This window comes from Mauremys mutica, chromosome 5 (assembly GCF_020497125.1).
Source record: "Mauremys mutica isolate MM-2020 ecotype Southern chromosome 5, ASM2049712v1, whole genome shotgun sequence".
In the NCBI taxonomy this organism is placed as follows: domain Eukaryota; kingdom Metazoa; phylum Chordata; order Testudines; family Geoemydidae; genus Mauremys; species Mauremys mutica.
Window position 1 is genome coordinate 143,960,596 of NC_059076.1, and position 121,896 is coordinate 144,082,491.

At 64.6% G+C, this 121,896-nt stretch overlaps 7 protein-coding genes and 1 long non-coding RNA gene across 17 annotated transcripts; 4 read left to right on the forward strand and 4 right to left on the reverse strand.

Moving 5' to 3' along the window:
• Positions 1-16,057: 16,057 nt before the first annotated feature.
• Positions 16,058-16,893, reverse strand: LOC123371824 (nanos homolog 1-like). Its single transcript, XM_045019681.1, has one exon. It carries the CDS (start codon positions 16,891-16,893, stop codon positions 16,333-16,335), a length of 561 nt encoding a protein of 186 aa, XP_044875616.1. The 3' UTR covers positions 16,058-16,332.
• A 26,491-nt stretch (positions 16,894-43,384) lies between these two features.
• TTC31 (tetratricopeptide repeat domain 31) lies at positions 43,385-62,235 on the reverse strand. 7 transcript variants are annotated; one of them, XM_045019015.1, is made up of 18 exons: positions 62,067-62,235; positions 60,336-60,418; positions 58,757-58,838; positions 56,422-56,672; positions 55,081-55,164; positions 53,751-53,819; positions 53,359-53,499; positions 52,949-53,038; positions 50,630-50,684; positions 49,967-50,057; positions 48,810-48,951; positions 48,547-48,651; positions 47,922-48,009; positions 47,327-47,519; positions 46,657-46,731; positions 46,103-46,205; positions 45,372-45,481; positions 43,385-45,000 (listed from the first exon to the last, which is right to left on the reverse strand). In XM_045019015.1, the coding sequence occupies exons 1-18, from the start codon at positions 62,218-62,220 to the stop codon at positions 44,868-44,870; spliced, it is 2,049 nt and encodes a 682-aa protein (XP_044874950.1). In that variant the 5' UTR covers positions 62,221-62,235; the 3' UTR covers positions 43,385-44,867. The 7 variants fall into 7 exon arrangements, with proteins under 7 accessions (XP_044874950.1, XP_044874948.1, XP_044874949.1 ...); XM_045019013.1 differs by having other exon boundaries at positions 52,949-53,080; XM_045019014.1 differs by having other exon boundaries at positions 53,320-53,499.
• Positions 62,236-64,141: 1,906 nt separating this feature from the next.
• Positions 64,142-80,529, forward strand: CCDC142 (coiled-coil domain containing 142). Of its 3 annotated transcripts, none has more exons than XM_045019445.1 (11): positions 64,144-64,263; positions 70,886-71,051; positions 71,872-73,374; positions 74,455-74,541; positions 74,775-74,936; positions 75,366-75,526; positions 75,817-75,969; positions 76,482-76,596; positions 77,717-77,894; positions 78,801-79,003; positions 80,194-80,529. In XM_045019445.1, the coding sequence occupies exons 1-11, from the start codon at positions 64,213-64,215 to the stop codon at positions 80,448-80,450; spliced, it is 3,036 nt and encodes a 1,011-aa protein (XP_044875380.1). In that variant the 5' UTR covers positions 64,144-64,212; the 3' UTR covers positions 80,451-80,529. The 3 variants fall into 3 exon arrangements, with proteins under 3 accessions (XP_044875381.1, XP_044875380.1, XP_044875379.1); XM_045019444.1 differs by having other exon boundaries at positions 64,155-64,263; positions 78,801-79,012; XM_045019446.1 differs by lacking the exons at positions 78,801-79,003; positions 80,194-80,529 and having other exon boundaries at positions 64,142-64,263; positions 76,463-76,596; positions 77,717-77,887.
• A 6,538-nt stretch (positions 80,530-87,067) lies between these two features.
• LOC123371046 (programmed cell death protein 4-like) lies at positions 87,068-95,981 on the forward strand. The gene is made up of 11 exons (XM_045018183.1): positions 87,068-87,221; positions 88,704-88,977; positions 89,781-89,878; positions 90,105-90,218; positions 92,286-92,507; positions 92,785-92,882; positions 92,966-93,080; positions 93,188-93,295; positions 93,505-93,615; positions 93,891-94,030; positions 94,469-95,981. Exons 1-11 carry the CDS (start codon positions 87,195-87,197, stop codon positions 94,518-94,520), a joined length of 1,359 nt encoding a protein of 452 aa, XP_044874118.1. The 5' UTR covers positions 87,068-87,194; the 3' UTR covers positions 94,521-95,981.
• A 1,239-nt stretch (positions 95,982-97,220) lies between these two features.
• On the forward strand, positions 97,221-101,638 carry MOGS (mannosyl-oligosaccharide glucosidase). Of its 2 annotated transcripts, none has more exons than XM_045018182.1 (4): positions 97,221-97,429; positions 98,026-98,246; positions 98,644-98,834; positions 98,953-101,638. In XM_045018182.1, the coding sequence occupies exons 1-4, from the start codon at positions 97,396-97,398 to the stop codon at positions 100,688-100,690; spliced, it is 2,184 nt and encodes a 727-aa protein (XP_044874117.1). In that variant the 5' UTR covers positions 97,221-97,395; the 3' UTR covers positions 100,691-101,638. The 2 variants fall into 2 exon arrangements, with proteins under 2 accessions (XP_044874117.1, XP_044874116.1); XM_045018181.1 differs by lacking the exon at positions 97,221-97,429 and adding an exon at positions 97,945-97,949.
• Positions 101,391-105,479, reverse strand: WBP1 (WW domain binding protein 1). Its single transcript, XM_045018184.1, has 4 exons — positions 105,382-105,479; positions 104,103-104,205; positions 103,549-103,710; positions 101,391-103,063 (listed from the first exon to the last, which is right to left on the reverse strand). The coding sequence occupies exons 1-4, from the start codon at positions 105,445-105,447 to the stop codon at positions 102,372-102,374; spliced, it is 1,023 nt and encodes a 340-aa protein (XP_044874119.1). The 5' UTR covers positions 105,448-105,479; the 3' UTR covers positions 101,391-102,371.
• A 7,947-nt stretch (positions 105,480-113,426) lies between these two features.
• INO80B (INO80 complex subunit B) lies at positions 113,427-117,876 on the reverse strand. Its single transcript, XM_045019414.1, has 5 exons — positions 117,724-117,876; positions 116,447-116,645; positions 115,971-116,089; positions 115,220-115,395; positions 113,427-114,812 (listed from the first exon to the last, which is right to left on the reverse strand). The coding sequence occupies exons 1-5, from the start codon at positions 117,782-117,784 to the stop codon at positions 114,348-114,350; spliced, it is 1,020 nt and encodes a 339-aa protein (XP_044875349.1). The 5' UTR covers positions 117,785-117,876; the 3' UTR covers positions 113,427-114,347.
• A 930-nt stretch (positions 117,877-118,806) lies between these two features.
• LOC123371023 lies at positions 118,807-120,235 on the forward strand. The gene is made up of 3 exons (XR_006579689.1): positions 118,807-118,889; positions 119,348-119,432; positions 120,150-120,235. It is a non-coding gene; the product is annotated as an uncharacterized LOC123371023 (long non-coding RNA).
• Positions 120,236-121,896: the final 1,661 nt, after the last annotated feature.

Genomic DNA, 121,896 nt, shown 5'->3' on the forward strand with positions numbered 1-121,896 from the left:
ACGGGCAAATTAAAGGGCCCGGGGCTCCGGCTGCCATGGAGGTCCGAGCCCTTTAAATCCCCACCGCAGCTCCAGCTGGGATTTAAAGGGCTTGGGGCTACCGCAGCTGCAAGGAGCTCCGAGCCCTTTAAATCCTGGCCCCAGCCCGGCAGCCGGATCTGCGGGGGGGATTTAAAGGGCTCTGGGCTCTCCACAGCAGCAGGGAGCTCCGAGCCCTTTTAATCCCAGCCACGGAAGCCGGTGCGGCCCGGCACGACATACTGGCTCTTGCCGGTACACCGTACCAGACCATATCGGCTTACTTTCACCCTGCCAAGGTGAGAGATCCAGAGCGGGACAGGGAGTCCACAACCACGGTCACACCTACAACCAAGCCTGACCCTGCAACCACACCCACCAACCACAGTCACCAGCACATCCAACCAACCACACCTAGAACCAGCCCAGACCCCGCAACCACACCCACCAACCACGGTCACACCTACAACCAACCCAGACTCTGCAACCACAGCCACCAACCACAGTCACACCTACAACCAACCCTGACCCCGCAACCACACCCACCAACCACGGTCACACCTACAACCAACCCTGATCCCGCAACCACATCCACCAACAACCAACCAGACCCACCTACCCACACCCACCAGCACACCCAACCAACCACACCCACAACCAACCCTGAGGCCACAACCACACCCACTACCAACTAACCACACCCACCAGTACACCCACAACCAACATTGAGCCCACAACCACACGCACCACCAACCAACCACACCCACCTACCCACACCCAACCAACCACATCCACAACCATCCCAGACCCCACACCCACCACCAACCAACCACACTCGCCTACCCACACCCACCATCATACCCAACCAAACACACCCACAACCAACCCTGATCCCACAACCATACCCACCACCAACCAACCACACTCATCTACCCATACCCACCACAACACCCAAACAACCACACCTACAACCAATCCGGATCCCACACTACACCCACCACCAGCCAACCACATCCACCAGCACACCTACGACCAACCCTGACCCCACAAGCAAAATCACCACCAACCACACCCACTCACACACAACCACACTTAACCAACCACATCTACAACCAACTCTGAGCCCACAACCACACCCACCAACCAACCACTCCCATCTACCCACATCCACCACCACCCACAACTACACTTATATCTAAACCTGATCCCTCAATCACATCCACCACCACCTAGCCACACCTACATACACACTCACAACCAGCCACACCTATGCCCAACCACAACCCTCTACAACCAACTATACCCAACCAATCACACCCACATACCCCCAAACCCACAACCAGTCACACCCCTACAATCACATACATCCAACGTTCCAGAACTACATCCCCACAACCAACCCAGAACCACACCCACCCAACCCCACATCCACACACCACTCCATCCGCGCCAATAGACTCTCCCACACAGCAGATTTGCAGTGACTCAAGATGCGAGAACCAACCTCAGGACAGGCTGTTGGGAACCAGGGCACAAACTCCACATTGGCTGTGAGTTCTGTGCTCAGATTTCACCAATCAGTTATCAAGTGTAAACTCCTCAGGCCCCGTAACAGCCTGACCATGGAGCCGCAGGTCTGCCTGGCTGCCTGGTCTGCCCAGCTGAGCCTGCCTGTGGGACAGCTGGTCCCTTCCACCACGACTCACAGCAACACTCAGGCGACTCCCAGTCCCAAAGGACCAGTCACTGTCCCCAGGTCGATTGCACCCCAGAGACAAGGCTCCTAGCCAGTCCTGTAATAAACCAGATACAGATTCATTACTAGGAAGAGTGTTGTGTATTTGGTTGTCATGGTTTTTGTTGCTATGGCAACTGAGTTAGATTATTATGGGTTAGCTCAGCCGGTTTCAACCGGCTGAGTGAGCTCTCTGTCTCTGTAAATAAAATGGAGGTTTTGGTTAGCTGCCTGCTCTCTGGCCTCAAGTGATTGCTTCCTACACCGGCTGCCCCAAGGATATAACAAAGAGGAAACTGGAGAGTTATTTACAAGGCTAAAGCAGGTGAACATCAACACACAAATGGGTCACAATAAGATACAGACGTGTCTGTAATCAGCAACCTCTGTGTGCCCTTTAGGGCCGGCCCAGCTAAGCACTGGGGATTGTGACGGGTTGTCACCCTGGGGTGCAGTCTGGGAGCCGTGAGAAACCTCTGTGCCCCTCCAAGACACACAACTGGGTTGGGGCCACAGCCAGCCTCGCCCAGGCCCTGTTCTTACCCAAAACGACAGCAGGTGGCGCCACTCACCCAAACTGGGCTACCTGAGTGCCCCCAGCAGACACCAGCCAATCTCCTAGCTCCCCAGGCTCCCTGCCCTCCCACCCCCCAGTATAAACCCAAAATTGTACCGTCTTGCCCTGCACAGGGATCTGTACAATGTCAGCTCATCACGTTCACCCTCCCGTCGAGGCACAAGCCGCCTGTGTTAAACCAAGCTGAGATTTTCTCCAGGCACTTGGGTCAAAAGCTCCCTGGTTCTAGAGAAAGCAAAACAAGAATCATAGAATCTCAGGGTGGGAAGGGACCCCAGGAGGTGTCTAGTCCAACCCCCTGCTCAGAGCAGGACCAGCCCCAACTAAATCAGAAGTTTATTAAGTACAAGAGACAGGTTTTAGATGATGAGAAGGGAAAGCAAACGGATCAAAGCAGATTACCCAGCAAACACACAAAACGCAAACTAAGCTTAACACGCCAGGTTAGGATGTGAGTAACAATCTCTCCCCTGGCTCATGAGACAAGCAGGCTGCAGATTCTCAAGGCACAACACAAGCTGCACCGGCTTTGCAGCTTGGGCTCCCCACCCCCACCCCCAGTCCCAGTCCCCTCAGGTGTTCAGTTGCTGGGACCGACGATGTCACTCCCGGCCTTACACAGCTTTAGCACAGGGCCGGACCCTTTGCTCCAAAACCAGCTCCCAGCCCATCTTGTGGGAAAATCCAGGTACCCAAAGTGGAGTCCAGCGTCATGTGGCCTGGCCACCTGCCCTTGCAGAGGCAGAGCAGCCACTGCTTCCCGGCTGCCTGGAGCCTTCTCAGGACGGGGGGGGGGGGCTAAGCTTCTCCTAAGGACTCTTGTTTTCTCTGGTGGCTCATTCCCCTGAACAGGCCCTTCCCCCCCCCGCCCCCCCGCCCCCCCCCGCTGTCTACACTGGAAGCATTTTCCCGAGTGGGCGTTACCCAGGGGTGACTACATGTGAAATACACACAGGCAATATCCAGAACGTCAGATGCAAAAATGATCCATGCGCACAAATGAGATAATCATATCCAGCCAATCATAACTTTTCCAGTGACGCCTGACATCACCCACTTTGTACAAAATGCATCATAATGATGCCATAATCATATCATCATAATATTACTATGATGAGTAGTGTCACAGGGAGCCCTTGCTTATGCCTAGAAAACCTTGCCCCCAGAGTCCAAGCAGCAGAGATTAACCCCCTCCAACCACATGCTCAGAGCTGCAAGCTCAGCTGAGGGCAGGGGAGGGAAGTATTTTGTTCTCTAGTTGCAGGCACACAACTCCCACAAGGGTCCGTGGGGTGTCGCTGGGCCTTCCCTGGTGGGCAGCACGTTCTCCCCACCCGTTACTGTCTCTCTCCTGCTGGGGAGCGCCAGAGGCTCCAGAACAGCGCGCAGTGCGGGAGACACGTTCCAAGTGAGCGTCATGCCGGCAGCAGCTCCCATTGTAACACCACACAGCCCGGTATCTGTCACTGCTCCGCTGAGACATGGGCACCAACCATCCACCCCCCCCAGCTGCACCCCAGGGCGATGGGGGAAGCTGCTCTATGCCCCCAAGCCCCTCCCTTCGCTGCATTTGAGCACATCATCCCACCCTTCTGAATGGTGGGGTGGGGTGGGGTGGGGCCCTCCTTAGCACCCCCAAGGAATCACAGCGAGGAGAAGTCCACAGCGCACTCCCAGAGCCCATAAAGTGCCAGATCCCCTCTGGCCTGAGCAGCGCCCCTGGGGGACAGAGGCTGACGGGCTGAGCTAGGATCCCAGGGCCAGTGAGGGCCCCTTGCCGGGAGGCCCAAACCGACCCACACAGATCGGGGCCTGGGGAGCCTGGCAGGATCGGCTGAGGCCTCTTCAGGGTCGGAGTGGGTGAGAAACGCCCCAGCCCAGTGTTTCCTCTCTGCCCAGTCCTTCGTTCTCTCCTTCTGCCATCACCCCGCCTGCGCTGCCCTGCGCCCCTTCCTCATACGCCCTCTGTCCCCACACCCCTGTCCCCACCCCCCCCATACACCCCTCTGTCCCCACACCCCTGTCCCCACACCCCCCATACACCCCTCTGTCCCCACACACACCCCATACACCCCTCTGTCCCCACACCCCTGTCCCCACACCCCCCATACACCCCTCTGTCCCCACACACACCCCATACACCCCTCTGTCCCCACACCCCCCATACACCCCTCTGTCCCCACACCCCTGTCCCCACACCCCCCATACACCCCTCTGTCCCCACACCCCTGTCCCCACACCCCCCATACACCCCTCTGTCCCCACACCCCTGTCCCCACACACCCCGATCCACCCCTCTGTCCCCACACCCCCTCATGCACCCCTCTGTCCCCACACCCCTGTCCCCACACCCCCCATACACCCCTCTGTCCCCACACCCGTCCCCACACCCCCCCATACACCCCTCTGTCCCCACACCCCTGTCCCCACACCCCCCCATACACCCCTCTGTCCCCACACCCCCTCATGCACCCCTTTATCCCTACACCCCTCAATCCCCAGACACCCATCATACACTTCTCTGTCCCTACATCCCTCATACACCCCTCTGTCCCCACCCCCCTCATATACCCCTCAATCCCCACAGACCCCATATACACCCCTCTGTCCCCATACACCCATCTACCCACCTGTCCCTACACCCCCCATACACCCATGTATCCCCCCACACCCTTCTATCTGCAGGCACCCCATACACCCAGCTCTCTAGCCCCAGACACCCCACATCTACCTGTCTGTCCCCCCTCACCCACCTCCATCTAGCTACCTGATCTCGGTTTATAGCCTTTTGTCTCCTGTCGTCAGGTGGCTGCGCCGTGCCCATCCCCGGGGTATCTGATCCGCCCGGAGGGATCTGACAGCTTCATCCCCAGCCTGTCCCCTCCCTTCACTCCCGCATCTCTTTCCTCCTCCAATTTTCTGGCTGATTAACTCTGCTGCTGTTTCCTGACAACCTCTGCTGTTGGTATTAATTTCTTTTAACTGGTGATTAATTACTCCCACTCTCCCTCTCCCCTCGCCCATTTGCATATTAATCAAATTCCACTTGATGGCCTGACTGTATCTTACAGACATGGGGTGGGGGCGACTCGCATCACTTGCAAATGACACTTCGCTTGGCAAACAGCAGGGGCTCCGCGTGCACCCCCCCCCCCCGCGCCCCATACTGCCTGGGGAGGGCCAGGCAGGGCCTGTGCTCCAGCAGCTGCCATTTGGGAGCCGCCGAGGCCGGAAGGGAAGTTGAGCCCTCCGGAGCCCCGCTCCCGCCACAAGGAGCCTGATCCCTAGGGACGGGGGGAAACTGAGGCACGGAGGGGCCGTGGCCCAGCCCGGGCCAGTCAGGAGTCCCTGGCGGAGATGGGAACGGAGCCCGGGTTTCCCCTGGGTGCCCCTTTCCCCCGGCCCTCAGACAGCCCTGCGGACGCTCCGCCATGGGGGGCGCAGCCATGGGGGCCCCCAGGGCCGGGCGGGGGAGGGGCAATGGGCGGGGCTCCAGGACCCGGCACGGGTCAATAGGCGCCCCCAGTGCCGGACGGGGGGCGGGGCCATAGGCGGGGGCGGGGCCCCAGAGCAGGGGGCGGGGCAATGGGCGGGGCCATGGACGGAGTCCCAGGGCCGTGGGGGCGGGGCCATGGGCGGAGCCTCCAGGGCCGGGCGGGGAGTGGGGCACAGCCCAGCCCAGGCACTAGCCCCGGGAGCCCGTCACTCGGGCAGCCCCTGCTCGTTCAGAGAGCGGCGGAGACTACAGCTCCCGGCATGCTCTGCTCCGGCGGGAGGCGCGGGTGGGCGGCATTGCATGCCGGGAGCTGTAGTCCGGCCAGCCAGGCCGGCACACTGCGGACAGGCGGGAGGCGCGGCCCGGGCGCGCTGACGTCACTGCGGACTGGGGCGCTCCCGTCACGTGCCGGGGCGCGCGGGACAGTCACGTGTCCCGGGGCGGGGTGCACGTGGCGGCGCCTCAGCCCCTGCGCGCGGCCCGTCGGTCTCCAGCGCCGCTGCCCGGCCCGGCCCTGGCAGGCTCGCGTGGGACCTGCCCCCGCCCCCCGCTGCAAGGGGCAGGGCTCCCCCCCCCCGCACCAGGAAGCGGGCTGGGGAGGCCCCTGCAGCCTGTAAGGAACCTGGCTCCCGCGGGACCCAGCTGAGAGGCCCCATTGCTGAGAGCCGGGCGGTCGGGGCCGTTGCACACCCTGGAACCCAGCCAGCCAGAGAGGCCTTCGGGCTCACCCCGCCGGCTAACCACCAGTCACAAGCAATTCCCTTAGACGCTCCAGTCTCCCAGCATCCCCACCAGTGCCACCCGTCCTGGGGATGAATGGTTATGAAAACCAACACCCCAGTAAAAGAAAATGGTTCTCTCGATCCCAAAGGACCAAGCCCCAGACCCAGGTCAATATACACATCAGATCTTACCCACAAATCACGCTGGTGCCAATCCTCTAGAATCTAAAATCTAAAGGTTTATTTACAAAGGGAAAAAGGTAGAGATGAGAGCTAGAATTGGTTAAATGGAATCAATTCCGTACAGTGATGGCAAAGTTCTTGGTTCAGGCTTGTAGCAGTGATGGAATAAACTGCAGGTTCAAATCAAGTCTCTCGAACATCCCCCGCTGGGATGGGTCCTCAGTCCTTTGTGCAGAGCTTCAGTTTGTAGCAAAGTCCCTCCAGAGACAAGAAGCAGGATTGAAGACGAGATGGAGGAGCTGCAGCAGGCTTTTGTGGTCTCTTGTCATGTGGTCTTTGCTTTCTTTGTTCCAGAGACAAGCTGTCCATCACATGGCATGAAAAAAACCTTGAGTTCTGTCCATAGGCAGGTCCCTGCCGGCCTTGCTGAGTCACAAGGCCTATCTGCCTTCTCTCCATGGGTCAGTTGTGTAGCTGATGGTCCTTAATGAGCCATCAGGCAGGCTAAGCTGAGCTAACACCAACTTGTCTGGGGTGTCACCCAGAAGCAGAGCACAAGTTTGAAATACAGACAGTCTAGAGCCAATACTCATAACTTTAAATACAAAAATGCTGCATGCACCTAGCCAGCCAACCAGAACCTGGTCTTAGACACCCTATTTGACTCCTTTTATACAAGATTTGCTGCAAATAAATAACAGTGGTTGCAACAATGACCTATACAGTCACAGGTTATGTCAATAACGTCACACAGACACCTCTGCACAGTGGCCCAGGCTCCCACACTCACCCCACCCCTCCACACACACTGCCCCACCCCCCAGATCCCTGCCCTCCCACCCGCACCCACAGCGGTGAGAGTGGGGAGTGTAGTGGTTGAAATAGCTGCTTGGGAGGGGCTCATCCACTGAGTGGTGGGGCAGGAATGGGAATGAGCTGGGGCAGGATGCGCTGTCTGGAGTGGAGTGAGGGAAAGATGGAGGGAGGGAGCGAGGAGAGAAGAGGTGTGCTTGGGGGGATGGACAGTCAGACGCTCTGTGTGGGATGGGTGGATGGATGGATGCTCTGTGCGGGATGGATGGATGGATGGATGGATGGATTGATGGATGGATGCTCTGTGCGGGATGGAGGGTCGGGTGGACGCTCAGTGCGGGATGGATGGAGGGTTGGATGGATGCTCTGTGCGGGATGGAGGGCCGGGTGGACGCTCTGTATGGGATGGAGGGACACTCTGTGCGGGATGGAGGGCCAGGTAGACGCTCTGTGCGGGATGGATGGACGCTCTGTGCTGGATGGATGGAGGGCCGGGTAGATGCTCTGTGCGGGATGGAGGGATGGGTGGACGCTCAGTGTGGGATGGCTGGAGGGATGGATGGACGCTCTGTGCGGGATGCAGGGATGGGTGGACGCTCAGTGTGGGATGGATGGAGGGATGGGTGGACGCTCTGTGCGGGATGGAGGGCTGGGTGGACGCTCAGTGCTGAATGGATGGAGGGATGGGTGGACGCTCAGTGTGGGATGGATGGAGGGATGGGTAGACGCTCTCTGCCGGATGGAGGGATGGATAGACGCTCTCTGCCGGATGGAGGGATGGGTGGACGCTCAGTGTAGGATGGATGGAGGGATGGGTGGACGCTCTGTGCGGGATGGAGGGATGGGTGGACACTCTCTGCGGGACGGAGGGATGGGTAGACGCTCTGTGCGGGATGGATGGAGGGATGGGTGGACGCTCAGTGTGGGATGGAGGGATGGATGGACGCTCTGTGCGGGATGGGTGGACGCTCTGTATGGGATGGATGGAGGGATGGGTGGACGCTCTGTATGGGATGGATGGAGGGATGGGTGGACGCTCTGTGCGGGATGGAGGGCCGGGTGGACACTCTGTGCGGGACGGAGGGCCGGGTGGACACTCTGTGCGGGACGGAGGGATGGGTGGACGCTCTGTGCGGGACGGAGGGATGGGTGGACGCTCTGTATGGGATGGATGGAGGGATGGATGGACGCTCTGTGCGGGATGGAGGGACGGGTGGACGCTCTGTGCGGGATGGATGGAGGGATGGGTGGACGCTCATTGTGGGATGGATGGAGGGCCGGGTAGACGCTCTCTGCCGGATGGAGGGATGGATAGATGCTCTCTGCCGGATGGAGGGATGGGTGGACGCTCAGTGTAGGATGGATGGAGGGATGGGTGGACGCTCAGTGTAGGATGGATGGAGGGATGGGTGGACGCTCAGTGTAGGATGGATGGAGGGATGGGTGGACGCTCTGTGCGGGATGGAGGGATGGGTGGACACTCTCTGCGGGACGGAGGGATGGGTAGATGCTCTGTGTGGGATGGATGGAGGGATGGGTGGACGCTCTGTGCGGGATGGGTGGACGCTCTGTATGGGATGGATGGAGGGATGGGTGGACACTCTGTGCGGGACAGAGGGATGGGTGGACGCTCTGTGCGGGACGGAGGGATGGGTGGACGCTCTGTGCGGGATGGAGGGACGGGTGGACGCTCTGTGCGGGATGGATGGAGGGATGGGTGGACGCTCATTGTGGGATGGATGGAGGGCCGGGTAGACGCTCTGTGCGGGATGGATGGAGGGATGGGTAGACGCTCTGTGCGGGATGGATGGAGGGATGGGTGGACGCTCAGTGTAGGATGGATGGAGGGATGGGTGGACGCTCTGTGCGGGACGGAGGGATGGGTAGACACTTAGTGCGGGATGGAGGGATGGGTGGACGCTCAGTGTGGGATGGATGGAGGGATGGGTGGACGCTCTGTGCGGGACGGATGGAGGGATGGGTGGACGCTCTGTGCTGGATGGATGGAGGGATGGATGGACGCTCTGTGCGGGATGGGTGGACGCTCTGTATGGGATGGAGGGATGGGTGGACGCTCATTGTGGGATGGATGGAGGGCCGGGTGGACGCTCTGTGCGGGATGGATGGAGGGCCGGGTGGACGCTCTGTGCGGGACGGAGGGATGGGTGGACGCTCAGTGTGGGATGGATGGAGGGATGGGTGGAGGAGGGTGACCCGTGTTTGGGGTAGACACAACGCAGTCCTTCGGGTTATTGTGTCTGCCAGGACTGCAGTACCTGCCTCACAGTCCCCGGCCCGGCAGCCAGGCCTGCCCTGAGCAGGCCCTTTGCCCCGAATGTATCTGACTCGTAGGCTGTTTCCATCCTGCAGCGCAGCTGGTAAACGGTTCCCATCCCCTCCGGACGACCGTCAGCTCAGCCCTTGGCATCGGGTGTCTCCCTGCCAGCCTGTGCCCACGCTCGGGAGCAGCTAGCCCCCCTGCTCCCCTGGGGCAGGGCTGGGGCTCCCCACCGCCTGCCCCACGCTCTGCTGAGGCCAGGGCCAGGCCTGGGCGACTAGGAGCGCTGCCTGGGGGTGGGGGGGGGCAGGGTGGCCATGGAGAGCCCCCTGCCGGACGCCTGGTGACACCCCGCTGCCCGAGTAGCATGGTGCACAGCCTAGCTGGGCCCCAAGGGGGCAGAATTAAGGTTCTCCGGCGGCACAGCACAGTCACGGCATTGCCTGCAGTGCAGGGTTGGGGGGCCTATCGGTCCGGTAGTGGGGCAGGAGCCTGCGGGAACACTGCACTCACCCGTTTGAGCTCACGCGCACTGGAGGGGCGAGGTCCCACCGCATGGCGGATGCCCTTTCATACAGATGTGCTGGAGGGGAATCACGCCGGAGCCCCAACATGCCCAGGGTCCCTAGCCTCTGCGTTTGGGGTCTGCAGCCCGCAAGCCAGGGTGCAGGGAGCAGAAGCCCTGTTGAGGGGTCAGGCCCAGGCACCTCCACCCTGGCGGGTCAGGCTGATGCCCAGAGCGGTCTCAGCTCTCCAGGGCTGGGCGGGGTGGTCACTCACACCCCCCCCCACACTGCTCCCCTGCAGGCCAGCTGCCCTCCCCTCCCGCCTGGGGGTCTCCGCACGGTTAATGCAGCAGCCACTGGATGGCAGCAGAGCCTCGTCCTCGAGCCGTGGGGGTTCGGGAAGGGATTGCAGGGCGTGCAGGGCGGCGCGGGGCTCGCCTGAGATCCAGCCCCAATGTCCTTTCTCATGACGCCTCTTCAGTCCTGGTTCCCACGCCTCCCCCCTCCCCCTCAGCTCGCCCAGCTCCCCCAGGCTGCCCCAGGGCCCTCCCCTTCCCCTTGAAAAGCTAGCGCCCATCTCCCCTGCCCCGGCGCCCCAGGGCACCCTGCACCACTCAGGAGCTGAAAGCCCCGCTGGGACACCCCAGCCCTCGGGACATGAAGGGAAACGGTTCTGGTCCCGCTACTTCCTAATGCCGAAAGCAAAGGGGCCTCGGGCCCATCCTGCACCCGCGTCGCCTCAACAAGTATCTCCGAAAGGTGCCGTTTCGCATCACCTCCCTGCCCTCCACCGGCCGTGCTGAGCAGGACGCCGGGTGTCCTGGCAGGCTGAGACCAGGGCGAGCCGGCAGAGCGGGGCACAGAACCAGCAGCTCCGTTTAGCTTCCGCCCCGGCTGAGCAGACAGAGCCTGGAACTGGTGACGCCGGCTGCCGCCTGGATCGGCCGGAACCAGCCAGCCGGACAGAAACGGACACCGCAGGCGGCCTGTGACCTCTGCATGCACTTTGGGGGGCCGAGTGGGGTCTCCTACTACACATCTGGGGGGTTTCCTGGGGCCCAGGTGGCCTGTCCCGGGGGAACAGGCATCCTGCACGTACCCGCTGCTGGGGCTAGGGACAGGCTAAGGGAGCCCAACCGGAATTCTCTCTCTCTGATAAAGGTGTTGAACTTTCTGGTCAGGATGGGAGCTCCGTCCCCCCCTTTTCCGGTGCCTGAGGAAACACGGGGACCCCTGGCGCCGCAAAGGCACCGCCTCTAGCTCCAAGAGCTAAAAGAGCCTGCGGCCGTACAGGCTCCTGGCGGGACCCCTGCACAGGGCTACGGGCGGGGGCGGCGGGGGGGCAGGCCCTGGGTGCTAGTGAAGCCATCAGCCCGGCAGTGCTGGTGGGGGTGCCCCCGTCTCTCCAGGGCAAGCCCGGCGGGGGGGGGGTGTTCAGTCTCCGTGGCCCAGCAGTGCCCGGCCTCTCTGCTGGCTCTGTCCAGTCAGTGCAGAGCACGGGGCTCAGTGTGTGATGTAGGAGCCGAGACCCCCAAACACAGGGGCCGCCGACAGCCCATAATCTCTGCTGAACGGGGCAGGATTCACGCAGGCGCCTACAGGGAAAGGCCCCAGCTACAGCTCGGTAGCAGAGCCCCGTACCGGGTACTAAGTTACGGGGGAGCCTCAGCGAGCATCTCGAATACAAAATCCCCCAGTGGCAGAACACGACGTCCCGGGGCCGCACGCACTGGGGACAGGCCAGCACGTTAGATTTTCCCATGGGGGTTGCCAGCAGTTTGAACCCCATGATATGCTACAGCCCGGCCAGACTGTTTCCTCCAGGGACTCTGCCTAGACTGAGGGCTCCAAGCACCCTGGCTGCCCAGAGACCCCCTGGCAGGTCCCCAAAAGGCTGGGGCGGTTGCTGGGATCCACTGGCAGCAGAACAAGCCAGGGCAGCTCCTGCTCTGCGGGAGGCCCAAATCTAGCTCCATCTTCCAAGCCTCGCTCCCTACCTGCAACCAGCACCAAAAGACCAGACACACCAACGGCCTTCACGATAATCCGTCAAACTGTTTAGTACCTGAGTGTTTCCTTCTGGGGAACAGCTGCTCTGCAGCATCCAGCAACAGTGACAAAACAGAAATAAAAATCTCAACAGGATCGTCAGCATCAGTATTATTCTTTAATAAAAACTGCAGTGACACTTGGCAAAACAGACAACACGTCCCAGCCACTTGCCCCGAGCCCTCCAGGCCCGGACGTCACGGACACAGACCCCTGGCTGGCAGGCACTGCCCTCCGGACTCTCACACATACAAAGGGAGCCACTGCGCAATCTGGGGTTGGTTGGGTTTTTAAAAGCTCCATTGAAATAATATCCCAAAAATATGTAATGCAAAAAAAATACATTTATGTTATACAAAGATTGAAAAATATCTATTAAAATTATGAAATACTATTAAATCCTCTTACAAACAGCAGGAAACGGTTATAAACTCTAGTTATTTACCTTCAACAGCCAGTAAAACTCAGAAATTATCAGAGAAACAAACCAAACTCCCACTTTCGCTTGAGGCAGAATGCCCTCCCTGATCACCCGGACAAGTTCAAATACTGTATTTACAATAAACACTTTATATACAACACAGCAAATCTAATACATTTTCCTTAAATCTCATATTTTTTTAAATCTTTTTTTAAAAGATGGGTTCACTTTGGTAAACAAAACCATGTGATATGTGCAGTCCCAGTCAGACAATAATCACCTCTTAGCATCTAAGACATTCAATAGGAAAAAGACATTTGTGCATTGTATTTGGATGAGTGTGCATGTCCGCACACCCCCGCAGAGCTACATATGACATCACACACTCCCGCACACACTGGACAGACCGACACAGACAATTCTGTACAATGCAAAGACCTACGCTAGTCGAACACCCCCACAAAGTGTCTTTTGATGCAACTGTTGCATTTCCGTTTTTTCCCCAAATGTTTAGCTAAAAGCTTCAGACAATCTCTCCTTGCTGGAGGTGAGGGGGTCTAGGGGATGTCAACATCAGATTTCACCCCAGGGTGCCCACCAGAGCCCCTGCAGTGTCTGGGCTGGGGAGGGAAGTGTGTGTGTGGGCGGGGGGGGGGAATCTTGTCTCTGCAATTCAATTGAGGAATTGTCATAAAGGGGAAAACTCACAGTGTCAACGGAGGCAGCTGGAAAGAAACCAGCAAGGCAGGGAGGCGCCAGGCCCCTGGCTGGGGGAGGGGGCAGGGAAGACATTGCAGCCCCCAGCCCCCCAGCCTAGGAGGGAAGGAAGGGGATGCGCTGCGGCCCAGCCCGGGGGGGGGGGAGAAGTGGGGGGGGTTGCTTTTTGTGCTGGTCCAGTTTGTTTGCTGCACTGGTTCTGCAGGTCACTAAGGCAGCCAGTGACGGCCTCTGCTCCCTTCTTCTGGAGCCGCAGCAGAAAGGCCCCCACCGCAGGCCAGCTCCTTCCCTGCCTCCTGGTCCAGCTCAGAGTAACCCTGGGCGGGGGGGGGGGGGGAGGACAGCGCCTCCATCCCCTCCCTGTGCCTCTCCCACCAGCTGGCAAAGAGAGGGCTGCCCAGGGCTCGTCTGCGTGTGGGGGGGGTGCTGGTGAACATGTGGGCCTGGAGGAGGCTCTGGGTATGTTGGGCTGAGTGTGATGCAGTGTGTGTGTGTCGGGAGGACTGGGCCATGTGGAGCAGTGTTGGGCTGAGTGTGATGCAGTGTATGTGTGTTATAGGAGGACTGGGCCATGTGGAGCAGTGTTGGGCTGAGTGTGATGCAGTGTGTGTGTGTTATAGGAGGACTGGGCCAAGTGGAGCAGTGTTGGGCTGAGTGTGATGCAGTGTGTGTGTGTTATAGGACTGGGCCATGTGGAGCAGTGTTGGGCTGAGTGTGATGCAGTGTGTGTGTGTTATAGGAGGACTGGGCCATGTGGAGCAGTGTTGGGCTGAGTGTGATGCAGTGTGTGTGTGTTATAGGAGGACTGGGCCATGTGGAGCAGTGTTGGGCTGAGTGTGGGATGCAGGTAGGGTGACCAGATGTCCCAATTTTATAGGAACAATCCCAATATTTGGGGCTTTGTCTTATATACGCGCCTGTTACCCCCCAACCTGGCCTGATTTTTCACACTTGCTGTCTGGTCACCCTAGACGCAGTGTGTGTGGATTGGGATGAGTGTGTGATGGGCTGTGTGCAATGTGGTGTGTGGAGTGGAGTGTGGGATGCGAGGTGGGGATGTCAGGCTGTGTGTGTGATGTGGGGTGTGTGCCTTCGCTGAGTGGTGTCGGGCTGAGTGCGATGTGGGTGTGTGATGCAGGATGTGTGTTGGGCTAAGTGTGCAACGTGGGGTGTGTGTCAGCATTAGTGTGCAATCCAGTGTGTGGGTGCAATGCGGATGTGATGCTGGTGCATGTGTCAGACTGAGTATGTAGTTCAGTGTGCATGTGTGATGTGGGTGCAATGTGGGGTGTGTGTGGCAAACTGAGTGTGCGATGCAGGTGCAGGTGCGATGCAGGTGCATGTGTCAGAGCGTGCAAGGCAGCTGTGTGTGTGTCAGGCTGAGCATGCAATGCAGGTGCATGTGCAATGCAGGTGCATATGTCAGGCTAAGCGTGCAATGCGGGGGGGTGTTAGGCTGAATGTGCAATGCAGGTGTATGAGCAATCTGGTGCGTGTGTCAGACTGAGCGTGTGATGCGGGTGTGTGTGCAATGTGGGTGCATGTGTCAGGGTGAGCGAGCAATGCAGGTGCGTGTGCAATGCGTGTGCGTGTGCAGGCTGAGCGTGCAATCCGGGGTGCATGTGCAGGCTGAGCATGTGATGCAGGGGCGTGTGCAGGCTGGGTGTGCAATGCAGATGCGTGTGTATGTGTGCAGGCTGAGCGTGCAATCCAGGGTGCGTGTGCAGGCTGAGCATGCAATGCAGGTAAACATGCGATGCAGGTGCGCGTGCAGGCTCGGTGTGCAATCCGGGGTGCATGTGCAGGCTGAGCGTGCAATGCAGGTGCGTGTGTGTGTGTGCAGGCTGAGTGTGCAATCCAAGGTGCGTGTGTCAGGCTGAGCATGCAATGCAGACTGGGTGAGCAATCCGGGTGCGCGCTGCTCCAGGCGCTAGACGAGGCGCAGGCGGTGGTTTCTCCGGCTCCGGGCGCTAGAAGAGGCGCAGGTGTCGGTTTCTCCGGCTCCGGGCGCTAGAAGAGGCGCAGGCGGCGGCCGGGGCGGGCGCGCTGCTCCGGGCGCTAGAAGAGGCGCAGGCGGCTGCTCCGGGCGCTAGAAGAGGCGCAGGCGGCGGCCCGGCAGGACGCGCTGCTCCGGGCACTAGAAGAGGCGCAGGCGGCTGCTCCGGGCGCTAGAAGAGGCGCAGGCGGCGGCCCGGCAGGACGCGCTGCTCCGGGCGCTAGAAGAGGCGCAGGCGGCTGCTCCGGGCGCTAGAAGAGGCGCAGGCGGCGGCCGGGGAGGGCGCGCTGCTCCGGGCGCTAGAAGAGGCGCAGGCGGCTGCTCCGGGCGCTAGAAGAGGCGCAGGCGGCGGCCCGGCAGGACGCGCTGCTCCGGGCGCTAGAAGAGGCGCAGGCGGCGGCCCGGCAGGACGCGCTGCTCCGGGCGCTAGAAGAGGCGCAGGCGGCTGCTCCGGGCGCTAGAAGAGGCGCAGGCGGCGGCCGGGGAGGGCGCGCAGTTCCGGGCGCTAGAAGAGGCGCAGGCGGCGGCCCGGCAGGACGCGCTGCTCCGGGCGCTAGAAGAGGCGCAGGCGGCTGCTCCGGGCGCTAGAAGAGGCGCAGGCGGCGGCCCGGCAGGACGCGCTGCTCCGGGCGCTAGAAGAGGCGCAGGCGGCTGCTCCGGGCGCTAGAAGAGGCGCAGGCGGCGGCCCGGCAGGACGCGCTGCTCCGGGCGCTAGAAGAGGCGCAGGCGGCTGCTCCGGGCGCTAGAAGAGGCGCAGGCGGCGGCCCGGCAGGACGCGCTGCTCCGGGCGCTAGAAGAGGCGCAGGCGGCTGCTCCGGGCGCTAGAAGAGGCGCAGGCGGCGGCCCGGCAGGGCGCGGCGCGGCGGCGGCCGGCGGGAGAGCGGGCAGTACTTGACGGTGTGCGCGTTGTCCCCGCGGGCGCTGCACAGCGGGCAGGTGTAGGCGCGCAGGATCGGGCACAGCACCCGCCCGTCCAGGCTCTTGAGCACGTGCGAGCCGAACACCTCCTGGGGCGCCCCGTTGTTCCGGCAGAAGACGCAGATCTTGGGCTCCGGCTTGGCCCGGCTGCCCCCGGGGGGCCCCCTGCGCCCCCCACGCTCCGCGCCCAGCAGCTCCAAGGGGCCCGGGCCGGGCGCGCAGCCGCCCCCCGAGGCCCGGCCGCCGGCGGGCTGGAAGGGGCGCAGCCGGGCGAAGCGCTGCTCCAGGTCGCGCAGGGCGGCGGCGGGGCCGGGCGCGCAGCAGGGGCAGGGCGCAGCCGGCAGCGAGCGGGCGGCGGGGGCGGCGGGAGGCCGGGCCGGGCCCACCAGCGCGCACAGCCCCAGGTAGTCGGTCCAGAAGTCGAAGGTGGCGGCGTCGCGGCAGCGGCGCTCCAGACACTCCATGGCCCGGGCCGGGGCTCGGCGCAGAGGCAGCGAAAAGCTGGGCTGGACTCTGCCCGCTCGCAGGCTGCGGCTCCGCGGGGCGGGGGGAGCGGCGCGCCGGCCCCTGCAGCCAGCGCACCCCGGGGAAGCGGCCGGGGGCCTCCGCGCGGGACCGATTGGCCGAGCGCCCGGCGCCTCCCCTGGGTGGGGAAAACGGGACAAACGCGGGCCGGTTCCCCGGAGCCACGCAGACTCGCTGGGGCTCCCTGGGGAGAGGCAGGCTCGAGCCCGGGAGAGAACCCAGGAGTCCCGGCTCCCAGCCCCCCCCCCCCTCTACCCACCAGCCCCCCCCCTTAACCACCAGCCCCCACTCTCCTCCCAGAGCCCGGGAGAGAACCCAGGAGTCCCGGCTCCCAGATCCCCCGCTCTAACCACCAGCCCCCACTCCCCTCCCAGAGCCAGGGAGCGAACCCAGGAGTCCTGGCTCCCAGCCCCCCCCCCCCTGCTCTAACCGCCAGCCCCCACTCCCCTCCCAGAGCCAGGGAGAGAACCCAGGAGTCCTGGCTCCCAGCCCCCCACCATCTAACCACCAACCCCCACTCCCCTCCCAGAGCCAGGGCGAGAACCCAGGAATCCTAGCTCCCAGCCCCCCCTTTAACCCATTCGATCCCTGCACCTCTCCCACAGCTGGGATAGAGCCCAGCAGCTCCCCCTGACCCCGCTCCTGTCCCAAGGCTGGAGATGGTATTGCTGATGTGCCAGCGAGGGGCCCCGTGCCAGGCTCCCCCTGCCCCCGGTGGTGTCCGTGCGCTGGCAGCCCCAGAGGAAGGAGCTGGCCTAGTTTTAGGCTCAACCCTCTTCTGCACGTGTGACTCCAGCTCCCTGCTCTGAGCACTGGGTTCCAGTGAGACTCAGGGACAGATCCTGGGGCTCCCACTCTGCTCAGGGCATGTCTTGCGCTGGAGTAAGTCACATAAAACCCAGACCCCGCCCCGCCCCAGCAAGCCCTCGGAGGGGGAGGGGTGTTTGTAACGGATCCAAACAGCAGCCAAATCCTGGAGTGGATCAGAGCAGCCGGGAAATTCCACCTGAGCAAACCTCCAGCAGAGCAGCTGCAGCCATGGGGAAAATGCCCCTTGTTGGCTGCAGGGCCACAGCCCAGGAGCTGAGCCGAGGGAGAATCCAGCCCCAGAGTCTTTGTCCCGCCCTGGGGCAGGACAGGCCAGGACTGCCCCGGGCCGGGGGAAGATCCTGGGGTGAAGAACAGCGGCAGCTCCAGGCACTGGCGCGCCAAGCCGCGGGGGGCACCTGCCGGTCCCTGTGAGGGCGGCACAGTCAGGCAGCCTTCGGCGGCGTTTCTGCGGGAGGTCCCCGGTCCCATGGATTTGGCAGCAATTAAGTGGTGGGTACGCCGAAGCCGCGGGACCGGGGACCTCCCGCAGGCGCATCACCGAAGGCACGGGACCGGGAACCTCCCGCAGGCGCACCGCCGAAGGCACGGGACCGGGGACCTCCCGCAGGCGCACCGCCGAAGGCACGGGACCGGGGACCTCCCGCAGGCGCACCGCCGAAGGCACGGGACCGGGAACCTCCCGCAGGCGCCGCCGCAGGCACGGGACCGGGGACCTCCCGCAGGCGCACCGCCGAAGGCACGGGACCGGGGACCTCCCGCAGGCGCACCGCCGAAGGCACGGGACCGGGAACCTCCCGCAGGCGCACCGCCGAAGGCACGGGACCGGGGACCTCCCGCAGGCGCACCGCCGAAGGCACGGGACCGGGGACCTCCCGCAGGCGCACCGCCGAAGGCACGGGACCGGGAACCTCCCGCAGGCGTGCCGCCGAAGGCACGGGACCGGGGACCTCCCGCAGGCGCGCCGCTGAAGCCGCGGGACCGGGGACCTCCCGCAGGCGCGCCGCCGAAGGCACGGGACCGGGGACCTCCCGCAGGCGCGCCGCCGAAGCCGCGGGACCGGGGACCTCCCGCAGGCGCGCCGCCGAAGGCACGGGACCGGGGACCTCCCGCAGGCGCGCCGCCGAAGCCGCGGGACCGGGGACCTCCCGCAGGCGTGCTGCTGAAGCCGCGGGACCGGGGACCTCCCGCAGGCGTGCCGCCGAAGCCGCGGGACCGGGGACCTCCCGCAGGCGTGCTGCTGAAGCCGCGGGACCGGGGACCTCCCGCAGGCGTGCCGCTGAAGCCGCGGGACCGGGGACCTCCCGCAGGCGCGCCGCTGAAGCCGCGGGACCGGGGACCTTCCACAGGCGCGCCACCAAACCGCGGGACCGGGGACCTCCCGCAGGCGTGCTGTTGAAGGAGCGGGACCAGGGACCTCCCACAAAAACACTGCTGAAGGCAGCCTGCCTGCCATGCTTGGGGCGGCATAAAAGCCAGAGCCACTCCCAGTAAAGAATCAGGTCACAAGTGGAACTGTGGGACCCCTTGTCTGACAGAGACACTGAGAGCCCGACAAGCCAGGCCTGCGGGGCGCCAGCACTGCCACGGGCTGCCTGCCCTGGTGTCTGGGACTCCAGCATGAGTCTGCATCTCCGATGGAACCCATTCTCCCCAGGAGGGGGAGGGGACCCCAGGTGTCTGTGGAACGCCGGGACCCTTGGGGCTAATGTGGGGGTCCTTGGAGAGGTTCCTCATGTGCAGCCACCGAGTGCACAAGGGCTGAAACGGTAGCTGCTGTTTCCCTCCCACTTCTCAACCCTAAGGGACCGAAATCACTTCTGTATTCACAGGCATTTTACTGAGCGCCCTCTGCAATTCAGCCCCTGCCAGGGGTGGCCTCACACCAGGGTTAACACCCAGCCCTTGGGGCCAGGCCCGTCGTTTGGCATCTCGCCCAGAAGAGGCCGGGCTGAGCCCAGCACAGAGCCGGCAGCGCTGCACAGTCTCCCTGGGCTCCGCCTGGCTTCCTGGGGCACAGGAGGGTTTTGAACCCGAGGCAGTGGCCGGCCCTGATCTCACAAACTCAGCAGGCCTGAGCCAGCGCAGCCTCGGATCAGGGGCGGCTCTAGGGATTTTGCCGCCCCAAGCATGGCAGGCAGGCTGCCTCCAGCGGTTTGCCTGCGGAGGGTCCGCTGGTCCCGCGGCTTCGGTAGACCTCCCGCAGGCGGGACCAGCGGACCCTCCGCAGGCAAGCTGCCGAGGGCAGCCTACCTGCTGCCCTCGCGGCACCGGCAGAGCGCCCCCGCGGCTTGCCGCCCCAAGCATGCGCTTGGCGTGCTGGGGCCTGGAGCCGCCCCTGCCTTGGATGGATGTGCTGAGGAACAGCGATGTGCTGCAGGGTGCGAGCTGGGGGACTCAGTACGGGGCACGTTCCCCTCCGGATAAGCACCGACTCCAAGCACCCAGCGCCCAGGGAGACGTGGCGAAGGACCATCGCCTGCTGGGGAAGGCACGTGCCTCTGCTTGTCGAGTCGGCCCCCAGCCTCGAGCCCACATGGTGACAGCCAGGGCCGGCTCCAGGCACCAGCGTTCCAAGCTGGTGCTTGGGGCGGCAGTCTGCAAGGGGTGGCAGTCCCTGTTGTTTTGCCCCCAGCAGGGTGCCGAATTGCCGCGGCGGACGGCGGGGGCAGTCTGTGTGCCTTTAGAGCATTTCCGCAGTGGCGGCAATTCGGCGGCAGCTTCTATATTTAACTGTCCACGGTGGCTTCAGCTAAACATAGAAGCTGCCGCCACCGCGGAAACACGCCTGCTGCCCTAAGGGCACACAATTCGGTGCGCTGCTTGGGGCGGCAAAAACTGTAGAGCCAGTCCTGGTGACAGCAGCCAGAAATCCCGCTCCCCGGCGCCAGCTGGCTGCGGCTGAGCCACATGTTCACGTCCAGGCCGTACTGCACCTGGGGACCGGGGAGGCACCATCAGGCTATTAAACCATCTCACTCCAGCGCTGCCCAGCAGGGCCACCCAGAGGAGTCAGGGGGCCGGGGGCAAAGCGGGGGAGCTGCGGTGCTTGTACTCACCCGGCGGCGGTCCGGGTCTTCGGCAGCATTTCGGCGGCAGGGGACCCTTCAGTCGCTCCGCGTCTTTGCAGCACTGAAGGGCCCCTGCCACCGAAATGCCGCCACAGACCTGGACTGCCAGCAGAGCGCCCCCTGTGGCTGGCCGCCCCAAGCACGCGCTTGGCGTGCTGGTGCCTGGAGCCGCCCCTGTATACATCCCAGACTCACCCTTTTGGCCAAAGCATCACGTGTTCAGCTGGTTATCAACCACCGCAAGGCCCGAGTCTTTGTCAGAGTCAGTGCTTCCCAGGCCAGAGTCCCTCTCCTGCAAGGATCCTGCATTCCTTGTTCACAGATTGTTCGGCTGTATTGAAATGCATGTTGGCGCTTGCTGCCACCTTGCCAAGCGCCCCAGATTGCTGTCAGTGCCCTCCACCCCCCCAGGCTTTGTGTCATCAGCAAACTCCATCAGTGAGGAGTGGATGTTTTCCGCCAGCTCATTGATAAAGCTGTTTAATAGCACAGGGCCCAGAGCCGATCTCGGGGGACCCCACTAGGAACAAGCCAGCACAACGATGATTCCTCGGTTACAATTACGTTTTGAGACCTGTCAGTTAACCAGCTTTTAATCCATGTAATGATGTATTGTTCTGGCTTTTTAATCAAAACGACAAGTGGTACCACATCAAACGTCTTACTGACGTCTAAGTACATTACATCAACCCTGTTTCCTTTCCAGCCAAACCTGTAATACCATCAAAGCCAGATAGCAAGTTCGTGTGACAGGATCTATTTTCCATAAACCGGCGTTGACTGGCAGTAATAATATTGCCCTCCCTTAATTGTTCATTAAACAACTCTCATATCAGCCGCTCCATTCTCTTGCCCAGGCCTGATGTCAGGCTGACAGGCCTATAATTACCTAGGTCATTACCACGGTCCCCTTTACCTCCTTAAATGTTGGCACAGCAGTAGCTGTCTGTCTTCTGGGACTTCCCCAGGGCTCCAAGACCTATTGAAAATCAGCATTCCTGGTTCAGCCATCTCCTCAGCCAGCTCTTCTCCAACTCCTGCCTGGACGTTATCTGGACCTGCTGCTTTTAAAATGTTTAACTTTACTGGCTGCTCTTTAACATCCTCTCAATTACTGTTGGAATGGGAAGTGTCTCCTCAACTGCCGGGACTCCAGCCTCTGGCTTTTACCCAAATACACAACAGAAATCTCTATTGGACACTTCTGCCTTTCTCCATATCGCTGACAGCTCGAGCATGTCCCTGGGCCTGGCTGGCTGGCTCTTAGCCTGCACCTTCCAGCCTCTCTGCAGCCCGGGGACAGGACAGATTTCAGGGGGTGTTATAGCTCTGGGTCACTCCCCATTTCTCACTACCATGGGCTCCTCTCGTTCCAGTCGGTTCTCTATAGGTCTTTATACCGTGCTCGTCACCCCAGTGCACAGGGCCCCCAAATCCTATCCTGGGCTCTGCCTGTGGGGCCTGACACCCCACCCCCAAATCCTATCCTGGGAACTACCTGCGGGGCCTGACACCCCCCCCAAATCCTGTAACCGGGCCCTGCCTGTGGGGCCTGACACCCCGCCCCCAAATCCTGTAACCGGGCCCTGCCTGTGGGGCCTGACACCCCGCCCCCAAATCCTGTAACCGGGCCCTGCCTGTGGGGCCTGACACCCCGCCCCCAAATCCTGTAACCGGGCCCTGCCTGTGGGGCCTGACACCCCCCCCCCAAATCCTGTAACCGGGCCCTGCCTGCGGGGCCTGACACCCCCCCCCAAATCCTGTAACCGGGCCCTGCCTGCGGGGCCTGACACCCCCCCCCCAAATCCTGTAACCGGGCCCTGCCTGCGGGGCCTGACACCCCCCCCCAAAACCCGTACCCGGGCCCTGCCTGTGGGGCCTGACACCCCCCCCCAAATCCTGTAACCGGGCCCTGCCTGGGGGGCCTGACACCCCCCCCCCAAATCCTGTAACCGGCCCCGGCCTGCGGGGCCTGACACCCCCCCCCAAATCCTGTAACCGGGCCCTGCCTGCGGGGCCTGACACCCCCCACCCCAAATCCTGTAACCGGGCCCTGCCTGTGGGGCCTGACACCCCACCCCCAAATCCTGTAACCGGGCCCTGCCTGCGGGGCCTGACACCCCGCCCCCAAATCCTGTAACCGGGCCCTGCCTGCGGGGCCTGACACCCCCCCCCAAATCCTGTAACCGGGCCCTGCCTGCGTGGCCTGACACCCCCCCCCCCCAAATCCTGTAACCGGGCCCTGCCTGCGGGGCCTGACACCCCACCCCAAATCCTGTAACCGGGCCCTGCCTGTGGGGCCTGACACCCCGCCCCCAAATCCTGTAACCGGGCCCTGCCTGCGGGGCCTGACACCCCGCCCCCAAATCCTGTAACCGGGCCCTGCCTGCGGGGCCTGACACCCCGCCCCCAAATCCTGTAACCGGGCCCTGCCTGTGGGGCCTGACACCCCACCCCAAATCCTGTAACCGGGCCCTGCCTGTGGGGCCTGACACCCCCCCCCAAATCCTGTAACCGGGCCCTGCCTGCGGGGCCTGACACCCCGCCCCCAAATCCTGTAACCGGGCCCTGCCTGCGGGGCCTGACCCCCCCCCCCAAATCCTGTAACCGGGCCCTGGGGCCACACTCAACAGAAAAGCTTCTCACAGGCATGAGGACTCTAGGCCGGCGAGCTGGGTCCAGCAGCTGGGTTTGCCTCTGCCTAGGGCTCCCGGAGATGGTGCTGGTCCCAGCTAAACACACCCAGCCGAGAGCCAGTGACTTGCCCTCTCCTCTCCAGGGGCCCAGCTGACACTGGAGCCCTGGGTGTGCCAGGAGCTGCCCGGGGCGGTGTGAGCTCTGTCTGGCGCAGGGCACCGGAGCCAACACAAACAGGCCGGAGGCTGGGCACCGTCCCACAACATTCCCCAGCCAGCAGCAGAGCCCAGCCAAGACGCTGCCCCGGCGGGACTGACCGCTGCCAGCAGTGGGACCCTGCCTGTCCTGGGGCTACGTGGGGCTCTGAGCCCAGCTCTGCCGTCCCTCCCCTTCCACCAGCCCCACTCATGCCTGTGGCCCTGGGCTGGGCCTGCAGGCTCTCAAGCTCGCCCTAGAACTTGAAGGGACATTGCGGGCTGTTCTGCGTGCGAGGAGCAGGGCCCCGTGCTCCCTGGGGGCGCAGCGCTGCTGGCCGACGGCTCTGTGGCCGCTCAGGCACCTTCCAAGCCAGAGGCCTTTGGTGCGTGAAAGCTGCCTGGCTCGTGTGCTGAGCCAGAGCCACTCTGCCCCCATGTTCCCACTGGCAGCACATCACTGCATGGGGGCTGCGGGTGGGACGGCGGGAGGGTCAGGGGGGACATTGCGGGAGGGGTTCTGGTAACACTTTTCCCCTTTCCCTTCCCCACTGACACAGGAAACTCCGGCTCCCTCACCCCACCAGCCAGCTGCCCTTCGTTCCGCCCGGGCAGGCCACAGCGATGGGGCTGGAGGTTCCTGCTAAGGTGACAGCAGTGACGTAGCCAAGTGCTCGTTATTTGTAACGCCAGAGCACCAAGGAGCCCAGGGCCCCACAGTGGTAGCCCTGCCCAGAGAGCCGGCACTGAACACGTAAGAGAGGAGACAGGAGCTGGACGCAGACGGAGCAATGGGGCAGTATGAAGGAGCCAGTGAGCCAGCGCTGGTCAGCACGACAGGCAGCAACCGCAGCGCAGCAGCAGCCGAACCCCCTTCTGCTTCTTTGCTGGCCTCACTGCAAAGGGGAGCGTTAGGGAGGGTTTGAGAGGAGGGTAACAAGTTCGCTTTGCAGATGTTTACGGAGAGCGAACGGGAGAAACACAAAGGCGCTTGCTTGAAAATGTAACCAATGGGCGAGGGGGGCAGGCTCCTGGGCCGATTGGAGGCAGGAGTTGCCATCTCAATAGCAAATGAGAGATGGCAGGTAAAGTGGTGACAGACCGTGAAGGGCCTTGAAAATGAAGACAAGCAGCTTATGTTTGATGTGACAGAGCCAGGGGAGAGATGCAAAGAGGGGGAGATTGTCAGTGCAACGAGCTAGGAAAATGATCTTTGCAGCAGCCTTCTGATTGGATATAAGCAGGACAAAGCTGCATTTGTCACGGCCTGAGAGAAAGCTGTTGCAGAAATCGAGACAAGATGGTAAGAGCCTGGACTAAAGTTTGAGCTGCATGGATGAGTAGAAAAGGCCGTAGATGTTAGGCAGAAAGAATTGGCAAGATATAGACATAGCACTAGAGGTCAGAGTTAACATCCCGTTGAGATGAATGGGGCAGCTCCTGCCTCTGAGGTGGTCTTGTCAGGCAGGCAGCGCTCCAGTGAATCACACACAGGGCACTTTCTGAAAGTTTTCTTTGCAAACCCATTAGAAGCTCACATCTTGTGCCAGAAGTTGAGATTCGGTGGCACTGGAAGGAGCTGGCAGCAGATTCCCTAGCTGCAGGGCTGTAGAAGACACAGGACCCCCGGTGTCTGGCTCTCATGCTGCATGTTTCATGGCAGTTGTGTGCATGCAGCCGGAGCTTGGACATCGCTAGCCTCCAGCAACAGCTCCAGCTGGGAATACCGAGGCTGCAGGCAGAAGAGCAGCTGCCCACACCTCTACTCTCCCCCTCTTGTCGCCTCACCCTTCCCCAGCCCCTGGTTCTCTTTGGAGACCAGTCCCAGCATTCCAGGCTGGCTCCAGGCGCTGCTCACCCACAGTGACCAGCCTCCTATTCTTGTCAGCCCTGTGCTCTGCTGCTTTTCAGTCTTGCAGTTGCTTGCTCAGCAGATCAGGTGCCTGGGAACCTGAAGGGGAGCTGCTGCCTACAGGAGCGAGAACCAGCCCCAGAGTGGGGTAGGAGGAGGGGAATGGCATGGGAGCTCCAAGCAGAAAGCCCCTCAGTGGGGTGCTCCCCTGGCCAGAGCTGCAGGAAAGAAGCCTGGGTCCAGCGGCCAGGCAAGGGGGCAGGTTGTCGTCAAGCAGCAAGAAATGGAAATGGAGACTCCAGCTTAGCCACACTTGGGCAGAGAGCTGGACTGGGAGCAGCCCCTCTCTTTGCAGACTACCCAGCCTTGGTGTCCAGCGTCGCCTTATCAAGTCCTGTTCTCGCTGCCCCAAGTCCTGCCAGAGCCCTGACCCCCTGGGGCTCTCTAAGCACCACGGAGGATTAGTTCAATGGATAATTTTTATGCTGGGACCTGGCTAGTTTAGGGCATTGGGGAATGGGATCCAGGACTTTTCCCCGCTAGAGGGGGCCAGCTCTGCTCTACCCCAGATCAGGCGGACAGGCTGGCTCAGGGTGGGGGCAGGGAATGGGCCGCCTTCCACCTTCGTGACAGGTGGCCACATCCTAGGAGCCAGTAGCCCAACTGGCAGTAATTGGCCCCCTTGCTGGCAGCCTCAACACGGAGACTAAGGCCTGACGGCTCTTGGAGCCTGAATTCCCTCCCCCCAGCTGGGTCCCTCAGGGCCTGCTAAGCTGCGTGGGGGGAGCCTGTGGGGGCCGTGTTCTAGGGGTGAACAGCAGCCTCCAGCCCCTGCAAGTGCTAAGGAACCTCAGCTCGCATCTCCCTGGGAGCCCCAAACCTTCCTGCCAGTGGCTCTAAGGCGGGGTCCCTGGGGTGGCTGGTGAGGGGCCCAGGAGAGGGAGTTGGCTCCTCTCCCCCCACACCCCATCGGCTAGAGCCTGACCCAAGCACCCAGGGCGTTCCAAGCCATGTGGGGGTGGGGGACGTGGCCATGGGGGAGGGGAGCTCCGGTGAGGCCCCAGTGGGAACTCGGCAGTAACAGGATTATCCAGTAATTCTGCGCCATCCTCCAGGCCTGGGCGCTGCGGCTCCTTCCAGGAACGGGGCTCCAGCGGCGTTGCCATGGCGATGCTGCCCTCCGATGGCGTGGCCAGCCCGAGTGCCACGTGAGACAGACGGGAGCTGGCAGGCTGCGTGGCCAGGGATTCCTGGGGAGAGGAGAAAGGAGTGGCCAGGAAAAGCTCCTCAGATTATAAAGGAGGCAGGTTGGGTGGCTGACAGGCAGACAGCAGCTTCTGACCCCTCCCTGGCCAGCAGCCACCCGAGGGGAAGAGACCCCCCCCCCCACAAGGCTGGGATGTTGGCTCCTCAACTTTAGTCTGCTGGAACTCAGGCTCCATGGAACTGACTCCACCAGAGGCCCTGGACAGGACAGAGGAGCGGATTTGCTGCTATAACATTTCCCCCTGGCCTCAAGACAGGGCTGAGAGCTCCTAGCCCTTCAGGGAGGCCAGCTGAGAAGGGAAGGATTGAAATCACCAGTGAAACCGACTGTGTCTTCACTCACACGCCCATCAGCAGGCTCACCCGGGTATAGCTGAGGGCAAAACCCAGGCCATGGTTTGGCAACGGATCCCTTAAAGGAATCCCTCCACTCTCCTCCCCGGAGTGATCCTGCTGTTCCCACCCCTTGAGCTCAAATGCTATTGCTGAGCAGTATTTATCTGTATGGCAGAGAACCCCGTCAGCACAAGGCCTCCAGGCGGCACAAGCACATCGACAGAGACACTCCCTTCCCGAAGTCGAGGTTGTAACTAATGTGGGACTACGAGGGGCGATTACATGTGGTTATACGGACCAGCTAGACGAATGCCTCGTGAGGGGGTAGTTTTGTTGGCTGGCTTTTTAAAGATATACACTTAGAATCGTAGGACTGGAAGGGACCCTGCCCTCACGGCAGGGCTAAGGATTATCTAGACCAGGGGTCCCCAACGCGGTGCCCGCTGGTGCCCTGGCGCCCGCCGGGGCATCTATCTGCGCCCATCTACTGACTGGCGGACAAGCATCCACCGAAATGCCACCAAAAAGCTGCAATGTCAAGAGGCATCTCTGCCAAAAAGCCGCCAAAAAGCAGCGTCATTAAGAGGTGTTGCCACCAAAATGCCGCTGATTTTCGGTGGCATTTCAGCGGCGACGCCTCTTGACGTTGCTGCTTCTCAGCAGCATTTCAGCAGATGCCTGTCCACCAGCCACGGTCCTCGGTGGCTTGTCGTCCGGCACCCGCCAGATGAAAAAGGTTGAGGACCACTGGTCTAGACCAATGTAACCCCTGAAAAATGCTATTGATTTTTTAAATTCATAATCAAGGGCATTAATGAGACAGTTGTCGAGAATGCGACTGTTTAAAGCTCAGACATGAGCATTAGGGGAGCCGGGTGTCTTCTTAATAAAGGCTCAGCTCCCCTCTGGAATACAGAGCGGCTGAGTGAGATGCAGGTTGCTGCCAAGACTGCTTGAATCTTAACCAAGTCAATGAAATGGGTGAAAAGCAGAGCTGGACGCACCCCATAACAGAATGAGCAGCCGCCTCTGCCACAACAGAAGAAACCAGAAACAAATGAAAAACGGTTACTAACCTTTCATAACTTGTTCTTCAAGCTGTGTTGCCCATGTTCCTTCCACTCTTGTGTGTGCACGCCCCGTGCCCAGTCTCCAGACAGCTTTTCCCCCAGCGGTGCCCGACGGGGTGGCTTGAGTGCCCTCTGCTGCCATGCGCTGCTGGCATCAGCACAAAGGGCCCAGCCAACCACTCACCCCCTCAGTTCATTCTTTCCAGAAACTCCAGTGCAAAAGGGTGCGGGGGAAGGGACATGTGCAACTTATCTCGAAGAACAACAATTACAAAAGGTTAGTAACCGTTTCTCTTCTTCGTAAGAACATAAGAACAGCTAGACTGGGTCAGACCAAAGGTCCATCTAGCCCAGTGTCCTGTCTGCCGACAGTGGCCAGTGCCAGGTGCCCAGAGGGAGTGAACAGAACAGGGAATCATCAAGTGATCCAGCCCCTGTCGCCCATTCCCAGCTTCTAGCAAGCAGAGGCTGGGGACACCATCCCTGCCCATCCTGGCTAATAGCCATTGATGGACCTGTCCTCCATTAACTTATCTAGTTCTTTTTTGAACCCTGTTATAGTTTTGGCCTTCACAACATCCCCTGGCAAGGAGTTCCACAAGTTGACGGTGCGTTGTGTGAAGAAATACTTCCTTTGGTTTTAAACCTGCTGCCTATTAATTTCATTTGGTGACCCCTAGTTCTTGTTTTATCAGAAGGAGTAAATAACACTTCCTTATCTACTTTCTCCACACCAGTCATGATTTTATAGACCTCAATCATATCTCCCCTTAGCCATCTCTTTTCCAAGCTAAAAAGTCCCAGTCTTATTAATCTCTCCTCATATGGAAGCCGTTCCACACCCCTAATAATTTTTGTTGCCCTTTTCTAAATCCAATATATATATTTTTGAGACCGGGCAACCACATCTGCACGCAGTATTCAAGATGTGGGTGTCCCATGGATTTATATAGAGAAAATATGATATTTTCTGTCCTGTTATCTATCCCTTTCTTAATGATGCCCAACATTCTGTTTGCTTTTTTGACCGTCGCTGCACATTGCGTGGATGTTTTCAGAGAACTACCCACAGTGACTCCAAGATCTTTCTTGAGTGGTAACAGCCAATTTAGATCCCATCATTTTATGGGAGTTCATGCACACCGACTGCCTTACATTTCAACCAAATTTGGCATCATCCCTTGAATACTGAGTGATGGAGCAATGGGAGGAGAAAGTGTGCATCGATGAGCCGACTGCTGCTTTGCAAATGTCCAGGATAGGGCTCTGCTCTAGGAATGTCGCAGAGGATGCCTGCAATCTTGTGGCGTATGCAGTCAGCTTGTCTGGAGGAGAGACTCCCTGCTGGATCATGCCATGCAGGGATACAAGAAGTTACCGAAGATTAAATTCTTCGTGCGGAGACTGGAAGATTTTCATTCTGGCCACTCTGGCCACAAGCACTTAGGTGAACCATCAAAATGGTTTGGTCCTAAGTAGAACGCCAGTGTGTACCCAGGGCTTGTCCCTGCTGGCGAGTGGTTTGGGGTAAAATACAACAAGTACATTGATTGTTTGGTATGAACATTTGAATGGGCGCATGTCTTAACGCTTCAGCATGGAGTCCCATCCGTTAACGTCAGAGCTGCCCAGAAGGCTGGGCTGGTTTGCAATCCTGAGCTGCGAATAAACTTAGCAGGTGTAGCTTCTTCGACTCTTATTTGGGGGTTGCACCCTGATGTCCCTGCCTTTCGCTCACTGGCCGCAGATGCCAGCAGGGACCCTGGGGGTGGGATAGGAGTAAAGAAACTCACCCCCTTGGGTGGGTGCGTAATACTTGCACTCAGCCTTCTCTGAAGGTGGGGGAAGGGAGGTGTGTGCCACAGCCCCTTAACTGGGTCCATAACGGTGCGTTGACCAGGCGGGGACAGACTCTTTCACTTCCTTCAGCTCTGTGCCCAGACTTAAGGCAACCTGCTTCAACAATTCCCGGTGCGCCTTATAGTCATCTTGGGGAAGCAAGATTCCCCCCCCCCCACTGCCTCATCACGGGAGCAGGAAGAGGAGGCCAGCACTGGCTGCAGCTGCTCTTCCTCCTTTTCTTGATCTGCAGGGTCCTGTTAAGTTGGCTCCTGAGGTATTTCAAACAGTAACAGCCCAGACCTCTGAGGCATCGCCGAGGATGCAAGTTATAATGGACAATTCGGGCTAATGACCCTGCAGCAGCAATGAAAGACTCAGGCAAGGTTCTGAGAGAGTTTGAGAAAGACATTTAACGCTGCCCTCCGGCAAGTCAAACCTGGTCTAGCAGAGGCCACCTCCGTCGGCCAGAAACTGAGGCTTCAGGGGGCCGGGGGCAAAGCAATTTTGGGGGCCCCTTCCATAAAAACGTTGCAATATTATTGAATACTATATTCTCATGGGGGCCCCTGCAGGGCCCGGGGCAAGTGGGGCACTTGCCCGGCCCCTGGGCACCCTGGAAACTGAACACTGGCCGAATTGCCCGTCCGCTGATGTGCTCCCTGCACAAAGCCAACGGAGCTGTGGAGAGTCAGGGACAGACAAACTATTTGGCAAAATTAATTCAAAATCCTCCTATGATCAACAAGCCCTTAGGGAATGGCTGGGAAATGGCATTACCCGGCGTTGGGCAGCCAGATAGGAACCAGCTTAAACCACCAATCACTAATCTCCCCTCATTGGGGCTGTCCCCTCCCTCTTTCCCTGTCGCGGGCCCTTCCGTGACTTCCTGCCCATCCATTCGGATGGTTTCTGATCTGCTTTCAGCCCCTTTCTCACTGCGTTCTTGTGATGAAGTCGGGAATTTTCTATAACATTTGTATACACGTGACTTAGTTCACAAGGGATCGCTCCCCAGTGGGTGCAGAAGGGTTCCAATGCTCCAGGAAGTGGATCTCTTGTGTGCACTGGTCCAGGCTGAGGTTGATGGTGGGGAGGAAATTGTTGAAATCCTGGTGGAATTCCTCCAGGGCCTCCTTCCCGTGGGTCCAGATGATAAGATGTCATCAGTGTAGCGCAAGTAGAGGAGGGGCGTTAGGGGAAGCGTTGTTCTAAGTCCATCTTTGTGTGACTGTTGGTGTAGAGAGCATCCCACAGGCCATTACCCTCTGATCCCACCAGGCACTGGCACCCTGACAGCAGGACTGTCTGGCTATGTGGACTCTCTCCTCAGGCCCTCCGCTACCAGCACTCCCAGCTACCTTCGAGACACCACTGACTTCCTGAGGAAACTACAATCCATCGATGATCTTCCAGAAAACACCATCCTGGCCATTATGGATGTAGAATAAGCAATGGTCACATAAACACCACCCTGCACCGGAAACCTAATGACTGCTATACTTACCTACATGCCTCCAGCTTTCATCCAGACCACATCACACGATCCATCCTCTACAGCCAAGCCCTAAGATACAACCCCATTTGCTCCAACCCCTCAGACAGAGACAAACACCTACAGGATCTCTATCAAGTGTTCTTAAAACTACAGCACCCACCTGGGGAGTGTGATAAACTCAGGACAGAGAGCTGCAAGGGAGGGGTAGGAATCAGTCCCAGAGGGTTAAAAGGCCCCTCCCTCCTCCTTATCAACTGGGAGGCAGCTACAGGTCAATCAGGTTCAGCTGAGGAAGGGTTACCAAGGCAGCACTTAGAATCAGCTGAGGGGGAGCTACCTGAGGTTAATTAGGATCAGCTGATTCCAACTTAGGGCTGCCTGAGACCTTTTTAAACCCTTCCCTGGGAGGAAGGAGGGGGCAGAGCAGAGAGAGAAGGAGCCCTGCTGCCAGGAGCGTTGGAGCAGCAAGACAGCGAGCCTCACCAGGAGGAGAGGCAGTGCTCTCTCCCACAAGGGAGTAAAAAGACTCTAAACAGGACTGGTGGAGATCCGGGGAGCAGACTTCCCCTGTGTCCCAAGGGGGACCATATTACCCAAGCCTGTCTCACCAAGGCTAAAAGCAGCAGAGGCTGGGGAGACTGAGAAGGTGCCTTGCCACAGGAGGTGAATAAACATATTGACAGAGCCAGAAGTCACCTACTACAGGACAGGCCCGACAAAGAAAACAACAGAACGCCACTAGCCATCACCTACAGCCCCCAACTAAAACCTCTCCAGCGCATCATCAAGGATCTACAACCTATCCCGAAGGACAATCCCTCACCCTCACAGACCTTGGGAGACAGGCCAGTCCTCGCCTACAGACAGCCCCCCAACCTGAAGCAAATACTGGCCAGCAACCACACACCACAGAACAAAAACTAACCCGGGAACCAAACGCTGCTACAAACCCCGGTGCCAACTCTGTCCACATATCTATTCAGGGGACACCATTATAGGACCTAACCACATCATCCACACCATCAGGGGCTCATTCACCTGCACATCTACCAATATGAGGTATGCCATCATGTGCCAGCAATGCCCCTCTGCCATGTACATTGGCCAAACCAGACAGTCTCTACGCAAAAGAATAAATGGACACAAATCTGACGTCAAGAATTGTAACATTCAAAAACCAGTAGGAGAGTTGCAGAGTCCTAGAGGGCAGGTGTGATGGTGTCTGCACAGAGAATGGCGACACCCTGTCTCCTGGCAACTGCTGGCCTGGGCCCCTCCCCTGCAAAGGTGCCAACGGAAGGTGTTAGAGAACAAAGAGTTCAGGGGCCTCCTGGCCCAGGAAAGAGACACAGGCCAGAGGGGGGGCTGGAGAGCCAGTTTGAAGCTGGCTGGGGAAATGGTGGGAGCCCCAGGGCTGGGGTCTAAGCTCCCTGCTCCCCAAGATGGACCTGACTGAGGGGTCCTGTTGTCTGTACCTACAAGCTCTGTTTTGGACCATGTTCCTGTCATCTAATAAACCTTCTGTGTTACGCTGGCTGAGAGTCACGTCTGACTGCGGAGTGGGGGTGCAGGGCCCTCGGGTTTCCCCAAGACCCCACCTGGGTGGACTCGCTCAGTGGTTTGAGCATTGGCCTGCTAAACGCAGGCTTGTGAGTTCAATCCTTGAGGGGGCCACTTAGGGATCTGGGGCAAAAATTGGTCCTGCTAGTGAAGGCAGGGGGCTGGACTCGATGACCTTTCAGCCCAGGGAGGCTGTGGAGTCTCCGGCGGGGGGGGTTAAGAGCAGATCAGACACACCCGCCAGGGCGGGTCTAGGTAACATGGGGTCATAGGACCGGAAGGGACCTCGCGAGGTCACCTAGTCCCGTCCCACCACGCGTGCAGGGGCTGACCTGGCCGCCCTGCATGTCTAGGACTGTTACACACCGTGCAGGCAGGGGGACCTCACATCCCTCATCGTTCATGCATTTTGGATTCCTCCCTTTCGGGTTGCTGGGGTTGGCAGCACAGGTGCCCCTGCCCCAGCTGTAACCACTCAGGCCTTGCAATGCTGAATCCAAGCCCCATCCTTTCTGGAGGTCACAGCCACTGTCACATCCCCAGCCCGGGGTTGGGTTGGTTTCTCTCGGCTGCTGCCCCGCTCTGGGGCTGTGTGGCCCATTCCACGCCCCAGAAGGGGATGCAGCTCTCCCAGGAAGGCAGCCGGGTGACTGGGGTGCAGCACCTCCCAACTCCTCCCTCTGTTGGAGGAGCCCCCAACTTGCCGGAGGCGAAGGGGAGCAGCAGCCCCACCCCATTACCTACAGAGCCACTGAGGCAGAGCAACGGCTCACCTGATGGAGACCTGGTTGCTTGGTCTCCATCTCCCCAAGGTCTGCTGGCCTGGCTGGCGCCTGGGTGCTGGGCCCAGCTACCCTTTCCCTCTCCAGCTCACGGCAACCCAGGGTGTTTCTAATGGAGCCGATTGCAGCCCCCTTATGGAGGTGCAGCCCTTGGACACCCCAAGCGCCGGGCGGGAGACCCCAGCCCGCCCTGCTTCAGCAGCCAGACCGCTCAGACCCAGCCTGAGCCCACCCCCTCCTTAGACATCACTCAGCCAAGCCCGTCCCATTTGGTTCCTTTCAATCTCTACCCAAAGCTGAGCCCCGCAGGCTCTGACCCTCCTCCGCCTTGTCCACACTGGCCCAGCAAGGAGGGGCCCAGGACCAAACGTTGTACCCAGCTGCAGTCATGCCAGAGCAGGGCAGAGAGGGGGTCTCCCCTCGCTGCTGCTCCAGGACGAGAACCTCAGGGATCGAGGGGCTCAGAGTTGAGGAACTTCCTCCTCCCCCCCAACCACTGGCCTATTCCCCACCCTCTCCTATTACATAGGTGGGTCCCACTGCTGTGCCCTCCACCCTCCCATGGCCTTGGCCATCCCTGCTCCCTCACGCGGGGTGTCTGGTTATCTCCCCCCCGCGGATTAGCTGCATTTTTCTTGCTGGGTTCTGCCCTGCCCCTGGGTCGTGCTCTGTCCTCACGGAGCCTGGGGCCTCCTCCCACTCTGACTTCACTGAGAAGTTCATCCACGTGCCCTGCTCGCCCCTTTGACTTAATGGGGCCATGGAACCCAGCCAGGGCTCTCGGGCCCCGCGTGGCTCACGCCAAGGCGGGCGCCACACTGAACAGTGAGCTCGACGCAGCGAGGCTGCTCGAGAGTGTGACAGCTGCACCCCCGAGCGAGGGCGCTCGGTGAGCTGCCCCCGGCCCAGGCGCCGAGTTCTAGGGCCCGTGGGGCCAGGCTCCAGGGTGGGCCCAGCTCCACCAGGCCCTGTGCTTCGGGGGTCCCCGCGCCAGGGGTCGGCCATGTGGGGCGCTCTCACCTCCGGGGCAGCTCCCCCCAGCCCTGACTCGGCTCACAGCCCATTGGCCGGGAACCCCAGCCAATGGGAGCTGCCGGGGGCGGTGCCGGAGCTGCCTGGCCGCGCCTCCACAGCAGGGAGGGGGAGGGAGCCACAGGCAGCGGCTCTCAGCGCTGGGCAGAGCAGCAGCAGGGTCTGTGCCTGTCGGACTGACACAGCCGGGGGGCTGTGGGGGCAGCCAGACACACGGACACAGCCGGGGAGGGGGGGTTTGTGGGACAGACTCACACAGCAGGAGGGCGGGGACGACAGACACAGCCAGGGGTGGTGGGGGCAGCCAGACAGACACAGCCGGGGGGTTGTGGGACAGACAGACACAGCGGGGGGGGGGGGGGACAGACACAGCCAGGGGTGGTGGGGGCAGCCAGACAGACACAGCCGGGGGGTTGTGGGACAGACAGACACAGCCGGGGGTGGTGGGGGCAGCCAGACACACGGACACAGCCGGGGGGTTGTGGGACAGCCAGACACACGGACACAGCCGGGGAGGGGGGGTTGGTGGGGACAAACAGACACAGCGGGTGGTGGGGGGGACAACAGACAGACAGACACAGCCGGGGGTGGTGGGGGCAGCCAGACAGACACAGCTGGGGGGTTGTGGGACAGACAGACACAGCCGGGGGGTTGTGGGACAGACAGACACAGCGGGGGTGGGGACAGACAGACACAGCCGGGGGTGGTGGGGGCAGACAGACAGACACAGCCGGGGGGTTGTGGGACAGACAGACACAAGGACACAGCCAGGGGGTTGTGGGACAGACACACACAGCGGGGGTGGGGTGGGGACAGACAGACACAGCCGGGGGTTGTGGGACAGACAGACACAAGGACACAGCCAGGGGGTTGTGGGACAGACACACACAGCCGGGGGTGGTGGGGACAGACAGACACAGCCGGGGGGTTGTGGGGACAGACAGATGGAGCCGTGGGCGGGGAAAGGAGCAGCAATGGGCACCCCGGGCTGGTATAAAATACACAGGACGGGGGGGGCTTCCTGAGGGGACTATAGCAACACCCCCCGCAGAGCAGACCCAGGTTGCAGCTGGCTCTGCCCATCACAGCCCCCTGCCCCACAGAGACCCACACAACCCTCTGCCCCCTCGAGAGACTCCCAATGACCCCTGTGCCCCATCACTCCTCTCCAGAGAGCCCTCCCCTTTGTGCCAGCCCACTCCCCTCCCCTCCTCCAAAGCTCCCTACAATCTCCCCCTTTGCCTTCCGCCCCCCAGCCCAGCCCATTCCATTGGCCGGGAGGCTCCCAGTCTAGTGGCTATCAGGGCCACGGGAGCTGCACCTGAGGCAGGGTGCCTGCCTGCAGATGCAGACCTGCCTGGCTGTGCCTCCACAGCACAGGGAGGGGGAGCCACAGGTGAGCAAGCCCTGGTCATCATCATCATCACAGGCCCAGTAATTCTCTGGATATTTAATTTCACTGAGGCAAAATGTGTGCAATTGTATGGGGTGAATCACTGAATGACACAATACCCACCTGCCCACATTGTCCATCACTAAGTCCAGTCATTTTGTCAAGTGTTTGTCGCACAACATGGTGGTGCCTCCCCCTCCCTTGTGCTTCAGGGGTGATGGGGTCCAGGGCAGCCTGGGGCGTTAGCCGGGGGCCTGGCCCTGGCAGCAGGGAGTGACCTGGCCCCAGCCCACTCTGCTCAACCTCGCCCGCTCCCGGCATTGCTCAGGGGCAGGGCCTTGGGGGAGGAGGTGGAGTGGGGGCGGGGTGGGAAGAGGCTGGGCGGAGCAGGGTTGCTCGCTGCTGTCGGCGCCAGGCACCCGCTAACCCCCCAGGCCACCCTGGACCCCACGTCCCCCCAAAGCATGAGGTGGGGGTAGGCATCCTATGGATGGGACGGATCCACTTGGGCACCACCAAAAATTATACACACCTGCCGCCCATGGCCCCCAGCCCCGATGGCAGGATTCTTCTGTGGCCCCCGCGACCCCCGCTCGGGGAGGAGGCTGAACCGCAGCGCTGGAGCCAGTGGCTTTGCTGACGCGCTGCAGCTCTGCCGCGGTTTAAGTGGAGTCGTAGCCCAGTCGCCCCCTTTGTTCACACCCCGTCAGCCTGCTTTCAGCCCACACCACAAGGGCCCGACCAAGCCAGGGCAATGAATTTTTCAATGACGATTCCAGCTCGGTTACTGAACTCCGGCTGCCCGCCCTCGCCTGCCATCCGTGTGGCTTCTCACCTCACTGTTTGACTCTACAAGACCCGGCTGCCTGCCGAGATTGACTCTTCATGCGGTGCCCGAGCTGCTGCTGCTCACACGTCCATTACCATTCAAGAGAGCAAATGGGAGTTTCCACTTCTTCAGCCGGCTCTGCACACGCTGCTGCCCCAGGTTTGTGCGTAAAGGTGTGAGGTGGAACCGACTGGCGTGCAGCTGTACATGAACAGGTGCCAGCGAAGCCCCCCCAGCCCGGTTTGCGCTGGCGGAAGAGCATCCGTGCACGTTTCACGGGAACATCACCCCCTGCGTAAACCAGCCCCCCGTGTGTGACCAGCGAGTGGCAGCTGCTGGCCGGTTTCCAAGGAGGGGTCGGGCCGCTGGGGTAGCAACTGCCAAGGTCGCTTCTTTCCAGGGCAGATTCCAAGAGCAGGGAACTGCCGGAGCTTTCCGAGGCCTCGTCCCGTCCCCTCCGACCCTGGACCCACCTCTAGGCACCGCTTTATGGCCAGAAGTGACCACTGTGACCGTTGGCTCTGACTCCATTACATTGCAGGCCATTGCAGGGAGCTGGGAGCGGGCGGATTTGACCTGGGAACCTGGCCGGGGAGTTACATCGGGGATGGGAAGGAAGCTCCCTGAGCTGTAACCCGAGCCAGGAGGGGGGTGGGGAGAATTCACACCTGCCCCGGAGACCGAACAAAGGGGAGGAGGAGCTGGGGGGAGGGAGCTGCTGGGGGAGGTTTTGTTGTCAGTCTCAGGCTCGGGGGTGCAATGCAGGGAACCCCAAGCTGGGGTCTAAGCTTCCTGAACCCCCCAGAAGGACTTGATTGAGGGGCCCAGGCTGTACCTACAAGCCCCGCTTGGGACTGTGTCCTGTCGGCTAATAACCCTGCTGTGTTACTGGCTGGCTGAGAGTCCCAGTGGATCGCAGGAAGAGGGGTGCAGGGCCCGACTCCCCCGCACTGCGTGACAGCCAGCGACCCTCCCGCGGGGACACCAGCCAGCCCAGAAGGGCAGGTTCAGCTAGAGCAGAGCTGCCAAACCCCCCGTCTGGCCAGAAACCCTCCATGGGACGGAGCCTCCACCACCGCCCCAGCTCAGCCAGTCACATGGTGAACGCCCCAGGACCCAGCGCCTCCTCCCCCTACTCAGGAGCTGGGGGGAGGGATCCTGCCTGCTCCGGGACAGCCGCCCTCCCCCCGGCTCCCAGTCCTGTGGGAGAAGGGTGTAAGCTGGGTGGTTTGGGGGGCCCTGGGCAGGGACACCCCATCCATCCGCACTGAAATCAGTCTCGAGCCAGGTGCTGGCAGTTCACTTCCTGAGGAGACCCACGAAGCAGAGGGGAGCCATGCCCCGGCCAGCCACACACAGGGTGGGAGACAGGCTACAGGCGGCCCCCCAGCCCCCCCAGTGACCAGCTGACCGTGCTGCCGGGGCAGAGCCAAACCCCAGCCCGGGGGGGGGGGCGGATGGGGCAGGCCGCTCTACAGCTAGCGCCGCTGACGCTCAAAGCTGCTGCCTGCAGCCGCTACAGCTCCTAGCCCCACGGCTCCCAGCCCGCCATGGGGCCCTGCATGCTGGGCCCTGCAGCCTCCTGGGGCTCCCTGGCCCCCTGCTCCATTTCACATGCACCGGGTGCAGCCCTCCTGTCCCCTCACTCAGGAACTCCACCTCCCCCTTCAGCTTTGCCCTGGCTGCATGGAGAGTCACCAGCCGCTCACGCAGGCAGAGCCCCTGGGGACCTGCTCAGCTCTAGAGCCGGAGAAGTGAAAAGCTGCCCCCCCCCCCCGGGAAGTGAGGTGGAGACACGCGGGGGGGTAGGGTGGCTGGTGGTAGTGGGGTGTGTGTGTGGCGGGGGGGGGGGTGTTAGTTCCTGGCTCCCGGGGCAGCTTGGCCAGGCGTTGCCATTATAGGAGACGGGTCATCCTGGGGTCTCTGAAGGAATCAAGGAGTTTCACTGGAGCCACAAACTCAGCTCCTGGCCCCTGCCTGCCTCGCTGGGACTGGGGGGGCAGGGGGGTGACAGCTACCGACACGGGAAAGGAGCCGGCAGGGGTGGCCCCACGGAGAAGGCCCTGCTCGGCTAGCTCCAGAGCAATGGCCCGAGTCCAGGTTGTTCTCACCCATGGCGACAGGCCCAGCAGCATGGGGTGCGGGTGATGCTCTGGCCCAGCCCAGGGGAAGCAGGGCTCTGTGATAGGGGGACCAGACAGCAAGGGTGAAAAATCGTGATAGGGGTGGGGGGTAATAGGAGCCTATATAAAGACCCAAAAAATCGGGACGGGTCCCCCTACTCTGTGATGTCAGAGAATATTCACTTCTGAAAGACATTTCCGTTCACACCCCAGGCCACGCGCGAGTCTGCTGGTGTGTGAGCCAGACCCGAAGCGGAGGGGCAAGGACGTGGGGGCCTCTGCCCCCCATCAGAAAAGACACTTGGTGGGATGCCAAGCACACAAGGCACCAGAGCTGCTGCGGGAACCGGCTGTAAGCTGCCTTCATGGCCAAGCCCTTTGCAGAGCCAGCGAAACGCAGCGCTGGGCTCGAAGTCCCCAGCCCAGCCCCCCTGGAGCTGCTGCCAGGTGGGGACCACTCCAAGGATGGTTTTGATTTCCCACGTGGGGGGAGCCCCACAGGAGACAAACGCTGTGCCTGAGCCCCCACCGGGAGCTCCCAAAGCACAGTGGGGAGCTGCCTGAACCAGCCAGAGGAAACGCTGATGACAGTAACGGGCAGAGCCCTGCGAGGGAGTTGGGGGCCCATGTCTGGGCCTCCCTCTGCTCAGGAACCACTCCTGTGAGCCTGGCCCACCTCTCCCCACAGGGAAAAGGGCCGGGCCCCATTGCTGGGAACACTCCAAACCACACACTGGCCATGGCCCCATGGTACCTGCAACGCTGCCAGAAGTGTCTGTATTTGGGTACAGAGAGGACAAGATGGGCGCTGCAGGGTCCATTCCAGCTACAGGTTTGGCACCGAGTCAGCAGGGATCCCCTACGGTGCCCAGCCCTGGGCGTCTGAAGGGAAAGAGGGAGGGGGGTCCGACCCATGGAGCTGGGGCCAGAAGAGACAGGCAGGTGCACACACGCAGGGTGGAGAGAGAGATACAGGGAGGGGGGAGAGACAGGCAGACAGAGACAGATGCTGCCTGCAACGATCATTGCATCCATAATGTTGTCACGGCAACAAGCAATCCCAGCTGGTGCGGGAGGGGGAGGGCGCTGAGCCTTGCGCTCATGGGGGGGGAGATGGACCCATGTTTGTTCACCTTGGTTAACTGCTCTATGCCTGGGGCAGGATCAGTCTCTCGCTTGGCCCCCAGAGGTCCAGCCCCACCTCTCCCTGGCCAGCGCAGAGCTGGCCCTGCTAGAGCCCTGTCCTGGGTGATGCAGGACAGCAGCAGCTGCCCCGGTCCTGGCACAAGCAGGTTCCACCATTTACTGCTTCCCCCAACCCCATGCCCATCCCTCAGCCTGAGCCCCTCTGAGTTCACATGGCTCTGAGCTCAGCGGCGGGCACTAGCCAGCCAGGCCTTCCTGCTGGGCTGGTGCTGCAGGAATGGGAGGGGCCCAGGGCCCCAGGCAGATGTGACCCTGCAAGGGGGAGTGAGTTACTCCTTGTCTAAGTGCATGGAAAGAGAAGTTGTGGTGCTCTGGTGGAGTTTAATCTGGGGGAGACAGGCTGGAGATCTCATGCAGCCAGCAGTTAGTTTTCAAAACTCTAATGATGATTTTAGAAAACTTTTTACCACAACAAGCTTTACATCCAACATGGGGAAATGCTGGACCTCATTATGATAGATAAAGCTGCACTGCAGATAATTGATCACAGAAAACACCAGGGAAAAATCTCTGGCTGGCAGGGCTACGTACATAAAGAAGGTTTAAAGTATGTTAGGAGCAAACAAAATCCTAACAATGGTACAGGGCCCCTACTCGATGGAAATGCTCCAAGTGTTGTAAGGATGCAGAAAAGGCAGCTGTGTTCAGTAACTAGCTGTTTGTGTATGTAAAGACGCAGGAAGAGCTGGGTAACTATAGGCTGGTTGGCCTGACATCAATCCTAGCTCAAATCATGGAAAAGCAAAGGCAGGCAGGCCAGGCGCATCACTACGGCCAGTCAAGGTGGTTTCATGGAAAACAGGGCTCGCTCGTCAAACAAACCGGATTTCATTTTCTGATGAGATCACAGATTTGGTTGATGAAGGTGACCACATAAATGCAGTATCTTTAAACGTCTGTAAGGCATTTGTCTTAGTACTGCATAGTATTCGGCCTGAAAAATCAGCTCTATCCCCTCTGAACAGAGCCCACGTTGACTGGTTTAAGAACTGGCTGACATCTCCAACAGCAGTCAGCCCTGGGGACTCCTCGCTGAGCGGGGGTGTAGCCAGTGCAGCAGCACAAGGGTCGGTAGCAGGCCCGAGACGCCAACACCTTCACCGATGATGTCGAAGTAAATATCAACTCTGCATGCGACACAGATTGGGGGAGCCGGGAATAACGAGGACTGTGTGGTCTGGATTGCTTGGTAAGCTGGGCCCATTCAACCAGAACCTTTTCATCCAGCAGCATTACCCACCTAGGAGCAAGGCAGGCAGACCACACCGCCCGAGTGGGGGCTGGCTCCTAGAAAGCAGCGACAGAGAAAGATCCTGGGCTCCCTGCAGACAAGCAGCTCCAAAGAGGGATCATCCATGGGCGGATTTGCAGAGGGGGGGGTGAGCAGCAGCAGGGAGGCGATTTTCTCTCTGGTCCGGCACTGGGGAGACAGACACCAGAATCCTGCATCCGGTCTGGTAGCCACATTTTAAAAGGAAGGTGCACCAGAGGGTGCAGAAAAGGGCCACCAACGTGACTCAAGAGCTGGAGAAAACACATGCCAGCAAGAGCGCAGCCTGCTTAGCTTGTCAGAAGGACGCCTGAGGCGACTTGATCCCATTGCAGAGGTACCATCATGGGGAGAACAAGCTCCTCCACACTACTCCACGGGCACACTGTCCCCGGGCCACGCACGAGTCAGCTGGGGCCAGCTCACAGGCTCATTCCCCAGCATCCTAGTTCAGAGGGGAAGGGGCAGGGCAGGGGCCAGCCAGGTCACAATTACTCACTTCGCCGTGGAACTCAGGACTGCCTCACGTTCACACCGCTGCTCAGTACTTCACCGCATCACTGCCTGCGGCCATGAGTTCCACGGACTCCTCCCAGCTGGGGAGAAGCAGTTTCCCCTTTCTAAGCCTTGGCACCCTCTAGCACATAGCTGGCTGCGCCCTGAGAGACACTGCCTCAGCCCCACCTCTGACCCTGGGGAGGGGCACTTCCTGAGGTCTCCACGCTTTTGCTCAGGATTGTAGCTGTAGCCTGGTCTCCGCCCACCCCGCTGCTGCCCTTGCCCCCTTCCCGTGGTCCTGCCCCCGGGGGGCAGCAGTGCCTGGAAACGCCTGTACCCCAGGTGGTGCCCGCTCCTCAGATGCAGCCCAGCTGATCCAGGCCAGCGGTGCAGATCCATCTAGCACTGACCCCTCACCCAGCACAGCTCCATCTCCTGTGCAGAGCAGGGAGACAGGAGCGCTGCTTGGGGGCCTGCCCCAAGCTCCCCACGCAAGGGGCACCAAGCCAAGGGCCATGCCCACCAGTGCGATGGGAGAAGGCTCCTGGTGCAAGGGGCCCCAGCTGTGGGGCTCACAATGGCATGGGGCAGCAGGGGAGCCATGGGACTGAGCCAGCAGGACTCTCGGGTTCCTCGCCCCACTCATCCTCCAGACACGTCCCCACGGTGGGCAGCGCCTGCAGACACTGCACCGTAAGGGTTAAACAGCCCTACCCCACACTGGAGCTTGGGGGTCAGGACTGGAAGTGGAGTGTGCCCAGAGTCCACCGCTTTGGGGAGACTGTGTTCAGAGTGCAGGGAGGCTCCTGGGAAACACCCCAGAGGCCGTTCCAGCCTATCCCCTTGTCCCTTTTCACTTTGCCGTGGCTGGGGGGGGGCTGGTCCCCCGTGCCGGCTGCACCCTGTTGGGAGCCCACAGCTCCTTCCACCAGGAGCACAGGAGACGCAGACAGCCACGGCAGGCTGCGCCAGCTCTCCCAGAACAGGAGCGGCTCTGCCATGCGTGCCATGGAGAACAGCGGCACCTGCTGGCACAACCCACACAGTATGCAGAGTGGCTCCCCACACACACAGCTGCAGGAGGGGGCTCGGGGGCCATGGTGGGGGAAGCCAGCAGGGCCAGAGTGGGAAGGCGGAAGGGAGAGGGTGGGTTCTTCCATGAGTTTTATTAAGAACAATCTGTAAATCTCCAGGCAGGTACAAATCCCTGAACAAATTCCCACTGGGTGCCGAAGCCACTGCAAACCTGGGGCTGGCAGGGGGGAGAGTCTGCGGAGCCCCACCAGGGCACCGGCTCGCCTCCCCACAGCCCGGGAGCAAGGCCCACCCACTGAACGCTCTCAGGGCCATAAGAGGTCAATTTGCATCATCTCCCGCAGGCAGATCCTGGCCCCTCAGCCATGCACAGCCTGGCACCTGCCCCCAGCAGCCAGCCAGTCTCTGATCAGCAGGGCAAGGCCGGGCCCTGGTACCCAGCTGGCTTTGCACTCAGGGCTGTGGGAGACAGGTGAGGCAGAGGCCAGCCAGAGTGGGCCGGAGCCGAAGAATGGAGGCGGCACTAGGGCAGAGCGCCCCAGGGACGGTGCTGCACATGAGCGAATGGGGATCGGGGACCCGCCTGCCTGGTGCCGAGAGCACCACGTGGCAGGGGAATAAGGAGCTGGCCCAGGCCTGTGGGGCTCTGCATGGGGCGGCCCAGGTTAGCCCCGAGGGATATTCCATGAACAAAGGGAACACGTTAAAAGCCCGAGTATGTGGAACCGAGGGCGGCTCTATGGACAGGGGCCACACTCCCCACCCAGCCAGCCCCCGCAAAGAGCTACAGCAGGGTGGGCAGACTGGGTCAGGCCAATGTCCATCTAGCCCGGTGTCCTGTCTGCCAACAGGGGCCAGTGCCCAGTGCTTCAGAGGGCGCAAAGCATCGCAGCACAGACAAGCCCGAGCTGGGCAGAGTCTGTGTAACACACCCGGGGCTCAGCCAATCAGAAGGCAGGAGGCAGAGAGCATGGCTGAGGGAGGAACCTGCCCCGGGACAATTTTTGGTATGAAATAGCCATAGAAGAGCAGCCCGGGGGGTGCAGACTACAACTCCCAGCATGCCACACTGCCCCCCATCCCAACAGCTTGGCTCCAGGGCATGCTGGGAGTCGTAGTACCCATAGGCCTCACTCCATAATAAGGCAAAGGGGGCTGCAGCCAGCTCCAGTGCCCCCATAGGTGTGGGGCACAGCGCCCCCACTGGGCAATTCCAGCCCTCCCTGCCAGGAGAGGCCCAGCAATTCCCTCCAGGCCAACCAACCCGGAGGCAGCCCCTGGGAGGCCGCCCCACCCAGCCTGCATGGCTCCTTCCTAGGGGAGGGAAGCCCGCAGCCCAGCCCAGCCCAGCCAGCCAGGGTCCCGATCCACAGAGCAGCGAGACCAGCCGTACCCCAGGGGGTGACGCCCACTAGCTGGCGCTGGGTCACGGGGAGGCACCAGGCAGCAGCTGGAGGGACCTCGGGAAGGCCCAGCACTGTGGCCGTCCAGTCACTCGTGTGCCCACGAGGCAGCGTGGCCAGGCGGGAGCCAGCTGTCAGCCTGGGGACATCCGGCCTCCAGGCTCCTGCAACGACGGGGCCAGGGCAGGGCCCTAGTGCTGAGACAGCTTCTTGTCCAGCCCCTTGCTGTGGGGCAGGTGGCGGAAACGGCAGTCGGCCCCGTAGCTGCAGCCGGCGTTCCGCCAGAAATGGCACTCCAGGGTGGGGGGCACTCGCACCGGCTCCCTGCGGGGGCACACAGAGGGTCCAGAGCCTGCACACGCCTCACCAGCCCATCCCCCAAACATGCACAGCCCAGAGCTCCAGCCCCCCACCGGCAGACCTGGGGCTGGGGTGCCACTGGTGATGGCATCATGCCAAGGCAGTACCAGGCCACGGCTCCAAGCTGGCACTGGAGGGGTGGAGTGGTTCCTCCGAGCCAGAGCCAAGCAGGGCCAGGGCACCTGGAGGGGCGCTGGGCAGACCCCTCCTCAGGCCTGGGGACAGCCTTGCTTCGGCTCCTCAGCTCCATATCTCAGCAGCCCCGGAGCAGGGGGCACTGCCCACTCCTGCCCGCTGCAGGCCCCAGCACTCCCATTCCCAAGGGCAGCACCTACCTCGCCACAGGCCGCGGGGCGTTGCCAGGGCCAGCCCTCCCAGGGGCTGGCGTGGCATGGTCAGGGTGCTTCAGCTGCAGCACAAACTTGGTTCCTTCCACTTCGGCGCCCTGGGGAGAAAGGGGCCGGTCAGCACAGGTCACCCCGTGGCCAGGGCGCTCACAGCGCTGCCAAGGAGCAATGCAGGAGGGCACCATGGCACAGCAGGAGACACGCCAGCGAGGCAGGGTTCTGGGAGAACAAGGAGGCCCCAGGCTGCGGCGCAGAGGGGCCTGCGGGAGGGCAGACGAGCCCAGGCTGCTGTGACCAAGCCGGTGTCGCTGGCACAGGCCCTGTGCAGACGGCCCGGCCCGGCCTGAGCGCGGGGCACCGAGGGAGGGTTCTGCGCACCCAGAACTGGGCTCAGCACCAGGCACTGACTGGGGCAAGTCTCCATGCAGAGTACGTGCCCGGGGCAGGGGTGGGCAGTGAGTGGGGGAACGACAGAACCCAAGCGGGGCTCTGTCTTGACGGGGGAGCCTTCGGGTGGGGCCCCCAGCCAGAGAGAGGCAGGATGAGTGGGCCCCTGGGCACAGCAGGCCTGGCCCTAGGAGAGCCAAGCGCCTGCCATGACCAGTCCTGCCTGCTGCCCACCAGGCTGCATTGATGGCTGGCAGCAGTGGGGCCCTGCCAGCCTCTGCCAAGCCACATGGGCCAGTGCCCCCAGACCCTCTCCCCAGGCCTGGCCTGACCTGCAGGGCTGCGTAGGCCGCCTCCGCCGCCTCCTTCTTGGTGTAGTTGATGAAGGCGCAGTACTTCTCCGGGAGCATCCGCACCGAGTGGATGGGCCCAAACCTGCCGAGCAGACGGGGGCTCAGCCCTAGGCTCGGGGCAGCCAACACGAGGGGCTCTTGGGGCAGCCGGAGGGAGACAGCCAGCGAGGGGGCCGAGAGTGGCCGGGTTACTCCGGGGAGGGGAGGCAGACGCGCCTCAAGGCAGGCCTGGCTCCCGGCCCCCCGCTGCAGGAAGGTGCAGCCAGAGCCAGACGGGAGAGGCTCTGGCCCAGAAGGCAGCGCTCCTTGGACTGGGTGGCCCTGTGGCAACTCCAGGCATGTGGCGCTTGCTAGCCAAGGCAACGCGAGGGGGCACCCGTGGGACTGGGGCGAAGGGCCTGGAGGGGCACCAGTGTAGGGGTGGGGCCAGGGGGCCCCCCCCGCCCCACACAGCTAGGAGGTGTGTGTGTGTGTGTGTGTGTGTGTGTGTGTGTGTGTGTGTGTGTGTGTGTGTGAGAGAGAGAATCACTCACGCCTCAAAACAGCTGCGCAGCAACGTCTGGGTGATCCTGGGGGTGACGTTCCCCACCCACACAGCATACCACTCCCTGCCGAAGGCACACAGCACGGGGTCACCCAGGGAGCCAACAAGAGTATCGCCCTGCCCCACCCAACCGCCCGCCCCCCACCGCACCCCCAGGCCCAGGGCCCGCCCCTCCCCCCTCCAGGCCCACCGCCCGCGCCTCCGCCGCAACCCCAGGCCCAGCGCCCGCGCCCCCGCCGCACCCCCAGGCCCAGCGCCCACCCCTCCCCGCCTCCAGGCCCAGTGCCCGCCCCCCCCGCCGCACGACCAGGCCCAGCGCCCGCCCCTCCCCGCCTCCAGGCCCAACGCCTGCTCCCCCGCCGCACCCCCAGGCCCAGCACCCGCCCCTCCCCGCCTCCAGGCCCAACGCCCGCTCCCCCGCTGCACCCCCAGGCCCAGCGCCCGCGCCCCCCTCCGCCCCGGATCCAGCGTCTGCCCCCTTCCTGCCCCAGGGCCCACCCCTCCCCACACCCCCAGGCCCACCTGGCTCTTTGCCCAGGGCCCAGCGCCTGCCCCACCCCCAGGCCCGAGTCCCAGATTGCTCCTCAAGCATAGCCAGAGATGCACCCAGGAGACTAGCCTGTTTCCCCCCACAGCCCATCTCCCAGGCGCCCCGTTACCTGGCCTGATGCGCAGTGGCTATGGGGTGTCTGGTGCTAGCTGGGGTCTCCCTGCTGCTGGCCCGGAGCCCCTGCTGGCCTGGGCCTTTCCCTCGGCTCCGTGAGTTCGTGATGGTCACAAACCCGCTCTCCCCATCCTCGTCCCCCTCGCCGCAGCCACTGCTGCCCGGGGACCAGCTCCTGGCCTGCTCACCTGGGGGGACAGGCAGGCTGAGCACCCCCCGCTCCGCAGACACAGCGCCGGTCGGTCAGAGGCAGGGACAAGCGGGAGGCTGCTCACGAGCTGCACAGAAGACTCGGCCCCCCAGTGGGGACACTGCAGAGGGGGCAAACAGGGCTGGGGGACTGGCAGTTCAACCCTGAGCTGCCCCTCGAGCCCAAGCTGCAGCCCCCTGCTATCCCAGACCTGGGCTCCCCATCCCCCCGCAGCTCTGCCAGTGCCCCTCACTCCTGCTCCCCCAGCCAAGCTTTGCCAGTGCCCCTCAGTCCCAGCCTGCAGCGTTACTGGTTCTCCGAGGAAGACGGGGCCCAAGCCAGGTCTCCACAGGGAAGCAGAGCTCCACACCCAATGGTCCCCATGCCCCTGTGCCCTTACCAGAGCCTGCCGGCTGAGACTCCGTGGCTCCCAGCGACGGCTCCATGGGCAGGCTCCTCTCACCGCTCAAGCTGCTGAAGCCGTTCTCCTGTCGGGAGGGGAGCAGGTCAGTGGCCCAGTCCCACTCCCCTTTCCCTAGCTAGTGAGCTAGGGCTCTGATTCTGCTGACCATCACCCTGGCATCTGGGCACCTGCACATCAAATCAACCCGGGCTGGTGCAGGCGGCCTCGCAGGGAGAGGCCCCGGCCCAGTTTCCCAGCCGTGCCAGACTCCCTCGGGGATCTCCTCCTGCAGCCGGGCTCCTGGCTGCCCTAGGCTGTCACCAGGGGTCAGAGCACGGAGCCCCTTGCCTGGGGGAGAGACTGGACATGGAGGGTCCCAGCCAGAGCCCCCAGCCTGAGAGGGGTGGTGATCCCAGAGATGACGCCGGGCCCCCAGTGATGTCCCAGCAGGCCCGGCAGGCAGAGATTATTCCTGCCTCACGCTCTGTGCCCGGCTGTCCCTGCTGTGTCCCGTGCAGGGTCCCAGCCAGCCAGCCCAGCGCACTCCCGCTCAGGCCGTGCTGTGCCCACGGCTGGAGGGCCTGTCTCCCCCCCACCCCGCGTCAGCAGCAGGGCCACTCACCAGGATGAGCTGCACCTGGCAGACTTCCAGCTGGGCGGCTGCGTCGGCGTGGGAGCTGTCCAGCCGCAGCAGCTCCAGGAAGGTGCTTTTGGCCTCGGCATAGCGCTGGGGAGAGCCAGATAGAGTCACTCACTGACACCCCCACCAGGCCCAGAGCCTCCCCACTCCCCCTCACCCCCACCACCAGGGCCAGGCTCCCCCCTGCCGCACAGGGCCAGGCCCCCGCCCCCTTCCCCTGGCTCCCACCCCCCACACCCAGGTACCTTCAGCCCCATGAGGGCCTTGCCCTTGCGGAAAAAGCCTTTGGGCCAGCCGGGCAGGAGGCTCAATGCCACGTGGGCATCACTCAGGGCCTTGTCGTACTGCTGCATCCTCTCATAGCAGTACGAGCGGTTCCCGAAGAGCCTGCAGGGAGAGCGCGGTCAGCGAGCCTGCCCCAGCCCTGGCTCCCTGCTCCTGCCCCTGCCCCGAAGCGCCCGGCCGCGCTGGGCCAGTCACGGAGCCTGCCCCAGCCCTGGCTCCCTGCTCCTGCTCCTGCCCCGAAGCACCCGGCAGCGCTGGGCCAGTCACGGAGCCTGCCCCAGCCCTGGCTCCCTGCTCCTGCCCCTGCCCCGAAGCGCCCGGCCGCGCTGGGCCAGTCACGGAGCCTGCCCCAGCCCTGGCTCCCTGCTCCTGCTCCTGCCCCGAAGCACCCGGCAGCGCTGGGCCAGTCACGGAGCCTGCCCCAGCCCTGGCTCCCTGCTCCTGCCCCTGCCCCGAAGCTCCCGGCAGCGCTGGGCCAGTCACGGAGTCTGCGCCAGCCCTGGCTGCCTGCTCCTGCCCGAGCCCCGAAGCGCCCGGCAGCGCTGGGCTAGTCACGGAGCCTGCCCCAGCCCTGGCTCCCTGCTCCTGCCCCTGCCCCAAAGCTCCCGGCAGCGCTGGGCCAGTCACGGAGTCTGCGCCAGCCCTGGCTGCCTGCTCCTGCCCGAGCCCCGAAGCGCCCGGCAGCGCTGGGCCAGTCACGGAGCCTGCGCCAGCCCCGAAGCGCCCGGCAGCGCTGGGCCAGTCACGGAGCCTGCGCCAGCCCTGGCTGCCCGCTCCTGCCCCAGCCCCGAAGCGCCCGGCAGCGCTGGGCCAGTCACGGAGCCTGCGCCAGCCCCGAAGCGCCCGGCAGCGCTGGGCCAGTCACGGAGCCTGCCCCAGCCCTGGCTGCCCGCTCCTGCCCCTGCGTGGGGGCTGAGGCTGCAGCACACCGTGCAGGCCCAGAGGGAGTCGGGCTGGGGATACAGGGCCAGGGCTGGGAGGGAGCTACACGGGCTGCCAGGGAGAGCCCCCCACCCCTCCCAATGAGAAACACTCCCCCCAGCCCTGCCCCAAAAAGCACCCCCCAGAGAGGAGCAAACACCCTCGCCCCCGCCAGAGAGTGCCTGAGCACTCCTACCTGTGCTCCCGAGGGTTGAGTTTGACAGCCTCAGTGAAGAAGAGCACGGCCTCCTGGAAGCAGCCCCGCGCCGCCGCCTCGTTCCCATAGCCTGTGAGAAGGGAACAGGGCCCCCATGACAGGCACTGCGTCACTGCCCCCTGGGCAGCTCAGCCAGGCCTGCAGGGTGCCCGTGCCCGCCTGGCACCTACACGCAGATCACACTCCCCGCGAGACAAGCGGGATGCAGCGGGGAATGGGCCGTTTGCTCAGGGACAGAGGGGGGAAAACAAGGCTGGGAAGCAAAGGGCCCTGGGAAGGACTACGCCTGCTCAGGGCTGGGCTGCGGGTCGGGAGTGAGGGGCACCAGCAGAGCTGGGCGGGAGTCCAGGGCTGGGCTAGCAGGGGCTGCGGGTCGGGAGTGAGGGGCACCAGCAGAGCTGGGCGGGAGCCCAGGGCTGGGCTAGCAGGGGCTGCGGGTCGGGAGTGAGGGGCACCAGCAGAGCTGGGCGGGAGCCCAGGGCTGGGCGTCAGGACTGAGGGCCCAGTACACACAGCGAGACCAGCAGTGAGGGGGAGGGCAGGGCGGAGCCAGGTTGGCACAGGGAAGGCGGGGCCCTTTTCTGGCCCCACCCCCTTCTTTCTGGTGTGGGAAGGCCGGGCCTGTGAGGGGCGGACACTGACCTGCTAGCACTGTGCTGGGATCCACTCCACTCCCATCCTGCCCAGGCCTCGGCACCTGCCCAGGGAGCCAAGGAACAGGGTGAGGGCTGGGCTCATCCCCCGCCCCCGAGTGCTGGCAGGAGGCGAGCGTCAGGCTGGGCAGCGCGTGGCCATGGGGCCCTGCAGGGGAGAGGCAGCAGCACACCTGCAGAGCTGCCAGGCCAGCCTCCCGTCTGGGAACCCACGCTCGCCTGAGCTGGGCACAGACCAGGCGGGAACTCAGCCCCTGGCGAGAGCAGGGCCCGAGTCACCCAGCCCACCACTGCCACCGCACCACGCCTCAGGCCACGGCTGCTGACAGCGACTGGCACTGCCCCGTGCCCTGGCCTCGCCCCCGGGAGGCTGCTTTCTTCTGGCATAGGCAGGGCAGCGGGAACATTCCAGCTCCTCCTGGGGACGCGCCAGCTCCAGTTCAGACTGCAGCGAGGGGGGCCGGGTTACACCAACGCCCCCCTGCTGGCACCGGCCCCCATGGCCCCAGCATTCAAGGAACCCCTCTGACCAGTCAGTCAGTCGCACTGAGGGGGGTCTGGGGCTCCCCACCCGCCTGCCCCAGGGAGCTCTCAGGCCGAGCAGTGCTGACCACCTTGGGGTGCAGCAGTGGGAGGAGGCGGGGGCCCTTCGGAGACTTGTCTCTGCCCAGCGAACGCAGGTGGTTCCAGGCACCTCCAGGATGTTCTCAATGTCTCCAGCCCATGGGGTCGGGACACACAGCAAAGAACTGCTGTGCTCCCTACCAGGGAGGGACACAACTCAGGGGGACCTGCAAGGCTGGGGTACTGCAACGGCCGCCCCCCGCAGGGCCGCCCCAGCAGAGCCTCTGGCTTGCAGGGGAAAACCTGAAGCCTGCTACTCCCCCTGGCCACACAGGCTGCCCGGCTCACCAGGACCAGCCCGGGCAGCAGGGGACACGGACAGGGCTCTGAAGGGCAGTGTGGCACTGGCCAGACTTGTGCCCACTGCCATGGCAGCTGGGGGCAGCCGGCTCACACCCTGGCCTTTCCCCTCGGCCAGAAGGGGAAGAGGGTATTTCCTGCCCAAGCTGAAGGCTTGTGCCCCAGGCCCTGCTCCCTGGGGACGACCCACCAAGCCCTTCCCCCACCTCTGGGCCTGTGACTCACACAGGGCCCCCAGCTCTGAAAAGCGGCAGTTCCCCGTGCCAGCCACTTGCATGGCCGGCAGTTCCAGCCTCCCACCCCAGGCAGCCCAGCCCGGTTCTGCCTCCAGAGCATGGGGGTGTCTGTGTGGGCAAGGTGGTGCCCCACTGCGGCCAGGGCCCCCCAGGCAGGACAGCTCTGGGGAAGCGCAGGGAGTCGTTCAGCTGTCACTTTCCAGCGCATCGCTGCCCCATGCCGGACATCAGCGGCTCCAGTCCTGTGCTGGGAGTCCCGGGGGTGGGGACTCACACGCCCCTGCTAGCCCAGCCCGCCCCCGCAGGCACAGTTTAGCCCCCCCAGCGAGATCAGCCAGGACACAATCCACACGATGGCCCCGCCCTTCCTGCCTCACCCAGACCGCGCCCAAAGCTCCCGTGCTGGGATTCTTGGCTGGCACCTGGGCACTGAGCCCAACATCACAGTACCCGGGCTGCTCTGGCACAGCGCTGCCAGCTCTGCTAACCGTTCCCCACACGCCCCCGGGCCGGGGCCGTCCCTCTGCGAAAGCACAGCACCAAATCCCTCCACTCGGATTGCCTGACCAGGATCTGCACACTCCATAGTTCTCACCCAGCCCCGGGCCCCTGCCCTGAACTAGGCACCTGTACAATTACATGCCACGGACTGGCACCGTCCAGAGAGACACGCAGACAGAGCCACTGCCCTCAGTCGCCACAGCGCTGCCAAGGAGACCGGGCGCAGCCGGAACTGCCCCTCCTCTCCCCCGCTTCCTCAGCTGCTCCAACCCACCGGGAGCCAAGCCCAGCCGGCTGCAGGACGAGGCGCCTGAGTGCGCTGGCCAGGGTGGGGCCAACAGAGCCAGCAACTGAGCAGCCTCCGGCCCACACAGGGCCTCTGGCCTGTTCACTAGCCCAGGCTGCAGGCCGGGCTTGGAGCGATGCTGCACCGTTAGCCTGCTCTTAGCGTTAGCCAGACACCTCCCTGCCTCTGCTCCCTCCGGCTAGGGGCAGGTCACCTCGCAGGGGGCCGACGGCTCCGCCTGCGCTTGTCCTCCCGCTAGCCAGGGGGCTCCCTCCTCCCCCCACGGCTGAGACACGCTAGGGGAGGCGCCTTCACCCGGCCCGCTCAGAGGGAGGCATCAGCCCAGGAACCCAACACTCACCTCCTGCTGGGGCTTCCTGTCCGGCTCCTTGTGCTCAGCTCTGGGTGCCTTCTCCCTCCTGGGCGTCAGCGGCTTCACACCCACCTTGCGCTGCGCTTTGGAGACAAAGGTGCTGCTCAGGTCCAGCTCATCCTGGGGGAGGGGCAGAGGCGTCAGGCTGGGTGGGCAGGGACATCAATCCACAGCAGGCCAGCCCAGCGCCCTGCGGGGTGCACGACCAGCAGACACCTGGCCCCAGAGGCAGCGGGTCCCTGACCCCCAGCCAACACCGAGGCAGCTGACCCCACCCATTCCGTCTAGGCAGGCCGGGTGAGCGCCGGGCCCTGCACCAAAGCAGGACAGGACCACAGCCCAGCACACCCAAGCCTCACCTCCGTCTCCTCCTCGGTGCTCATGTCTGCACTCCTGACCTGAGCCCTGACTCCCTCCCCTCTCCTAGGAGCTGAGGCCTTGCTGGGATCTCGCCGGCAGGGGCTGGAGTCCAGGGGCCCCTTCCGCAATGACGTCACGGCGCCTTCCTCCTCCGCGTCCCCGTTCAGACAAGGTTCATTCTGCAAGGAGAGCACCAGCCTGTGAGATCAGAGCTCCACTGGCAGCTTCCCCAGGATGGCAGGGCTCTGCCACCTGGCACCCGCCCGCCCGACTCCCCTGGGAGGGGAGAGCCCAGCCCAGCGCTCGCAGGTTACAGCCCCTCCTCTTCTCAGACACACGGGAACCAAGAGTGCTGCGCCCCCGAGTCCCGCTCCCAAGGCCGGGGCGGCAGGGCAGGCTGCCCGGAGAGCCAGGCGCCCCAGCCACTTACCGACTGCAGCTCGGGCTTGGGCTTCAATTCTTGTTCGAGTTTTTCTTGCCTCTTCCGGTCTTTCTGCCTCTGGAAGCCACAGAGAAACGAGTGAGCTCCAGAGAGGTGGCACTTTCCCCAGCCAGGGGCCCTGGCCCCGCTCCCTCCTGGGGCAGGCTGCACCAGCTTCCAAATCACCACGGACACAGCCTGGGGCCGGGGGCCACCCAGCAGCCACCCCCCCACCCCAGGGCAGGCAGCCAGGGCAGCTCCTCTGGCAAGGGGAACGAGGCTGAGACAGGCTGGACGCAGGGCGGGCTGAGCTCCTGGCTTGGCGGGCTGGAGCTAGGGGCCTGCGTGTGAGAGGACTCCAGGGACGGGAGCACACGGGTACAGCCTGGCCAGCACTCCCTGTCCCACACTGACCAGAGAGTCCCTCCAATGCGTGCGATTGCTGCGTGATCCGAGAGAGACTCCCCGCCCTGGCTCCTTAGCCCAAGCTGTGACAGCCCCACACCCCGTTCAATCTACCCCCACACCCGCCCCTCTCCTATGGGGCTGCTTTACACTCATCTCCTCGAGGAGCATAAGGAGGGGACTGAGCTCGACATGGCCCTTTCCCACAGGCTGAGAGATGGAGCTGGAGAGCTCAAAACACGGGGCAACTGGGTAGCAGAGAACCAGAAGTTTCCCCTCCAGAGGGAACGCGGAGGAGGGAGCCGGCGCGCCGGGCGGGCGAACGCGGAGGAGGGAGCCGGCGCGCCGGGCGGGCGGGCGAACGCGGAGGAGGGAGCCGGCGCGCCGGGCGGGCGGGCGAACGCGGAGGAGGGAGCCGGCGCGCCGGGCGGGCGGGCGAACGCGGAGGAGGGAGCAGGCGCGCCGGGCGGGCGGGAGAACGCGGAGGAGGGAGCAGGCGCGCCGGGCGAACGCGGAGGAGGGAGCAGGCGCGCCGGGCGAACGCGGAGGAGGGAGCAGACGCGCAGGGCGAACGCGGAGGACGGAGAAGGCGCGCCGGGCGGGCGGGCGGGAGAACGCGGAGGAGGGAGCCGGCGCGCCAGGCGGGCGGGAGAACGCGGAGGAGGGAGCAGGCGCGCCGGGCGGGCGGGCGAACGCGGAGGAGGGAGCAGGCGCGCCGGGCGGGCGGGAGAACGCGGAGGAGGGAGCAGGCGCGCCGGGCGGGCGGGCGAACGCGGAGGAGGGAGCAGGCGCGCCGGGCGGGCGAACGCGGAGGAGGGAGCAGGCGCGCCGGGCGGGCGAACGCGGAGGAGGGAGCAGGCGCGCCGGGCGGGCGGGCGGGCGAACGCGGAGGAGGAAGCAGGCACGCCAGGAGAACGCAGTCCTGGGCACTCACTTTCTTCTTAAGTCTTTTCTTCTCTGCTTTCCTTTTAACTCGCTCCTCCTCAGCTACCAGCTCCTTGGCGTTCTTCTCCGCTTCCTGGGGAGAGAAGCGTGCCAGCTGGGCACAGCCCCACCCCAGCCAGCCCTGCCCAACTGGGGGCAGGGGCACACCGCTGGAACCCAGAGTCCCTACCTCCCAGGAGGTCACAGGTGATGATGAGAAGGACCCCTTCCCCCACAGGAAATCACACTGCAGGGAAAGCAGAACCAAGGTCCAGAGCAGGGAGCCTGGCAGACAGGCAGCTGAGCATGTGCTCCTGGTAGTGCCATGCTGGATCTAATAGGGGAGCGTGGCCTGTAGCTGGGCAGGCAGAGGGGTGGTGAGCAGGAGCCAGGCGGTGCTAACACCTCTGTCTGCAGCATCAGTGCGACCTTCGCTGGGACAGCGGCCCACAGCTGGGTGACAAACTGGAAAGAGCTCCGAGGATGCTCTGAGCGCTGACCGTCGCGAGAGGCTCAAGCAGCTCGGTCTATTCAGCTGAACCAAGGAAGAGCCCTGAGGGGACGAGGAGTACGTCCTCCCCGGGGAGGAGACTTCTGAGAACCCAAGGCGAGCACACAAGGGCAGGACCCATGGCTAGGAGCCGAAGCAAGCCCAGTTCAGACTAGCACCCCGTGGGACGTGTTTCAGCAGGGACGAGGTGCACTCTGTGTTCTAAGGGCACGTCTATACTACCCGCCGGATCGGCGAGTGTTCGATGTATCAGGGATTGAGTCATCGCATCTCGTGTAGACGTGATAAATCGATCCCCGAATTGACGCCTGTACTCCACCTCGGCAGGAGGAGTAAGCGGAGTCGACAGGGGAGCTGCGGCGGTCGACTCGCCGCCGTGAGGACGGCCAGGTAAGTCGAACTAAGATACTTCAACTTCAGCTATGCGAATAGCACAGCCGAAGTTGCGTATCTTAGTTCGAACCCCCCCGCCCGCCCCCCCACCAGCGTAGCCCAGGCCAAAGAGAGGCTCTTGCTCAAATGCACAAATGCCTGGGGCTGGATGCAGGAAGCCAGAGAGTGGAAGCTCTTCTCTTTTGGCTGCAAAGGCTGGGGAGTCCTTCAGACTGAACCCCCCAAGCTGTATATGGTGAGAAGGTGGGGGGGGGGATCATGCTGTAAATAAACTGCACCGGTGATTGCTGAGCCAGGTGGTCTCGGAGTGGTTTTTGGAGCAGAGCAGGGGCAGGGGCAGGAGCAAAGGGGTCCCTGCTACGCCCTGTTACACGCACCCACTGCGGGAGAGGACGGACAGCCCAGGGGAACGGAAGGGAAAGAGGATGACCCCATGGCTCTGCTCACCTCTGCGGTCACCCGCTGCCTCTGGGGCAGTTTCAGGTCCAGCAGTTGATAGTCCAGCGAGCTCTGGGGCGGGGGAGCTGGTGAGGTGTCCTTGCACAGGAAGGATTTCCTGAAGCCACAGAAGGTGCCAGGGACCGAGTCCTCGTCAGTCTTTGCATCGCATTCCTTGCTGGAATCATCCCATTTCTCCTCCTCATCCTCGTAATACTCCCCATCGTTGTCGTAGTAATAGCAGAGCTCTTCGTCCGAGTCTGCATAGGGAGAGCACAGCAGGCGCTCACCCCCACACAGCGACGGCCTGTGCTGTACCACCCCCCACCAGGTCCCAACCACACTCCAGAGAGGGTCCCCAGTGCATGACTCCACCAGCCTACACCTCCCAGGGAGCAGAGCTCTCGATGCGCCCCCTCACTCCAAACCACGTAGTCCCCAGCACTCCCCAAGCCTTGAGTGATCAGGGACGGAGCAGCCCCATCCCAAAACCAAAACACGGAAATAAACCAACTCACCCCAAACCCCTCTCCCCCGAGGGAGGAGCCTGAGATTCCATAGACCCCCAAGGCCTTCCCTATTTCTGTCAATCTGCCATGGGAGCTGCCCAGACTCTGTGGTGAAGGGCAGGGGGTGGGCTTATCAGGATGGGGCCGGAGGGGATGGGAGATTCCTGGCAGTTCAAAATCCTAGCCTAGGAGGAGCTCTCAATCTGGGGAAACTTCGTTCACAAGTCCCCCAGGGGACCGCGACACTGCAAAGAGAAACCTGCAAGGCCACATCACAGAGCCCAGTCAAAGGAGTCACTCGCAAGGCTAAAAATAGCAGTGCAAATCTTCCCACTTGGGCTGGAGCCTGGGCTCTGAAACCCAGCCAGGGGCTCGGATCCCAGCCTCCAGCCCAAGCTGGAACGTCTACATTGCTGGTTTAAGCCCTGTAGTGCAAGCCCAAGTCAGCTGAGCTGGGCTCTGGGTTTTCTCTGGAGTGTAGACGTACTCCTAGAATGTGGATGAATTTCCTCCACCGCTGGGTTTTAGCAGGGACGGGACGATCTGCTGACAGGCTCCCGCCCCATACATGCCTCCAGCCCATAGCTCTGGTCCTCTGTCTGTCTACCTCTCGTCCTGTACTCAACTGTGAGGTCTCTGGGGCTGCGACTGGGGCTGTACGTACACAGCGCCCAGCGCAACCAAGTCCTGGGCCACAACTGGGGCTGCTCGGCTCTGCCGCGATACAGGTAATGTCACGATGCAGGTGGCTGGGGAATCTCCGGGCCAGGGCGCTGACTAACAGGTGTTAGTCACTCCCCAGCCACACTCAGATTCAAACCACGCCGGGATTGGTCACAAACTGGGAGGAGAAAGAGCACCCGGCTGAGTCCTCTGCCTGTACCCTGCCGCAGTGGCCCCAGAGGCTACTCTCCCAGCATGCAGTGCTCCAAGCAGCCTGAATTGCACACTGGGAAGTGTAGTATTCCAGGGCCTTGTGTACTGGAGAATTAAAAAACAGCTACAACAGGCCCCCTTGTGGCAGCCTCATCAGAGGCAAAGGACTTCTCAGCCCATGGAGTCTGAACCCCACCCTCCACCGCAAACCTGATTCTCCCAGGGCAGGGTGAGGCACTTGGCAGAGGGCAGGGTGCATGGTTCGGAAAGAGCTTCTGGGCCAGGGCTGTGGGACTGGCCCCTCTCGGCAGCGCTGGCTTGTCCCCACGGGGTTCCCGAGCACTTTACCAAGAACATAAGAACGGCCAGACCGGGTCAGACCAAAGGTCCATCCAGCCCAGTGTCCTGTCTGCCGACAGTGGCCAGTGCCAGGTGCCCCAGAGGGAGTGAACAGAACAGGGAATCATCCAGTGATCCAGCCCCTGTCGCTCATTCCCAGCTTCTGGCAACCAGAGGCCGGGGTCACCATCCCTGCCCATCCTGGCTAACAGCCATCGATGGACCTGTCCTCCATGAACTTATCTAGGTCATTTTTGAACCCTGTTATGGTCTTGGCCTTCACAGCATCCTCTGGCAAGGAGTTCCACAGGTTGACTGTGCGTTGTGTGAAGCAATCAAACAGGGCTCATGGAAGCAGGGGTGAGAACAAGTGAGGGGCGTGAAGCCTGCCTGCAGCAGGTATACACCAGGGCCCCAAGCCCTGGGCACGGCCCCAAGCCCTGGGCACAGCCCCACCTCATACAAGCACCAGAAGTAGGTGGACTGTTAGCACGGCAGGGGTGGAGCCAGGAGGGGCTGGGGATTGCTCTGCCTGAGGAGACACGCTGCTTCCAAGAGCTTCTGACCCAACAAAGTCCAGCCAGGAAAGCCTCTGGCCTCCCCTTCCCCACCCCTCAGACCTGCTATCTCCTCGGCTTTGGCACTGTTGGGGGGGCCGTACAATTTCTCCATCATCAGCTTCTCCATTAAGTTGTTGAGATCCTAGGAGAAGGAACAACATTTAATGACTCAGGGTCACCAGCAGCCCCCACTGGGTCCCTTAGCACCTCATTGAACTCACTGCTGCACCCTCCAGTTAAAATGGGACCCAGTGGGTCCCTTAGCGCTGCCCCAGGCTCACTGCCGCGCCCTCCCGTTACAGCAGCCCCCACCGGGTCCCTTAGCACCGCCCCAGGCTCACTGCCGTGCCCTCCCATTACAGCAGCCCCCGCCGGGTCCCTTAGCACCGCCCTGGGCTCACTGCCGCGCCCCCCCCGTTACAACAGCCCCCGCCGGGTCCCTTAGTGCCGCCCCAGGCTCACTGCCGTGCCCCCCCGTTACAGCAGCCCCCGCCGGATCCCTTAGCACCGCCCTGGGCTCACTGCCGCGCCCCCCCCGTTACAACAGCCCCCGCCGGGTCCCTTAGTGCCGCCCCAGGCTCACCGCCACGCCCCCCCTGTTACAGCAGCCCCCGCCAGGTCCCTTAGCACCGCCCTGGGCTCACTGCCGCACACACCCCCGTTACAACAGCCCCTGCCGGGTCCCTTAGTGCCGCCCCGGGCTCACTGCCGTGCCCCCCCGTTACAGCAGCCCCCGCCGGTTCCCTTAGCACCGCCCTGGGCTCACTGCCGCTCCCCCCCCGTTACAACAGCCCCCGCCGGGTCCCTTAGTGCCGCCCCAGGCTCACTGCCGTGCCCCCCCGTTACAGCAGCCCCCGCCGGATCCCTTAGCACCGCCCTGGGCTCACTGCCGCACCCCCCCCGTTACAACAGCCCCCGCCGGGTCCCTTAGTGCCGCCCCAGGCTCACCGCCGGGCCCCCCCGGTTACAGCAGCCCCCGCCAGGTCCCTTAGCACCGCCCTGGGCTCACTGCCGCACACACCCCCGTTACAGCAGCCCCTGCCGGGTCCCTTCGGGCCGCCCCGGGCTCACTGCCGTGCCCCCCCGTTACAGCAGCCCCCGCCAGGTCCCTTAGCACCGCCCTGGGCTCACTGCCGCACACACCCCCGTTACAACAGCCCCCGCCGGGTCCCTTAGCACCGCCCCAGGCTCACTGCCGTGCCCCCCCGTTACAGCAGCCCCCGCCGGGTCCCTTAGCGCCGCCCTGGGCTCACTGCCGCGCCCCCCCGGGCTCACTGCCCCCGCCGGGTCCCTTAGCGCCGCCCTGGGCTCACTGCCGCACCCCCCCGTTACAGCAGCCCCTGCCGGGTCCCTTAGCGCCGCCCCAAACTCACTGCCACACACAACTTGAAGCTCTGGTCAAACCAGACAGAAAAGGCAGGAGTGAGATTCTCCCACAGCCCTGGCCCAGGCTCCCCATCCCCTCCTGCAAACCAGGCAGCCAGAGCACAGATGCCTTCCAGCCCAAGACACTCAGCAGCCATGTCTAGTTGCCCTCCCCCACCCCAGGGCTCTGGCTGGGAATGTGGGAGCCCCATGATCCCCTTGGGGGATGCACCCCACGCACTCCCTTGACGGCGGAGGGACGGCAGACACATACCTCTTCCTTGTGGTGCTCTGAGCTGGGGTCCCAGCCATACCTGGGGAGCAGGCTCAGGGGGAAGTGCCCTGGGGGGAAGGGCCCTGTAAGACAGCAGCCAAGCGAATGCGCACAGGGTCAGGCAGGCAGGCAACACACCAACCCACCAGCTCTGCAGAGAGCTGCAGCCCAAGCACCCCCGTCCCCCGCAGCCACAGAACATCCCTGCCTCAGGCCCAATGCCTCTCCTCACCGCTCGCCGGCTGGGGGGAGCGCCCCCGGGTCATGCCCCCAGGCAGCGCCGGGGGCAACAACCCTTCCCCCCCCCACGCAGAGGGTGGGTGCTCCCTCCCACGTCCCCAGCAGAACAGCCTGGGGCGCGGGAGTTACTTTCGTCCTGCAGGCCCCCAGACTCCCCACACCTCCCAACCTCCCCTTGCGCCCGGCCCCTCGGACCCCCCCCGCGCCCAGCCCCTCAGACCCCCCACTGCCTCACCCCCCCCCCCTTGCGCCCGGCCCCTCAGACCCCCCCTTGCGCCCAGCCCCTCGGACCCCCCCCGCCTCACCCCACCCTCCTGGCCCAGCTCCTCGGACCCCCCCCCGCCTCACCCCGCCCTCCTGGCCCAGCTCCTCAGACCCCCCCACTGCCTCACCCCGCCCTCCCCTTGCGCCCAGCCCCTCGGACCCCCCCCCACTGCCTCAACCCGCCCTCCTGGCCCAGCTCCTCAGACCTCCCCCACCTCCCCGCTGCGCCCAGCTCCTCAGACCCCCCCACCTCCCCGCTGCGCCCAGCCCCTCAGACCCCCCCACTGCCTCACCCCCCCGCGCCCAGCCCCTCAGACCCCCCCACTGCCTCACCCCCCCGCGCCCAGCCCCTTAGACCCCCCACGGCCTCACCCCCCCCGCGCCCAGCCCCTCAGACCCCCCCCGCTTCACCCCCCCCCGCGCCCAGCCCCTCAGACCCCCCCTTGCGCCTGGCCCCTCAGACCCCCCCTTGCGCCCGGCCCCTCAGACCCCCCCCCGCCTCCGGCCCCTCGGACCCCCCCCGCCTCACCCCGCCCTCCTGGCCCGGCCCCTCGGACCCCCCCCGCCTCACCCCGCCCTCCTGGCCCAGCTCCTCAGACCTCCCCCACCTCTCCGCTGCACCCAGCCCCTCAGACCCCCCCACTGCATCACCCCGCCGCGACCAGCCCCTCAGACCCCCCCACTGCCTCAACCCCCCGCGCCCAGCCCCTCAGACCCCCCCACTGCCTCACCCCCCCGCGCCCAGCCCCTCAGACCCCCCCACTGCCTCACCCCCCCGCGCCCAGCCCCTCAGACCCCCCCACTGCCTCACCCCCCCGCGCCCAGCCCCTCAGACCCCCCCACTGCCCTCCCCCCCCCGCGCCCAGCCCCTCAGCCCCCCCCGCTCCACCCCCCCCGCGCCCAGCCCCTCAGACCCCCCCCTGCGCCTGGCCCCTCAGACCCCCCCTGCGCCCAGCCCCTCGGACACCCCCCCAACTGCCTCAACCCGCCCTCCCCGCCCCTCAGACCCCCCCACCTCCCCGCTGTGCCCAGCCCCTCAGACCCCCCACTGCCTCACCCCCCCCCCCCGCGCCCGGCCCCTCAGACCCCCCCACTCACCGCGCTCCGGCCCCCCGGGGGCTCCCGCCTCCCCGAGTCCCGCGTTCGGCATCAGCCCAGGGAGGGGTGGCCTCCCTCCCACACCGGAAACGGTCCCCTCAGCCCACCCCACAATCCTCTGCGCCGCACCGTGAACGGAAACAGTCACAGGAGTCCGCCCTGCCGGCGGACCGGAATCTGTCGTCTGCTGACGCCATCTTTGTTCGGGGCACGACGGCACATGAGCCCTGAGCCCGCCATCTTTGTTCGGGGCACCACGGCCCGTGAGCCCTGAGCGCGCCATCTTTGTTCGGGGCACGACGGCCCGTGAGCCCTGAGCGCGCCATCTTTGTTCGGGGCACGAGAGCACGCTGGTTCCTGGGGCTCCTCGTGCGTTTGCCAAACAGCAGCTGAGGCTCTGGCAGCAGCGCTCACTGGCTGGGAGAGCCCAATCCGCCACGCTGCCAGGGCTCCCTGCACTGACACAGGGCGAGTGGCCAGGCTGGGGCAGCCCCATGGTCCAGCCAGCCGAGCCCCGGGGCCGGCAATCCTCGAGTGATCCGGCTCCTGGCAAACCGAGGCCAGGCCAGCGGGGCCCCAACGCTGCCTATGGTCCTATGGACTATTTCTAAATGGGCTTTTGGCAACTGCAAGCTCACCTCTGCTGGGTAGCTGAACCTCAAGAATTGAATTCAAGTCTGTCTGTAGATTGATCTTTTAACCAACTCTCGCTCTCTTTTCTTTTGTATTAAATTTTAGCTTAGTTAATAAGAATTGGCTGTAGTGTGTATCTTGGGTAAGAGCTAAGTTATAATTGGACCTGGGTGTGTGGCTGATCCTTTGGGATTGGAAGAACCTTTTCTGTTATATGATGAGATAAGATTTTCAGTAATCATCATCCTATCTGACGTGTGTGTCTGGACGGAGGCCTGAGGCTGGGCACTTTAAGGGAACTGCGTTGTTTGGACTTCTAAGTAACCAGTGAGGTACTAGAGAAGCTGTTTTGTGCTGGTTGGTAAATCTAAGTATTGGAATAACCACCAGCGTTGGGGTTTAATCTGCCCTGTTTTGTTTGCAGTTCACCCTGAGTGACCTCAGCAGGCTCCCACGGGCAGCACCATCACAGTGAGTAGTTGTGCTAGAGCTGGAGATGCAGCTGGCCTGGGGCAGAGAGGGGCTGGGTGGTTCTCCCTCCCCACCCTGTATGGGGGCTGGCCCAGGTCCTGTAGTGTATTCCCCATCCCCCATGTTTGGGGCATGCCCCACAGTTTGGGGACCACTGGGCAAAGGACATTCATAGCATGGGATTGCATCCCTGATGGCTAACAGCCATTGATGGACCCATCCTCCATTAACATATCTAGTTCTTTTTTGAACCCAGTTATACTTTTGTCCTTCACAGCATCCCCTGGCAAGGAGTTCCACAGGTTAACTCTGTGTTGTGTGAAGAAATACTCTCTTTTGTTTGTTTTAAACCTGCTGCCTATTAATGTCATTGGGTGACCCTAGTTCTTGTGTTCTGCCAAGGAATAAATAACACTTCCTTATTTACTTTCTCCACACCAGTCATGATTTTATAGACCTCTATTGTATCCCCCTTTAGTCTTCTCTCTTCTAAGATGAACTATCCCCGTCTTTTTAATCTCTTGTCATATAGAAGCTGTGCCATACCCACAATCACTTTGTTGCCCTCTGTACTTTCTCCCATTCTAATATTTTTTTTTCAGATGGCATGGCCAAAACAGCACACAGTATTCGAGGTGTGGGTGAGCCCAGCGCCTGGGGGAACCCTACAGTCACATAAGAACAGCCGTACTGGGTCAGACCAAAGGTCCATCTAGCCCAGTATCTGTCTACCGACAGTGGCCAATGCCAGGTGCCCCTGAGGGAGTGAACCTAACAGGCAATGATCAAGTGATCTCTCTCCTGCCATCCATCTCCACCCTCTGACAAACAGAGGCTAGGGACACCATTCTTACCCATCCTGGCTAATAGCCATTTATGGACTTAGCCACCATGACACATGGGATGGGCAATTGAGGACAACGCAGTGACTGCAGGCAGGAAGCTAATGTGGGTTCGTGGTTCCCCAGCACCCTGGCGGGATCCCCAGAGGATTGGATGTGCTCAGAGGGCTGCTCTGGAGAGGAGGACTGCCTGCCTGCCCGCCCGCCTGCCTGCCCGCCCAGCCCCTCTCCAGGACTGCCTGGATTAGGAGCTGATTAGAGCTGCTATTAAGATCATTTCTCTCTGGCTTTAGCAGCAGGCAGCTGCGTGGGGCCGTTGCTGACCCACCATGGACAAGGAGAGCAGCATCGAGAGAAGCCGCAGGAAGGCCTACCTTGAGGTGAGGACTGGGGGGAGCACTGCGTCTGCACTGTGTCTTTTTGGGGTGCCAGTGGGAGCAGGGGACTGAGGCCAGTCACTGGGGATTGGAGGGAAGGCTGAGCTAACCCCACAGCAGCCCTGTTACATGGGCCCCAGCTGGCACAGGGAGTTCTCCCCCTTGGGGGCTGGGTGTTTCTCAGGCCAGGCAAGCGGGTGAATGTCTCCAACACACCACAGCCCTATGGGTGGGATCATTGGTGAGCCCCAGGCACTGAGTTGACTATGGAGCCAAGAGGGTCCTTCCCCAGGGACAGACACGTCTCTGGCTGGACTTCAAGTAGCTTGACTTGCCATATAAGTAACTGGGGGGAACCCAGGCTGGGACAACATGAACAAGGGAGAGTGGATCCCCAGCATCCTGCCCCCCAAACCCTTCATCTGCCCAGGCACCCCCTGAAACTCTCCCCGCAACCCAGCAAGGGGAGACCCAAGTCACTGTAGCCCGTCGCCAGCCCCAGCTGGCAATGGCTCTATGGGCAGAATGCCAGCCACCCGGAGAAGCAGTGCCCTCTGGAGAGAGGGGTGGGCTGGGAGCTAGGCCCTGGCGTTGGGATCCCAATGCACACCAATGGGCCTGGCCTGCGGCAGGCCAGCCCCTGCCCCCTGCCTCAGTTTCCCTCTGTAAAGTGGGGACAGTGCTGTTGCCCTGGAGGTGGGAGGTTAGTTCGTTACCCAGGATTAGTTGGTCTGCAAAGAGCTTTGAGAACTGCCACCCGGGGCACCTGGCCGGGGTTAGGGTTCTAATGGAGACAGACACCCATGCCGAGCTCCGCAGAGCAGAGTGGCACTGAGTCACGACCAAAGCTGCGAGGAGTCCTGGCCCCCAGCCCGTGTGCACTATGCCCCTTTGGGGAACAGCTCCCCACAAGTGCCAGGAAAGCCAGGAGCCGCACCAGGTTCACCTCCGTCCTGCCACCAACCCACCGTTCCTGCGCCTCCACACCTCCAGGGCAGCGAGCTCCTGCACCGGCCCGTCTCCCCCAGCCCAAGCTGGGATCCAGGCTTCACACAGGTGTGTGCATGCGGGGAGGGGGAGCGCTAGGGGTGTGTGTGGCGGGGAGAGATGGATAATGGGGACAGCCCAGCGGTTGGCCCCAGGGCTGAGCGACTGACTCCTGGCCCTCGCTGCCCAGCTGTGGAACCCAGGCCTCTGGCTCCCTAGTTCAGTGCCCCCCACCCCCTGCCAGGGGGAGCGCGGCCTGGCCTGGCTCCCTTGTTTCTTCTGACCAATAAGAAACTGCTCTCCTCTGCCCCCCCTCCCTGCTCCTCCTTCGCTGCACCCCTCTGCCCCTTCTCTGCTCCCCATCCCTTCTACCCTCCCCCATTGCGGCACCCCTCTGCCCCCTCTCCCCCCATCGCTGTACCCCTCCTCCCTTCCCTTCGCTGCACCCCCACTGCGGCACCCTTCCATCCCCTTTCACTGCACCCGTCTGCCCCCTCTCCCCCCATCGCTGTACCCCTCCTCCCTTCCCTGTGCCCCCTCTGCCCCCTCTCCCCCCATCGCTGTTCGCGTGCTCCCTTCCCTGTGCCCCCTCTGCCCCCTCTCCCCCCATCGCTGTACCCCTCCTCCCTTCCCTGTGCCCCCTTCGCTGCACCCCCACTGCGGCACCCTTCCATCCCCTTTCACTGCACCCCTCTCCCCCATCGCTGCACCCCTCTGCCCCCTTCCCTGCCCCCTCTGCCCCCTCTCCCCCATCGCTGTACCCCTGTGCCCCCTTCCCTGCACCCTCTGCCCCCTCTCCCCCATCGCTGTACCCCTGTGCCCCTTCCCTGCACCCCTCGGCCCCTCCTCCCTTCCCTGTGCCCCCTTCGCTGCACCCCCACTGCAGCACCCTTCCATCCCCTTTCACTGCACCCCTCTGCCCCCTCTCTCCCCCATCGCTGTACCCCTGTGCCCCTTCCCTGCACCCCTCAGCCCCTTCTCCCCTCCATTGCTGCACCCCTCCACCCTCCTCCACTGCACCCTTCTCCCCTCCCCCATTGTGGCGCTCTTCCATCCCCCTTCACTGCACCCCACCCCTTCTCCTGGTCCCTAACCCCCCCACCCCCTTTCACTCTCTGCCTTCTCCCCTCCCCCATCGCTGTACCCCTCCTCCCCCCCTTCCCTGCACCTCTCTACCCCCTTCTCCCTGCTGCTCCCCTCTGCTCTTCTCCTGCATCCTGCCGAGCAGCCCCCTGAGCTCCAGCCAGGCCTGTGGGTTACACAAACACCTTGAAGCACTGGGTGGCTTCCCTAGGCGACAGGGTGGGTGCGCAGCCCTGTCCCTGGCTCTGGGCTCAGGCAGGGAGCCGCTGGGTGGCTTGTGGGAATGTGCCAGACCTGAAATTGGCAGCCAGGCCTGTTGTGCTGGCAGGGGGGTGGGGGGCACTGAACTAGGGAGCCAGAGGACTGGGTTCCACAGCTGGGCAGCGAGGGCCAGGAGTCAGTCGCTCAGCCCTGGGGCCAACCGCTGGGCTGTCCCCATTATCCATCTCTCCCCCCCCCCCCCCATTAAACCCAGGTCGACCAGTGTCACCTCTGTGGCCTCCCTAGCAAAGTGCAGGTCTCTGACCTCTTCAGCTTCCTCGCCCCCTTCCCGGCCTGCCTGCCCCTTGCTGACAGGAAGGGGCAGGGAGAGTTCAGGCAGAAATCAGCAGAGTCCAGGCGCTTGCTGCTGCTGGGGAGTTGCGGGAGGGCAGTGCCGATGGAGCCAAGCCCGTCCTGCAGCTTTTCCTGGGGCAGGAGCTGAGCGATCCCAGCACATGCACGCCTGCCCTCCCCCCACCCCATCCTGCACGCACAAGCACCCACCCATGTGTGCACCCAGCCCAAGGCACAGGTGCATGCACCACCCCCACCCAGCCTAGCATAGCCTTGACCACACCTTCCCATGCATGCACCCCCCGCCCATCCTCCAATGTGTACATGGAGCCCCCGACACACACGCCCCCTGGACAAGGCTCAAGTGACCCCGCACTGCTTTGGAGAACTTCCCCAAAGAGCATCAAGCAAATCTTTGCAAGAACACGTCAGAAGCCCCAGCAGAGCCAAGGCATGGCCCATCCCTGCTCGGGCTCTCCCTCCCTCCCTCCCTTCATCGCTAGCCCCCTGTGGGCACCCAGCCAGCTGCCCCCACACCCCAGCACCTACTGTGCTCAGCACTAACTCAAGGGGACGGTCAGCAACACTGAGCCTGGAGCCGGCTTGGGAGCAGGGGAGACTCAGGAATTCGTTCTTCCAGAACAATGCCCGGCTGGGGTTCCCAGGCGCCCCTGCTCTCTCCTGTGTGTGTTCAGGGAAGTCTGGCTGGCTGGGCTAAGGAGGCCAAGCAACTGACCCAGTGGCACACACTAAGCGAGGAGATTGGCAGGGATTAGACCTCAGGATGCTCTTGGCTTTCAGTCCACTCCCTTCATGCATAAAGCAGCCGTTGAGACAAGGGGCTGGCAGTGCCTGGGAGACCGCTGGGCTGGGGTCAGCCCTCAGCCACGCTAGAATGGGGACAGGGCTGGCTCCAGGCACCAGCCGAGCAAGCTGGTGCTTGGGGCGGCAGATTCCAAGGGGCGGCCTCTGTCCAATCCTTTTTTTTTTTTTGCACTTCACCGCTTCCGCCGCCCCTGCAGGTTTTTTTCTTTTTGGTTTGCTGCTCCTGCCGCCCTGTAGGGGGCGGCGACGGCGCGGAGGAGGGGAGCTGCTGGGAGCGGTGCCAGGTCTCCAGCAAGCCCGGCACGGCAGCCTGCCCACCGGAGCGGCGTGGAGCCCTCCCAGAAGGCAGCCCGGCAGGACGGGCCGCATGGCGAGCGCCCCGCTTAAGGAAGCCCTGGCCGCCCCCTTCTCTCTCCCCCCCGCGCCCGCCCGCTCGCTGGGGTGTGCACTCCGCTCCCCGGGGTCTGCAGGGCTGGGAGTCCCCCTGCACCCGCGCGCCCGTCGCCCCGCAGGGGTTTTTTTCTTTTTGTTTTTTCTTCCCTTTGCTGTTCCGGCCGGCCGGCAGGTCTGTTTCGTGCCCGACCCACTTCACTGCTCCAGCCGGCAGGTTTGTTTCACGCCCTCCTCCCCTTCGTCGCTCCAACCAGCAGGCAGGTTTCCCGGAATTCCCGCCCCGCCCTTTGCTGCTCCGGCCGGGCGGCAGGTTGGTTCCCCCCCCCCCTTTGCTGCTCCGGCCGGGCGGCAGGTTGGTTCCCCCCCCCCTTTGCTGCTCCGGCCGCTGCGCAGGTTTTTTTGTGTTTTTTTTGCTTGGGGTGGCAAAAAAGCCAGAGCCGGCCCTGAATGGGGAGCAGAAGGCTAGACAGAGAGACACTCCTGTGCCAGATAAATGTGGGGACCCTGCTAGCCTGACGCTCCCCCGGGCTGCGCTGGAGCAGACCAGTGGGCACAGCTACGTGGCAGGTTGCACCACACCAGGCTACTTGGCAAAGTGCAAAGGTCCCATAACACAGGCTGTGCAGGGAGGGAGGGGAGGGCTCTGTGGGGGTGTCACAGGTTCAGTGGGGGTGACATACTGGGTTCGGGGGGGCTCTGCAGGGTTCACTCGGGGTGACCCAGGGGAATCATGGGGGACTCCTAGGGGGGTGACATGGGGGCTCTGTGGGGATGTCATGGGTTAAGTGGGGGTGACATAGGGGGTTCATGGGGGGCTCTGCAGGGGCATCATAGGGGGTTCAGTGGGGTGACGGGGTTCATGGGGGCTCTGTGGGGTGTCACAGGTTCAGGGGGGGGCTCTGCAGGGTTCACTCGGGGGTGACCGGGGGAATCATGGGGGACTCCTAGGGGGTGACATGGGGGTTCATGGGGGCTCTGGGGGTGTCACGGGTTCAGTGGGGGAGACATAGGGGGTTCATGGGGGCTCTGTGGGGGTGTCATGGGTTCAGTGAGGGAGACATAGGGGGTTCATGGGGGCTCTGTGGGGGTGTCATGGGTTCAGTGAGGGAGACATAGGGGGTTCATGGGGGCTCTGTGGGGGTGTCATGGGTTCAGTGGGGGTGACATAGGGGGTTCAGGGGGGGCTCTGCAGGGTTCACTCGGGGTGACCCGGGGGAATCATGGGGGACTCCTAGGGGGTGACATGGGGGTTCATGGGGGCTCTGTGGGGATGTCACGGGTTCAGTGGGGGTGACATAGGGGGTTCAGGGGGGGCTCTGCAGGGTTCACTCGGGGTGACCCGGGGGAATCATGGGGGGCTCATGGCAGGGGCAGTGTCCTGCTGGCTGCAGAGGGCGCAGCAGGGAGTTCCACAGGTTGGCGATGGTGGGGCCCACCCCTGAGCCATGCCCCGCAGCCCAGCCCCCTCCAGCGTGGGGCACCCGGGCGGGGGAGGGGCAGCTCCCGCCTCTCGGCTCCGCCCATCACTGTCCGTACGTGGCGAGACGCCGACTTCCCTTATCACGTGACATAGCGGGCGGGGGGGGGGCTGAAGCGCGAGGATCCCCGTCACGTGCCATTTCCTAGCCCGCTGATTGGCTCTTGGCCCCCAGCGCCCTGTCGCGAGCTGGGGGCGGTTCGGCGCGAGGCGGCGGCCGGTGAGTGTCGGGGCCGGGATGGGGCTGGCGCGGCCGCCGCTCCGCGGCCACCAGGGCCCCCGGCGCCGGGCCCCAGGGGCCTCCGGGCGGCCGCGGAGGTGCCGGTTACCATGGCTACCGCGGGCCGCCCTGGGCCCGCTGAAGTGCCCGGATGGACACGGAGGCTTCCCGTGGGGGCGGGGCTCGCCCGGGATTGGCCCCGCCCCCTGCCGACGCCCCGCCCCCTGGCCTGGCCCGGGGCCCCCGCGGGGCAAGGGGAGCCGGGCCGGCGCTGAAGGGGCTGACAGCCCCCCGCCCCCCCCCCCCCCGTCATAGCCCTGCTGCGCCCCGGCCGGGCTGAGCCCGTGTGGGGACGTGTGGCCGTGGCCTGGGCTGCCCCCCCCCCCCGGGTCTGTCTCCGCTGCAGCGTGAGCTCCAGTTCGCAGAGCCCGGCCTTGAGCGCCTGCACTGGCCTGCAAGCCCCGGTGTGGAGCTCTGGCCCCCTGGCCCGCCTGCGGCTGCGGCGTCGACACTGCGTTACGCCGGCCTGAGTCCAGAGCTCTTGCCCCCTCGCAAAGCGGGGCCACTCCCGCCCCCCGTTCCCGGTGCAAGGGGGGGAAACCTGACAGGCTGCTCAAGCTGCCCGTCCAGCAGACAAAGGAAGTCAGGACTTGGGACTGTGGCTCCTTTGGGCAGCCTGCCGGAGCACAAGTCCACTGGGGCTGCTGCAGCTACATTGGGCTTGAACTCGGCTCCAAGCTTGACTGAGGCTCAGGTCCTCCCCCCCCCCCCCCCCCGGGCCCTGGGTCCAAACCCTGGGTTAGCTAGCGTGATTTGTGTGTAGGCAGAAGGGGGTTAGTCTTGAGGCTGAGTTCAAACCCTGGGCTCACACTGCAGTGTGGACACCCCCTCGGTTCCTGAGTGCCTGTCCCCTGCACGTGGGGGTTGGGGCACTGCCCTAAGGGGGCAGCTGAGGTCCGTGTGACTAGGGCTGTCAGGAGATGGTGCTGCTGTCCTCAGGAGGGGTCAGGGTCAGGGGCAACTAAGCTGGCAGCTGCCACTGCGGGCGATGCTGCGGTTGACCCTCCAGCCCTTGCCTCTTGCAGATGATCGAAGCAGATGGCATTGGCCTGAACGCTGTCTTCATCCTCCTCATGTCGCGCATGTCGCAGGCCTCAGGCTCCATCCTGCCGCCTCTGAGCTCACTGGTGGGGCCCAAGAAGGTGTCTCCCGCTGCTGGGCAGGGGGAGCGAGAGGAGTCGGCGGACTCAGGTGAGGACAGAAACTCGGTGGGGCTGGGCAGCACCGGTTCGGGCCGGAGGAGACCTGGGCACCAGAGCCTCCCATTGAAGGCAGAGACCGTGAGCCCCAGTTGAGGGCTGTGGTGGCCCAGGCTGCTCGCTGCGTGGCTGCTGCAGCTCAGGTAGACACCTGGGGCAGGGGTGGCTGCTCTTTTTAGTCCCTTGATCCTTTAATTGCATTTCTGCCTCCTTCCTGCAGCGCCTTTTGTTCAGTCTGGGCCGTTTAATCCCTGGGAATTACGGGCAGGGGAAGGGCAGCTGAGGTCCCAGCGCAGCAGAGACAGGGATGGGGGAGGGTAAGAAGCAGGGCAGGCTGAGGAAGTGCAGGGAGCTGCAGATGGCAGAGGGGGACCTGCAGCCTCGTGTCACAGCCCTGAGAGCAGCGGGAGGCAGGGGAGACAGAGCTCCCTCTGCAGCACTGGCACCGTAGTGCTGGGGCCTCCAGCGAGGGGTCTCGCTCCTTTCCCCAGGGCAGGGCTGGCGGGGGGTCCCCAAAGAAGTGTGTGGGAGTGGTGGGTTGAGGATGGGGTAATTATGGGGAGTCCAGGGGCTATAAAGCAGCTCCCCTGTGGTTCCCCACACCCCAGGCCACTGGAGCTGGGGGTGCCTAGGGAGCGCTGGAGGCACAGCTGCAGGGGCATGACGGGCCGTCGGGGGGCATATCTCTGCTCCCCTACAGATTGTGCCCTCTCCGTTCAGCCCAGTCTGGCTCTGCTTTCGCTGCTGGGGGAGGTTACAGGGGGCTCCCTGGGGCTGCAGCCGCCTCCTCCCTGAGGCTCCGTGCCTTGCAGGCTGCAGCTCCCTGAGCAGCTTTGCCAAGTCCCTGCAGAAGGCGGAGGCCCTGCTGTGGAACTGCGTGAACCCCAGTGTGCGGCGCCTCCTGCAGCAGCATGCCAGCGCCAGTGCCTACGACAGCGACGAGGAGGACTCGCCCGGCGCCCTCGCCCGCCTGGCCCAGGTGGAGCACAGCTTCCTGGGGCTCAGCCGCTGCCTCTGCGTGCAGGAGAACCCCCGCACGGAGACCTTCCGAGGCCACGTCAAGCCGGCGGCCAGTGACACGGCCCAGGGCGCCTTCTCCTACCACCCCGTCCACCCCCGTGTAGCCAAGCACTGTGCCACCTTGCACGCCCTGCTGCAGCACCGCCACCGCCTCCGCCTCTCCCGCGAGTACAGCCGCCGCCTCAAAGGGGCCTCGGACTTCGTCCGCCACCTCCTGGCTCTCTTGGCGCTGAAGGACCGGGGAGGGGACCCTGGGGGGAGCAGGCAGCTCAGGGGACTCTGTGAGGAGCTGCGGACTCATACCAGCCACTGGAGCGGGCTGCAGCGCAAGATGCGCAGCGACCCCTGGCTGCGGGTGCTGCTGCTGCAGCCTCACGAGTCAGTGACACACATGAAGCGGGCGCTGGGTCTGCTGGCCCTGCACGCCGTCCGCCTGGTGGAGCGCTACGTGGAGGTGCAGCTGCACTGCCTGGCACGGGCCAGCCCCGCTGCCGTCTCCCCTGCCCAGCTCTCCGACCTGTTCCAGGGCTTGGAGATCTACAACCACGTGCTGAGCGACCAGGCCCTGGAGCGAACCTCTGGCGAGCCGGGGACTGATCCCGCCACTCCACTCCGGCGCAAAGGGGACGTGGGGGGTGGCGCTCAAGCCTATCTCATTGGGCGGGTGCTGGGCGTGCTGGCAGCCGAGAGAGGCAGGCTGGCCGCCCACCGACTCCACCAGCTCCTCCTGCAGCGGGCACAGGGGGACGGCCTGGAACAAGTGCACTGGGAGAGTGCTGTGGTGCCTTGCTCCATGGACCGCAGCAGCAGCGAGACAGATGTGGGGTCCCCTGGGCCCCCCACAGTGGAGGGGCTCCCGAGCCTCCCCGAGGAGCTGCAGGTGCTGTGCAGGGAGGACAAGGAGCTCCTGGACCTTGTTCTGGGAGTCTTGGTGGCCTCCACCGACACGCTCTGGCACCATGTGCTCAAGAGGCCCAAGCAGGAGAAGCCCCCGGCAGAGGAGGACCAGGAGCCCCCCATGGCGCCGGCCGCCAGCCCGGACCTGGACGAGAGGCTGAGCCCGGCCTCCCTGCCCAGCTGGAAGTCTGTGCGCTGGCTGGACGCGTTCTACTCGGAGGCTGCCGAGGTTCTGTATGCACAGTACCGCCCGCTCTTCTGGGAGGCCGCGGCCACCTCGCTGGCCCATCACCTGGAGCTGCGGCAGGACCAGGCACAGCCCTGCGGAGGCCTGCCCCAGTGCACAGAAAGGGCAGCAGCTGCGCTGGCGCAGGAGCTGAGCCAGGCACTGAGTCAGGGTGAGTGCAGGGGGGCGGGGACTGGGACGTGGGGCCTATCCCCTCCAGGGGGCGCTGGCTCCAATCCGGTCTCAGGGTGGTGGCCTGGTTGGTTATGGGGGGTGGGAATGGGGCACAGGGTCTTTCCTCTCCAGGGGGCGCTGGCTCTGATCCGGACCCAGCTCGGGGAGGGTTTGGGACACAGTGTGTCTCCCCTCTGAGGACGCTGGCTCCCATCCAGGTGAAGGTTTTGGTGCCCAGATATCCTTCCCATCAGGGCTGCGGCATGGCCCCTGGTGCAGGAGTTGGGGTCTGCCCCGGCCTGGCAGTATCTGGCTCCCTGGTTGGCACCAGCAGTGAGAAGCCAAAGGCTGACTGGCCTGATCCCCTCCTCCTCTGCCGGGGCTGTGCCCAGGGGCAGGGCCTGTCCTCAGGGCCGGCTTTAGGAAGTGCGGGGCCCAGTTCGAACATTTTCGGCGGGGCCCCAGCAGGGATGACTAAAAAAAAACGTAAAAAAAAGTGTTTTTCATTTCTTCCCTGTATCATTTACTTTCCATAACTATATAAATAATAACAAAATTATCTATTACGTACATTGTGTCATATATTATAAATAGCAAGTTGGTTAAGAGGAACTTTATTGTCCATCACAGGCAGGGCAGGGGGTGTGGGGCTGGCTAGAGACGGGCTGGCTGTGGGCAGGGCAGGGGGTGCAGCAGGGGCTGGCTGCGGGCAGGGGGATTGGGTACAGGGGGTACAGCCCACCCTGTATGGTGAGTGCCTCCTCCTCCTCCCTCCTTCCCACACCAGGGTAGTAGCAGCGGCCATGGGCTCGGGGGCTATTTAAAGGGCCCGGGGCTCCCCTGCTTCCACCATCCCAGCCCTTTAAATAGCCGTGGGAGCCCTGGGGAAGCGGTGGGGCTCTGGTGGCTATTTAAAGGACCGGGGTGGCAGAGGCAGCTGGAGCAGCAGCTGAGCCTGGGGCTCTTGCCCGTACGCCATACCGGGGCTTGGGCGCGGGGCCCGATTTAGGGGAATCGGGCGAATCAGCCTAAAGCCGGCCCTGCCTGTCCTGGTGCTCAGCCCTGTGTTCGCTTGCAGCCCGCGTGCCCCCGGAGTGCGAGGCAGCGCTGCGGCGCCTGTGCCCGTGTCTGATCTCTCAGGCTGTCTTCCAGAGCTGGGACCGAGGTAAGGCCCAGGGGCTGCTGGCCTGGAGGCCCTGAGGCCGGCAGGAGTGCTGTGGGGAGGCCTGGCTGCTGGCACTGGGACTGGAGGGGCTCTGGGAACAGGGGGGCCCTGCATGGGGTACTTTGGGGGCATGCTGGGAGCGGGGAGGCTCTGCGGTGACCTCGGGGGGACCCAGGGCCCCAGGTGGTGGCAGCATCTCCCTCCCCCACCGTGGTGCTCTCCCCTCTCCGCAGGCTTCTGCCAGGCCCTGGGTTCCAGCCTCAGCGATAAGTGTGTGCCTGGGCCTAGGACAGCGGGCACGGCGCACAGCAGGACTGCCCAGCTGCTGCGGGAGCTCCACCCTCCCCTGGCCTTCGCCCTGAAATGCCTGGAGCCTCCGCTCGCTGCAAGGACTGGTGAGTGAGGGCTCTCTGGGCTGCAGGGCTGGAGACTCAGGGAGGCGGAGCAGGGTTCTGTATCAGCCAGAGGGGGCGCTCACCGTGGGGGCGGTTCCTCATGGAGACATGTGCCCCAGTGCTCTGCTGAGAAATCAGCTTCTAGGGCCCTGGCACTGCCTGTTCCCCCCACCCCCAGGCCACCCCTGGCGCTGCCCGGCCCCGAATCCCCACACCATCCCCCTCGCACCCCCAGGCCGCCCCTGGCACTGCCCGACCCCACCACCCCAGCGCCAACCCCCCCTCCCCCTCCCCCTCCAGGGCCACCCCTGGCACTGCCTCCCCCCCCCCCCCCGAGTCCTCCTCCTGCTGGGCTCTCCCCTGTGCCAGCTCACTCTGTCCCACGGGGTCTCTAGGCTTTGACCATTAACCCATTGTCCCTCCCTGCAGCAAGCGGCAACCTCGTCTCCCCGAGCCTCCGGCTGGAGCTGCTGACTCGCTGTCTGGCCACGGGGCAGGCCTCCTGCTCCTGGCTCATGGCCAAGGCCTATCAGCACCTTGCGGCCTGGTCCCTCTGCCCGTTCCTGCTCGTCACCCAGGGAGATCTCCAGGCAAGTATGGCTCCTGGGACACTTCCTCGGGCCGGGACCCGCAGCCAGGGAGCTGCTGGCCGGGCCTGCGGCATCTCTCTCCACCAGCCACAGGGAGTCATGGAGACAACCGACCCCCAGCACCAGCTGCTCCCAAGCCAGAGTCCCTCCCTGTAGTGTGCCCGGGCGCAGCGGGCGCAGCGGGGGTGGGTCTGGGATCCCAGGCTGCGGGGGGGCTGCAGCTGGCCCCCAGCCAGGCTCTCTTTGGCCATGGCTGAGCTCAGGGCTTCACGTCTTCCTCTCCTCTGCAGCTGTTAAAGGCAGAGACCACCAGGTTGGCGGAGCTCGTGAGCGGGGCCTTCCCTGAGTTGGGGGAGAGCCCCAGGTGGGTGCGGCCGGCCCTTGGCTCCCACCAGGAGCAGCAGCTGAGCCTACAGATCCACTCCACCGCCGCCAGCATCCAGGTAGGGGACCCTGCCCTGCCTCACGGTGGCTGCATAGGGTTGGGGTCTCGGGGCTTTAGGGGAGGGTCCCTGCCTTGGGCCAGCCCCTTCCTCTCTGAGCCGCAGCCCTTCCGGGAGCAGGGGCCAGGCCTGGCCGCACTCCTCTGGCGAGCCCCGGGGAGCTGGGCGCAGGCTGGAAACCCCTGCACCTTCCTGCCCCTGCCCTGTTCTGGGCCGCAGGGCAGGGCTGACGGGGGTGGGGACGGGACTGGCTGTGAGCCGGGTGGGCAGGTTGTAGGGGGAACGGCTGGTGGCAGCTCTAGGCAGATGGGTGGTGTGGAGCGTGCGGTGCTGGCTCTGAGCTGGGTAGGCTGGGGGCGGCGCTGGACGGAGGCTGGCTCTGTTCCATCTCCTGGCACGTGTGCCCAGGACCCTGTCGTGCTTGCTGGACTAAGCTGCCAGGTTCCCGAGGGCGGGGGTGCCAAGCCGGGCTCTCCCGGGGGTGCCGGCCCAGCTCCCCCTCTGTTCCCCAGAGCTTCTCGCAGGACGTGCTGCGGATGTTCTCCACCGACTGCAAGCGGATGTCGGCAGAGATCTTCGGCCAGACCATGCCGCTGGGCAAGCCCTGGAGAGCAGGCCTCCGTGCAGGTCCGTCCCCCCGTGTCCTGTGCCCAGCCCCTGCCCGCCGACAGACCCAGTGGGCAGAGCCGCTCGTAGCTGGCACGTCAAGCTGAGAGCAGCTTCCTTCTTGCCCAGGCCTGTCCCGGCCCTGCCCTGCCAAGGCTGCCCGGAGCACTGGCTCTGGGCCCAGGCCCTGCTAGCAGGCCGCTGACCCGGCTCTCCCTGCAGGGATCGCTTAGTCTCTGGGCCTGGTGCTGCCCCACAGGGCCCAGGCCAGTCTTCCCCCGAGGTACCTGCTGCTGGGGGCGCAGTGTGAGCGCTGCCCTCCCTCCAGTGGGCGAGCGACTCGGCAGCCAGCGCCCCCTGGGGGCCGGGCTGGCACAGCAGGTTCTGTGGGGCCACGGGGGGTCACTGTTAAGTGTTGCCCTTCGGGGGTGGAGCGCAGGGGCGGCTCCAGGCCCCAGCACCCCAGCGCGTGCTTGGGGCGGCAAGCCGCGGGGGGCGCTCTGCCGGTCGCCGGGAGGGCGGCAGGCAGGCTGCCTTCAGCGGCACGCCTGCGGGAGGTCCACCGAAGCCACGGGACCGGTGACGGGCAGAGCGCCCCCCCGCGGCGTGCCGCCGTGCTTGGGGCGGCGAAATGTCTAGAGCCGCCCCTGGTGGAGCGTCCCACAAACGATCCATCGGCCTCACACCGAGTCCTTCCTCCCTCTCCCCGGGGTTTGCCCACCTTGCCGGCCCCACCCTCCTCTGGGCTCCAGCCGGGGACCCGGCAGGCTCTGCCTAGTCATACCCCTCCCTGCTCCGCCTGGCAGCAGGCCCTTCCCACAGCTCCGGATCCGCTCCAGGCTCCCCCAGGTGGGAATTGAACTCCCTGCTGCCGCCCTCATGTGGCCCTTCCAGCTCTCGCCTGGGCGATCTGGGCCCGGCCCCCTGGCCAGTGCTGCCAGCTCTCCCTGGGCACCTCCTGCCTGCAGCCGCCCAGCTGGCTGTCTGCATTGGGCCTACCACACTGTGGAGTTGCACCCGGGTGCCCTGAAGAGCTCCCCAGCTCCCCGTAACCCTTGCAGTGCCAGTGTGGGGCATACACCCCTCACAGCTCTCTCCAGCCATGCAGGGGTAACGTTGCCCCCTTCCCCGACTCTTTCAGAGCTGCCCAGCACCCCAAGTGAATACGCCTTGGCCGCCGCCCAGAGTGTCCTGGGCCAGGTCCTGCAGGGCATCCAGGTGCTCCCGCGCGAGTCCCAGGTGCCCGCGCTCACCCACGTCATGACAGCCTTCGTGGAAGCCTGGATGGACCATATCCTCACCCAGAAAATCAAGTTCAGGTAATGGAGCTCACGGGGTAGGGGGCTGCGAGTCAGGATTGAGGGGCACTAGCAGAGCTGGGGGGAGCCCAGGGCTGGGTTACCAGGGGGCTGCAGGTCAGGATTGGGGGGCACTCAGGGCTGGAGTGCTAAGGGGCTGTGGGTTAGGATTGAGGGGAACTAGCAGAGCTGGGGGGCGCCCGGGGCTGGGACGCCCGGGGGCTGTGGGTCGGGATTGGGGGGCGCCCGGGGCTGGGGCCCCAGGGGGCTGCGGGTCGGGATTGAGGGGCACTAGCAGAGCTGGGGGGCGCCCAGGGCTGGGACGCCCGGGGGCTGTGGGTCGGTTTTGGGGGGCGCCCAGGGCTGGGGCCCCAGGGGGCTGCGGGTCGGGATTGGGGGCACTAGCAGAGCTGGGGGGCGCCCGGGGCTGGGGCCCCAGGGGGCTGCAGGTCGGGATTGGGGGCACTAGCAGAGCTGGGGGATGCCCGGGGCTGGGGCCCCAGGGGGCGGCGGGTCGGGACTGGGGGGCGCCCGGGGCTGGGGCCCCAGGGGGCTGCGGGTCGGGATTGGGGGGCGCCCGGGGCTGGGGCCCCAGGGGGCTGCGGGTCGGGACTGGGGGGCGCCCGGGGCTGGGACGCCCGGGGGCTGCGGGTCGGGACTGGGGGGCGCCCGGGGCTGGGACGCCCGGGGGCTGCGGGTCGGGACAGGGGGGGCCCGGGGCTGGGACGCCCGGGGGCTGCGGGTCGGGATTGGGGGGCGCCCGGGGCTGGGACGCCCGGGGGCTGCGGGTCGGGACTGGGGGGCGCCCGGGGCTGGGACGCCCGGGGGCTGCGGGTCGGGACTGGGGGGCGCCCGGGGGCTGCGGGTCGGGACAGGGGGGCGCCCGGGGCTGCGATCTCTTCCCCGCTCTCACCCGGGGCTCCTCAGCCTGCAGGGTGCCTTGCAGCTGAAGCAGGACTTCGACACGGTGCGGCGGCTGGTGCAGTCGGAGGAGTCCGGCCTGTCGCCTGAGATCAAGCAGTCGGTGCTGTCGCTGCGCATCTTCCAGCAGATGGACAACGCCATCGTCTGCCTCTTGCAGCAGCCCAGCAGCAAGGCCTGCCTGCCCTCCCACACCTGGGAGTCCTTCCGCAAGTGCTGTGAGCGCCGTGGGGGTGGGCTGGAGGGGCCAACGGGCTGCACTGCCCCAGCCAGGGGCATGAGGGCGGGTCAAAGATCGGAGCCCGGACGTGCCCAGAGATGGGCTCTGTTGGGTGCTGTTCCCGGCGCACAATCAGTGTGCACGTGCTGAGCACACGGAGTCCTGCTCCCAGGCCCGGGGACCGGCTGGACGTGCTCAGCTCTGCACCGGCTGTGGGGGAGCACTGGGGGGGACCGGCTCCACCCTGCACGGCACCCCTGGGCCCAGCGGTGTCAGGGAGGTTAGCGGGCAAACATCGAAGTGGAGGTGCCTGTCCGTGGCTCTTTCTCAAGCAGCCTGCTGGAGACACTGGCTGGGCACAGGGGAGCAGTATCCTGTAGGTGGTGGGGCTGGGTATGGGTGGCTCAGCCATGCTGAGGGCTTCTCAGCCAGGGGGCAGTGGGCTGGGATCCCCCGTGCTACTGGGTTTGGGCTCCTCCGCAGATGGCAAGAGCCTGTCCAAGGGGCCCCTGCCCAGCTCCCCAGGAGATGAGCTCGCCCCAGACGCCTGCGCATCCGCTGAGTGATTCCAGGGGGGCAGCTGTTCGTACGGAGCGGGCAGGAGTCTGTGTGGGGCACCGCCTCCCCCGGCTCTGATCAGCCCCAGCGGGGCGGGGGACCAGGACGGGGGGGGGATGGCCCCGGCTAACCCCCCCTCACGACCTCCCTCCCCCAGCTAACCTCCCCTCTGCCCCCCTCAGCTAATCCCCCCTCACAACCCTCCCACAGGCTAACTACCCCTCACGAGCCCCCCGCCCCACAGCTAACCACCCCCTGCCCTGCCCCGCCCCACAGCTAACCACCCCCTGCCCCCCACAGGCTAACTACCCCTCACGAGCCCCCCGCCCCACAGCTAACCACCCCCTGCCCTGCCCCACAGCTAACCACCCCCTGCCCCCCACAGGCTAACTACCCCTCACGACCTCCCCCCCCAGCTAACCTCCCCTCTGCCCCCCTCAGCTAACCCCCCCTCACAACCCTCCCACAGGCTAACCACCCCTCACGAGCCCCCCCCACAGCTGACCTCCCCTCTGCCCCCCGTCCCACAGCTAACCTGCCCTTGTCCCCCTCTCCCCCCCGCCCCCGGCTAACCCCTCCTAGCCCCGCCCCCCCGGCTGACATCTCCTCTCCTTGGCCCAGGCTCACACAACGGCGTCCGCACTCAGGACTTCCCCACGGGCAGCCTGAACAGCCTGGAGAGCCTGGACGTGCAGGCCTTGCGCAACAGCACCGCCCTGGAGACCCAGAGCTCCGACCTCCTCAGCCACCTGCAAGGCAGCTGCACCCCGGAGTCCTACCTCCCGAGCACCCAGCAGGAGTGGCTCTCCCTGCGGCTGCACGGCACGCGGCGCTGGAAGGTGCCCAGCCTGCCCTGCACCAAGAGCGCGGAGCCCTGAGCGGCTGGGCTCCCCCGCCTGGGGACGGAGCCCGGCCACGTATTCGTGGTTAGAAATAGAGCAGCCAAGTAGCCTCAAAGCTCCATGGCTCTGTGGTTCTGTTCTGCCCCCATGGGATCCGCTGCCCCCTGGCCTGGCCAGCCAAGGCGTGCCTGGCAGGGTGGCACATTCCCCGACCTGCCTCCTGGAGCAGACCACAGCCAGTCTCCCCGTGGGACTACAGATCCCAGCATGCAGTGGGCCTCTGCGAGGACAGCTGGGCGCAGAACTCCCATCAGCAGGAGAGGGCTGGGCCAGGCTCTCTGCCTGCAGCCAGCTCTGCAGGGAGCCCCTGGCTCGGGCGGGGTGGCGGACAGCCTATGTGTTCTGGGGGGAGTCGCTGCCCCCCACAAACAGTTCGGCCCAGTGACTGGCCTGGCTGCATGGACCAGGCCCCCTGCAGACTGTGAACAGCCCCGCGCCCCTGGCCCGGCACTGGGGTCAGCGCCCCTACCGAGCCCCCACCCTGCTCCCTGCAGCACAGACCCTAGCACCATGCCGGGGCATTAGCGCCCCCTACTGCCAGCAGCCCTGCCGAGCTCCTGGGATCTGAGCCGGTAAGACACACCGGTGCCATGGGTGCATAGAGCAGCTTTGGCAGGCCTCACTTCGTGGGGCGGTCCGGCTGCGGGCTCCAGGGCGCTGGGGAGTCCTGGAAAGAGAACGGCCCTGGGGCTCTGAGCTGTGTTCTGCTCGCTGTGGGCACGCACAGGGCAGAAGTTGGTTCCTCAGTCCCAGCTCCTTACAACTAAATCAGTGGCAGAGAGCAGTGTGAGTTCACCAAAGGCATGTGCCTGGGTGTGGTGATGACGCCTTTCCATTTGTAAGTAACTAATGGGAGGCGCTGGGGTTTGGTGGGTTGTACATGACACCCCGGGTGACACCTCCCCACCACCGCCTGGCTGCCTGCCCACCTGCAGCTTCCTTCCTGAGCAGTGGGCTCTTACGGGGCACCCCCCGCCCCACTGCTACTTTGGTCGTGGAGTTTGACTAAGGAGCTGGGTTTTCAGTGGCTCCTCATGACAGAATAAATCTCCGTGTGCACCACGTCTCTTCACCCCCTCAGCTGCTCTGATGTGGCTGAGCTGTGGAACTCCCGGACTTGCAAAGAAAAATGTTCACAAATCGTGCCCCCTCCCCCTTGGAAAGGTTCGGAAGTGGAAACGGGGTGTCAATGACCCCATGGGCTTGCAGTGTTGGTCGGTTGTTCTCCGTGAGGGCTGCGTGGCTGGGCTGTGGGCCCTGGACTGACGAGAACATAAGAACAGCCAGACTGGGTCAGACCAAGGGTCCATCTAGCCCCATGTCCTGTCTGCCGACTGGCCAGTGCCAGGTGCCCCAGAGGGAGTGAACAGAACAGGGAATCATCCAGTGATCCAGCCCCTGTCGCCCACTCCCAGCTGCTGGCAAACAGGGAGGGGGAGACAGGTCTGTATCTCAGGGAAGGCCCTTGTTGCTGGGACCCCTGGGGCTTTGAACAAAACTTGTTTGACTCTGTGTATTCCTGCCCTGTTTGCGAGGGAGAGAGCTGAGCAGTGAGGCTTAATCCAGGTCACTTGCCAGGTAAACAGGAGGGGCAAACTGGGGAGAGGTCAGAGAGGCAGCTTGATCCTGTCTGAGGTGTGGCTCTACACCACGGATGAGGGAACTGCTGCTCTGCTCTGCCCTGCCCTGGCTGTGCTGGTTTTGTCTGCCAGAGGACAGAACAGATTTCCGGCTACACCAGAAGAGAAGATACCTGGGCTGGTACCGTACGTCACAGCGATGTCCAAGAAGTCTTTGTTTTCCTGCATGCTGCAGAGCCGGATTCAGACATCATTGTCCCGCTGCCCCAAGGGAAGGATCAGCAACGAGGGAAGAGGAGGAACCAAAGCAGCAGACACGTCTGACCGAGAGGGCACAGAGCCAGGAGGCTCTCAGCCCAGCTAGACCGATCGAAATGTTTTCAGATACTCAGCAAATCAAGGACAGGAGAACCTGGAACAAAAATCTACAGAGGACAAACCCGGGGCTGGGGGTGGTTGTGGTCTGAAATAAGCAGCTACGGCTAGAGTTGGTTCCACCATTGCAAGAATGCAACCCGTCCTCAGTGGTGACTCCAAGAGGAGTGGAAGAGAATTCGGGCAGGGACACGAGCCCACGGAACAGTGCTGTCTGCCCGCGTGAAAACGGGAGCTGTAACCACGGGATTCGGAGGCTGGCTGGCAGGTCTCCCCCAGGGCTGCTGACGCACATCGGAACCAATGACACAGCAGCCCATGGAACCACTCAGATTATAGGAGGCCTCGGGCAGCTTGGAAGGGAGCAGAAGTAAAGGGAAGTCCAAGTGAGCGTCTCTGAGAGTCCACCGGCCCCCGTGTGACAAGGCAGAAAGTGCTGGAGGTGATCTCTTGGCTACATGACTGGCGTGCGGCTGAAGGCTTTGGGTTGGTTGAACATGGTGTCCCTGGCCTCTGGTTGCCAGAAGCTGGGACTGGGCAACGGGATGGATCACTGGATGATTCCCTGTTCTGCTCATTCCCTCTGGGGCACCTGGCACTGGCCAGTCGGCAGACAGGACTCTGGGCTAGATGGACCCTTGGTCTGACCCAGGCTGGCCGTTCTTATGTAAGATTGGGCCGTGTTCCAGTGGGAGAGCACAAGGAAGTTGAAAGAAAACAAGATGGATTTTGGTCGTCAGATCAAAGTAGTGACCTTGGTCTTTCCCAGTCCCATTCATTGACTGCAGACAAAAGTGAGATGCTCCCACACCGCACAACTAGCTTTCAGCTGCCCTCTCTGCTGCAAAGGAGACACGAGCCACAGCCAGTGTCCTCCGACTCCCATTAAAGTGTACGAGGCCACATTGCTGCTGTCTGAGTCTCACAGCACCACTGAAGCCATGAGCTGGTTCAACTACCAGCGGCATGTAGGGACAGGGTGGGTTCCTCGAAAGGGTGTGGGGGTTCTGCTGGTGGCCTCTGTTTTCTGTGTTGGAAGCAAGGGGGAGCAGCAGTGTGTGTTAAGCTAGGCCTGTCACATCCGTGTAGAGTTAATACACGTGATTATTTGGGAGCCAGCTGCCATGGGACGGCACCGCCCACAGCCACCACCTGCTAGCCCACAGCCGCCCGCCGCAGGGCAGGGCACCGCTCGTCGCAAGCCCACAGCACCCAAGAGCCAGTGGATGGGTGATGGATCAGCACAATCGGAGAGGCAACCCCTCAACTGGGCCCCAGGGCCAGCCTCCTCTTGCTGGGCAAGGGGTGAGGGGCAACAGCCATTGCTGGGCTGCCCACACTGCTCTGACTGCACCCCAGAAATGCCCCCTCCTCCCTCTGCCAGCCCTGCCCGATGCAGGAGCCTGCTTCCTGGGAGCAGGAGGGGAGGGCAGCTGGACAAGCTGCTTGGTGTCAGTGCTCCCAGCCCGCGTGGATGGGCAGGGAGGCTACACCCGCACCCCCAGGTCCCCAAGGAGCCAGGAACAGCCCGAGAAGGTGCAGCGTGGTGCTGCATTACCCTGCAGCGCTCCTGGCAGGGTCCATGCAGCCGGGCTGGGTGGGCAGTGGGGGTGGCGGGGAGGCAGAAAGGTAGTGGTGTAGGATGGGGGAAGCCGGGCATAGGAACTGGGGCAGGGTGATGGAGGAGGGGCTGGCAGGCGCTGAAGCGCTTACAAAGGAATCCCTGAGCTGAGCTCAGCAGCCTCCTTTCACCTTGGGGCCGGGCAAGGCTGCGGTGGGTTGGTCCCCCAAGGGTTTGCCATGCCTCCCATTCCTTTGTCTCTGAGGCAGGGTTGTTAGGCCACTGCTCCCTTGTCATCCAGCCAAGCCCTATGCCCAGCCTCCATCTGGGGTCCCAGCTCCCTCTGGCTCCGGCACATCCCTTCCAGATCTAGGAGATAGGTATATCTCCACCATGGTGAATTGCAGACAGAGCCAAGGGGCAGCCCAGCTATGGGGCCATCGGCCCATTGCACTGGCGGGGAGGCCCACAGCAAGGGAGGGAGCAGCCGCAGGTTCCTAGGCAGAGCCCTGGGGTCTACCTTGCCCCCTGAGGTGGCTGGAAGTTGGGGTCATACTTCCCCCACACCCTGTCAGCCAGAGGCTGGGGCCAAGGCAGATCTGGCCTGCAGCCCTCTGGTCTCCCTGTCCCCTACCACCTCCAGCTCTCCCAGCATGGGGCCTGCAGTGTTCTTGCCCCTCTGTGTGAGTGGTGGGCTTCAGCTGACAGCAGGGGGCTTGCAGGCAGTTTCCATCACGGGGAGAAAGGGCTGATTCAAGTCAGCCCGTATTGCTGTCGCACAATCCAGTTCACTCACACCACCACACTAGGTCCTGGTTCCCTGGACACCGCAGAAGCACGCAGGTAGTTCCCTTACTAGTCCCAGGTCTGCCCCTCCAGCCAGCCCTGAGCCTCAGGAGCACTGTGTGCTCCCTCTCCAGGCCATGGCCACCACTGCTTCTCTCGCTGCCTACTCCTTTCTCCGGGCTTTCTCACGCCCAGACACAAGAGCTGCAGCAGTCAGTGCCCCAGCCCCTGTGTGGCAATCAGTTCCCAGGAAATCCCATCAGCTGCAGGGCTTACCTCTGGGTCTGGCCTTGCCCGTACCTTAGGTAGTGGCTTTCCTTACTTTCAGCGCTCACAACACAACAGGGCATTTAATTGCCCCTTAATTTTGCCCACGTGAAGGACAGCACACACCTCACCCAGATCTGTCACTCCTGGCTGCCCCCTTCCAGCACAAACCTGGTCAGTGCAAGGACCACGGGGGTTGGGCCCAAGAGAGAGCAGTGGGGTGTGATATTGGGGTCTCAGGGATGGATCCAGTGCACAGACCTAGACCCCTGGCCCCCTCTCTGCCCCCCCCACTGCCTGGGCTGGTGGGGTCCCCAGAAGAACCATGACTAAGCCCACTCCTTGCCCCTCTCCCCTTCCCACAGCCATGGGTCAGTCCACTCCCTGCTTCTTCCCACCTCTAGAGCCATGGGTCAGTCCGCTCCCTAACCCCCCCCCCCAGCCATGGGTCAGTCCACTCCCTGCACACACCCCCTCCCCCGAGCCATGGGTCAGTCCACTCCCTGCTCCCTCCCACCTCTAGAGCCATGGGTCAGTCCGCTCCCTAACCCCCCCCCCGAGCCATGGGTCAGTCCACTCCCTGCACACACCCCCTCCCCCGAGCCATGGGTCAGTCCACTCCCTGCACCCCCCCTCCCCCGAGCCATGGGTCAGTCCACTCCCTGCACACACCCCCTCCCCCGAGCCATGGGTCAGTCCACTCCCTGCTCCCTCCCACCTCTAGAGCCATGGGTCAGTCCGCTCCCTGCTCCCTCCCACCTCCAGAGCCATGGGTCAGTCCGCTCCCTAACCCCCCCAGAGCCATGGGTCAGTCCGCTCCCTGCTCCCTCCCACCTCCAGAGCCATGGGTCAGTCCGCTCCCTCACCCCCCCCCCGAGCCATGGGTCAGTCCGCTCCCTAACCCCCCCAGAGCCATGGGTCAGTCCACTCCCTGCACCGCCCCCTCCCCCGAGCCATGGATCAGTCCACTCCCTGCTCCCTCCCACCTCTAGAGCCATGGGTCAGTCCGCTCCCTAACCCCCCCCCCCGAGCCATGGGTCAGTCCGCTCCCTGCACCCCCCCTCCCCCGAGCCATGGGTCAGTCCTCTCCCTGCTCCCTCCCACCTCTAGAGCCATAGGTCAGTCCGCTCCCTAACCCCCCCCCCGAGCCATGGGTCAGTCCGCTCCCTGCACCCCCCCTCCCCCGAGGCATGGGTCAGTCCGCTCCCTGCTCCCTCCCACCTCTAGAGCCATGGGTCAGTCCGCTCCCTAACCCCCCCCCGAGCCATGGGTCAGTCCGCTCCCTGCTGCCCCCCCAGAGCCATGGGTCAGTCCGCTCCCTGCCCCCCCTCCCCCATCTAGAGCCATGGGTCAGTCCGCTCCCTAACCCCCCCCCCGAGCCATGGGTCAGTCCGCTCCCTGCTCCCCCCCCAGAGCCATGGGTCAGTCTGCTCCCTGCCCCCCCTCCCACCTCTAGAGCCATGGGTCAGTCCGCTCCCTAACCCCCCCCCGAGCCATGGGTCAGTCCGCTCCCTAACCCCCCCCCCAGAGCCATGGGTCAGTCCGCTCCCTGCTCCCTCCCACCTCTAGAGCCATGGGTCAGTCCGCTCCCTACCCCCCCCCCCGAGCCATGGGTCTGTCCGCTCCCTGCACCCCCCCTCCCCCGAGCCATGGGTCAGTCCGCTCCCTAACCCCCCCCCGAGCCATGGGTCTGTCCGCTCCCTGCACCCCCGCCCCGAGCCATGGGTCAGTCCGCTCCCTGCTCCCCCCCCAGAGCCATGGGTCAGTCCGCTCCCTGCTCCCTCCCACCTCCAGAGCCATGGGTCAGTCCGCTCCCTAACAACCCCCCCCCCCACCCCCCCCCCAGCCATGGGTCAGTCCGGGGGTGGTGGAGCCGTTGCTCCGGGGGCAGCTAGGGGGAGACGCAGAGCGGCCATTGGTCCGTGCAGCGGCCCCGCCCCCCGCGCCCCCTGCTGGCGTGGGCGGGGCGCTGGGGGGCGCGGCTGGGGGCGGGGCCAGCCTGGGCTCTGCGGCTGCCAGGAGTTGTTTGGAGTCCCCGCCCCCGAGTGCGTCACTTCCGCAAGGGGCGGGGGCGCGCGGAGCAGCGAGGCGCAGCGGAGCTTCGGGGTCGGGGTCGGGATCGTGCCCGGCTCGGAGCTGCCGCCTGCGGCCATGTCGGGTTCGGTCAGCCCCGCCCTGGCAAGTACCGCGCGAGCCCCCCGGCCCCGCCCCCTCCCGCGCGAGCCCCTCCAACCGCCCCCCCGGGAGCCCCCCCCGAGCCCCCCGGCCCCTCCCGCGCGACCCCCGCCGGTTCCTTCTGGCCCCCGCCCCCCCCCCCCCCGCGTGGCTCCGTTCCCGGCCCGCAGCGCCCCGGGCGTGTCCTGCCCTGTCACCATGTGCGCTGGGGGCGGGGCCGAGCGCCACGGGGCACGAGCTTCCCCCGCGCCTCGGCCCGCCCCGGGGGCACTGGCGGGGCTGTGGGTTGGGGAGCCCCGGGGGGCTGCGGGTCGGGAGTGGGGGGCACTGGCAGGGGCTGGGGAGCCCCGGGGGGCTGCGGGTCGGGAGTGGGGGGCACTGGCGGGGGTCGGGGAGCCCCGGGGGGCTGCGGGTCGGGAGTGGGGGGCACTGGCGGGGGAAGGGGAGCCCCGGGGGGCTGTGGGTAGGGAGTGGGGGGCACTGGCGGGGGTTGGGGAGCCCCGGGGGGCTGAGGGTGGGGAGTGGGGGGCACTGGCGGGGGTCGGGGAGCCCCGGGGGGCTGTGGGTCAGGAGTGGGGGGCACTGGTGGGCCTGTGGGTTGGGGAGCCCCGGGGGGCTGCGGGTCGGGAGTGGGGGGCACTGGCGGGGGTCGGGGAGCCCCGGGGGGCTGCGGGTCGGGAGTGGGGGGCACTGGCGGGGGTCGGGGAGCCCCGGGGGGCTGTGGGTCGGGAGTGGGGGCACTGGCGGGGGTCGGGGAGCCCCAGGGGGCTGCGGGTCGGGAGTGGGGGCACTGGCGGGGGTCGGGGAGCCCCGGGGGGCTGTGGGTTGGGAGTGGGGGGCACTGGCGGGGGTTGGGGAGCCCCGGGGGGCTGTGGGTTGGGAGTGGGGGGCACTGGTGGGGGTCGGGGAGCCCCGGGGGGCTGTGGGTCGGGAGTGGGGGCACTGGCGGGGGTCGGGGAGCCCCGGGGGGCTGCGGGTCGGGAGTGGGGGGCACTGGCGGGGGTTGCCGGGTCCTGCCTGGCTCTAGCCCGATTCTCCATATTCTCTCCCAGCGGCGAACTCAGCCGTTCCCATGGCCTGGGATGCCAGGAGCCTGCCCGTGTGAGCGACTCTGCCCTCAGCCTGGGGGTGCAGCAGGAGGGTGCTACCCCCCAGAGACCTGCCCTGGAGCTGTCTGCATCCCTGGGGGGCGGGGGGGAGGAATGGGGCAGCCCCCCAGCTGCCCTCCAGGCTGCAGGCCGGGCCCCAGGCTGCTCCCCTGCCCGGCCTGACCGTTGCGGTTGGGCCTTGGCTCTTGCCCTTGCCCCGCGGGGGGGGTGGGAGGCTGCCTGGCGCTGCTGCTCCCTGGGGCGCCCCTTGCTGGGCGAGGCCGGGCCGGCAGTCGGGTGGGGGTGCCTAGGAAGGGTCTGCGGGGCAGCTCCCCCGGGGCTCTGGGGGGCGGCCGGGCGGGGTCCCCGGGCGTCTCTGACACCACCTGCCCTGCAGGCCACGGGCCCGGCGGGCTCAGAGGAGGAGGCTCTGGAGGAGGAGCTGCTGGATGGCGACGGGTCCCGCCCCTGGACCCCGCAGGAGAAGGCCCTGCACGAAGCCCGGCTCAAGGCCAAGGCCAAGCGGCGCCTGCGGCGCACCTCGTCCCGGGACGCCCCCCGGGAGCCGGCCCCCGAGGGGGGGGAGCCCAGCCCCGAGCCCAGCAGCCCCAAGGGCAAGACCAACGACCGGAAGTCGCGCATGGGCAAGGGCCGTGGGCTCCCCAAGAAAGGTGAGGTGCAGCGGCCCAGGGCAGGCCCCTGGCCCCTGCTGCTGCCCCCCTGCCCCCCCCACATCTCCCTGGCCCCTCCAGGGCAGGCCCCTGGCCCCCCCCGCCCCCCACATCCCCTGGCCCCTCCTGCAGCCCCCCCTGCCCCCCCCCACATCCCCCTGGCCCCTCCTGCTGCCCCCCCTGCCCCCCCCACATCCCCCTGGCCCCTCCTGCTGCCCCCCTGCCCCCCCCACATCTCCCTGGCCCCTCCTGCTGCCCCCCCTTCCCCCCTCACATCCCCCTGGCCCCTCCTGCAGCCCCAGGGCACACCCCTGCCCCCCCCTGCCCTCCCCCCACATCCCCCTGGCCCCTCCTGCTGCCTTGGGGCACACCCCCGCCCCACGGTGCAGCCTGCAGTCCCTCCTGGCTCACTGCTGCCCCACACTGCAGCTCCCCAGTCCCCCCACCCGGCACAGTGCAGCCCCTGCTCCCTCCCCACCACTCCCGCTGCCCCAAAGTCACAGGGATCCTTCCCTCCAGCTCCCGCAATCCCCACGCAGTCCCCTGCTCTTCCTGTGCTGGGTGGAGCCGCTCCTGCCACGTGCTGTGGGTGTGCTGGGCCCCACTGAACTCACTACACTTGTGACACAGTCACGCCCGGGCTGGGAGCCTGCTGCCCTGGTGCCCAGCTTTGCCCTGGGCTGGGGGTGCTGAGCGGTGCCCAGAGCCCCCCGGTCCCTTTTCTGTAGCGGGCAGAGCTGAGCTGGTGCCCAGCTGGGATGCTGTGGCCCATGGGGGTGGCTGAACCAGTGTGTCTCCTGCAGGTGGCGCTGGGGGCAAGGGCGTGTGGGGTGCCCCTGGCCTGGTGTACGGGTACCAGGAGCCCGACGCGCGGGACCCCAACTACGACGAGTCATCTCAGGTACGTTCCCAAGGGCAGTGCAGTGTGGCAGTCCCGGGCCCCTTCCTCCCTCCCCCCGGAGCCCAGTGTCACAGAGCTTGGACCTCAGCACCCAGCGCTGCTGCCCCTGGCCGGCCTGCCTGCCCCCACTCAGCCATGCCAGCCACCCTGGACTGGTGCTCATGTGGGTGGGGCCTGGCCCACTGGGGGTGCCGCTGGCCGTGAGCCCCTCTGCCCCTCTCCACAGGGCGACACGGTCTATGCCACAGTGACGCCGGAGCTGGAGGAGGCGGAGCTGGAGAAGAATGTGCACCCCATGGTGCTGGAGTACTTTGAGCACGGGGACACCCTCGAGGTGATGGTGAGTCTGGAGAGTCGTTTTCCCCCCCCCAACCCACGTGGGCTTTTGTTCTGGGGGGGTTTCAGGGGCCACATCCCTCTGGCTAGGCCCGGGGGCCCCTGCAGTGCCAGGGAAGGGCACTGGGAGCCGTGGAGGGAGGAAGAGGAGGATGGCATGGGGGTGGGCTGGGAGCCGTGGAGGGAGGAGGAGGATGGCGTGGGGGTGGGCTGGGAGCCGTGGAGGGAGGAGGAGGAGGAGGATGGCGTGGGGGTGGGCTGGGAGCCGTGGAGGGAGGAGGAGGAGGAGGATGGCGTGGGGGTGGGCTGGGAGCCGTGGAAGGAGGAGGAGGACGGTGTGGGGGTGGGCTGGGAGCCGTGGCAGGAGGAGGAGGAGGATGGCGTGGGGGTGGGCTGGGAGCCGTGGCGGGAGGAGGAGGACGGTGTGGGGGTGGGCTGGGAGCCGTGGCGAGAGGAGGAGGATGGCGTAGGGGTGGGCTGGGAGCCTTGGAGGGAGGAGGAGGAGGAGGACAGCGTGGGGGTGGGCTGGGAGCCCGTGGCGGGAGGAGGAGGATGGCGTGGGGGTGGGCTGGGAGCCGTGGCGGGAGGAGGAGGAGGATGTCGTGGGGGTGGCCTGGGAGCCGTGGAGGGAGGAGGAGGAGGACGGCGTGGGGGTGGGCTGGGAGCCCGTGGCAGGAGGAGGAGGAGGAGGATGGCGTGGGGGTGGGCTGGGAGCCGTGGCGGGAGGAGGAGGAGGAGGATGGTGTGGGGGTGGGCTGGGCGCCGTGGAGGGAGGAGGAGGATGGCGTGGGGGTGGGCTGGGAGCCGTGGAGGGAGGAGGAGGATGGCGTGGGGGTGGGCTGGGAGCCGTGGAGGGAGGAGGAGGATGGCGTGGGGGTGGGCTGGGAGCCGTGGCGGGAGGAGGAGGATGGCGTGGGGGTGGGCTGGGAGCCGTGGTGGGAGGAGGAGGATGGCGTGGGGGTGGGCTGGGAGCCGTGGTGGGAGGAGGAGGATGGCGTGGGGGTGGGCTGGGAGCCGTGGCAGGAGGAGGAGGAGGATGGCGTGGGGGTGGGCTGGGAGCCGTGGCAGGAGGAGGAGGAGGAGGATGGCGTGGGGGTGGGCTGGGAGCCGTGGAGGGAGGAGGAGGACGGCGTGGGGGTGGGCTGGGAGCCGTGGAGGGAGGAGGAGGAGGAGGATGGCGTGGGGGTGGGCTGGGAGCCGTCGAGGGAGGAGGAGGATGGCGTGGGGGTGGGCTGGGAGCCGTGGAGGGAGGAGGAGGATGCAGTGGGGGTGGGCTGGGAGCCGTGGCGGGAGGAGGAGGAGGAGGATGGCGTGGGGGTGGGCTGGGAGCCGTGGAGGGAGGAGGAGGATGGCGTGGGGGTGGGCTGGGAGCCGTGGCGGGAGGAGGAGGATGGCGTGGGGGTGGGCTGGGAGCCGTGGAGGGAGGAGGAGGATGGCGTGGGGGTGGGCTGGGAGCCGTGGAGGGAGGAGGAGGAGGATGGCGAGGGGGTGGGCTGGGAGCCGTGGCGGGAGGAGGAGGAGGAGGATGGCGTGGGGGTGGGCTGGGAGCCGTGGCGGGAGGAGGAGGAGGAGGGCGTGGGGGTGGGCTGGGAGCCGAGGCGGGCTGAGGAGGAGGAGGAGGATGGCGTGGGGGTGGGCTGGGAGCCGTGGAGGGAGGAGGAGGAGGAGGACGGCGTGGGGGTGGGCTGGGAGCCGTGGCTGGAGGACGGCGTGGGGGTGGGCTGGGAGCCGTGGCGGGAGGAGGAGGACGGCGTGGGGGTGGGCTGGGAGCCGTGGAGGGAGGAGGAGGAGGAGGATGGCGTGGGGGTGGGCTGGGAGCCGTGGCAGGAGGAGGAGGAGGAGGACGGCGTGGGGGTGGGCTGGGAGCCGTGGCGGGAGGAGGAGGAGGAGGATGGCGTGGGGGTGGGCTGGGAGCCGTGGCAGGAGGATGAGGAGGACGACGGCGTGGGGGTGGGCTGGGAGCCGTGGCAGGAGGAGGAGGAGGAGGACGTCGTGGGGGTGGGCTGGGAGCCGTGGCGGGAGCAGGCCGGAGCGGGCCGGGCTGACACGCTGACGCGCTGTGCTGGCGCAGGAGCTGCTGAGGGAGCTGAACCTGGGCAGCAGGAAGCAGGCCGTCCCCTCGCTGGCTGTGGCGCTGGCGCTGGAGGGCAAGGCCAGCCACCGGGAGCTGACCTCCCGCCTGCTCTCCGACCTCGTGGGCAAGGTCATGACCTCGGAGGACATCGCCAGGGCCTTCGACAAGATGCTCAAGGACCTGCCTGACCTCATCCTGGACACTCCTGAGGCTCCGCAGGTGGGGGTGGGGGCGGGGTTGGGGAGACAAGGGGGGCAGCTGGCTGGGGGGCAGGGCCAGGAACGGCATGGGGGGGAGAGCTGGGGGGGGGGGCCTGGGAAGGAAGGAGCTGGGAATGCCCTTGGGAGGGGGGGGCCAGGCTGGGGATGCCGTGGTGACGGGGGGCTGGCTGGGGTTGGGTGGGGGCTCTAGGACCTGGCCCTGCCAGGCAGAGGAGGTGCCGTGCCAGGCCCCTGGGTGGCATCTGCGCCCTGACCACACACTCGCGCCTCTGCAGATGCTGGGCCAGTTCATTGCCCGGGCCGTGGCTGACCATGCCCTGCCCCTGGACTTCCTGGACCGCTACAAGGGGCGCGTGGACTGTGAGCACGCCAGGTAAGAGTCTCTCCCCCCTCCCTTGGTCAGAGTGCCCCTGCCCTGGCACCAGCCCCCTGCCCCTCACCGTCTGCTCCTTGCAGGGCTGCCCTGGACCGCGCCGCCGTGCTGCTCCGCATCAAGCGGGACGTGAACCAGTTGGACAACGTGTGGGGAGTGGGGGGTGGCCAGAGGCCCGTGAAGCATCTCATCAAAGAGGTGAGCGCCTCACGCCCCCGGCCAGCCGGCTGGGCCCCGGGGCTGGGTGAGGCCTGGGCGGGCGCCTGCCCGTCCCCGTGCTGAGCCCTCAGTACCTCTCCCCACAGATGAACCTGCTGCTGCGCGAGTACCTGCTGTCCGGGGAGGTGTCGGAGGCAGAGCACTGCCTGCGGGAGCTGGAGGTCCCTCACTTCCATCATGAGCTGGTCTATGAGGTAGGGCGCAGGCCTGGCCTGGGGTGTCCGTTTGGGGCTGCGCTGTGATCACCAGCGCTGGCCGGGGGCAGTACCCGGGACACCCCCAGTGGCTGCTGCGGCCCAGCCGTGGGAGCTGTGCTTGCTACTGGATCCTGGGGGGTGCCCGTGATGCCAGCCGTGGCTGGTGCTGCACACCCCATGCTGATGCCCCTCCTCCACCCTCGCAGGCTGTAGTGATGGTGCTGGAGTCCACGGGCGAGACTCCTGTCGTCATGATGGTAAAACTGCTCAAGGTGCTGTGGGAGACGGGCCTGGTGACCCTGGACCAGATGAACCGGGTGAGTGCCGGAGCTGGGACAGGAGCCCGGGGAGCAAGGGGCTGGGCTGGTGCCATGAATAGGGCGAGGGAGCCAGCTGTGAAGTCTTGGCAGACTGGCCGGCTGCAGCAGAGGGTGAGGAGGCTTTTGTGGGGGCAGATTCAGCCTCTAGGATTGACTGCAGCACAGGCTGCCATTCCCAGCCCAGGAAGCGAGGTCTCCTGGGGGCATCATGGCCCCTCCCTGCTCTGCCCCAGCATTCCTGGCTCTGATCCCAGTTCTCCTGATCCCCCCAGGGCTTTCAGCGAGTCTATGACGAGCTCGGAGACATCAGCTTGGATGTGCCCCTCGCTCACCGTATCCTGGAGCGGCTGGTGGATCTCTGCTTCGAGGAGGGAGTCATCACCAAGCAGCTGAGAGACACCTGCCCAGCCAGGTACCTGCATCATGGGGGGCTACAGGTCAGGATTGAGGAGCACCAGTAGAACTGCAGAGGAGCCCAGGGCTGGGATAGAAGGAGCTTGTGGGTTGGAGGTGGGGGGAAGCCCAGTGCTGGGATAGCTGGGGGCTGCGGGTCAGGATTGAGGGGCACCAGCAGAGCTGTGTGGGGAGCCCTGGGCTGAGGTGGCAGAGCTGTGGGGCAGGAGTGAGGGGCACCGGCAGAGCTGTGTGGGGAACCCTGGGCTGAGGTAGCAGGGGCTGCGGGTCAGGATTGAGGGGCACCGGCAGAGCTGGGGGTTGGGAGTGAGGGGCACCAGCAGAGCTGGGGGGTGGGGGGCGGGGCTGAGCTAGCAGGGGCTGTGTGCAGGGAGAGCCCAGGGCTGGGCTGTCTGGGGCCTGGCTCACTGACATTCCTGTCTTTCCTCTCTTCAAGGGGCCGGAAGCGATTTGTGAGCGAGGGTGATGGGGGGCAGATCAAGCAGTAACTGGCCGTCTCGTCCCCCCCCCAGCCCGACAGTCGCCTGGAGGTGATTGATGTCCCCCAGCTCTGGAGTTCCTCCTTGTCTGTCTCCAACTGGGAACGGCGCCAGGGAACCACCCAGCCCCCAGCCGGGGCGGTGCAGAGGCTGTGATGGATCTTGGGGGGAGGTGGGGTCCAGGAGCAGGGAGGGGGCTGGTGGGCTGATCTCCCAGCTGGGGCTGCCCTGGAGCTGGAAGGGGGGGCTGGGCGCAGCTGCAGGACTCTTGCCCCCTCCACCTCCCTGCAGCCCCAGCTGGGAGATGTCCCTCCCTCGCCTAGTGGGGCTGTGTCTTAACAACCATGCTGTGTCTGTGACCCCCCCCTCCCCCCCCCCGCTTGGCTCCGTGCAGTGGGGTTAGCAGGGGGCATTTCCTCCCTCCCCCCAGCCTCCTATGCTGGCTAGTACAGGAAAGGGCCTGCTTCTCAGCCTCCCCCCGGGGAGGCGGGGGGAGCTCTGCTTGGGGGCTTTGGGATTCCTTCCTTCCCCACAATGGAGCAACTGTCAGTCCAGCTGGGGGGGCCTGGGGGCGCAGGCCTGGCTGTAACTCCATCTGCAGCGTTCTCCCTGGTGCCCCCCCTTCCCACCCCAGGGCGTGGCCTGGCCTGCAGACTGGGCTGGGTAAGACCAGCCTGTCTTAGGGGAAGGCAGTGTGTCCTTCCGCTGCCCTGAGAGCAGAGCTGGGGGCTTGCAAGAGACATGCCCAGGCCTCTCCCCTGGGCTGGGCATCCGGCCACACAGGACAAGCTGCTTCCTTGTATCTTATGCCAAGGGCCAGGAACAATCTCCAGAGCAAAGGATTCTGGGTCACACTGATCAGCTTGCCACAGGTAAGGGGGCCACACCCACCTCCCCACATCTCAGCTCTGCTCCTCTTGTAGGCAGAGATCCTGCTGCTCCCCTGGGACCCACAGACTGCAGCCTACAGACTGCCCCAGAGACTAGCCTCAGCTCTGCCCCTAAGGTGCTTGGCTGAGCATTACCCACAATCCACTGCCTTGTGCTGCCTACAGCGACTCATCACAGTGGAGCTCCCCTGGGCTGCAGCACTGGGAGGAGGTAGCACCAACCGCCGGTCCGGGCCGCATGCAGGAGCACTGGGAGTGACAGCTGGCGTGGGGGGGGTTCTGCCTGGCCTAAGGGGGGGCAGGTATTTGGAGGGTGTGGAGCTGGGGGGTCTGTAGGCCTAGGGTGGCTGGGGGTATTTCAGGGGGGTGACGGGCTGGGCCTCATCTCCCAGGGCAGGGGCCTTAAACCCCAGCGCTTGAGCAAGGTGGGGCCTGGGGGGGCTGCCCCAGCTCTGCCTGCCACCCCCCCCCCCCGGCCCCAGGCTGGGCGCAGGGAGGCAGCGGCTGCCCCTCCCGGGCTCGTGGGTGGGGGCTCGGGGGCCGCGCTGGGGCAGCCACACAATAAAGACGTCTCCAAAGGCACCGCTGGTCCGCCTGGGTTTGTCTGCCCCGGGGGGGGCCGTGTCCCGCCCGGCCTGGCCCCAGCTGCAGGGTTTGACCCCGGGGACCTGCTGCCAGCAGGGCCCGCGCCGGCCCATCCCCCTCCCCACCGCGCCTGCGCCCGGGTTAGCCCAGGTCGCACCGAGCTGCGCCCGGAGCAGGGGGGCCGGGCTGTGTCCGTGGACTACAGCTCCCAGCGTGCAGCGCGGCGGGCTCCCGGCCACGCGCAATTGGGGCTACGGGGGCCAGTGCGCACCGCGCGGGGCATGCCGGGAGATGCGGTGACGGGGCCGCCCGCCCTTCCCGCCGCGCGCGCCTGAGGATGGTCACGTGCAAGTGCCGCGCGAGCGAGTGACATCAGCGAGCGTCGGTGGAGGAGGGATCGCGGGGGCGTGGCCCGGTTTGCTGACGTGGCGAGCTGGGGCTCGGAGAGCTGCGGGAGGCGGGGCCCGATGTGCTGACACAAGGCGGGGGGCGGGGCCCGTGTGCTGACGTGGCGGCCTGTGGCTCGGAGACCTGCTGGGGGCGTGGCCCGTGTGCTGATATGGAGGGTGTTGGGCCGGGGCTCGGCGGGCTGACGTGCGGGGGCGGGGCCGACGGTCCCTGTCTCGGCGCGGCGGGGCCTGGCGGGCTCTGTGTCCTGACGTGGAGGCTGGGGGCGGAGCCTGGCGGGCTGACGGGGGCGGGGCCGGTGTCCTGACGTGGAGGCTGGAGGCGGGGCCTGGCAGGCTGACGTGGCGCTGGGGGCGTGGCCGGCGATCCCTGTCTCGAGCGGCGGGGCCTGGCGGGCTCTGTGTCCTGACGTGGGGGCTGACGGGGGCGGGGCCTGGCGGGGCGGGGCCGGTGTCCTGACGTGGGGGCGGGGCCTGGCGGGCTGCCGTGGCGCGGGGGGCGTGGCCGGCGGTCCCTGTCTCGAGCGGCGGGGCCTGGCGGGCTCTGTGTCCTGACGTGGAGGCTGACGGGGGCGGAGCCTGGCGGGTTCGGGGCGGGGCCGGTGTCCTGACGTGAGGGCTGGGGGCGGGGCTGACGGGCTGACGTGGCTGGGGGCGGGGCCGGCGGTCCCTGTCTCGGGCGGCGGGGCCATGGCCCGGGAGCGCAGGCGGCGGGGCCCGGAGGCCGCGCGCGGGCCGGAGAAGGGCGGGCGGGGCCCGCAGGCGGCGCGGCGGGAGCGCGGGGCCCCTCCGAGGCGGGGCCGGGCCTGGGCCTGGGCGCTGCTGGCGCTGCTGGCGCTGGGCGCCGCCGGCCTGGCCTACGGGCTCTACGGGCGCTGGCGGCTGGGCCGCCGCGTGGTCACCCCGCACCCGGCGCCGCGCGTCCTGCCCGCCGGCAGCAGCGGCCCCCGCGCCGCGCCCGAGCGCTTCTGGGGCTCCTACCGCCCGCACGTCTACTTCGGCATGCGGCCCCGCAGCGCGCGCCCGCCCGTGGCAGGTGGGGCCGGGCCGGGCCGGGAGGGGCCGGGCCGGGAGGGGCCGCCCGGGGCAGGTGGGGGCGGGGCGGGGGGGGGAGGGGCCGCCCGGGGCGGGGCCGGGAGGGGCGGGGCAGGTACGGGAGGGCGCGCCCGCCCGTGGCAGGTGGGGGCGGGGCCGGGCGATTCCCGGGTGGGCGGGGCTGCCTGTGGCAGGTAGGGGCGGGGCGGGGCGGGGGGTTCTGGGGCGGGGTAGGTATGGGAGGGTGGGGCCACCCGTGGCAGGGAGGGGCGGGGCGGATCCGGGAGGGTCACCCGTGGCAGGGAGGGGCGGGGCGGATCCGGGAGGGTCACCCGTGGCAGGGAGGGGCGGGGCGGAGCCGGGAGGGGCTGCCCGTGGCAGGGAGGGGCTGGGTAGGTCAGTTCCAGGGCGGGAGGGGCTGCCCGTGGCAGGGAGGGGCGGGGCGGAGCCGGGAGGGGCTGCCCGTGGCAGGGAGGGGCTGGGCAGGTCAGTTCCAGGGCAGGAGGGGCCGCCCGTGGCAGGTAGGGGCGGGGGCGGGGCAGGAGGGGTGGGCTCCACCAGCCCGGCCCACCCTCAGTCTCCTTCTCTCTCTCCCAGGCCTCATGTGGCTGCGGCAGGCGGCGGCGGAGGCCCGGCTGCGCCACACGTGCGAGCAGAGCGACGGGCTGCCCGGCTACGGCTGGCTGCTGCACGACGGGCTGCGCTTTGGGGCACAGGAGATCCGTGACCGCGGCCTCACGCTGCGCACCGAGTTCGTGAAGCGGCCGGGCGGGGAGCACGGCGGGGACTGGAGCTGGCGGGTCACAGCCTGGCCACAGGTGGGGCCGCGGGAATGAGGAAAAGGCCCTGCCCGGAGTCAGTGACAGCTGGGAAGGGAACCCAGGAGTCCCAGGCTCTCCCCTCCCCCAAGTCTCTACTGTCACCCTCAGGCCGGGTGTCCTCCCATTGCTGGGATTCCTGGCCCCTTCCCTGGGCCCCGCGGAGCAATGCCTGGGCTAGGGCCTGGGGTGGGGACTCCCCGTTTGAGCCCCACGATGGATCGCACCACCCGGCCCTCTCCTGCCCCAGTCTCTGTCCCCAGGGAACACGGGGCATTTCCTGCTGTGGGTGGGTCTCAAGGGGCTGCCCCCTGTGCCTGTGCAGGAGGGTCCTGGAGGCTCCAGCACAGAGAGCTGCAGGGCGAGCGATGCCCAGTGTCCATCTCCCTCCTTGCAGAGTGCGGGCGACCAGCCCTCCCTCGTCTCCCTGCTCTTCTACGTGGCCACAGACGGGCAGGGGACGCTGCAGCCGCACGTGGAGAACACGCGGTTGGTGTCTGTGACTGGGACATCGGAGGAACTCGGCCATTTCAACATCACCTTCCACAAGCCCACCACAGAGACCGGGGAAGCGCTCGGCTATGCCAGGTATGGGGGGGCTCGGAGCGGGGCGGGAACCCTGGCTGTGGGGGAAGCGCCTGGCTTTCCCAGGAGGGGGCGCTGTGGGGTGTTCCTGGCTCCTGGCCTGAGCCCTCCTCTCTTCCAGCTATAACCACCTGGATGCCAGGAGCCCGGGCCTGCACCGCCTGACAGACGTGGTGAAGAGCAGCCTCAGCAACCGCTTTGTTTACGCGGCGCCAGGCGGGCCCAAGCGCCGCTACTTCGCTGTGGACACGTACCAGGCGCTGCCTGGGGAGCCGGACCAAGCTCCCCAGAGCCACCTGCTGCTGCACCAGGTGACGCTGGCGCTGCCCTGCCGCGTGGAGGTGACCTTTGAGTCCGGCAGCTTTGCCGAGCGCCCTGGCTCGCTGGTGGGGGCGGTGCTGAGCGAGGAGCTGGCCGGGCACGTGGCTGCCTTCGAGCGGCGCTTCGAGGAGACCTTCTCCCTGGCCCGCAAGGGCTTCACGCCCCAGCAGCAGAGCTTTGCCAAGGCTGCCCTCAGCAACATGCTGGGTGGGATGGGCTACTTCCACGGGCACTCCATCGTGCAGTCTGCGCACAACCAGCACCCCCTGCCCTACCCCGAGGGCCCCCTGTTCACCGCCGTGCCCTCCCGCTCCTTCTTCCCCCGCGGCTTCCTCTGGGACGAGGGCTTCCACCAGCTGCTGCTGGCGCGCTGGGACCCAGCTCTGAGCCGCGAGGTCATCGCCCACTGGCTGGACCTGATGAACGTGGAGGGCTGGATCCCGCGGGAGCAGATCCTGGACGACGAGGCGCGAGCCAAGGTGCCTCCTGAATTCATCCTGCAGCACAACGAGGCTGCCAACCCGCCCACCCTGTTCCTGGTGCTGCAGCAGCTGCTGCGGGAGCCGGGCCAGGGCCCCAAGGAGCTGTCCTACCTGCGGAGGCTCTTCCCCCGCCTGCGCACCTGGTACGAGTGGTACAACACCACGCAGGCGGGGCCGCTGCCCTACACCTTCCGCTGGCGGGGCCGGGACCAGGACACCGACCGCTTCCTCAACCCCAAGACGCTGACCTCCGGGCTGGACGACTACCCTCGCGCATCGCACCCCTCGCCGGCCGAGCGCCACCTGGACCTGCGCTGCTGGATGGCCCTGGCCTCGGGGGTCATGGCCCAGGTGGCCGAGCGGCTGGGCGAGCCGGCTGCTGAGTACCGGCACATGCAGCAGGCGCTGAGTGACAACGCCCTGCTGGAGGAGCAGCACTGGGCCGAGCAGCTGGGCATGTTCGCCGACTACGGCAACCACAGCCAGGCCGTGGGGCTGCAGCGCGAGAAGGTGGCTGTGGGGCCGGGGCAGCCCCCCCACCAGCTCCCCGCTCCGCGCCTGGTGCGGGTGGTCCGCAAGCCCCCCAAGCTGCAGTTCGTGGGGGCCCTGGGCTACGTCAGCCTCTTCCCCTTCCTGCTGCAGCTGCTGCGGCCCGACTCGCCCCGCCTGGGCGGCATCCTGGGGGACATGCGCAGCGAAGAGAAGCTCTGGAGCCCGTACGGCCTGCGCTCACTCGCCCGCACCAGCCCCCTCTACATGAAACACAACACGGAGCACGACCCCCCCTACTGGCGGGGCCCCATCTGGATCAACATGAACTACCTGGCGGTGCGGGCGCTGCACCATTACGCCAGCCTGGAGGGGCCCTACCAGCAGCAGGCAGTTGCGCTCTACCAGGAGCTGCGTGCCAACCTCATCGCCAACCTGTACCGCCAGTACGCGGCCAGCGGCTACCTGTGGGAGCAGTACAGCGACAGCACGGGCCAGGGCCGGGGCTGCTACCCCTTCACGGGCTGGTCTGCCCTGGTGGTGCTCGTGATGGCCGAGGAGTATTAGGGGCCAGGCTGGGAGAAGGGGGTCCCAGCTGCTGGCAAGGGGCACCCCCACCTCTTAGTCTAACCCGCAGCCACCGTTCAGGGCGGGGAGGGGGGCTGAGTGGAGCGGTGGCGCTGCTGCATTACGGGGATACCCCACCACTGCCCAGGCCTTGGCCCCTGCTCGTCTTTCTCAGGTGTTTTCATACGAATGTTGGGGGGGGGGGGGGGTGGTCTCTAATTCTTTTAAAGAATAAAGCTGAGTAGCTCCACCCTCTGCTGCCATCTTGGGGACACAGCAGCCTGGGAGGGGGTGGACACAGCCAGCCATTGGGCACTGGGGGGGGGTACAGCTCCCAGCGGGTACTGGGGCCTGGCAGACCACACTGCCTGGAGCTGAGGGGGGCTGCTGGCCACAGCCCTTTCCCCTGCAGCTCCCATCACAATCCTGGGGCATATTAGGGCTCTGTGGTGCGGCTCCACTGCACGTACCAGGCACCCTGCTCTGGGGGGGAACCCAGCAGCCTCCAGGCTGGGCTGAACCAAGCTTGGGCAGCCGTGGGGAGCAGGCCACATGCAGTCCCTATTTCCCACTGGTAGCTGGACCGCCCCCCCGCAGAGCTGCCCTGCTCTCCCCCCCACACACACACAGCTGAGCACCCAAGCAGCAGGGTGTGGGTTTGCCTCTCCCCCCCCCCCCCCCCTTGCAGACACTCACAGGCTGTAATTCCACATCTCTTTAATAATGAGAACTGTCCCACAGGCTGGGAGCAGAGGCCACGTCTCTCACCGAGGCAGCCCCCACCCACTCCAAGCGCTGGGGTGCCACGGGGGAGGCCTGCTAGCTGCCCCAGGCCAGCCACCCCCCACTCTCCCAGAGAAGCACCTTGGGTGAGGGAGGGGGCACTGGGCAGGAATAATCTGATTCGTGCAATTCCACCGAAACCCAGTCCCAGTGGGAACTCTACGGGGAGGGGAAGGACCCAGCCAGGGGCATGGCCCCGGGCCGGGCAGCGCTACGCATGGTACCCAACAAACGACAGCAGCACGCAGAGTGAGGGACACACATCGTCTACAGAGAGTCAGTCTGGGGGGACAGCCCCCCCCGGGCACGCTCTCCCCAGGGGCTCCATGCCAAGAGTCCACACCCCAGGGAGGGGTCAGTCAGCCACATGGTGCCGGTGCAAACTGTCCCCGCCCCAGCACACAGGGCAGAAGCCGAGCTGGAGGCAGGGCCCTGGGCCAGGAGGGGTTTGGGTAGGACCCCCCCCCACCCCGCTGCAGCCAGGAGCTGCCTGCTGTCCTGCCTGCCAGAAGGGAAGGCCCACGCAGGGCACCGGGCAGCGCAGAGCCCCAACGCTCCCAGGCACAAGCGCTCAGGAGAGGGAAGGGCTGAGAGGCAGCTGCCCTGCCCCCCTCTCCCCCCCACTGCCCAGCATGTGGGGCAGGAAGAGGCCAGGGTGCTGCCTCTCGGCCCCACGCAGTTCTACACACCCCACCCCACCCCACCGGGCAGGATTCCCAGGCAGCCTGCCAGGCTAAGGGCATAGGACAGGGACCTCTGCCCCTCGGCCAGCAGCACAGAGGTGGGGGCTGATGGGAAGGGCCGCTCCAGAGCCGTGGAGGTGCCAGGCAGGGGAAGGGAGCTGGGGTCACAGGGCAGGAAGCGGGGAGCTGCCGGCTGAGGCAGCACCCAGCTCGGCTCAGACAGGCAGGACAGGTGAGCCGGGCTCCTCACTGCCCCCGTCGCTCGGGAGCCCACAGAGGCTCTTGCGCTCCAAGAGCTGGGGGGACTCGGGCCCTGCCTTGCTGAGCAGGTGCGTCTCCTCCTCACTGTCCTCCCCGCCCTCCTCCTCCTGGCAGCGCCCCACCTCAATGCCCGAATCGCCCGTCAGGCGCCGGTGCCGGAAGTGCTCACTGCTGTCCCCCTGGGCCGCACCCTCCTCCTCCTCCCCCCCCACGCCCTCCTCCTCCTCCTCCTCCTCGATGTCTGAGCAGCGGTGGTAGTCGGCCTCGAAGAAATCCACGTTGGAGGAGAAGAGGGTCTGCTTGGGTGGCGCCTCGCAGGGGGCCGGCTCCTCGGGCAGCTCCCAGCTGGCGCCAGTGCCCGTGCTGCTGCTGCCGCCTTCCTCGCTGGGCGTGCTGGCCTGGCTGCGCTCCGTCTCATCCGTGATCTGCACCGACAGGGACGTGCTGCTGGGGGAGGTGAGGCAGCTCGACTCGCAAGAGCAGCTGGTGAAATTCTCCGAGCTGGGAGACAGGGTCAGGGGACTGGAGCCCAGGCGGCTATGCGGCCCGCCCAGCTGGGCCAGGATGGCGCTGTAGGGGGGAGGAGGGGTGCTGGGACGGTGAGCCACCTCCTCGTAGGCAGGCAGCTTAAAGGAAGCCAGCATCCCTGGAGGGGAGAGAGAGAGTCACCTGGGAACCCGGAGGGGGCCAGCCACAACCACAGGCCACCCCCCCGGCAACCCCACCTGCTTCCCACCCTGTGAGCCCCGCTCACCTCCAGGCCTCCGGAGCTGCCCCTCTTGTCAGCCCCCAAACTGTGCTCCTGGCATTGCCCCCTGCCCCAGACACAGCCCTGCCCTCACTGTGCTTCCTGGGCTGACCGCCCCGTGGGGCCCAGAGCCACGCCACAGATGTTACACCTGAGCTGGTGAGGACGCAGCCTCAGACCAGGGCGCTCCCCGCCCCCAGTGGAGGATCTGGTCCCATGCACGACTTTCCAGCAACAGCAGGGTAAGACCTAGGCTGGCTTTCCAGCTCCCGGGTCTGAGAGCCTGCCTGGGTGCGGATGGCCAGCGCGATGCACCCGTGGCCAGACCGCCCGAGCTGGGCTGAGGCCGGGAATCGGAGGGAGAGGGGCTGTGCGGCACTCACTGAGATCCATCATGGAGGTGGGGTAGTTGCAGGCACCGTGGTAGGCGATGAGGTTGATCTCACGCTGCCGCTGCTGCTGCTGAAGACGCAGTTTGGCGCGGCGGTGCCGGTAGGCACAGCAGCAGCTGAAGAGGATGAGAATGGTCCAAAGGAGCCAGAACCCTGCAGACAGGAGAGCACTTGAGAATGACCCTCCTCCAGGAGCCCCCAGGACAGCCCCACCCCCACAGCACCCCCTGCTGGAAGAGGCTGGGACTGGAGCAGCCAGGAACTCCCCGCAATCAGTGCCCCTGCCCTGTCCCCCACAGCACCCCCTGCTGGAAGAGGCTGGGACTGGAGCAGCCAGGAACTCCCCCCCAATCAGTGCCCCTGCCCTGTCCCCCACAGCACCCCCTGCTGGACCAGGCCAGGAGCAGCTGGGAGCTCCCCACCACCACCCAGCCCCCTGCCAGGAGAGGCTGAGAGCTCCTCCCATCGCAATAAGGATCCCGAGAGGCAGGTGCTGGCCCCAAGCCCTCGGCAGCCTAGTGTTGCGTCGTCTCCTCCCCACTCACACCAGAGCTCGTAGTAGTAGGTGCAGCATCCAGTCTCTCCGCAGCAGTGGCCCGTCTCACACACATAGGGCTGGTTCTTCACCCCTGGGCAGTATTCCCGAGCCTGCAGGGAGAGGACCTGGCATTACGCTCCACAGCCACCCCACAGTGTGTGTCGCCCTCCCACCCCATTAGGGGCACAGCCCTGCCGGGACGTCTGCAGGGGAGCCCGGGAGCCCCCTACGTTGCGAGTTGGTTGGCAGCAGGCTGAACGAGCCCCTCACAGACCCTGCCGCACTCCCTGCCCCACTGCAATGGCTGAGGGTCTCCTAGCTGCATGATGCCCCCCAGCAGTGCTCCAGGACAAAGGCCGGGGGGCCACGGAGCCTCTGGGGGAGGCGCCTCATGCCAGTAGGGGCAGGGCCAGGCCAAGCCCCTGAAGCGCACAGAGGGGTCAGGCTGAGGCAGGTGAACCCGCCCCGCCAGGCCCTCACCCCCAACACACACACACCCCTCTATGGAGCCAGGGCTGCTGCTTAGCAACAACCTGCTTCAGCACCAGCTGCCACTGAGGGCGAAGTGTCCCCGTCCGGCTAACGGGATCCCAGCCACGGCAGCACCTGCTCTCCACAGCCAGGCCCCGGGCCGCCACGGTCCCCACCCAGCCTCTCTCCAGGGTGCCCCCGCGGGCTGCCCCGTTCTCTAAGCCGGGGCTCAGGCTGCCTCCCTCCCTCCCCTGTGGAGTCTGCGCCCAGGCCTGAGCCCTTGGCTGCAATTCGGGGTGTGATGTTAAAGCGATGCAGGCCCTGTCCTGGGAACGCTGCACCGTTCGGACAGAAGCTGCGATTGGAAACGGGTCCGCCCGGCCCGTGCACAGCCCCGTGCGAATGCAGCCCCGTCCGCACGGCACACGGGTCCCCCGGCCCCACCCCGTCTACACGGGGCCCTGCCGGGACACCAGGGATCAGCCCCCAGCCCTGGGACTGGGACTGGGCCGGGCCCGCCCGCACGGAACCGCGCGCTGCGGCCGGGCGGGGGGGCTCGTGCGGACCCGAGGGGGGGGGCGGAGACCGGGAGGAGGAGCGGGGGGGGCGGTGCGGGGGGCGGTGCGGGGGGGGGCGGAGGCCGGGAGCGGGGGGGCACATGCGGGGGGCGGTGCGGGGGGGGCTCGTGCGGACCCGCGGGGGGGGGCACATGCGGGGGGCGGTGCGGGGGGGGCTCGTGCGGACCCGCGGGGGGGACTGGGGGGGTGAGCGGCGGCAGCGCCCGGGTAGCCCCGGCCCGGCCCGCCCCGCGGTACCTGCTGCTGCTGCTGCCGGCCCAGCAGCGCGGCCCAGGCCCCCTCGGAGCCCCCGGGCCGCTCCATGGCGCCGCCTACAGCCCCCCGCGGCCCCGCTCCTGCGCCGCCGCCCCGGCCCCCGCCGCCCGCAGCAGCCGCCGCTCCCCCGGCCCCGGGGCCGCCGCCGCCTCCATCCCGGCCGCCCGGCCCGTCTCCTCAGCCCGGGCCGCAGCCTCCGCCGCCGCCATCACGCCCGGGCCGCGACGCCCGCCCCCCGCCGCCGCTTCGGCCAATTCGCTTCCGAGCTGCGGCCAGCCGCCAATCCGCGCCGCGGCCCCCACCCGCCTCAGCCAATCATCGGCGACCTACCTGCGCCCTCACGCCCAACAACAGGAGACAAAGAGACCGAGGCCCGGCCCCGACGATGACTGACAGGAAGCTTGGCCAATTGAGATCGCATTCCCGCCTCTCAGCGACTGACTGCCAGCAGGTCTGGCCAAAGGCAGGGCTGATTTCGGTCTCGGTGAGAGACTGATAGATAAGAAAACCAATGGAAGATGGACACCCGCCTTCTGGGTGGAATTTAACAAGCACCTGCCCAATGGAAGGAGAGATCCACGCCCAGGTTATGACTGACAGGAGCTGTGACCAATGGAAACCAGACACTGGCCACTGTGAACGTGAGTGACAAGGGGGCCAGCCAATGGAACCACCGGGCAACTCTCTCGCGCACTAATTGCTACAGTCCGCCCTCTGCTGGCTGTTCCCGGCAGGCGGGGCTGGCAGGGTCCCTCTGCATGGGAGCGGGAGGGGGACTAAGCAGGGCGGGGGCGCCTGCAACGGGGCGGGGGGAGCTCCCGGGGCAGGACCAGGAAGGTCCCTGTGGGCAGGATGGGGCGGGGCGGGGGCAGGGTCTGGGTGCTGTGGGCAGGGCGGGGGTGGGGGTCTGGGTGCTGTGGGCAGGGTGGGGTGGGGTCAGGGTCTGGGTGCTGTGGGCAGGGCGGGGGTGGGGGTCTGGGTGCTGTGGGCGGGGCGGGGGCGGGGGTCTGGGTGCTGTGGGCAGGGCGGGGGTGGGGGTCTGGGTGCTGTGGGCGGGGCGGGGGCAGGGTCTGGGTGCTGGGTGCGGGGTGGGGGCAGGGTCTGGGTGCTGTGGGCGGGGCAAGGCACTGGTGGTGCACAAGGACTCAGGGCATGTTTCCAGGCCCGGTGCAAGGATGCTTTGTGCCCTAGGCGAAACTTCCAACTTGCCCCCCCACACGCCCCCGTCTGAGGCACACCCCCCCGCAGCATTTCCCCCCCTCTGCCCTGAGGTGTCCCCCTTGCGGCAGCTCCCCACCCCCCCCCCGCCCCAGCTCACCCCCTGCTCCGGGGTGTCCCTTACTCGCTGCAGGCGGCCCTCCCCACGCCCCCCTGCCCCAGCTCCCTCCGCCTAAATGCCGGCGGCAACCGGGGCGGCCGAAGATCCGACTGTCGCGGTCGCTGCCAAAGAAAATGGCACCCCCCCAAATCCCAGCGCCCTAGGCAACCGCCTAGGTCGCCTAAATGGTTGCACCAGCCCTGCATGTTTCTGATTGCCCAGGCTGCTCCATGCACAGGGCAGAACAGAGGGTGGCGAGGGCCCCATGTCTGGGGCAGAGGATGGGGATGTCCCTTGGTGTTAGCACTTGGCCCAGTGCCCTCTGTGCAGGGGCAGCTATAGGTATTTTGCCGCCCCAAGCACGGCAGGCAGGCTGCCTTCGGCAGCTTGCCTGCAGGAGGTCCCCGGTCCCGCGAATTCGGCGGCACGCCTGCGGGAGGTCCCCGGTCCCACGAATTTGGCGGCACGCCTGCGGGAGGTCCGCTGAAGCCGTGGGACCAGCAGACCCTCCGCAGGCATGTCGCCGAAGGCAGCCTGCCTGCCGCCCTCGCGGTGACCGGCAGAGCGCCCCCCGCGGCTTGCCGCCCCTTGGCGTGCTGGTGCCTAGAGCCGCCCCTGCCTCTGTGCAGGCACCAGGTTGCTGTGAGTGCAGTCACTCCCAGACATCCAACCACTTCCGAGCCAGCAGGGTCTGGCTACAGGCTAGTCCCTATTTCCACTTCTGGGGCCTTAGAGCGGGCACCGAAGCTTAGACCTCTTCTCTGACCCCCTTCCCTGGGATGTGGGGCCCAGCAGCCCTTGACTGCCAGAGGCTCTCCCCGAGTTCCCTCCAGCTCGGGGTGCGACGGGGCTGCCTGTGGGAGCCAGCTGAGGTCACTCAATTAGGGTGAACCGCAAACAAAACGGGGCAGACAAACCAAAGAAGCTGGTGGATATTCCAATACTTAGGTTTACCAACCAGTACAGAACAGCCTCTGTATTACCTCACTGGCTACTCAGGAGTTGAAACATCACAGTTCCCTTAAAATGCCCAGCCTCAGGCCTCCCTCCAGACACACATGTCAAATATATGATGATAAATTTTGAAAATCTTATTTCATCATATAAAAGAAAAGGTTCTTCCAATCCCAAAGGATCAGCCACACACCCAGGTCCAATTATAACTTAGATCTTACCCAAAATACACGCTACAGCCAGTTCTTAGTAACTAAGCTAAAATTTACTAAAAAAGAAAAAGAGAGTTGGTTGAAAGATCAATATACAGACAGACTTGAATTCAATTCTTGAGGTTCAGATACGTAGCAGAGATGAGCTTGTAGTTGCCAAAAGTCTTTTTAGAAATAGTCCATAGGTTATAGTTCAATGTCCACATTCAGGGTGGCTCCAGTCAATGACTGGGGATCTCAATCCTTATGGCTTAAGGTTTCCCCCTCTTGAAACCCAAAGCAGATCTGAGATGAAGCAGGATCCTGTCCCAGGGTCTTCATACATTTCCAGCAGCCTTTCAGCCTGAGAAAACAATGGGCTTAACTCCTTCTTCCAAACCTCCTGGCAATTAGCACAGGGTAATTTATCCATTAAACAGTTCAGATACAGGTTATCACAACCTTCAAAGACACACAGAGACAATAATACTATTTCACTCAAGTATCATTATAAATGTTAATATTCCTTTTTTTATCCTTGAATTAAAGCTATAGCAATAGACAAGACTTGTTTGCTGCCATCACAAGACCTGAGCAAACATCTCCCCTTCTACCTCTGACAATGCAGACTTGCATTTCCAAGCTCTATTAATTTACAGATCTTCCTAACCAGTCTTTAAAGTTCGGCCCTGGGTCAGGTCAGTCTGTGAGTTAATTAACACTTTCTGGCCCTGTCATCCTTCAATGAGATATTCTATCACACTCCTAACGTCACAGGGGCACGTAGTTTGCCCCCGGTGGGGCCAGAGGGCAGGAAAGCAAGGCACACAGCCTCAGCAAAGGGATTTCTTTACCCAGAAAGCCCTGGAGTATTGAAATCAACAGAAGGCCTGAGACATCCGCCCCTTCTTCAGAGCTCACCCTGCTGGTTCATGGGCAAGTCCCGCTAGGCAGAGTCCCTTCTGCCCTCTCCCGTGCGGCGGCCACAGCCTGCCAGCAGAACCCCTCTTAAACAGGGCCACCAGCTCTGCGCCGTGTGCTCCCTCTCCCTTCTGGGCCCTTGTATGTTCCATGGGGGTGGGCCAGTGGTTGGGGTTATAGAGAGTGGATCCCCCCCCCCATGCGTTCTTCATGAGGGCTCTTCCTGCGGGTCCCTCTAAGGTGTTACCTGCCGTTCCCAGGCTGAGCAGCTCTGAAGTGCAGCCACGGTGCTGGTATTTCAGCCCAGGCCCAGAACACTTCACAAGTTGATACAGGCATATCCCCCGCTCCTGTCTGGGGACATTCATGGCATAGTCAGGACTGGCCCCAGGAAAGCGCTGGCTCCTGAACAGACGAGCTTTACCCTTATTGTAAAGAGGCCCATTGTGCCAGCAGAGCAGAGTTCTCCTCCTCCCAGAGACGTAAGGGAGCTCTTACCACCCTGCACCCAGATCACTGAGGACCTGGAAGACAAGGATTGAAACCTTGAACTTGATCCACAGTCTATGGGAAACCAGTGCAGAGCCACGGACGGCCCTGCTGGGCTCGCAGTGCAGGGGAGATGCCTTGCAGGGTTCTGGAGCAGGAGTTTCCTCAAGGGGTGGCTTCACGCCCAGGGAGGTTGCGCTGCTGTAGTCCAGCTGGGAGGTGACGCGGGCTTGTCTAAGCAGGCCCAGGTCACTGGCCACCAGGCTGGGACAGCGTCTCCTAGCCAGCCAGAGGGGGTAGAAGGCATTACTTGTGAGTGCTGTTATGTGAGAGTTCAGCTCCAAAGAGGAATCTGGGAGCCCCCTAAACTACAGACTGAGCCAACCAATTGTGGGCATGAACTTTCCACTACCGAGGACTGTGCCATGGCTGCAAACTCTTCAAAGTGCTGCCCTCTGCCCGCCAGCGGCACCTCCGGCTTGTAGGTTTCAGCTTCCGCCCGCAGTTCCTCAGCCCTGAGCCCATCTTATCTCCGCCTGGGGCTGGTGTTGTGGTCTTGCATGATGATGGATAAATAACAGGGCTGTGTCTCACTTGCCTAGGGCTGTGACCAGCTCCCCTCCCATCCCTGGGGCCCCTCTGCAGCATTCAACACCATCGCCCGTGGGACACCGCTGAGGGGTCAGGCACTAGAATGGTTTGAGTCCTTCCTGAGGGGAATCTGCAACTCCATCTATAGGTCCCTCCTCTGGGGAATCCCACAGGGATCAATTCTCTTCCCACTCCTATTAACGTCTACCTGCAGCCGGGTGAACGGGCCAGACATGGAGTCAGGGCCAGGGACATGCAGGCAACAGCTCTATTTACCCGTCCTCATGCACGACCACAGCACGTGCCCACTGCCTGGGTGGGCTCAGCTCCTGGCCAAGGAACCGCTGGTGGAAGCTGAAACCAGGTTCTCTTGGCCTGTAATACAGCCTCAGCCATGGGGGGCAGGTATCACAGGCCAGGGGAGGCTGACTTTCCCCAAACAGCCATGTGGCCCCACCCACAAGTCCCTCCTGCTGCTGGGCTGGGGGCTTGTGGCCCAGGTACATGGGGCCGGTGCTCACATCACCCAGCGCTCTGGGCTGGAGGTGCTCAGGTGGCCCAGGGCTGGGGAACTGGCCGCTGCCGGGGGCGGCTAGCCTCCCCGAGTTCACACACTACCCATGGTCTCAGCAGAGCCTTGGAGGGATTTGGTGAAGTCTTTGTGGTGAATTCAGAGCCATGGCTCTCGTTACCGGGGAGCTGGGAGAGCGCTGGCCGTACCTTAGGGAGGGGATGGTCAGGGCAGTGGCTGGGCTGTGACATCCTCGACCCTGACAGCTGAACCGCAGAACAGGGCCCAGGTGTGACCGGCTGGTGGGTGGGAGCAGAGGCGACCTGCGAGAGTCCAAGGGAAAGGACTGGGGAAGACAGGGGCTTCTGCAGCTGCGATCTTTGTCACCGTGCATGGTGGTGTCCCAGGACAGGTCTTGGCGATCGTCTCTGAGCAGCTAGTGGGAAGCCTTTGCTCTGTGGTGGTCTTAACGAGCATAAAATCTGTTCGCGTTGGCTCTGGTTTCTGAGCTTAGATGACTTTGGTTTACCTGAGGTGCCTCTGTTGGATCTGATGATGTTTGCCACCTGCTGCCTTGACCTGTCTGGGTCTGCGATGGGCCAAGCAGCCTGAAGGGGCGAGGTGGGCACGCCGTCATCCAGCCAGGGCTCGGAGCCTGGTCCCTGGAGCCCACCTGGGGACCCCCCCCAAACACACACACGGCCAGCTTGGGCCCAGCCCCTGGGCCACAGCCGCCAGAAACTGCAGGGGAAGCAGCTCTTTAGTTAGGAAAATTTCTGTCCTTCCTCTTTCCTCTTGAAACCAACATAAACTGCTGGAAGGGCCAGGCAGCCGGGCCACCCGATTGTGGTAGGAGGCTGTAGGACAGAGAGAAGCCCATGAGGAACTTCAGAGCCAGCCAGGGGAAGGGGCAGGACCTGGGATTCAGGGCTGAGAGATGCCAAGGCCCATTGGTGGGTTTAATCTGACCTCCTCATGCACTTTCTGGGGGCTCAGTTCTCCGGGGCAGGACCCGCTGGCATCACAGGCAGCTCAGCTCAGAGTGCAGGGGGGTTGGACTAGATACCTCCTGAGGTCCCTTCCAACCCTGAGATTCTATTATTCTATGCAGCAGCCAACGAGCTGTTGGGATGCAGAGAGAAGGGGGGGGGTAACAGGCAAACCGGGCTTGGGGCATTTGATAAACTGAGGGGCCGCCCTGCCTTGGGGTCTGGTGTCCAGTTCTGGTCAGGCCAGCTTGGGGAAAGGACAGAGCAGAAGCCAAGGGGGTTCCCGATGGGGTCAGAGAGACCCCTGTCTGAGGAGAGATGACAATGCAATCCAAGGAAACACACGTCCCCCCGTTGTCCTGGGGAACTCCCTGCCCCAGGGTGCCACTGAAAGCAGGAGCTCTGCAGGAAGCTGGCAAGAAGGAATGGCTGTGTCTATAGGCACCGAGCCCCGCCCCTGCTACCCCCGAGGGGATGAGGTGGGTTAGGAAGGACAGGCAGATAGCAGCCGGGGGAGGTTCTACAGATTGGGGAGGAGGCTGAGCTCAAGGTTAGCTCACAAACGTTGAGTCCATCCTGCTGACCTGCATCAGGAAGAGGGTGGGGGCCGGGGTCAGCTCAGCCCCAGCCATCCCTGACCACGTTGAGACCCTAACCGCAGGACAGGAAGGCGCTTCTCCTTTGAACGGTCCAATGGGGGGGACCCTCTCGCATCTTCCTGCGAAGAGCTGGCCTGGCACCCCGGAGACAGGCGCCTCGGTGAGGGGGCCAGGTGATCTGCTGCTGAGTGGCCATTCCTAGAGCCCCAAAGCCCCTGATCTCCCCACAGCTCCGCAGGCCGGACGTACGTGGGGACGGGAAGCCTGGTACGCTGGAGGGTAAAACCATTCGTTCTGAATGGTGCACACAGCAGTGTTATTGGAGGGTCCCCATTAGCACCAGGGCTGCCAGCCCTAAGCCCTAAAGCGACACTCCAGAAGTTAAATGGACTTTCCACACCCAGTGCTCTGCACAGGGTCGCTGGGTGTGGGGAGGCACTGCCAGCCCTGGGATTCCCACACCGAGTGCTCTGCACAGGGTCGCTGGGTGCGGGGGAGGCACTGCCAGCCCTGGGATTCCCACACCGAGTGCTCTGCACAGGACAGCTGGGTGCAAGGGAGCTGGGGGAGGCACTGCCAGCCCTGGGCTTCCCACACCGAGTGCTCTGCACAGGGTCGCTGGGTGCGGGGGAGGCGCTGCCAGCCCTGGGATTCCCACACCGAGTGCTCTGCACAGGGTCGCTGGGTGCGGGGGAGGCGCTGCCAGCCCTGGGATTCCCACACCGAGTGCTCTGCACAGGGTCGCTGGGTGCGGGGGAGGCACTGCCAGCCCTGGGCTTCCCACACCGAGTGCTCTGCACAGGGTCGCTGGGTGCAAGGGAGCTGGGGGAGGCGCTGCCAGCTCTGGGCTTCCCACACCGAGTGCTCTGCACAGGGCCGCTGGGCCCGGCGAGGGGGCAGAGGCGCTGCCAGCCCCGGCACAGGATGAGGGGAAGAGTGAGGAATTGCCGCTCTAGGACGATACTTCATGTGCACCCAAGAGCACGACTCTCCTGGGACGCGGCTCCAGCAGAGGGAGCTCGGAGCACGTGGAGGGAATCCCAGTCTGGGCCACACCCCAGGTCCCGCTTAGTGCTGGTCACCAGACGCTGGCGCTCAGGAGCGGGTGCCAGGAGACGAGTGAATGACACTGGGCAAGCTCAGAGGGGGAGTGACCATTGGCTATATCTTGGCTCTGGGATCAGGCCCCACAGCCTCTGCCTCAGCAACGAGACTTACTGCCCCTCCGCTCCCCCAGGGGACCTGATGATGAAATCAGGGGGCTCTGGAAGTGTCTCCTGGGGCTCTGGAAGTGGGGTGGCCAAGGTCACAGGCTGGGTGCTCTTCCCCCTCTGCATGGAGCAGAGACCAGCCTGAACCCCCCTCCCCCCCCTAAACACAACCTGAGTGCCCAGGGCTCCCCCCCCAGCCCAGCCCAGCCCAATATCAAAGGGAGGTTCCCACCGGAGTGACAGATCTTCCCTCTGTACTGTGGGGTTTAATGAACGTTACAGGTAATGAGCGTCCCTGGGCCCCAAGGAGAGCGGAGGGGAGGGCACGAAGGGGCCCTGCAGCGTCCCACCAGCCACACTCCCACTTCCCGCGCACAAACACTGCGGTCCGGAGAGCTGCAGTGACACAGCTCGGCCAGGAGGAGGCAGCCCTGCCAGTCCTGGGGCAGCCCAAAGCCCTCTCCCTGGAGAAACGCCCCCCCACCTCCTCCATCCGCTTTGACCCCACTCAACTGCCCCCCCCCACATCAATAGCTACTGAGCGTGAGTGGCAGCAGGGGGGCCACCCACATCCCTGAGGGCCTCCCCCAGCCCCACAGCACCTGCCCTGGGGGGAGGGGCTCCCTGAGCACATCCAGCAGAGACTTTCTCCCCAGCCAATGGGGCTGGCTGATTTACCCCTCCTGCACTGGGGCGGAGGAGTGTAGGGGCCCGGCCCCTGACAGCTGGAAGAAGCTCCTCCCTCCCCCAAGCACAGCAGAGCTCAGCCACGCACCTAAGGGCGGGATACGCCTCCTCCTGGCAGGGCCTGGAGACTCCACGCGGCCCTGTGCCATTTCCCATCCCTCCCGTCACCAGGGAGGGAGAGACACGAGCAGGCCAGGCTGCATGGAGTCACCTAAGCTGCTCTGGGGGCCCCGTGCCGGCCTGGGGCAGACAGGCCCAACCCTGCAGCGACTCTGGGCTCAGACCTGACTCAGCTCCCAGGGAATGAGCCAGTCCCAGTAGGGGTCCCGGACGCCAGGGTCCTCAGCTCGCAGTCACAAGGGCAGCGGCTGCGTCCTGAGCTGATGGAGCGTGAACGGCCCCCCTGGGCCTCCCCAGAGGGACGCAGGGATCTTCAGCCAGGCCCTTGCAGAGGTGGAGCCTGGCAGCAGGGTCAGCGCCAGGAGCCCTAGCCGACCGCCTCCTGCAGCTGCAGGTTCTTCTGGTAGCAGGCGAAGCTGCAGAGGGGCACGCCGGTGCGCGAGCAGGAGTACCGCTTGCGGTTGGGGCAGCCGCTGACCCCGCAGGTGGTGGGTGCAGGCACGGGCGGTGGCGTGCAGGGCGGCAGCGGCAGCGTGACCCCGGGCGGGAAGGACACGGTGATCCGGTCCGCGGCGTTGCAGTAGCGGATCATGGGGCACGGGGCCTGCTTGGCCTTGCGCTCCCGCAGCGTCTTCACCTTGGCCTTGTTGGTCTTGGTGAGGCGCTCGATGGTCTGGTTCTTGTTCTCCTCCGCCTTCTTGGCCGCCTGCAGGCGCCGCTTGCGGGCTCGCTCCTCCCGCTTCACCAGCATCTCCTCCGTCATCTCCTTCGCCTTGTAGCCCATGGGCAGCTCCAGGAGCGGCTGGCTCTGCTGCTTGTGCAGGAGGGCTTTCTGCGGGGGCACAGAGCACGAGGGAGCTCAGACCCAATGCACGGGCTGAGGGGGCTTTCCCCGCAGCGGGAGGGGCTCCAATCCAGCCCCAGCTGGGCGGGGATCGGCTGGCTCTGGGGAGCGTGCGTGTGTCAGGGCCTCCCTGTCCAGTGAAGGCAGGGAGCCCGGCAGGACACAGGGCTCTGAAGCCCCACACATGGGAGAGTTTTGGGCACAGGGGATTCTGTGCTACCCTGGCTCCACTCTGCACCAAGCAGGCCGCTGCAGCCACAACCGCTGCACATGGGCCATCAGCACGGGGCAGCAGGCATCAGCCGCCCGCGGCAGCAGGCACCAGCTGCCCGCAGCCTTCCTAGGTCACGTGGGAGGGAGGGACTGACCCCTGCAGGGCTCCCAGCCCCCCTCACCTGTCTGGCCGTGAGCAGCGACTCATCCACCTCCTTCTTGAGCTCGCCATTGTCGTCCAGCTCGCCCTTCTCCAGCGCATCCAGCCAGCGCTCCTCCTCCTCGTCCTCGCGGGCGGGGAAGCAGCTCTCCGAGTCCAGGTCCGGCAGGGGCGATGGGTCCAGGTTACTGTCTTCATCTGCGCAGTCCCAGCATGGGGAGAGACAGCGTTACAGGGAGCCCAGGAGAGGTGGTAACTCCCAGTGGCTGGCCTGCTCCCAAGGGACTGTTCTCTCCAGGGGCGGACACCCCCAACAGACCCCAACTAGGACCTGGCTGCACACTTCCTCTGGCCCCTGGGCGTTGGATCTGGCTCTGGCTCCCACCAGGGGAAACCCGAGTACGGCAGAGCTCAGCTCTGGCTCCCCGGGCAGCACCCACAGCCTCACCAGCCAAGCCAGAACAGAGTCAAGGGAGCAGCCTCCAGCCTTCTAGAGCCAGGCAGCTGGGGCAGCCCAACATGGGGGAGAAGCTGGGGTCCCCCAAAGCTGTTTACAGCTATTGTGTTACTGCCTGTGGGAGGGAAACGAGAGCACTTAGAGCTTGGCCAGGAGAATGTGGGATCCCCGATATCTCCCTGCCCCAGGGGCCTCACCCCAGCCATGCGGCCGCCCCAGGGGCCCCTCTCACCCCTTATTCAGGGGCTGGGCTTCCTTGACTGCTGTTTGGGACTGCTGCGGAGCTGCGCAGCGAGGATCCCCCTTTAGCACTCACCCAGCCAGGCCCGATACTGCTCAATGGGGACCCCCTCCATGGGCTCGTCCTCGTCGTCCACGACCATGAGGGGGGAAGGCGAGCGCAGCACCTCGGGGATCACCGTGAAGGTCGGCACGCTGGAGAGACAGCCCAGACCCTGCCCGTTAGGGTGCAGCAGAGCTTGCACGCCCACGCAGAGCCGCACTAGGACCTGTGGGTGTGTGTCTTCCGGCGCAACGCCAGCACGGGCCAGTGCACAGCTCCAGGCCAGGGGGCCCACTGGTCTGTTCTGGGGAGGTGGGAGGCAGGGTGGGAACACGGAGGGGGGCTGCTGATCCTGGAGGGAGGGACCAGGCTGGTCTGATCCAGGCATGGATCCTGGCCACGTCTCGCCAGTACGGCGAGTCCTTTTTTGAAGTATAAGCCTTGGCCCTGAAACTGTCGCACATCCCTCCCATGTCCGTCACCCAGCGCTGATGCTGCCCCCCCCTTACCTCTTGGTGCCCAGGATCTGCCCCCCCAGCTTGATTTTGAGCTTGAGCTGGGGCTTGGGGAGCAAGGGGCTGGACTCCAGGGTCTGGGAGGAGAAGCTGGGCCCCACGTTCTCATGGTGATGCCTCTTCTTGTGCTTCTTCTTGTGCTTCTTGTGCTTCTTCTTGTGGGAGCCGTGCCCGCTGGACTCGTCCTGGTCCCCTGGGGACACGCGCAGACGCTCACATCACCTCACTGCCCACGGGCGGCACAGGGGCTCCGGGCCTGGGGCATTCCCAGGGGGCAGGGCACCAGGCTGAAGGGACGACCTGCCCTGATTCCCCAGGGGAGGGGGGAGACCCAACAGCCCCCCCAAGCTGCTATGACCCCTGTCCCGCTCCCACCCCAGCTCTGCTTAGCCGGGGGCTGGGCCCCATGGCCGGGGTGGGGAGCAAGTGCAGGCCATATATAACCCCTGCCCCCCCCAGCGGCCCCTCATCCCCCCAGCAGCTCCCACTTCCCCCCCCACCGGCCCACGCCCCCTGCCAGCTCCCGCTTCCCCCACGCCCCCCACCGTCCCCCCCATCCCCCCAGCAGCTCCCCCTTCCCCCACGCCCCCCCATCCCCCCAGCAGCTCCCACTTCCCCCCCGCCCCACCCACCGGCCCACGCCCCCCGCCAGCTCCCGCTTCCCCCACGCCCCCCACGCCCCCCCCATCCCCCCAGCAGCTCCCCCTTCCCCCACGCCCCCCACCGCCCCCCCATCCCCCCAGCAGCTCCCCCTTCCCCCACACCCCCCACCGGCCCAGCAGCTCCCGCTTCCCCCACGCCCCCCCCCACCGCCCCCCCATCCCCCCAGCAGCTCCCCCTTCCCCCACACCCCCCACCGGCCCAGCCGCTCCCGCTTCCCCCCCGCCCCCCCCCCCGCCCCCCCAGCCCCCCCGCAGCTCCCGCTTCCCCCCCGCCCCCCCCACCGGCCCCCCCATCCCCCCAGCAGCTCCCACTTCCCCCCCGCCCCCCCCCCACCGGCCCACGCCCCCCGCCAGCTCCCGCTTCCCCCACGCCCCCCCCATCCCCCCAGCAGCTCCCACTTCCCCCCCGCCCCCCCCCCCCCCGCCCAGCAGCTCCCCTTCCCCCACGCCCCCCCACCGGCCCCCCCATCCCCCCAGCAGCTCCCCCTTCCCCCACGCCCGCTCCCCCCCGGCCGGTCCCAGCAGCCCGAGACGTTACTGGGGGGGGGGCCGGGCCCAGGTGTCGGCAGCGGCCGGGGGGGGGGGCTGGGGACCGCGCTCGCTCCTCACCCGCCTCGGCCCCCTCCATCCTGCCGCCGGGGGCGCCCCCCCTGCGCCACGCTTTGCTCATCGGGCCCAGGCTCAGCTACGGGCCGGCAGCCCGGGGAAGGCTATTCCGGACGGACGGACGCGGGCCCCACTTCCGCCCCGCACGGCGCTCAGTCGCTGAACATTCCCCCGTGGCCAGTGGCCATCTTTGTTCGGGGCGCAGCCAGCCGCTAAAGGGCTCCCTCTAGAAACACGCCTCTGGGCACTTTGTGACCGGGCTAGAGTTAAGGTCCGAGAGGAGCTGCCCAAGTGGGGTGCTTGGCCTGCGCACTAGGGAGCAGCACCGGGGTCTGATTTCCCTGCCTTAAGCAGCTAGTGACGTGAGGGGAGGGATGGTCCAGGGCTTTGGGCAGTAGCCTGTGAGGCCTGGGGTCAAGTTCCTGCTCTTCCCCAAACTCCCTGTGACTTTGCTGTACCTCCCTGGGTCTCCCTGGGCCCCAGACCCCACCCGGAAATGGGGGGACTCGCCCTGCAGGCCTGTGCTAAGAGGAGTCCAGGGCGGCCAGCTGCCCGGTGACGGGAATGAGGAGGGCCATTCAGTCCCCCTGCCCGTGAACCCAGGGGCTCCCCTGGCCACACGCTGACCCCGCGGGCGTCTGCTTGGTCGGACCAGAGCTGGGCAAAGGGACCAGCGTTTCTCGTAGGTGCTGACACTTCGGCCTTCCTGGGGCAAGGCGTCTGCCCTGGGCATAGGCCCTCCCTCCCGTGCGAGGGTCAGGCTCCGGCACACTTCCTGGTGATCACTGGTCCTTCCCCCGGCCTTGTATCGCCTGATTACATCCATCCCAGAGGGTCCAAAGTCTGGCCCACACATCGTCCTGGCTCCCTCCCTCGCCTCCCATTCAGCACAGGCAAAGTCCCTTCCAACCCTCCTGCTCTGACGCACTGGAGAAAGGGCCAGGGCTCCTCAGTGTGTCCATGTGTGACGCTCCCAGGTCTTGCCCAGGCCGCAGGCATTAGCTAAGAGTTGGCAGTATCACAGCCGGAGCCCAGACCAGGTCACCCGTATGTTCATCTTGCTCAAAGCAGGTGTTAGGATGTGTTTCGTGGTTAGACTAGGACATACTTGCATGGTGCTGCCTGCGTTCATCTCACTCTGGTATCTGGGTTCCAGGCTATAAGAAAACGTATGTTTTACTTTATAACTTTGAAAATGTTTGCTCTGAATTTGTGAACTCAGGCACAGGAATCGGTTCCCCTCCCCACCACCCATCCAGAAGGCCTATCAAAATCAGATGGGGCATCAAGGACTATCCCAATACAAAGGATTGGTTAATGGCCCTATCTCACCTGGGAAATGCTACCTGCCAGGAAGCTCCACCCTCCTCTGGACTTGGAAGCTGAATGAAGGAAATAAAACAAAGTCACAAGACAATTTCCCATCTCTCCTGGTTGTTTGAACTCTGCCTGGGCCAGAGACTCTCAACTGAGACCCCCAGGGTTTACCGCTGGGTCTGCCCTGAAAGATACTTTGAACTGGCAAATCACTACCACTTGGTCACTCTTCGGATTTAGATGGGAACTCATTTGTGTGCAGATGGTTGCTGGCTTTACCCTGTAAATAACACTCATTTCTTTATCCTAGTTAATAAGCCTTGAGATTGTGTACTACAGGATTGGCTACTGGCATCATCTGCAGTGTAAGATCCAGGGTACCGGCTGATCTGGGGGTAAGTGCTGCTCTCTTGAGACTGGAATGTGGTGTGAGTTTTGGTGTAAGTGGCCGTTTATCACTGAGTCCAGTTTGTCTGGGTGGCAGGACAGACTGGAGAGTCTGAGGGGCCTGTCTGTGACTCCAGGGTAAGATTGTTATAACGATCCAGGAATTCACGTTTCACAAGCTTGGTGACACACACCAGCCTGGGGTATCTGCAGAGGCGGATTAAGCTTTTGTGGGGCCCTGGGCCACAGCAAGTGGGGGGCCCCTCCCCACCCCTTCCACCGGCAGCCCCACCCTGCTCCCCCCACTCCTGCCAGGGAAATGGGGTTGGGGCGTGGAGGCTTGCCCCACCCCCCAGTGCCAGGTGGGCAGAGCGGTCCAAGCCCCTGCATCCCGACACTGCTCCCTGGCAGGAGCGCCAGGCGGGTGGAGTGGGTCAAGGCACGTGGGTGCCCATTTTTTCAGGGCTCCCCAATTGTCTGAGGCCCCTGGGCATGGACCCCATTGGCCCAGTGGCTAATCTGCCAGTGGGTGTCTGCCCTGTTTCTCACGGTCTGTCCTGAAGTCGGTACTCACAGTCGTAACGGCTCCAGACCGCAGGACACCACACAGGGGCTTGGGACAGGGAACCCGGTGCTCGCTGGGCACAGCCCCACCGGCTGGATAGCACCCGGCGTGTTCCCAGTATTGCAGAAATGCCCACACATACAATTTTGTTAATTTACAGGTGCGGCTGCTCGGGGGATTTTCCGTCAAGGCACTGAGATCGAACCATTAGCCTCCAGGCCAGCCTCACACAGCAATCTGCCCCCCCCCCCCCAGGAATTCACAGCCCTTCACTCTGATGGTGAAGATCTCCCAAATGAAGCACAATTCAGTACCGGTGCAGGTGATTAACCACTCCAAGAAACTCCCAAGGGAGGTCGGGGATTCTCCATCTTTGGATGGCTTCAAAGCCAGACTGAATCCCTGTTGCAGATCCTACTGCACCCCGAGCCTGGCCACCCACTAGGACTGCTGTGAGAGGAATCCGGATCTCTGTGCGCTGGATATGCTGGGGGGTGTTATGCTTCTGGAGCCTGAATGGAGTCCGCTACTGCCCCAATCTCAGGGTCCCTAGGCACACTCTCCGGCTGGGTGCAGACCCTCTTCTTGAGCACTTCAGACTCCCCGGCACTTAAACACACTCTCACCCCAAACTCCACCCAAAGGTGTGAAGGTTCTGGTCAGTTTCACTCTCAGGGGCAAGCAGGAGTTGTGAAGCAGGCAACACACACTCACACTTTGCACAGTCTAACACATTTATTCTCTTTTATACTTAATCGTGTAAAGCACAGGAGAGCACAGATCCTACAAAGCAATAAACACTAAATGCATGCCCCTGCCTCAGTTTCCTCCCAACTCCAGGACATTCTCTGGGCTAGGGCACGAATCCCTTGGGTTGTCCAGAATCACTGGAGCCATCTGGGCTCAGGAAAAGCTGCAGGCTTCTGCTGCCCCAGGAAGCTGCTCCTGCTGGGTGATCTCTCCCTCCTGGACTGAAGAAAAGATTCCCCAGCATGTTCCCGACTGTTTCTTGATTTAAACTCCCCTTGGTCACCTGGTCTGTTTTCTACTCCTGGTAAGTTTCCACTGCTCCTCCCTTCCCCCCCTCCTTCCAGAGGAATCAGCTGAACTAGTTTTTCTAAGGATGCTGCTGCTTTTTGGAACAACCCTTGTGAGGTCTACGCGCCGTATTCCCTTTGTGTCTGTCTGGGGTGTACATGCGTCAGGCCCTGCTAGCAGTGGTGGATCCACACACCTAGATTTTCGTAATACAGCTTCACAATAGCAACCCGAATTTGTACCTTGTACGTCCTTAGCCCAGGCCCTCCCCGGGCCCTTCCGGAAGATGCTTCAGTGCAGCCCAAGTTCCTGGGCTCGCTGCAAGGGCAGCTGGGGGACAGGCGATGGCGCAGGAGGCCAGACGGTCCCCGAATCGCTCCGAGTGGGTGTCAGGCTGAGTCACAGCGACTCATGAACAAATGCAGATCACACTGCGAGCGGGAGCATTTTTTCAATCAAACCAGCCCATGACTCAAGAGACAGACGGACGGACGGGGCAGCACGAGGAACTGGCGAGTCAGGGCAGGCCAGGCACTGCTCTCAGCTAAGGCTTGTCAAGCTTGGATAAGCACCACGGCAAAGGCGAGTTGAATGGGGGGACTCAGAGGACAGCCCACCCCCCAGCATTGTGCCTGGGAGGGGAGAGCACCCCCTACTGGACACCCACACACACACTCTGCCTGAAGCACCTTGGATTTTCCCTGGAAGTCGCCCATCCAGGCACTGACCCAGCCTAGCTGGTGAGATCTGAGACACTCACAGCCCAAGGCAACCTGGCTGCTTATACAGCTCGGAAGCGAGCTGCTGCCTGTGTAATGGTGCAGCCTCTGCCTACCCTGCCCCTGCTTGTACGCAGGGGGTTGTGAAAT

Bases quoted from the DNA above. Each gene is read 5' to 3' on its own strand.
- LOC123371824 (XM_045019681.1), bottom strand. From the start codon at position 16,893: ATGGAGTGTCTGGAGCGCCGCTGCCGCGACGCCGCCACCTTCGACTTC.
- TTC31 (XM_045019012.1), bottom strand. From the start codon at position 62,220: ATGGCGCGCTCAGGGCTCACGGGCCGTGGTGCCCCGAACAAAGATGGC. The intron at 53,820-55,080 runs GTGAGTGCCCAG...TGTGGCTTCCAG, and splicing joins AGAAAAGACTTAAGAAGAAA to AGGCAGAAAGACCGGAAGAG. The intron at 53,081-53,319 runs GTGAGGCTTGGG...CCCCTCCCCCAG, and splicing joins GCACCGAGGAGGAGACGGAG to GATGAGCTGGACCTGAGCAG.
- CCDC142 (XM_045019444.1), top strand. From the start codon at position 64,213: ATGGACAAGGAGAGCAGCATCGAGAGAAGCCGCAGGAAGGCCTACCTT. The intron at 71,052-71,871 runs GTGAGGACAGAA...CGTGCCTTGCAG, and splicing joins AGAGGAGTCGGCGGACTCAG to GCTGCAGCTCCCTGAGCAGC. The intron at 77,895-78,800 runs GTAATGGAGCTC...GGGGCTCCTCAG, and splicing joins ACCCAGAAAATCAAGTTCAG to CCTGCAGGGTGCCTTGCAGC.
- LOC123371046 (XM_045018183.1), top strand. From the start codon at position 87,195: ATGTCGGGTTCGGTCAGCCCCGCCCTG. The intron at 92,883-92,965 runs GTAAGAGTCTCT...TGCTCCTTGCAG, and splicing joins GTGGACTGTGAGCACGCCAG to GGCTGCCCTGGACCGCGCCG. The intron at 93,616-93,890 runs GTGAGTGCCGGA...TGATCCCCCCAG, and splicing joins CCCTGGACCAGATGAACCGG to GGCTTTCAGCGAGTCTATGA.
- MOGS (XM_045018182.1), top strand. From the start codon at position 97,396: ATGCGGCCCCGCAGCGCGCGCCCGCCCGTGGCAG. The intron at 97,430-98,025 runs GTGGGGCCGGGC...TCTCTCTCCCAG, and splicing joins CGCGCGCCCGCCCGTGGCAG to GCCTCATGTGGCTGCGGCAG. The intron at 98,247-98,643 runs GTGGGGCCGCGG...CCCTCCTTGCAG, and splicing joins GGGTCACAGCCTGGCCACAG to AGTGCGGGCGACCAGCCCTC.
- WBP1 (XM_045018184.1), bottom strand. From the start codon at position 105,447: ATGGAGCGGCCCGGGGGCTCCGAGGGGGCCTGGGCCGCGCTGCTGGGC. The intron at 103,711-104,102 runs GTGAGTGGGGAG...TCCTGTCTGCAG, and splicing joins CTACTACTACGAGCTCTGGT to GGTTCTGGCTCCTTTGGACC. The intron at 103,064-103,548 runs GTGAGTGCCGCA...TCTCCCCTCCAG, and splicing joins CACCTCCATGATGGATCTCA to GGATGCTGGCTTCCTTTAAG.
- INO80B (XM_045019414.1), bottom strand. From the start codon at position 117,784: ATGAGCAAAGCGTGGCGCAGGGGGGGCGCCCCCGGCGGCAGGATGGAG. The intron at 116,646-117,723 runs GTGAGGAGCGAG...GCGTGTCCCCAG, and splicing joins GATGGAGGGGGCCGAGGCGG to GGGACCAGGACGAGTCCAGC. The intron at 115,396-115,970 runs GTGAGTGCTAAA...GGGACTGCGCAG, and splicing joins GCAGTATCGGGCCTGGCTGG to ATGAAGACAGTAACCTGGAC.